Source organism: Athene noctua, chromosome 5, assembly GCF_965140245.1.
Source record: "Athene noctua chromosome 5, bAthNoc1.hap1.1, whole genome shotgun sequence".
NCBI lineage: Eukaryota > Metazoa > Chordata > Aves > Strigiformes > Strigidae > Athene > Athene noctua.
In genome coordinates, this window is record NC_134041.1 from 52,558,105 (window position 1) to 52,680,000 (window position 121,896).

The window sequence follows — 121,896 nt, forward strand, 5'->3', positions numbered from 1 at the left end:
ATTAGTTTATGGCCGATTAATGGGAACGGTCATTACAATGATGGAGATGGATTGCTCCCATCAAACACAACCACCAGCCCCTTTCAGAAGGTAGAGGGGTGCCGGTGTTAGTGCCTCACTGCTGGGCTGGGGTTTAAGAAGTGGGGTGCAGGGTAGGGAGGGGAGGTGGGCTCAGGGTGGGCAGGGCTCTGTGAGGGTGCCAGGAGGAGTTGGGAAGATGCCATGAGATGGAGACTGAATGAATGAGGGTACAGGTGTTGGGACTGAGGGGTCAGTGCTTTTAGAGGAGGAATCCTGCAGAGGAGAGGAAAGAAAAGAGGGAAAATGAGGAGGCAAAGGAAACTCCATGCCAGCAGGCAGCCCGGAGACAATTTCAGGGTCCCAAAGGTGTGTTCAGCTTCCAGGTCCAGAGGGTTGGCATCTCAAATGCATTAGTACTCAGCTCCCAGCCAAGGAGGGCACAGGATAGACAGACAGACAGCTGGCCAGAAGCTCAGCTCCATGGGTGGTAAGCAGCTCTCACACCCTGCCCCTCCTGGGCTCTGCACTGGGACCCCCCCAAGTGGAGTGTGCAGGAACAGGCCCTGGCCAGGATGTGAAAGTCACTTTGGTTCACTCCAGAACATGGTTAAATACCTGCTCGCAGCCCAGGTGCCCTGTGGCAATGACCCAGAGGTCCCCAGTCACCTCATGATAATCGGAATTATCCCATAACTCTCCAGCCTCTAATTGGTAGTTACCCTTTAGCTCCCTGGGGCAGGGCAGTAATTCTCACCCCTGTGAGCTACACTACAAGGGCTGTTTACTAGGGCCAGGAGAACAAATGCAGAGGGGAAACTCACACTTGCATCCTCTCAACAGCTTTTGATTCCTCCTGTACAGTGTTTGCAGCTCCTTTCATTCACCTCACACCAACATTTACACCAACCATGAAGGGTAATTTACTTTTTTGCCTTTAATGTCCAGAATATTTGCACTGAAGACAGGAGCTGGGAGACAGGAGGGCACATCTTAGACATCTGTGCAAACTTTGCTGTTTGTCTGGAAAGCTAAGGTCTGTTGAGCTTCACATGTGGGTGAAAGGGACAGAAGGAGACATCTCTTGTCTTTTTCTTGGATGCTGGGGTCCCAGGACACAGCCATGACCTGCTCTGGCAGCCTCCTGAGCCATCTGCCCAGGCACTGTGTGGCGGAAGTGGAAGCGCATCTGCCAGACCCTTGAAAGAAGCAAACACGCACTCAAAGCAGCTGCCTTCCCTGAGTAACCTCACTTGTGGCTGTTCCAGCTGATGTTACACCCAAGGTCTGCCCCAGCCTGGGGCACTGGCCATCCCTTCACCCACTAGCCATAGCTCTGCTCCCACAGACCGTGGCCTTGGGACCTTGGGACTTGGGACCAGTTTGTTGAACACGGTGGTTTGTGGGCTCACAGAGCAGTGGGAGGTTGGCTTTGCCCTGCAAGGTTACTGTAAAATTAACTCTGAGGAGCAGTGCAAGGGTCTGATGGAGCAGAGTTGGGCCACAGGTTTCAATCCCTTCAGGTCCTCTCCCAGCCCAGCAGCTCTGCGCCTTCATACGTTACCTGGTGCTTCAGCCAGTTTCCCACCTGATTGCTGGACAAGCCTAAGAAGACTTGATCTCCAGATCTTGGTGGAGCAAGCCTAGCCTGCAGTTTGGTGTTGTGAAGGATTGGGATCACCCAGCTGCTCACTTGTCATCCCCACCAGCGGTCAGGCTCAGCAGCAAGGGAAGGGCTCGACAGCCACACACGGACATCGAGCAGTGCTGCTGCTCTCCAGCTTCCACGTGGACTCACAGCCTTTCATCATTCCTGAGTGATGAATAACCACTCTAATGAATGGAGGGAAATTGGATTAGTGCTGAACACCCATGTGCTTAAACTGTGCCTGATTAAACCCCCATCTGTGCAGGGAAAGGCCGAGTCTTGTCGCCACTCAAAAGCCAGGGAGCTGGCAGCACTTGCACATGTCCTCATCTGCAGCCTGTTCGGACATTTCGGGTGTTCAGGAGCATTTTTCCCCTTTAACCCTGGCAAACTACCCCTTGAAGACTGAACTGGAAAGTTTGGGGCTGGTTTTCTTCAGTCTGCTGACTTGTTCCATATGGATGCTTTTGCAGCTAGAAGAGGGAAGCTGTACAACACTTCAAGTCATCTCTGGGCTTGCTACCGAGTCCCTGCCTCAGTTGGGAAAAATCAGTCTCATCCTCCATGCCTCAGTTTCCCCATTTCCAACTGACATGAGCAACAGCTTCTTACATGCAGAGACTGTGTTTTCTTTAAAGCAGAGACTGTCTCCCACTAGTAATTTGTCCCAAGTTCTGGCCTGTGCAGAAGCCACCTCTGCCTTTCTTCATGGCTTTTCACAGACCCCTTAGAAACAACCTAGGGACACCAATGGGGCTGACAGTTCATAAGATATGGGTGCCAGGGCGTGCAGTAAGAAGCTTGCAAGGACCGAGACTCCAACTAGAGAATTCCAGGCTAGGAGAGATGCCAGGATCCTCTGCAGTTTCCTCTGAAGTTACCCAGGCCAGGTCATATCAGCCTGCCTCCAAAAACCTGTACCACCTGTTACCAGCTGTAACTTGGATTTGCTTAAAGCATCTCTACAACAAAAACACTTAGAAAAGGAACCCAGTTTCCTCTGCAGACAAGAGTAGGCTAAGCCACATCTGATCTTGGTGGATGGGCTTATTTCAGCCCTACTCACTGCTAAAACAACTGGAAAACAAAATGGATCTTATTTTTAAGCATTTTTCTCTTGGTTTGAAACTCAGGTCCAGATTAATGTTTTCCCTTTCTCAGTTTCATGAGCCAGTCCTTCAGCACTTGGTGATCCTCCTCACAAAGTGACCAGGGGCCCTCATGCTCATTTTGATAAGCTCAATCCACCAGACTCTACAAGTCTTTTCCTCTGGGCCTGAAATCCCACCATGGTTCTTCCCTGTGCCAGCTCCAGTGACACCTCCATCTTCCCATGCAGAAGATGGCACTGACCCACCAATCCTCCATCCTGGGAAGCTCACAGCTGGATTGCTTCCCCTTGCTGCAGACACTGGGGACAGCAGTGGGACCTGATGCTGGGTTCCTACCTGCTCAGAGTCCTGATCGCTTGGGACCATTTTTGGGGAGGAACAGCTGCTGCAACTCATCTCATGGGCAAACACCACATGCCAGTGCTGTCCCAAAGACACATCCCAAGGAGTCCTTTCCACTCCCCTCCCCAGACACAGGACGTTTCATGTCCAGGGCACTGCAAGACACTGCACAACAGCACATCCCACGCTGGGATCTGCCCTTCACCTGGTTCCCAGCTCTGGCAAGTGCTGTCCCATCCTCCCCCAGCCTCCACACACTCACATGGAGGACCAGGAGTCCGATACATCACCTAACTGTGAGCCACGTTGGATCAGCATGACCCAGGGTCTGGCTGCCAAATGCCTTTGGCATTGATTTTCTCTCACACTCTTACGAGATGAGGCTGCAACATCTGATGAATGAGCATTGGCATGTAATGAAACACAGTCACTGCTCTGATTGACAGCCCAGCAATCCTGCAGAAGAACCAAGGCGGAGACAACCAAGCCAGACACCAACCCCTGGATGGCTTTTCCCGATTTCCATGCAGGGTGAGTCTGTATTTGTCCCTGAGCTTCACTGGGTTCACAAGAACAACTGTTGTGTTTACATCTCATGGAGCTTGGCCACTAATGCTGCTTTAATTGCCAGGCTCCTTTGCTACCAGGTCCTGAGGAGGCAGGTGTGTAGCTGGCTTTGTCAGCTGTGCAGTGTCACTGCTGTCCCAGCCTTGCTGGGAAGTGTCTGTGGGGCCACCTCACCCCAAGGGTGCCAGCACAGGGGCCTACAGGCTCCCAGGACAGGGGGCTGGAAGGACCCAGGGGGATGTTCAGCGCCATCCCTTGCCAAGATGGCATTACAGTCCAGCACAGCATCACAAGGGACCCCAAAAGCTCCCAGCCCCTCTCCCCACTTCATGTCCCCATCAAGGAAACTTTCCAGTCCAGGACAAGGTTGCCACCAAGGATCTGTCACAGGTAATGGGAGCTCAGGCTCCGTAACACTCAGGTTCCTGCCCTAGACCTCAGGCACAACCTGGCAGCTCACCCTGGGGCTGGGACTACCCATCCAAGACCACCCTGACAGCTCTGCTGCTGCACACCTCTATTCCATCCACACCAGAGACAACTTTAACCCCTAAATCTACCAAGAACTGTGCCATGAAAACCCGGACCCAGCCTGCCTGCAAGCACCCCAAACAAGCTTTGTTCCCCAGCTCCACAAGCGAGAGTGGTGGGGAACCCTTGCTAATGCACCCAGCAGGGAAGGGCTGCAGGTGCCAGCAGCTCTTCAACCATAATGAAAGTCTCAGGTATCCCAGCCTGACCAAATCACCTCCTACAGATGCAGTACGGCGCTGGAGTAGCAATAAAAGTGTCAGGGATGTCTCCTCGTGCATCACCAGACTGCAGCATTTCAGGAGCGGCCTGCGCAGAGGTTAATTATTGCTTCCCTCTCTTCCCCTCTCTCTCCCAGTTTAAGATGGATCTGACTGTCAGGAGGGGTGACAGATGAAGACAAAGCACAGGTACAGCTCCCATGAACTCTGCGCCCGCCTGTATCATCCTAGAGCAGCTGGGAGCGTGTGGAGCAGAGCTGGGGGGAGGCAGAGGCGGGGGCGAGGAGGGGGGAGAGTTGAGAAAGCAGCAACCCTACCAGTGCTGGAATGGATCTGCTATAGGGACGTGGGGTTGCTGGACTGGGAGAAGAGAGATTACAGCTCCTTTTGCCCCGCTCTTATGGGCGAAGGATTTTTTTCCTCCTTGCCTCTTCATGCAGTTTCAGGACTTCACATAAGATTGACAGAGACCTTTCCCCAGACATCAAGGAGAGCATAAGAAAGAGCACATGGTCAGATGCCTTCTGCTCCATGGATCTCTCATGACTGCAAACACAACCACATATTTGATCCCCCTTGTGATTGAATGTAAGAAAATCTGGGACCAGAGTCCCAGCTCTGCCACCATCACAAGTCCCACTCCACAAAGCAGCCTCTGGCTAGAACAACACTAGAGTCTTTCCTGTGGAAGAAGGTTTGGAGGCACTCTTATGAGCAGTCCCCAGCAGGTAGGCAGCTCTGAGCATCCCTCCTCCACTGGAGGGGGGAAGAGATGATCATGATCTTTCTCTCTGTTTCCCAGGATGCATCCCTGTCTCCAGAGAAGCTTTCGATTTTGTTGGCCTGTTTTGACCACCTTTGTCCTAGCAGTGACCAGACTCACTGGAGTCACCCAGGAGGCACCCGGCCCTGCTGTTCCTGGCAGGGACAGGACAGAGCTGCCTTCAAAGTAGCTTCTCTCCATTTTCCAGCCAGATGGGCAAAATCAGTTCCTATGCAGCAGACAGGAGCTCATCAGGCTCTCCCAGGAAAAGCCAGCTGCTTTGCTTCCCAGGCAGTTTTTTAGTAGTTAAGGGATGCTGTGACAGGGGAACACGTGCCCTGCTGTTTCTGGTTTTCCCCACTGCCCCCACACAGGAATTCCCCAGGCATCAGGAACAGGGGCTGGCCTTTTCTTCTCCAGAAGGATTTGGAGGAGCTTGTCAGGAAGATGGATTTGTGCCCCTTTCCCTGGTGCTCCCCACAATCTGGTTTAGCTCTCACCCATGCAGAGGGGCTGCCAAAGTAACTTTTGGCATCTGGCTTCAGGGGGGATGCAGGCTGGGAACCACAAGCCTGGGAGAAGCATTGGCTCCTCAGGGCAGGGCAGCACCCAGGTCTGCATCTTGTGCCTTCCCCTTGCTTATGAGCAGAGACACTGCACCTTGTTCAGAGGGGTAGAGCCATCCCTAGGCACCAAAATTACCCACGTTCCCATTCCCTAATGGGTTTGGACTTTATCCCATGCCATGAGCTGAGGGATGAGAAATGCCAGCATTGGCAGTTTTCATCCCCATAGAAAGGCTTTCACAGATGACCCCAATGGGAAGGTCTGCCTTGAGCCGTTCCCAAACAGTGCCTTGCCTTTCCTTTCCAGGCTTTCCGGCCGTTTCAGCCTCGTTTGATGCCATTTAGCTGCAGCTGCTGAAGGAAACATCACTTCAAATTAAACCAAAGGGGAGCATTTCAGCTGGACAACTTTGAAGTAGGAGGTTTTGATAAAAGCCTGTATTTCCTCCCCCTCTTGATCTTTTTTTCTTCCCCCTCTCCAAATGGTGAGCTTTGGCATGGCTGCTCCTGAACAACCAAGGGAAAGGCTGTGACTTCCTCCCCGGGGCATCTCCCCTCACTCACTCAGCCTCTCCCCAGGACGATGGGCTCAATACCAGCAGCTGAACCCAAGATAAATCCCTCCATATCACCCAGCAGATGTAAAGCAAAGACACCCAGAGGTCCTTTCTCCCTCCATGTGCACCCTGAACAGGCCAGCACCCTGGTGCTGCACCCAGGTGCAGAGCCCAGAGGTATTTCTAAGGATGTAAATTCCTAGAGGAGAGGAGTAGCACAATTATCCTAACCTGCTGGCAGCCTATATAAGCATACACTGGGGCTGCCACATTGCAACCAGGGTAGGATGGCCTCTCCAGAGTCAGAAGTGATCTGCCTCCTTTATACCATGGGAATAAATAAGAAGATACTTTTAAGCTGACATTCAGTTAACTCCTGCCTTTCAGACAGCTCCCACGACCCCAGGAGGTTCTCATCTCCCCAGCTGCTTTCCTGAGCCCTTTCAAACGCCAGTGCTCAGCCCAAGGCAGGCTGGGCCATCAGTGCACTGAACAAGCCAGGGCTCTGCCCAGTCCCTGGCAAGACCCCACTGCTGTCCTTGGATGGAGTCTCATCTCCCACCTCCTCCTCACCAGCCCTCCTAGAGGGTAGCAGGAGCACCCGGGATGAAGGCAGCACATGTGCCTGCCAGGGAGGATGTATAGGGAAGGCTGAAGAGCTCAGAGTGTGTCCCTCCCCATGCGACAGCTAAACGAGCCAAGACAATTAAATGTGCCATTTGATGGCTGCCTGGCAGAGCCAGAGTCTCTCTCTCTTTTAATAAAAGGCCTCTTTCCTGAAGTCGCTCAGGGTGCTGTGAGGGCTGCAGCTTGTGAAGTGCAAGAGCCCTTCACATTTAATTAAACAGCCCATCCAAGCCTGCCTCGTGTCGGCAGAGCTCACTGTGCTGCCAGAGGTGCTGTGGCACCTTGCTCACACTGCAGCCCTCACTGATGAAACATTCCTACCTGGGCTGCTTGGACAACCCCACCCCCTTCCATCTGCAACCCCAGCACGGGCAGAGCCAAGCCCCAGCTTGTCTGGATAGCACAATGCCATGCCAAACCAAGCTGCCATGCCCTCAGATACCAGTGCGCAGAGGGTACTTTGACCTTGCAGAGCTGCCATCCCCTGCAGTGTGAGCCCTGCTCTCCAGAGGAGTTGAGACCCAGCAGCTCATTACATGTATACTATAGAAATGGTCCTCTGGAGGACTCCAGGGTATGAGACAGCCAGGGACAGGGGACCATGGGTCTAGTCCCATGTTGGTGCATACCAGTCCTCCACATCTCTGACCTGCAGCTACAGAGGGCACTCTGCAGCCAGGGTGCACGGCCATGGCCTCCCGGAGCCCTGCACGCAGTCAGCACTGGCTTCCGCCTGTCGCCAGCTCTGGTCCTCGTCAGCCCGAGGAGGGGAAATGCCCTTTTCTTGCCCAGGGCAGATAAGAGAGATGGATAAGTGTAGGGGCAGAGGGGAGGCCAGCATTTGGGTAGCTTGACTGGCTTTCTCGGAGAGCACTTGCTTTGCGGAGACTTGCAGTTTAACCCTTCCTTCTCCAAGGCCAGGGCGAGCTGGTGGTGGGAGAAAGCTGGAGTTTTGGACCACTCCTGGGGACACCATCCTAATGTCCTTGGTGCTTTCGGCCCTCTCCCCATGGTTAAAGCAAGCCCTATTGTGCTGGCATCAGCAACACTCATTTCTGGCTTCTCCGTCCTTGGACAGGACAGGCAGCACCCTCCCTCTCAAAATGCTTGCAAGGAAACTGCCGCTCCCATCCTGCAAATGTAGCAGCCCAACACCTGATGGTTTGTTATCTACAGACACGGGGGCTTCAATCCACTATACTTGCAGGACACAATACACCAGGGGTCCCAAGACCCTCTTGGTCCCACTGACCCCAATCAAGATGCAACGGATTTTTTTTTCTGTTTCTTTCTCCCTATCTGAGCTCTCCTGCAGGGAAGGACTGGCTCCAGAAGAGCCTGAAGAGATGTTGAAAAACTGCCGGAACCCTCCACCACATATAGCAACACGTGGCTGCAAAGCAGGAAAGGTGGATGGGAACAGGAGATGTAAGTGTCCCACTTCTTCTGCCTCTCATCCCAGCTGTAGCTGGGAGAAGGAAGTTATTAAAGTGGAAGGCTCAGACTGTGCTTTGGATGTGGACATCCAGCCAGAGGAATTTTTGGGGTTCTCACTAGTAGCCCGAAGTTGCTGTTCCATACTCGCCTCTCAAGTTCCCAAACCGGCTGAGCCCAGGCAGCCAGGGAGGCTGCTGATGGGTTCGAGCACTCCCCAGCCCCCCAGGGCTCAGGGGCTGCTCTGCAAAGATCCCATCACTCACACTTTCAGGCCTGCCAAGCCAAAGGCACAGTAATTGCAAGCCAGATACCCCCCCCCAGACACACTTCCGAAACAGTGTGCTCCAGCAGGGACCAGGCACAGGGGCTCCCATTTCCGCCTGCCTTTGGCTGTTACTGAGCAGAGAAGTGACAGAGAGCAGCCCCGGGGCAGAAAGGGCTTCGAGGAGAGACAGCAACCAGCACTCTGATAAGGCAGGTCCCTGCTGAGCATCTCCTTGCTTCTGAGATAACCCGCTCCAGGCACCTTCTGAAAGGTACCTGTGCTCCCTGCAGGTTGTGCCCCAGCATGCATTATTTGCCTGCTCCAGTTTGTCCCCCTCTCCCCATGGGATCAGACCCCAGTCCCACACTCCAGCCTCATACAGAGGGGAAATACCAGTCCATGGGGAGGGGTGCTGGACATGGGGAGCAGACCCAGGACATCAGATGAGCATGTGAGCTAAGATATAACCAGGCCCATGTCCATGCCATCCCCACATACCAAGGGACGGTCTTTCCCCCAGCTGACCATGGGTGAAAGTCAAAAAGCCTTGAGTTGCAAGGAAACTCCACTCCATGTGGAGAGTTGTGGGGGCCCTCTAGCCCTCCTTGGGCTGGTGCCACCCCTGATGGCCCTGCACAGGGATTGTCACCTCAAGGGTACAGACAAGACACCATGTCCCTTCACTGGATCCAGGTTCAACATCCCACTGTCATCCTCAGTAGTGGAGTCATATCAGCATCCCTTGAGCTTTTAAATCCAGAGGTAGCGGAGCTTTCAGCAATCACAGCTGAGAAAAAAAAAAAAAAAAGCGCACTATCGAGTTAAAGCCTTTTACAGGCTCCACCAGACACGGGTGCTGGCAGAAGCCGCAGGGTGTTACCCAGCAGCAATCCCAGCATGAACCCTCTGCTGTCAACACCAGCTAAAGAGCCCGCAAAAGCTGCCCCACACACAGCCCTGCCAGCACTTCAGCCAAGCTGACGGACAGAGGCTGCCTACGTGGCTTTATCTGGCTGGAAAGCCCTTCTTAAGATAGGAAGTTGCTTGCTCTGCTGGAAGGAGCTGCAGGTGCCCTCGAGTCCCTGGCTCAGCTCCAGGCTGTCATTTGGCTGGACTGGGACAAAGCCCCCCCATTTCCCACAGCCTTAGTGGGGAAGGGACTTTCTGTTGTCTAATATAGCACAAGCAAATCTTGCATCCAGGGAACTGCCTCTCCTTCAGACCATTCCCCCAAGCCAGAGCACAGGACAGTCTTACAAACCCCATTTCTGTGGGGAATCAGCATGGACAGTCCCTGCACCATTTCTCACCTCTCTTCCAGCTGCTGTCCTGGTCTCTTCAGGAGTGGGTACTGGGGTTTGTCAGGACACAAACAGAAAGGGTTCTGTCAGGATTCAAGACCAAGGAAAGGAGGCAAAAAAGCCACATCCCTGGGGCAAGTGTCAGCATTCAAGTGCCCAGGGAAGTCCACAGCAGACACAGTGAGAAAGCAGTGTCCGGTTCCTGCTGTGTGGTGAACGTGGGATGCTGCTGCCTCCTTCACCCCTCATCTGTGCACCAGCTACCTCAAATCCAGCTCCATCCCTCAGCTGAGTCACCTCCCCACAGACCTTTGCTTTTCACCGGCCCTTAAGCAGATCCATGACTTGAAGGGACAGCCATGCAGCCCAGTGGGCAGCATACATGCACACTTGCTGCAACACCAGCCACAAGCTCCTGTCCCCCACACCTTGCAGCACCCCACCTTGCACAGCCACACTGTCCTCAGGAGGCTCAGCTGTCCCCTCTACCTGCTTTTAAAGGCAGCTCCAGGGACAGCAAGGATGGAGCAGGGCAGGTCTACCCAGGTGGAGCTGAGAGGAAGGGATGTGAGTGAGAAAGTCTTGGAGGAGAGGGAATAAAACCAAGGCTTTAATCTGCCCTTGCAAGCATGCTATGATGCTAGGCCAGAGCTCTGCCAAAGCTGCCCTGGGCGTCTGGGCAACCATACGGGGTGTAGCAGGCAGGGTGAAGACAGTGCATCACACCTTACCCCTGTCCATGTAATAATTCCCATTTCACCCTGCTCTGGCTCATGCCCTGCCCAGGGTCCCTGCGGTCCCAGCTCAGGAGGGCACATGGCAAAGCAAACCTAGCTCTGTGTGCCCCTGCAGCCGGCTCAGCCAGCCTTCCCCCACAGCTAGCACCCCGCCACTTGCTGTGACTGATACAGGGAACCTGGTGCTTTTATTAAACTCTTTGCTTCCTGTTTTAAGCTTAATAATAAATTGCATGTCACATTACAGCTGTGTTTATTAAAACCCATTGGCGTGGGCTCTGCTCTGCAACGGCATTTGAATTATTGAAAGCAACCCCCCATGGAGACCTATTTGCTGCAAACGCAGGAGGATTTATTTCCATTTTGTTTATCAGATGGCGTAAGTGCTGGGTGGAGGCAGGGAAGCAGTCTTGCTCTTTTTATTTTCTCCCTGAGCTAGCACAGCGGGGCAAAGAGATGCTGTGCAGAGGGCACAAGGGAAAATGCCACACCCCCAGGGATGGGGACAGAAGTCCTGGGTGTAGCTGGCTGCTCTGTCCTGCTTGTCTCCCTGACTCTGGTTGTGTTCCCCACGCCTAGTTGCTCTGTGCCCCTTTTTTTACCTGTTATCAGAGTGAGGTTACAGTGCTGCAAGCTTCAATCCAGGTGTAACCAGCATTCAGCTCAGGCTGGCCAAGACCCCTGACGGAAGCCATCGATCTCCCATGTGAGATACCCACAGTGAGGGAGGACTGGCAGGGTGGCCACGTTTTGACCCTTTTGCAGCCCCAGTTTAAAGCACACACCCAAGGACAGTGGCTGAACAGCTTCAAGCTCTGCCCCATCCCAGCTGTGCCTGCTGCAGCCACCCAAAGCCAGTGTCAAGAGGATGCTCTGGCTCCTGTGATGACCCCAAGGGACTGTTTATTTAGCACCCATGCCCCTTGGGATGGCATCGCCCCTCCCAGCAAGGCAGAGCTGCTGCCAGGGGCAGCAGGGAGAGGGCATGAAGCAGGCAGGGCTGGATTTGGAGGTTCAGGGTGCTCCAGGGGTGCCCAAGGCCCCATGTGCCTTCACCAGCTGCCCAGCACGGTGACAGGGTTCGGCGTGACCAGTGGCTTTGCCAGGAGATGGCACTGTTTAGCGGCTAATCACGCCGGTGGCCCAAATCTGGACTCGGATGGAGGCGAAGTGGTGCCTCCTGCCCTGGGCCAGGCTGGGGGCAAGTACCGGCACCCCCGAGGAGTGGGAAGGACAAGGACAGCGTGTTTTCGATGATGGATTGTATTTACCTGCCAAACCTGGCCGGATTTCCCTGCAGACCACAAAACCCTGTGGCTTGGTGGCTGCTCGGGGGTGCCTGCCATCAGGCAAGCTCTGGGCAGCATTGGGGGGTACGAAGATGAGGGGGGCACCTGGGGTGACAGCTCGGCTGTTCGGGGAGCAGGGCACCCTGGTTTTATCTCTGGGTCAGCTGCCAACCGTCTCGGTGACCTCCTGGCCCATGGTGGTCCCTGGAGTGGTCTGGGAACCTGGATGGTACCTCCACACTGAAGGCTGGAGCAGTGGGAAAAGCCAAGGTCCTGCCAGCAGCCTGCAGCATGGGTTGGTGTGATGCAAACCGCAGGTTTAAGGCAGAAAGCAGCTGCTTTGGAGAGGGGGGGTGGTGTGGGTGGGATGCTGTTTTACCTGAATTCCACTCCCTAGAACCCAGAGCTGTGATTACGCAACGGGGGTGGCCAAAACACTTGATGGTGGCAGGGCAGTGCCAGCCCTGTATGTGTCCCCCCAGAGACTGGGGCCAGGTGAGTTTTTAATCTCTTGGTTCTGGCTCTGTTAGCATGTATCTTCAGGGTTTTTTGGGTGCCAGCAGAACAAGCCCACCCTTTCTCTGTCCCCAGCCTCACGGTGCCCAGGGAGGTACTGGCACCCTGCTCACTCCAGGTGGCTGCATGATGCTGGGGACGGTGCGTGCCTGGGGCTGGCGGCCACGTTAGCACTTCCCAGTCCAGCTGATCCTGTCCCTGACGTCAGCCCAACATCTGGGCCAAGCTGCTGCTCTGAGTGCAGGCAGCTGGGCTGGCAGGAGCTGCTCAGCCCCCACCACCCCTGGAAAGCGGCCACCCCAAAAATTGGCCAGCGAAGGAATTTGGTGCTGCACACCATCAGGGCACGGTCTCTGTCCCCACACTGACATCAGGTTCGGCTGGGTCCCCGTGACCTGACAGGAGTACCCAGAGCTGAGGAGAACATCTGCAGAGCCTGGGGGGACTGCTTCCTCAGGGCAGGGGCTGCAGGAAGCACTCAAGAAGCCGGCAGCAGAGCTTACCAAACCTTTTTAGAGCCAACAAATAACCTCAATTAAGTTCTGTGGCAGTGACCGATTCCAGCCGTGTAGTGATATTGGCTTTTTTATTTTTTAAGTGGCTGGAAATAGCAAGACCCATAGCCAGGGCGGGGTAACACTAGCCCCCTCCATGCCCCTGGGGCCACTCTGCTGCCCCTCATCTTTGGGGAGTGGAGCCCCAATACTGGCCAAGCTGCCAACCTGCAACTCAGACAGCCCTCGCCTGCACTGAGATCTGAGGAAACTGGGAGACACAGTCTCCAGTTTAGTTAATTTTGGCCAAGGACTCTTGCTCAAGCTTCCCTCTCTTTCAGCCACCATGCCCCCGCTGCCCTCCCTTTAGACCAGGAGAAGAAGCTGACAGCATCCCCTGCCAGGTACCCATGGGGTCAGGGACCAGCTGCAGAGCTGAGGGGATCAAGGACTGAGACAAAAATGTGAATGCCCACCCATGCCCAGGCAGGGCATTGCCCCGCAGAGCACATGGAAAGCCAAGGATGGGGGTCTGACCCATCCAACCCCCCCCCAGCCAGCCCAGCACTTCACACACACCCGGCACAACCTGAATTCACGCTGACATGGGCAGAGAGGGCAGGGGGAGCCTGGCCTTGGGGAAAGTTGGCATGGCAGCCCTGGCTGGGGGCCAGCATGGGCACTGGCAGGGAGCCCAGTGAGCAGCTCTTGCCTGCTGAAGCTCCGTGATGCTCTCAGGTTTCCCTGCAGCAACCTCAGCCTGAGCGTGGCCCAGTTCCACCAGTGTGTGAAATGGGGAGGAGATCAGGATGGATGAAAACACCCTGGCTTCTCCAAAACCAGGTTTTGCACCCAAAAAAAGCAAAATAAAAGCCAACAGCCTGTTTCTGTCACTGGTCTCTCCTGAACACCCTCTGGCTAATGTAGCAGCCCCAGGAGGATGCTATTATGCTGTTAACAGAAGGAGAAACTGAGGCATAGGTGGCTTTTGCATTTCCCCAGCTGAGAAGGGAGCCAGAGAGGACAGGCAGCCCAGCAGGCAGGCAGGCCGGGTGGCAGCGCTGTCGGCTGTGCCCCGTCGGGCTGTGGTGCAGGGACAGGGGCTGGCCCAGCCTCACCGGCTGCAGGAATGTTGCTCTGCTGCCAACTCCAGACAAATCCCTTTTATTTGCTTGTTCAGGTTTCGATGCCATAATTGAATCATCTGAGCCAGCTCTTGAGAGAAAGAGGAAGAAAAAGAGAGAAAGAGAGAGAGAGAGAGAAAGAGAGAGAGAAAGAGAGAGAGAGAGAGAGAAAGAGAGAGAGAAAGAGAGAGAGAAAGAGAGAGAGAAAGAGAGAGAGAAAGAGAGAGAGAAAGAGAGAGAGAAAGAGAGAGAGAAAGAGAGAGAGAGGAAAGAGGGAAAGAGGGGGAAAGGGAAAGGGAAAGGGAAAGGGAAAGGGAAAGGGAAAGGGAAAGGGAAAGGGAAAGGGAAAGGGAAAGGGAAAGGGAAAGGACAAGAAAAGACAAGAAAAAAAAGACGACAAGAAAAGACGACAAGACAACAAGAGAAGATGACAAGAAAAGACAAGACAAGGAAAGGAGAGCAGCGCAGCACCCAAGCCACCAGCCTCGTTACCTCCTGCCTGCTCCTGCCTGGGAACTGGCCAGCTCCTTTCTCCCAGGCTCTGGGTCCCCACCACAGCTCTGGACCTCCCTGGAGCTGGAACTGAGTAGCCAGGAGCAGTCTGATCCATGGGGAGGTTTTGAGTCCCAGAAGTCCTATAAATGCTGCTGATTTGGGGGGGCAAAGCACACCTTGAGTGTGAGCTCAGCCCCATTATGACTGTGGGGAGGGGTCCTGCCAGCCCTCTCTGTGCACAGAGCAGCTCTGGGCTTCCTTCCCATACTCCCCCAAAATGACAGTTTGCTCTAGAGCACCAGATCTGTGAGGCAGGTGGTTGTGGGTTTTTTGTTTTTTTTTTTTAAAAAAAGAGCATTTTCAGTGGAAACAGGAGCCTCCCTGTCTTTCCCCAGCCAGGCGCAGAGCTGCTCTGCCCCCTCCACGCTGGCAGGGCTGTGGTCACCTGGGTACAGACACCAGTGCCAAAGGACACAAGACTCTGAGATGAAGATGGGCAGAGGTGGGATGGGATCCAAACTGATGGGGGTGCAATGAGCCAGCATGATGATCCCCACTGCACAGGGGATGGTGTTGTGGGGCCCCCATCCCCATGCAGGATGAGAAGGGCAGGACCCATGCCAGGACCAGCTGTGAGCACTGGCATGGGCAGGAGGGCTCCTCAACCCAAGCACCCCCACAGTGGACAGGGTGGCATCTGCAGTGTTTGCACCCTCCCTCACTCCCAAAATAGTCCCTGTGCATGCAGGACAGTTGACTGGTCTGTGCTGGCTTTGACCTATATGTATATTTTACCTAATGTTAACTGAAATGGCAAAGTAAAGAGTTGCATGGAAGGGATAAACACAAAGTTGGTCAAAGTGTTTCTGAACACATGGAGGGTTGGGCCAGAAAAAAGACAGCACGGAAAACCACAAGTGTCTGGTTTCCACAAATCACTACTTTTCTGGTTAAAAACAAAAAAGGAAGAAAATGATTATTTTGGCAGCAGGTTTTCCAGGTCCTGGGGAGAAGCCTGGTTGTCCCTGTGGCTGGGGGACAAGATCAGCCCTGGGGTGTCACAGCCAGGTCTGAGCCCTCTGCTCTGGCTTCCCCAAAATGCTTCACACAGGGCAGAGATGCCCCTGCCCTAGCCTCCCTCTCCCAGAGGGGAGCTGCCTCCACCCCCAGCACCAGTCCAGTGTGGCTGTCCCCACAGTGTCCCACCTGCCACCCCATCCCCACTCGGTGCTGGAGCACAGACCCACCCTGCCCCAGGCAGAGCCACCCCCAGTCCCAGCCCTGTGCCACCAGCTGATGTCCCCTCCCCAAGCACCCCCAGAAAAGGGATGTGTCACCCTGTCCCCCACACCCCGAAAAAGATGCTGCTGTGCCAGGACTGTTCAGAGAAGGAGTTCTGGGCTGGGGGGTGCCTGCTCCGGAGATGTCCCTGAACCCCGGGAACAGCCACTGTGGTCAAGGTGATCTCTGCAGCTGGACATCCCATCTCCAGGCTAGTAATAGTCCTCCTCGCTCTCCACGTAGTCCTCAGGTGTTGTACGGGGCTTTGGCAGGGAAAAGCCCGTCAAGTTGAGCTGATCTGAAACAGCAGTGTGTGGTCAATGTGACATTGCCCACCCCACTGCCTGTCCCCTTACCCCCCAGGACCAAAGCCAAACCATGCACAGCAGCTCCCACCATATCAGTCTACCCTGCCCAAACCCCTTTGTCTCTGTGAGAGCGTGGAGACAAGGACGTGGTGCTCACCTGGTGTGAAGACAGTCAGGCTGGCTAATGCCACCACCTCCCCAACACTGTTCCTGGCAAAGCAGCGATAGGTGCCTTCGTCCGTCACCCGCACACCCTGGATCTGGAGCCAGCCCGTCACTTCGTATTTTTGGGGGCCACCTCTGAACTGCAAGAGGAGGGGATTTCAGTTAGTACTGGGGCCAGCAAAGCCCCACATGAGGCTGGGATAGGTGGAAAGGGGGATACAATCCCAGAGAAACTCTTTGACCCCCACTAAGTACCACTCTGGGGAAGAGGCAGATCCCCTGGATGCAGGTCCCCCTTTTACCCAGAGGAGGTGGGGCGAATGGACAACTTCTTGCCCCCACAAGAATCTTGGAGTCCTGTTTTGGGCAGGACCCCAGAGATGTGCCCTGGACTCCCAGTTGTGTCCCCACTGTCACCATGGTCCCCAAACAGTGGGAGGATGCTGGGGTCAGTGCTCTGCGGGGTGACAGAAGCAAGGAGGCATCCGTGCCATGGGCACAGCTAGCCTGGCATGGCTCAGAGGAGACCTGAGTCCCCTGTTTTGGCAGGCAGCAAGGTCCCAGGATTGCTCTTGCACCAACCATGCTATTTTCTGTTTGTCCCCAGCAAGAAATAACCTTTTTCTGTCCCATCTGGGCTGCAGCTGTGTTTGCAGGCTGCTATTATGGTGCAGTGGCCAGGGGTGGAGAACAGCTGAGTCTCCTCCAGCCAGGCAGGGTAGCCCTGCTCGGGGTGAAGGTCCTCAGCTGGACCTTGTGACAGGCTATGGGGTGTCATGAAGTCCAGAAAGATAGAGGGGGATCAGCACATCACCCCTCAAAGGTGCTGGGTCCCAACTGCTCCCCTGGCTCCCCCCATTCATCCTACCACATGTCTGGCTGTGGTGCACAGCCCCTATGCCTCTGCCCACACCATCTAATAGCTGAGTATGCCTGGCTGGGCACTATATTTGGGGCCAACAGCAGGCAGGATGCTGACCCCTGGGCCTGCCTGCTCTGGGAGGAAAACCCTGCTTGGAGTGGCAGGCAGAAAAGGGCAGGGACCGCCCGACTCTGCTGGTGGGAGCAGAGGATAACCCAGGCTGGAAGGTGCTTCAGGAGGTCCTTTCCTCCAGCCCTGCTGGTGGGGCTGCAAGTGAAGACAGCAGGCAGAACAAACTCAAGGCAGGGAGGTGGAAAACTCCCTGATGCAGGACTCTGCAGGTCCTAAAAAATATTAATCAGTTCAAATACTACTAGAGAAAATTGCAGAAGAGAGCTATGCTGGTGGCTCCTACCACTGAGACAGCAGCCCTGGCTCAGCCAGTCCTCATGGTGTGCAGGCTCCAGTCACCCCTTCTCATCCCCAGGCAGCCAGGCTTGGCTGTCCCCAGAGGTTGCCCACAAGCTCCGGGAAGGACTGGGTCACCCCAGGGCCATGTCCAATGACCTAGGCACGCTTACCTGGACAGAGATGTGGGGGTCATCTCCAGGCAGCAGCATCTCCATGCCATCCTTCCTCCACTCAATAGATGCCATGGGGTAGGCGAAGACTTCACAACCGAAGATGACATCCTGCCCAGTGATGTTCCATGTGTCATAGGGAGGAGAGGTGATCTGGGGCTCTGGAGAGGGGGGACAGGAGAGCAGGGTGGGCTCAGAAAAGGTCCCATGGGCTCTCCTGGGCTGGTCCCCTCTGGGGTGGCAGCATTTGGCTCGCATATTGATGCTAGGACCCTTCCCATGCCCCTCTCCTCTCTCACCCTTGGCAGATCCTCACCTTGCCCCAGGACATGGTCCCTCCTCACAGCTGAGACTGGGGACTCCCTCCTCAGCCCCCCTGGCCCATGGGGGGGTTACCATCTCTCCTGGCCTCACTTTCCCCACCTGCACAGTGATGCTCAGAGACACAGGGGCAGCAGGAACAGTTTGATAACAGCAATGCTACAAAGCGAAGCTCTCCTGAGCAATTGGATCACACTCCTCCTGCAGGGGAGAGGCTGAGGGGCACTCATCCAGCCCAAGGCTGGTGGGGATGCATGAGATGGATGAACTTACAGCCAAATGAGGCCTCTTTTCTGGCACAGGGCTCATGCCAGCAATTAAGGGAGAAAGCAAGTCCCTGGCTGCTGTATGGAGCCAATACTTCCAGGTCCCACATCCCTTCCCTGGAGGGATGGAATGAGGACTACTCTTCCTACCCACACCTGCTCCAGGAGCTGGCCCATAGCATGAGCCAGAAGTCAAGGGAAGGCCTTCATCTCCCAATATACCTGGGGGGAAAAAACTCGAGGACATGATGATCTGCAGAAAATAAAGTCAACCTTGATGCCCCTTGTGCTGTAGTGACAGCACCGGGTGACCTGTGCCAGACTGGGGCATGGCCTCCCCACCACTGCCTGTCCCCTCAGCTGAGTTTTAAATGAGTAATGAAAATCATGCAGCCAAGTCAAACCAACCCAGGTTTCCATTTGCAGGAGGCAGCCGCATTTCTCAGGAGCGACGGGCCAGCATGAACCCAGCACTGCTGCCAAGAATTCACTAACAATTCCCTGGAACTTCCCCATCTGCTCCGGCAGGATTTGCTGCTTCCCATAAACCCTGCTCCCACTTGGCAAAGCTGCTCCCAAACCTCTCCAGGCACTGAATCTGCAGGGGCTGCCCTGGAGCAGCCGGGTGGGGGGACTAGGGGGGATCTGCCGCTGTATGACGCCCCTGTGGACACTGTGGGTTTGCTGCCAGGTGAAATAATTAAGCCAGACCCCCTTGCTTGACCGTTCCTGAGAGGTATGAGCCTCCATCCTGGGCACTACCTGACTCGCAGGGACCCTCATGGGCCATGGTGAGGTTGGCATCAGGGCGGGCACGGGCAGCCTCCAGGAACCTGCAGATCTGGGTGTAGGTTTTGCCATCGGAGCCACAGAGGGCCAGGCGGGAGAGGCAGACGCACTGGGGCTCAGGCACCTCTCCATGCCGCAGGTCGCCAGCATCCAGCCGGCACTCCAGGTGCTCCCCACACTTGCCATAGAAGTGGTTGGTGTTGTCCAGGTCACAGATCTGTCCCTCCAGGTTGGCACACTCCCAGCAGCAGTCGCAAGCATCCCGCACCGTGCCAGCCAGGCACCCACGTGGTGTCGGGCACTCCTCCGGCCGGCACTCGGTGCAGCCCTCCCCTTCCTCCAGCAGCCGCTGCCAGCCCCGCTGGAGGTAGTCAGAGGTGCTGGGAAAAGCCTGGCCCAGCTGGAACGAAGCCCAGTGCAAGGAGAGCAAGGAAAGCACGAGGCAAGAGGAGCTCACAGTCTTGACTTCAGACATCCTCACAGCAGCTCCTCTATCCCAGTCCCACCATCACTTGGACAGGAACCTCCAGCACTGCTCTGGACTCCCTGGCTAGATCCGAGGAGCCATCCTGGCCTGCAAGGAGGGAGGATATATGTGCAGGGAGTGTCTCCCACTCCTCTGGCTCCCTGCTGGTTTGCTATGAGCCGCAGGTAGGTCCCAACCCCTCTCATCCCCAGCCCCACAGCCACCTCCTTTTCACCCTGGGGCTCCCCAACCAGCTCCTTCCCTGAGATGTTGAGTATCCTCCAGTGGGATGGGTCTGCTGACCCAAGACTCACCAGGTTTCATCCTTCTTCCCCAGCACCTGATGGGAAGAGCCCAGCCTGCTCTGACCCCACCATGGCATGGAGAACTACAGGGCTGGCGGGGGGCCTGACAGGCTGCTCTACACTGTCATGGCTCACAGTTTGTACCCTGATCCTCGACTCCTCTCAGGAAGCCGTTCTCAAGCCAGGTGCCCCTTTCCTTTTCCCATTGCTTTGCAAGAGTCATGATGCCTTTTTTCCTTCCTCATCACCCAGACAAGCACAGTGGAGTGGCTGATCCTGCAGACAAGGGGTTCTTTCCGTACTGGAGGCAGCCAGCCGAGAGGAGCCAAGCCAGGAGGATGCTCCCAGTCACGCCTGGCTTTTGTCCTCCTCCCCTCCCTGCACCAATAACCCCTCTTTTTAGGCTCCACCCACCTGAGCAGGAGAAGTATCACACCACACACCCCCCAAGAAAGCTCTGTGACCCCCTCAATTATCACACAGGCAACTGAGACTGAGCATAGGGGAGGTCAGAAGCACAAGGGGGAAGTCAGTGGACTGGCAGCAGGTCAGCCTGTGCAGCACAGCGGGGTCCCTGTCCCCAAACCACAAGCTGCATTACCCCCCAACCCTGGGGAGTGATCTGCCCTGGGCTTCCCATCTCTGCTGGGGGACATGTGTGGTCTCAGAGCCCGTCTCCAGAGGGGGTGACGATGAACTGACCCCATTGTGAACACTCCCCAGATCCCGGTTACATCCTGGCTGCCTTCCCTGAGATGGAGTGAAATTACGGTCCCTGCCCCAGGGCCACCCAGCACGAGTGAGCGTGGCTGGGGAGGGGACCCAGGCAGCCGGCTGCCCTCTCCTCTCCTGTTGGGAACAGCACTGAAGGGCAGACTGCAGCCTCTCAGCTGCACCCCGCAGACCCCCCCACCCCTCCAGGACTAATGCAGCCCAGAGCTGGTGTGGGGTGATGGGCATGGCCAGAACGGTGGGTTACACACACATGCCCCCCCGCCGATAACAAACTGAGAAGCATGCCCCCCCCCCCCCCGATAACAAACTGAGAAGCTTTGCCCCGTTTGCTGGAGACCACCGAGCCCCCCCAGGGGTGGCAAGGGGGAGGGTGTCCCGGTGCTGGAGCCCCGCGCCCCCAGCCCTCCTTACCCTGGGCTGTACCGACCAAGGCTCCAGCCCCTGATGGATGTGGGGTGCCAGGGAAGGGGCAGATAACTGCAAAGTTTGTCTTTGGCTCCCCAGGTCCGGGCTGCAGGCGCTGGGGGTCCCGACTGAATCCTGGGAAGGGGCAGAGTGTCCCCTGGACCCCCCCCCCGCCGTAAGCCGCCACTTACCGGAGGTGCCGGTGCCGGGGAGCGGCGGTTTCGGGGGGCGGCGGGCGGGCAGGCGCGCAGTGGCCGTGGCGGCGAGGCTGCTGGCCCCCGGCTGCTCCGGCACCCGCCGTGATGTCAGCGAAACGTGAGTCCCCCCGCCCCTCGCCGGGCCCGCAGCCCATCCCTGGACCGGCACCCGGGCTGGCCGGCACCCCTTCCCTGCCGCGGTCCCACCACCCGGCTCCCCCGACACCAGCACCTCCCCGCGGACCCCGACACTGGAGTCACCCCAAACCGTGTGTCGGAACCTGGGCGATGCTCAGCTCCATCCACGGGGCAGGAGCAGACTGGGGTGGGGGGCAGAGCCCACCTTAGCAGGGGTCTGTGCGGACAAGTGAGTGGGAGGGGAAAAGCAGGGGGTGGGCATGGCTGGGAAAGTGGGCAAAAGCATCTCTCAACGTGTAATTTGGATGGGAAACACAAGCTGAAACACTGAGCAGCTGCTGTAATTAAATGGGGGGATAATTCCTGGGGGATGTCTGTGTTCACCCCACCCTGGGAGCCAGGTACGAAGGGGGTATTGGGGTGCAAACAATGGCATTACCTTGGCTGGAACAAGAGCCACTGGGAGCAGTGATGGGGGTGCTTCACGCCATGACAGTGCAAACCTGTGTGCACGGGGCTGGGGCTCCAGGCCCCCCCAGCAAGCTGCCTCGCTGCTCCCTGCCTCAATTCCCCTGGCTCTGAGAAGCAGGGGCCCAGCATGCCTTTGCAGCATAAACACGCCATGCACTTGCATCTTGCTCCCACTGCTGTGCTGGGGGGGGGTCCCACAGCCCGCTCCCCTCTTCCAAGTGAGGAATTTGTGGGATTGTTTCCCCAGTGAAGCTCAGGCAAAGCAAAGCCATTGCAGACATTGAAGGATCTGGTTTCCTTCACCATGCTGCAAAAATCTGCTTTTGCTTTCCGACACCCTCCTGCAAATTCGTTCCGGGCTCCAGGGCTTTTGCTCAGTCATGTTGTGAATCCGGCCGTGGCTAATGACAGAAAATGCACCAGGCTTCAGCCCCCCTAAACCCGCCTTCGCTGGCCGACCCCCCCCTCCAGCTCTCCGCTGCAGAGGGGGTTTTCCTACCCGCTCTGCGTTCAGCCTCACATCCCGCTCCCCCTACGCGGCCCCCAGCCCCTTGGCTCAGGGCTGCCTCCCTTCCCGGCTCCCCTCGCCTGGCCCATCGAGTGCGGTCCCAGCATGCTGCAGGTTTTTGAGCCCCCCATCCACTAGTTGCCGAGCAGCTGGGGCTTCAGCTGCTTTGGGATCAGGGAAAAATGTCAGGAGGGGCTGAGGATTTCCTACATGCACCTTCAGAGCTGGTTCAGAGCCTGAGCAGAGAGAGGACAAGATGGTGACCCAGCCGAGGGTGCTGAGCCTCCCAGGCTGCCCACACCTTGCCCCACTTCTCCGCCTTGGGACAAAGCATTACCTGCATATTTAGGCATCCCTGCGCTAAGCGCACCCTTGCCTGCCCCACGCAGTGGCCAAAGCCTGGCCCCAGATGCCAACTTTGGCCCACAGAGCTCCTGGCCAGCACAGAAATAGAGACAGTGCTTAAATCCTGCTGAAAAGTGGGGCCAGCGATGCTCCCTGGTTATTTGCTTCTCTTGCCCTTGGCAGGGAGGCAAGGGGGGGACAGGCCCCGATGCTGCTGCCCTTCCCCACACATGAGGACCCCAGCCCCAGTACCTTCTCCCATGTGCCATGGCCCAGGTGCCTGGCATGTCCCTGTCCCCGTAGGGTTACCACGGCTTCTGGGTGGCTGGAGTCATCCAAGCATCACTGCAGCATCTGCCACTTGCAAGGTGAGAAGCCACATCTGCAGATGGAGATCCCCTCTCCAGAGGTGAAAACCAACCCCAGATCTGAGCAAGGAAAGCTCCAGCTGTGGTGCAACACAACCCAGCGCTGGAAGCCACAGGCAGAACAGCACATTGTGGCTCAGCTAAACAAGATGGAGCTCAAACCTGGCAGGTAATTAAACCTCCTGCTTAATGAGACTATTGAATGTGCTAATAAATAGTAGCAGCTATGAGTGAGGGGTGGAAGATCTAACCTGTGCTTAACGAGGAGCTGTGCTCAATCCCACTTCGATTCAATCAGCATGGCCACTGGCTGTGCTCGGGGCTTGTGGCTCCAGTTGCTGTGAACAGACTTGGGGGGAAAAGGGTGGTTGCAGCCCTGTGTGGACTGGCACTTGGGTGAATCCTGTTCCCAGCTCCAGTGCTGATCAGTTATCCCTCCTCTCTCCTCACTTGCCCCGAGCCCAGTAAAATTCTTGAAATTGGGCTTTGAAGGTGCAGCGAGGCTTAAGCTCCAAAGGCCCCTCCTCCCTTCCCAGTGGGCTGCTCCTCATCACCATTTCTTTCCCCTGTGACGGTCTCATTGAAACCAGGAGTCTGTGAGTGCTCCTGGCAGATCTACGTGCATCCATGTGAGTGCTCCATGGCATCCCTCCAGAGCTCTGTCATCAGGATGTGCCCCTGATGGCAGAGCTGTCACGGCTGGTCTGGGGTGCCCCACTGCTCCTGGCCCCACTGCCTCCCCCCTGGCCCCAGGCTGATCTTGTGGACCACCCCATGGGGATTTGGGACTTCCAGCAGTCGAGGCCAAGGAAAAAACCCACCCTGGAAAAAAAGCCCCGGGCCAAGTGACTCAACACGTGTCATGTCAGGGAGGGTTGGAGAGCAGTACTGGTGGGGACAGGAATGCGGGTTATGTCAACAGAGAAGCAAATGTCACCAGGAGATACTGGGGCAGGAGGTGCTGCCGGCACACTGCCTAGGCTGGGAGGGTCTCATTCTTGTAATAAACCAAATCTCCCTTGTTTCATCTCAAATCCGCTGCTGCTCCTCTTCATTTCATGCTGTTCGGAGCAGTTTGACACAGCCGGGATCTGGCCAGCCCACCCCAAGACCATGCAGCTCTTGGGGGTCCCAGACACATCCTAAGGGTCCACTGCAGGGACAAGGGACAGGCAGCAGGCAGGTCCCTCCCACCCCACATGCCACACAGGACCCACGCTGGGAAGCAGCCAGGCTCAGGTTTCTCCAGGCTTTTCCAGAGCAAATTCCTCCCAAGAACAAACCCATCAGCAAATTCTTGGGGAAACAGTTGCAGCTGTGAGCAAGAGGGACAGGAGGTTCTCAGGCAGGCCCTGAGAAGCAGTGGCTGGGTGGCGGGAGATGCTTCAGGGATGTGAGGGAGGTCCCCACCTGGAGGCTGCAGGTCCCTTCTCCCCCCAAAACTACAGCTTGGTGGGCTAGATGCAGCTTGGCCTCCTTCCTGCAGGAATCCCCCCGCTTTCACTGGGGCTTTTCCACCAGCCCCATTCAAGAACAGGTCGTATAATCTGGGGCCAGAAACCAAACATGTGGTGGGAGCTGCATTCCTGGGGACCCTCTGACTCTGCCCACTACCCCCCCCCCAGCTGACACGGCCATGCCAACTTTGACACCTCAGCACCGGGTTAGCGCAGTTCCCACCACCCCGCCACATGCCAGGCTCCCCCCGCACCCCTGACCCCGCAGCAAAAAGGAGCACCCCCTAAACATCCCTACACCCCCGAAGCGTGAGGGTCTGACCCGGCGGAGGGCGGCAGAGAGGTGCAGGCAGGCGAGTGGAGGCGGGCGAGTGCAGGCAGCAGGCTGCGGGGTCTCTGCTGCCACCTCCAGGGCACTGCTAGCCTCGTCCCCGTCCCCTTGCCGTGACACTGTCCCTGTACCTGGGGCCTGCAGATCCTGGAGCAATCCATGGCCACCACAGTCTCCCCCCCGCCTCCCTGCACCCGAAAACCAAGCTCCCCATCCCCATGAGCTCACTCTGGGGACGCCCACTGCAGGGTAGTGTCCTGAGGGGCTTGGGAACCCTCCTGGGGTGCAGGGACCCTCTCTCTCAACTCAGCCTGCTGTGGGTGCACTGGGCTGCACAGTCTCCCCTGCCAAGGTGGGTGCTCCAGAGGGTGCTGCCAGCTCAGTGGCACCATGCCCTGCACCCGCTGTCCCCTTCGCCACCCTCCCTCCCTCCCTCCCTCCCTCCCTTTCCCCAGCCTCCAGCAGCGTCAGTGAGGCTGGGACGCAGCCAGGGAAGGTGACCCACCGCCAGTGCCCCAGCATCCCCTGCCACCAGGGACGGGCACTGGGGAGGGGGAGCCTGCCCATACCCCCCCCCCCCCCCCCGCAAGAGGCTGCCCATTTCCAGGCGTCATTAAAGAGCAATTAGCTGGAAATTAAGCTGAGAACAAGTATTGATTAGCTCATTAAGGCTGGGGGAGCCGGCTGTGGCAGTAGGAATTGCTGCTGCTCGCCCTCATTATGGGCAAGGTTAAAGCTTGTGGTCGGGCAGCTCATTAAAAATGCCAGGGACCAATCGATGTCCCCAGCCTAGCGCCGCCCAGCACCCTGTGAGGACACCCAGCCACTGCCTTTCAGGGTCTGGCTTGTGACCTCTGGGATGAACTGGTTTGGGAACAGACTGAGCATCCTTGCTCCTCTGCATCCACGGCTGCATCCTGGAATCCCCTACTGAGGCAGCAGCGTCCTCTTTGGGCTTGTCAGCCCCCCAAAACTCACCAGCCAGGGGGTCATCTTTCTCTCCCCCCAGCCAGAGGACCTGTGAAGACAGGTCCCCCTAGTCCAGCAAAGTGACTGAGTCCGTGGGCTCTCAGCAGTGCTGCCAGTCTCAGGAGAGATCAGCCAGCATGGCTGGTTTGCAGGACAGCACCCCAGAACTGAGTTTGTCAGGTCTCAGCCTAGCAGTGCCAGCTTGTGCAGGTGGGGGACAGACCAAAGGGGATCTCAGGGATGGGATGAAAGCAGCTGTGGACATGGAGACAGGCAAAGACTGCAGCGGAGTGTTGCCATGCCACCCTGTCCTGTACCTCAGCCCCACAACTCTGGTGGCTCCTCAGGTGAGCCCAGACCCTGCCCATGAGACCAGCCAGACCCAGCCACGTGCAAGCCCCTGTATTTCCTGTCCCCTCTGGTGTCCCTCCCATCCCCGTCTTTGCCTCTCATGGCCACCAGCAGCTCAGGATCAGCTCTCAGCCAGAGTATACAAGGAGTATGTCCTCACACAGGCTGGTAGTTGGGGGGGGGGGGGCAGGTGTCATCATTATTTTTGTTTTCTTTGCACTGCCCTGGAAATATATTGTATTCTCAGCTAATCCCGTTCAATTACACCACAATAAAACACATAATAAAAACGTAATTCATTTTTCCTGAGCGCTCCATCTCCCTGTGTCTTGGCAAGCTATTAAAAATTTGTCTTCATTTTTCTGGCAAGAGCCTTGTACCTTTTCATCTTTAATTTATGAGAGCAGAATAGCTACTGACAAGTCCTTATTGCGCAGCGAGGGGCTGCATTATTTATAAGCCGCCAATGGCTGGCTCAGGGGAGATATTTGCAATATGCCAGGCCCAGCAGAAGGAGGGGGACAGATCTCTGATGCACTTGTCCCAATCCGCTCCCCCACCCTGGGTGGGTGCTGGGTGCAGGTGTCCTCCTGGCTGCCCTCGGGCAGGGGAGCACTCCCTGCCCAGCCTCTGCCAGTCCCTGCCTGTTGGGGAAGCTGCAGCACAGGGTGGCTCTGGGCTGCCTGGCCCTTATCTCACCAGCTGCTGCATCTGCCCATCTTTGGCTTTGCAGCGACTCTCACTCCTCTGTCCTGGCTTGGTGCAGGGCCTCTGGGGGGCTCTGCGGAGCGTGGCTGCCTCCATCCCTCCTCTCCTTGCATGTACACCCATCGCTCCTTCTGACTGCCTTGGCCTGTGGGTGACAGCCAGTGCCTGCAGGCTTGCCAGGGTCCCGTGACAGCAGCGACGTGCTCTCTGATAGCTGTGCATAGAAAGCTGGATAAAAATATCCTCACTGGAGAGGCAGGCGCAGATCCAGGGCTGGGATTGAAGCAGAGTGTCCTGTGAGCGGGCTGCTAGAGGGGGTGGGAGCATGGGCAGAGCTGGGGGGATGCCCCAGTCTCTCCAGACCAGCAGCATCCAGGGCAGCAGCTCAGCAGAGCCTTCTGCGCAGCAGCGAGGTGCAAAGCCCTCGGTGCTAAAAAAAGCCCTCCTGACAGCTGGATGAGCTTATCCACACACCAAGCCAGCCGTCGCTGCTGCAAAGGCAGTGGGCTGGAAAGTGGAGAGCAGAACCTGGCCCTGGGGAGCACAGGGGTACCCTGGCAGCTGACCTGCCCACCCCTCCTACTCCCATTCTCACCCTGATGGCAGTCCATTTCCACCATATACAAATCAGCAAGCAACACGCTTCTCTTTGCTTTTGTTTTGTATAAACAACCTGCCTTTATTATTTGGTATATATAGGTACATTATATGTATATAAAAAATAACTAGAGGAAACCACAGTGCACTTAAAGCTATCTGAGAAGGTCCACCTGAAAGCAAGCACTCCAGGAGGGGGTAGTGAACCCTCGGGGGGAGCCCAGCCCTGAACAGAGATGGCATTAAAATGAGAATAAAAAGGAGGACTCTCTGCTGGGATTAAAATGTGCCATTTGCTCTGGGGATGGAAGGAGCAGAAAGCCAGATTAAATCCCCAGAGCAGCCCAGAAGAGCAGAGCGTGAGCTGAGAAGCACACGCCTGGGCTGGGAGAGCCCCCCCCGGGTACGAGCCACTGTGCATGCTTGAAATCACTCACTCACGGCTATTTTGGATATGGGGAGTTTTCCTCTCCAAAAGCTGCTCTGCCATCCCCCAGGCACCAGCTGCTGAACCACCAGGGAACATGGGGTGTCTGCAGAGGGGTTCAACCCTCGAACGCCATGATTGTCTGCTGCCTCCTAAAGCTGGGGAGCACCGTTTCCTTCCCCACCCCACATCCCCGCTTGCAGGGTTCCTGGTGCCGCTGCCCACACGCCCCGGTGCACTGCACACAGGGTGAGCACAGGAGAAAGGCACCGGGGTGCCAGCCACAAGCTCCCCAGAGCGGGGCTAAGCCCGGGCACGGGGATGGGGTTCAGTGCAGTGCTGCATGGCTGTGGGCATCCTGGGAAACAGGGATGAGCACCTGGGACCTACGGACACGCGACGGCCAAGGAAAATCGGCGGCAGCCCCAAGGGGTTCCGAGGGGTGAAGCTCGGCGGTGTGCCAGCCCAGCGGCTCTGTGGCACACGCCTCAGCCGCCCCAGGCCCCCTGTTCAGAGCCCTTTGTTGAAGTAGACGGTCTCCAGCCCCGGGTCTTTCTCACGGATCCGAGCTTGGACGTCAGGCTCCAGGCGGCTCACATGCATCGAGCTGCCAAGGGGACACAGATGCAGAGGATGGAGGGAGGGACACCCACTGGCAGCCTAGGTTGGGAAACCACCTGCTGTCACCCCTTCCCCACCTGCACCCCACAGGGTTGTTGTCCCCACGGCCCAGCACAGACCTTTGGGTCTGCTCTGCTGCGCGTGCACAGGGATGTGCACGCAGTTTCAAGCCTCTGACTGCTTGAAGGAGCAGAGAGCACAAGGAGCCCACACACCTCCTGCCTGCACCCCACGCCCCGTTCCACGAGGCTGCACATGCGGACAAGGTGCTCATCCTTACCTTTTCTGCGGGAAGAGCGCGCAGCACAGTGGGGTTGCGAACACCAAGCTGCAAGGGAAAGCCGGAGAGAAGCTGGGCTGCATAAATCACCTGCTCCCACCCACAGCCTGACCCCAGAGCAGCAAGGAGGCAGCCCGGAGCAGTGGCGGGTCCTCAGGCAGGAAAGGGGTAAGGATATGCCCTCTCCAAGCTCCCGACCCTGCATTTGGCTCCTGAAGTGGGGCAAAGCCTCTCTTCTTTAGTGTGGGGGAACAGCAGTGCTGAGCAGGAGCCCATGGCAGGCTTGACAGACATCAAGATGCAGCAAAACAGCTCCCGGCCCCAGGATCTCATATCTCATCCCATCTGCTTGGAGGGGCACCAGCCTGGCCAAGCTCCAGGATCTCCCTGAGGAGCTCTGGGTGGCCCTTGTCTCCCTGCCAAGTAGACGCCCCAGCAGCACTGTCCCCCATACCCAGGCTCGGTCTGCTCCAGGGGCGACAATGCCCATCGACAGAGGGTGACTTACCAGAGTCCCACCAGGCCGACCTGCAGAGGAGCATTCAGGTACGGGTACCGCTGCCAAGGACAGGGAGAGGCTGCACATCAGTGGGGTGGACGGGGAGGGAAGGTCTGTTCCCTGATGGGGTGCCAGCCCCAAGAGGTGCCAGCATTGTGACAAGCTAGGGGGGCATCCCCCTGCCCACCCCCCCATCCCAGGACCACAAGTACCTTCAGGAAAGCTCTCTTCTCCAGCGCGTTCATGATCACTGGGGGGATGGCTGGGGCACAGGGGAAGAAAATGAGGTCCATGCGCTCACAGCCCCTCACCAGTCATGGGATACCGTCCCATGCTATTAGGGACTGGCTGCAGTCCCCAGACACAGGGGGAAGAGGGGACACTCACCCATGGCCGGAGCTGCCATGCCAATGCGGGACACTACCACCTGGAAAATGGCTTTCTGAGCTGCAGCTGTGGACTCACCCAGGCGATTCCCATTCTCATCAGTGACAGGGATCCCCAGCTTGAGCTCTCTGCAGGCAGAGCAGAGGTGAGGGTGGCCCAGGGCACATGGGTGGGGGGATCAAGGGACAGGAAGGGACACAGTACAGGCACACATCTCCAAGGAAGGTTGGCATCCTCCCACATCCCACATCCACTGCCTGCATACTAAGTTGGGGGCGGGGGCAGTCAGTTGGACCCACATTCACACTTCGGGAGTGCTCAACAGGGCTTGATGGGGATGGGGAGTTCACAGCCATCTTAACCAATAATCCCTTGGGATACAACTGGGTACTTGTGCCCTCAAACCAACCTCCCAGGGTAAGGGATGCCAGCAGGACCAGGAAGGAAGTCCCCTGCAAACCCAGGGCACTGCTCCCTGTGTCCCCCACCAGCGCCTGGTGAACCCTGACACGAGCCCAAGCACTCCAGCCCAGCCCAGGGGCTCACCTCTGCCTCATCAGCGGGATGTTGATGCAGTTGGCAGCAGCCACGGCCGCGAAAGGTACATACCGGCCAATGATGGCTGGCAAGTGCTGGAGGGGCAAGCAGGGAGCACGTCACACAGAGGGTCTGGGGGCAGAGCTGGCTGTCCCCAGGTCTGCCACTGTCCCCCTGCAAGACACTGGGGTGTCCCAGCCCCACTGGGGAAAGCCGTTCCCTCCTCCCCTGCAATTCCCAGCTGGTCAAAGCTGCAGAGCCCAGGGGGTCCAGGGGGGTCCCATGTCCCCTCCCAGCCGTGGAGGGAGGCCAAGGGGTGAAAGAAGCCTGGAGAGATGCAGCTGGGGATGGAGCATGGCCGGGGGACCAGGTCATCTCTGGAACCATTGCTGGGGAGAGCTGCTGCCTTGTGTGGCTGCCCCCTGGCAACTCTGTTCCTCCATTTTCTCCCCTGCCCCGGGTGATGGGGAGCTCAGGGAGACTTCATCGAGAGGGTCCAGGTGCCCTGGACAGCACTGTCCAAGGACCACCTTACCTTGGTGAGCGATTTGAGCCCCAGCGCTGTGACAACCGCCCCCGTGGTTGCACTCACATAGGCAGTCCCCAGCTGGCTGCAAGAGCAGGAGGTGACACAGATGAGCCAGGAGCCCCCAGACCATGCACCCCCCTGCCAAGGGAGGGGACAACATGCCCTTCAATAGCAGCAGACACCTGGGTTCCGATCCCAGCTCGACCACCAACCTTGACAGACCCACTGGTGTCCACCTCTGGCTGCACCAGATCCCCACTGTACCATCTCACAGCCCCCTGCTATTCAAGAAGCTCTTCAAGGCACCCCCCCCCAGCATTCTGGAGTCCCCTGGGGGCCTGGCCAGAGAGGTGCTTACCTGGGGGTGATGGGTGCGTCCCCGCTGCGGTTGGTGTAGTTGACAATGGCATTGAAGGACTGGTTGACCCACTGCCAGAAGAGCACGGCCGGCGTGGTCCTACCAGAGAGAGGAGGGCACTGGTGGCACTGGGGGAGTGGATGTCACCCATGCTCCTATGGCATCAGGTGCCTCGAGGTATATGGGGCATGTGTCCCCTCCTCACCCCAGGGCCAGGAGGGTGCCTGGGGTGGGGGTGGGGGGTTCCCCCACCCTCCTGGCACCTTTCTAGCCTTGCAGTGAGGATGGGACTGGTACCTGTAGAAGGTCAGCATGCAACCAGTGATGGTCATGTTCATGGGGACCTGGGCGGACATGCGTCCCACGAGGAGCATCTTCTCCCCCGTGTCGGGGTGGAAAGCTGAGTCATAGATGTACTTCGCCCGCCAAAGCTGGTCCTCCGTCAGCCCCGGGGGTACCGTGCCCGCCCTGCCGGGTAAGGGCCGCACCAGTTGGGAGACCCTCTGCCTACCTGGTCCCTCACCCCATGTGGGGCAGCTGGGAGATGCCTTAGGGACCAGCCACGACGTAATCTGGGGGGCAGCTTTGGCTGGGGGGGGGGGGGGCAGCACTGCTCCCATTCCCACCCCTGAGGATGGCCCCGTGGCCCGTATCCTGCGGGGAGCAGTGCTGGGGGTACGGCTCCCCCCTTGGTACCTGTAGTCCTCCACCACCCGGCGGGCCTCCTCCAGTGTGGCCCCCGAGAGCAGCAGGTTTCGGGGGTCGGTCACCATGAAGAAGTGCTTGGCCCGGCCCTGGAAAGTGCTCTGGTCCCAGCGGGGCTCCCGGATGTTGATGGTGGCAGGCAGGGACGGTGGCATTTTCTGGGGGGGTGGGGGGTGGTTATGGGGGATGTGGTGCCCGTGTGTGTCCCTGCATCCCTCCGGGGGCACCTCTGGAGCTCCCCCAGCAAGGGGGGACACGGGGGGGGGGGGGGGGGGGGGGGGAAACGGGGAGCCATGGAGCTGAGTGGGGACCGCCGAGCCCACCCAGCAGATGGAGCAGCTCGTGGGTGGGTGACACCACCGCTGCCCCCCCTCGCCCTGCGATCTGCCAGTGGGGACCCTCCCAAGCCGGCCGGCACCAGGCACCACAACAGTTCGGAACCGCCCCCACCACAGCAGGACACCCCGGCCACGGGTGGGGGGGCGCGGACCCACCGCCTCGGGGCTCGCGCTGCTGCCAGTCCCGGGAGGGGGCCGAGGAAGGGCACGGGGGAGGCGGAAAACTCCGGGAAGGCACCGAAACACACGGCACGGCCCCATTTCCACGCCCGCCCCTTCCCGCGAGAAGAAGGACTCTGCTCCCCGCCCCGGACCCGAGCATCCCTCCTCCTACGCGTGACACCCCCCCCCACCCCCGATAACGACCCGGGCCAGGGCCGCCCCCCCGCACTTACGGCTTCCCGGGCAGCGCTCGCCGTACCCCCGCCGCCGCCGCCGCCGCCCCGCTCCCGCCCGGCGCGCTGACGTCCGGCCTCGTCACGGGGGGGGCGGCCCCGCGGCGGGGAGGGGGGGCAGCCGGGCGGCGCCGCGCGGGGGGCGGCGGGGGCCACGCGGAACCGGGCTGGCAGCGGGGGGGGCGGTACGTGCCGAGCCGCACGGGGGGGTGTCGGGCCCCCCTCCCCCCCACCCCCCCTACTCCTTGATTACGCGCGCGCGGGATTACGCGCGCGCGGGATTACTCGCGCGTGGGCGCGCGGGCTCACGGGGGGGGGGGGGGTGCTGCGCGTGCGCGCTCACGTGCGTGCCGGTGTCCCCGTGCGTGTGCGTCCACGTCGGCTTCCGCTCGCCCGGGTGCTCGTGGGTGCTTCCGCGCGGGCGTTCACGTGCGTGTTTCTGCGCGTGCCTGCGCTCACAAGGGCGTCCCGCGCTCCGGCCGCGTGCCTCCGCGGGCCCACGCGGGTTTCGGTGCCTGCGCCGCGCACACGGGTCGCGTTGGTGTTCACGCGTGGCACGGCAGCCGCTGCGTGCCAGGGTGCGCGGGGCAGCGCCTCCGCGGCAGCGGGCGCCTGTGCTCGGTCATAGGGCGGGTGCGTGAGGGCACACGCGTGTGCGCCGCCCTACCCGTCTGCGTGTGTGCGAGCGGGGCCGTGTACACGCGTGTGCGGCGCTGCGCGCGCAGCGGCGCTCCGTGAGTGTCTGTGAGAGTGCGCACAGCCGGCCCGGCCGGGCTTGCACGCGTGTGCGTGCGCAGGGGTCTGAACACGCATGCCGTGGACGTGCGGGTGCCTGGGGTGCGTGTGTGTGTGGGTGCGTGTTCCCACGCCGGCCGTGCCCCCCCCCCGCCCGGTGTCGGGGTACCCCGGGGGCGCTGCCGCGGGACGCGGCGCGGAGCCTGCACCCGTGGGAGTGGGGGGCCCCCCCCGCCCCGGCCTCCGCCCCCGCCGCCCGTCCGCGGCCCCCCCGCAGCCCCCCCGGCCGCCGCGCATCACCTGAAACCGCCGCGGTGTCGGGTTCGCGCTGGCGGCGCCGGGCCCCGCCGGGGGGTCACGGCCAGCCCGCGGTGGAGGCGATGCCCCCCGGGAAGGGGGACACGGGGGGACACCGGCTCGCATCACCGGGTTGAGCGGGGGGGGACACGACACGCCCCCTCCCCTGGCCGTGCCTCAGTTTCCCCTGTGTGCACCCGCGATGCTCCGCGCTAAGGGAGGGGCTCGGGGGGGGGTGGGGGGCACCACGTCCCTCGACCCGCGCAGCCCCTCGGGAGGACGCGCCCCACCGACCCCCCCCCACGCCGTGCCCGGGGGGGGGCGGGAGCCCTCTGTGCGTGTGTCCCCCCCTCCAGCTTCAAGGCCGGCCCTGGCCGCTCGTGATTGACAGCTCCCGCGCCCGATGGCCGCGCCGGTCCCGCAGGGGCAGCCAATCCCCGCGGGCGGGGGGGCAGGAGGCGGTGCTGCCCCCCCCCGGCCTCTCCATCCCCCCCGCGCTGCCGGGTGTCTCTTTCGCAGGTGGCATCATGGGGACAGGTGAGGAGGGCATGGGGCGGGGGGGAGGGACGGCGGTAGGGGGGTCCCCAATCGCCCTTTCGTGGAGGGGGCAGCGCCGGCTGATGCAGGGGGAGGCAGCGGGGGGCTCCGCGGGGGGCTGGCGGGCGGCGGGAACACTGGCGTGTCCCCCTGGCCGGGACTATCACTTATTTATTGAGGTCAGGTGCGGGACGGAGTCGGGGGGGGGCCCGTGGGGTGGCATTTGACCCACGCCTGGAAAATCCCCGCGGGAACTGCCCCGGGGGGCAGCGGGCCGGTCCCCTGCCCCATGGCAGCTCCCGTCGGTGTAAATCCGGAGGGACTCCGGGGAGGATGGGGAGGGCCTCTCGCCCCACTCCCCGCTCCTGCTGCAGTGTCCCCGGGGGGGAGGTCAAGCCCTGTTCCCCAGCATATCCCCTCTCCGGAGCCTTTCTAGATTTAGGCCGCCAGGTGAAGCCCCTTTGCACCCCCTATTTCAGATTTACGCTCCCAGCTGAAGTCCCTTTGCACCCCCTATTCCGGATTTACGCTGCTAAGCAAGGCCCCCTTGCACCCCGGCATCCTTGCCCCAGGGCAGGGCAGCCTGTGCCCGACACCCCCAGGATGGTACCCCTGAGCCCTGCAGCAGTTTGCCCCCCGGGACGCTATCGGACGGGAGGGGCCAGGGCTGGAGAGGGGTCATGGCGCTCCTTGTCCCCCCAGGCTGTGCCGCTGCGTCCGGGACCTGTCCTGCCAGCGCCGAGCACCGACGCCGGCTGGCCCCGGCATCGCGCTGCTAAGAGGGAGCGGTGCCCGAGCCCGGGCATGTGCTGCTGGACTATGCCATGTCCCCCCCTGGCCGGCGGGCAGCCCCGGCCCCGTGAGGACGCGGCCAGCCCCGAGCCGGACGCCGGGACGCCGGGGTGCCCAGCGCCGCCATGGCCCAGGGCTGGGACGCGACGCTGTCGGGGATGACGACGGGCAGCCGGTCGCGGAGCTCCAGCAGCGAGGCCAGCCTGGCTCCCCGCTTCCTCCTCAGCAAGCAGAGCCGCTTGCTCAACGGCACCACCCGGGGCAGCCGCGCCGCCTCCCCCATGGGCCGCGTCATCCTCATCAACGCCCCCATCGAAGGTGCATGGGGTGTCCCCCCAAACCCTCTGCCCACCTGCATGGCCAGGAGGCCTGGACCCCTGGGTTCTCTGGGTCTGGGGACGGGGAGAGTTGTCCTGGGACTGGGGACATCCCCCCTCCAGCAAGAGAGACACCCCCAGGGGTTGCTCACACCCAGCCTGGGTGACACGTCCCGTCCCCTGTCCCCACAGCCAGCAGCAACGAGAGCGACATCATCAACGCCATCACTGTGGAGAAGAGTGTGGATGGCAAGCTGGGCTTCAGCGTCCGCGGCGGCTCCGAGCATGGGCTGGGCATCTTTGTCAGCAAAGTGGAGGAGGGCAGTGCTGCTGGTAAGTGGAACAGGGCGAGGGACACTGGTGGGAACAGGCATGTGCCAGCAAGACCCTCTCGGGGAGCTCCTGGTGACATGGTGCTGCAGCAATGATGCCACCCTTCATGGTGGGCAAGCTGCCATTGCTCCCTGCCACCTCTGGCCGTGGGGTTTGCAGGCTTCTCACAGAGAAGGGCAGGGAACAGGAGTGGGCAGCCCCGTGTTGATGGCTCTGAGCTCCATCTCCAAGCCACAGCAAGATGACAAGCCCCCCATGCCTGCCACAGCCTCGGTATGATTGCCAGGCATCCCCATCTCTGTTCCCGTGGGGTTTGGATCAGGCTGGGGACACATTTAGGGAGAGGATGCCAAGCAAGGTCATTGGTGCTAGGTCAGGTGCCCAGCTGAGCCGTGTGCCCCTTGCAGAGCAGGCCGGGCTGTGTGTTGGTGACAAGATCACAGAGGTGAACAGCGTGAGCCTGGAGAACATCACCATGAGCAGCGCTGTCAAGGTCCTCACTGGCAACAACCGCCTCCGCATGGTGGTGCGGCGGATGGGCCGTGTGCCAGGCATCAAGTTCTCCAAGGAGAAGACGGCGTGGTGAGCAGGGCACCTCCCATGCCAGCACCCTAGACCCCAACCCCGTGAAGGGCATGGTGGGGAGCCTTGTTGGGGGATGCTGGGGGACAGGGAGGGGGACACTGGAGGTCTCTGACAAAGGTGGGGAGAGCCCAGGGTGGGACACAGGATGGGATAGGCAGGTCTGGTTGCTCCACCAGGGAGGGTGGGGCAACCCCCATCCTCAACATCCCTCATCCCCATCACTCTCCTCCGCTGGGTGACACTAATGGCTCCATTCAGTTGGAGGACGAGAGCTGGACCCCCGAGCTCACCCCAACACTGTGCCCATGCTCCAGGGTGGACGTGGTGAACAGGCGCCTGGTGGTGGAGAAAAGCGGCTCGACGCCATCGGAAAGCGGCTCCGAGGATGGGCTGCGGCGCATCGTCCACCTCTACACCACCTCCGACGACTACTGCCTGGGCTTCAACATCCGTGGCGGCAGGGAGTTCGGCCTCGGCATCTACGTCTCCAAGTACGGCCACCCCAGGAGGCACGAGGGGGATGTGGCACCCCGATACCTGCTGTGCCCAGGCTGGGGATTGGCCTCCCCTCCCTGCCTGAGCTCCTCACCCTCATAAGACTGTGGGCATCACCACTGTGGGTGCTGGGGAACAGGGCCACCTGGGCAGAGGTGTGGGGCAGGAGCAGGGCTCTGGCGAGGGCTCGACCCCATCCTGCCCCCCACTGCTGCTCTAGGGTGGACCCCGGGGGGCTGGCAGAGCAGAATGGCATACGAGTGGGAGACCAAGTCCTTGCAGCCAACGGAGTCAAGTTTGAAGACATAAGCCATAGCAAGGCAGTGGAGGTGCTCAAGGGGCAGACCCACATCATGCTAACCATCAAGGTACCTGTACACGGCACTGTGGGACCCCCAGCTGCGGTGAGGGGTCAGCGTGTCCCTGTGCTGGCGCTGCCCCAGCTCTGTCTGGCACCTGTGGGGCTGATGCAGCTGCTGGCTGGTTGGGTTTCAGGCAGGTGGGAGGGGGGCGGATGCATTATTCATGGCTGGCACCGGATCGGGTTCGCTCAGGGCGGCCGGTGTGCGCTGACCCCCTCATCCTCTCCCCCTGTGCCTAGGAGACGGGCCGGTTCCCTGCCTACAAGGAGTTGGTGGCCGAGTACTGCTGGCTCAGTCGCTGTAAGGGCAGTGCCGCGCGGGTCCAGGCAGGGACACGGGGCTGGGGTGCGGTGGGGCTTGGACCCCCATGCAAGCGGTGTTTGGCTGCCGTGGGAAGGGAGAAGGTCCACATGCCATGGGTTGCCATGGCCTTGGAAGGGGTGTGAAGCTCCCTGTGCCACGGTTAGCGTCGTCATGGGCTTGCAGTGTCCCACTTGTCCCCCATCCCTGGGGGAGACATGAAGAGCCCTGTACCATGGCCAGCAGCCCTGTCCCCGTGATCCTGCAAGGTTCTACACGTCCCCATCCTTGGAGGGGGACATCAAGATTCCTAATGCAATGGCCACAGCCCACTAGTCCCCACAACCCTGTGGGACCCCACACATCCCTTGAAGGGGACACAGAGCTCCCCAAGTGTTCACCAGCAGCCCTGCAGTCCCTATGGCCCTATGAGTCCCCGCATGTCCCCTGTCCTTAGAGGGGATGTGGAGCTCCCCCTGGTCCCACAGTGTGTCACCCTGTGTCCCCACTGTGCTTTTGCAGTGACCAACGGGCAGCTGCAGCAGCTGTCTCAGGCCTCGGAGACCAGCTCCTCCATCTCCTCCTACTCCTCGGGGCCAGCACCGGGAGCGGTGAATGGGCTGGCGACAGCCACCCCGGGGCCCCCGGCTCGCACCGTGGATGTGGCCATCTCCACGGAGGACGGGCCACGGCGAGGCTGGATGCGGGAGCGTGCTGAGCGGGCCATGCAGACCGAGCCAGCCGCCGAGGGGCTGCCAGAGACACGGCGCACAGTGCGGCCCCCCGAGCTGCTGCGGGACACGGCCATCCGGGGCCAGGGCACCCGTGAGCCCCCCGGCACCCACCCACGCCGGACCTTCACCCACTCGCCCAAGACGGCGCTGCTGCTGGCACTGAGCCGGCCCCGGCAGCCCATCACACGCTCCCAGAGTGACCTCACCATCGCCGGTAGGCACCAGGGCACGGCCCCACATGTGGGACTCACCCCTGGCTGGTGTCCCCCTCCAACCCTGCACCCCCAGCCCTGGGAGTCCCACAACTCAGCCCCTGACCCACACAGATACCTGGCCCCTGCTCCTTGGCATCCTATAGCCAAGTCCCTGGCCCCGACCCTGGCACTGTATAGCCCCCAGCCCATATGGATCCCTGGCTGCCAGCTGTGGGCATCATATAGCCCTGTGTTGCCCCAGCCCTGTTCCTGGGGTTTGCTGGGTACCCTAAAGCCCAGCCCCACGGACCCTGGAGACTCAACTGCACACCACAGCGGGACTCTCTTCCAGTCAGTGCACCCCAGTAGCCCCTTCAACACCCCCCAAAATCATTTGGGGTGGCATCCCCTGATCTCGCCACTGTACCACCCCCCCCCACCTCTGTCCCAGAGGAGAAGTGGAAGAAGGAAAAGCCAGAGAGACAAGGGGCACAGGGGGCCCCCCCAGGGCTGCACCGCTCCAAGACCCTCGTCAACCTCTTCTTCAAGGGGGGCCGTGCCACCAGCCAGAGCTGGGCCCCCTCCAGCCAGGAGCCCCCCATCTCCGACCGCCGGGCACGCGCCAAGTCCCCAGGGCGCCCTGACGGGGACAGAGGTACTGGGCTGGGGGACAGGGCAGAGAGGGACCCAACCTGGGACTGGTCCCCCCCCTTCTATGGGCACCACAGTTCTGTTGTGGCATCCCTGGCATGGAGGAGGGCACAGGGAGGTGGTCCCCAGGCACGCAATTTTGGCAATGGGCAGCAATGCCACTGCCCCCCCCCTCCCCAAGCGCTCACCGCTCTCCATCTCCCTTGCAGTAGGCGCTGTGCAGAAGTTTGTCATCCGGAGCCTGAAGCGGGGTAACGGGGGTGCCTGTGTGCCCGGGGAGGTGCTGTGGGACAGGCTCTGCATGCGTCTGGTCCTGCACTGCATGTGTCTGTCCAACTCTGGCATGGAGCGAGCTTTTGGGGCAGGGTGGGTGGTTTCTGGGTGCCCAGGGTGGTTCCTGCCCTGCGCTGGCCACCTTTCCTTTGCTGTGCCCCACAGAGAAAAGCCGGCGTGCCAGCATCCTTGGCCCCACGGGCATCACTGCCCTGCAGCCCAACGGCAGTGACCCCGAGGCCCGGCTCCCGCACATCCAGGCCACTGCTGCACGTCTCCTCAGCCCCGACGAGGTGACGGCTGTGCTCCGCCACTGCTCCCGGGTACGGTGCCGCGGGCAGAGTGCAGGCATGGTGCAGACAGGGCAGTGCTGGCACCCTGGGCTCATCCTCGGGCAGCTCCTGCACGCCGGGGAGCACTGCGATCAGTGCTACGTGCCCACATTAAGCTCTGGGAGGTAAACTTGGGCACAGGGGGGCACCCATCTGCTGACGCCCCTCTTGCGCCTGCAGTACCTGCATGAGGGCAGCGTGGAGGATTTGGTGCGGCCACTTCTGGCCATCCTGGACCGGCCTGAGAAGGTCCTGCTGCTGCGGGATGTGAGGTGGGTGGTGCTGGCAGGTACCCCAGGGTACCCTGATACCACCCAGCTGGGTGAGATGGAGCCCAAACCTCACATATGCTCTTCAGCCCTGATCACGCTCCATCCCAGAGGCTGCCACAACCTGTCCCCCTTCTTTGCCCTGGCAGGAGCGTGGTGGCCCCGACGGACCTGGGCCGGTTCGACAGCATGGTGATGCCTCTCGAGCTGGAAGCCTTTGATGCCCTGAAGAGCCGCTCAGGTAGAGCCTGGCCCCACAGGGACCTTGGCTGGAGGCAGGTAACAGGCAGGGGTGGATACAGTTGGGGGGGTGACTGATGGCTCTGCCCTGACTGCAGTGCGTTCACCTGCCCTCCGCCCTGCCCACCACGATGTCCCCCCCAAGAGACACCTCATCACACCAGTGCCTGGTGAGTGTCACCCCATGGGGTCTGCCTAGCTGCCCTGTGGTGGTGGGGTGTAGGGTGGAGGGGGTATGGGGGCAATTTAGGGATGGAGAAAGGGAGTGGGGATGCCTGAGTGCAGGAGGTCCCAGGGGAGAGGGCATCTGGTGTCCTTGGGTGCTGGGAAGTCCTGGAGTAGCAGGAACTGTGGGTCCTGGGTGCCAGGGGGTCTTGGGGAGGAGGACCTGGAGTCCATGGAGAGAGCTGGGGTGCCTGGGGATACAGAGAGGGGAGCTGGGGCGTCAGAATGTCCCTGGAGGAGGAAGATCTGGGACCCTTGATGCTGAGAGGGTCCCTAGGTAGCAGAGGTCCCAGGGCTTTGGGGTCCCCAAGGGGTCCCTGGGAGGCAGGGGTCCCAGGGAGTGGGGCTGTGGGGTCCTGAGGGATCCCTGGGTGGCAGGGGTCCCAGGGTGCTGTGGAGTCCTGGGGGATCCTCATGTGGCAGGGGTCCTAGGGAGTGGGGTTGTGGGGTCCTGGGGGGTCCCTGTGTGGCAGGGTTCCAAGATGTGGGGCTGTGTGGTCCCAGGGAGATCCCTGGGTGGCAGGGGTCCCAGTAAGCGGGGCTGTGGAGTCCCTGGGGGATCCCTGAGCCCCTCTCGTTGCAGACTATCGCGGCGGGTTCCTGCTGAAGCCAGTGGGGGCTCCGGAGCTGGAGGAAGCCGGGGGGCTGCAGGCGAGCCTGGCCCGGCCACGGGCCTCCGCCAGCCCCCGCCGTCTTCACCCCCGCACCTACACCCCGCTCCCCGACGTGCCAGTGGACGCCTATGCCTGCGCCAGCCGCCCCCTGCCTGCCGCTGGCCCCCGGCCCCCTAACTGGCTGCTGGCCGAGCCCCCCCTAGGCGAGGGGCATGGGGACTCCCACAGCCCCTGGATCACCTGGCGCAAGGAGCCCCCCAGGACAGCGTCCAACAGAGGGGCTGAGCTGCTGGGGAAGCCCCATCGGGCACGGCCCCCCCTCGCACCTCTCTTTCGGGGGCCAGGGGGTGAGGTGGGAGCTGGGGTGGCCATCAATGGCCCTGAGGATGCTGGCAGGGAGGAAGAGGAGGAGGAGGAGTATCGGCTGCTCACTGTCACCCTCTCCAAGCTGAAGCACTCGCTGGGTGGGTGGCACACGGTTGGGACCCCAGGGGTGGGGTGGGCACCCTCCTCCTGGCACCAGCATCACTGGGATGGGTGGCACCCCCTTGGCAATGAGCACCCCATTTAGAGGGCAAAATCTCGAGCACTCTTCCAAAACTAGAAGGGGAGGAGCTGCCCCTGCCCCAGTCCATTGTCCATGTAGGGCCTACAAAAACAGGGCAGGATGGAGGCTCAGCAGTCCAAGGGAGGGAGTGCCCTGCCTGGGAGCGGGTGGGGGTCCCAGCCTGCCTGGGTGCAAGGGTCTCGTGGCTCCCTCGCAGGGATCAGCATCTCCGGTGGCATCGAGTCAAGGGCACAGCCGGTGGTGAAGATTGAGAAGATCTTCCCTGGGGGAGCTGCCTTCCTCAGTGGCATCCTCAAGGTATGGGGGGACCCAGATCACACTGAGGGGTGGGCAGGCATCCAGACACCCCCATCCCACATTGCTGCTGGGTGCTGGCAGTCTCTTGGCACCCCAAAAGCAGCTGCACTTCACCCCGCTGCCTTCCTTCACCTGGGCCAGGCTGGGCAGGAGCTGGTGTCGGTGGACGGGGAGAGCCTGCAGAACGTCACCCACCAACGGGCTGTGGACATCATCCGCCAGGCCTACCGTAACAAAGCCAAGGAGCCCATGGAGCTGGTGGTGCGGGTGCCTGGAGCCCCCCCAGAGTGATGCTGCACTACCCCCTTCGAGGAGCCATCCTGTGCTCGAGCCGCCAGATGGCTCATTCCTGCACCAAGCTGTGGCCGGTCTCTGCACAGTCAGAGGGTGCGAGACCCAGACCCACCCCATGGGCACGGAGGAGCTGCTCACAGCAGGACCCAAGGGGGGGCACCACTGGCAACATGGGAGGACAGGCAGCCCCTGACCCTGCTCCAGACACACAGACGCAGCCCTGAAAAAAACACAGCCAGGGGCTTGTTTTTAATCAGCGTTTCCGGGTGGTACACGGGTGAGCCGGGCTCTGGGAACGGGACACGACTGAAATAAAGTACAAAAATCCCCCGTGGAGCCGGGGGCGACCAAGCCAGAGCTGGGCACAGCCAGGCTTCTCCTTTGGTTTGACCTCTCTGGGTGCTTCTCTGGGCCCCCCACCTCTGCCCACACCGGGGGTGTCTCCAGCGTGTCCCCAGCTTGCATGCCTATCACCATGCCCCTCTCCCCTGGCAAGGTGGGCATCACAGGGGCACGGGCCAGGCTTTTTCTGGGTGGGGGGAAACGGATGCTGGGCACAAGGGCATGGGAAAGGCACTGAGGGCAAGCTGCCCCATGGCAGGGGTGAGAGGGGCACAGACAAGGTGTGAGCTGGGAGAGGGTGATATGTTTTGGTAGGTCCTATAAAAATAGAATTATTTAAAATGGCACAGAAACAAATCCCCTGACAAACACATGGGGCGGGGGGGGGGGGAGACACACGACACGCTGGCATGGGTAGGGACAGGGCACACGCCATTCCCTCTGGTAGTGGCTGGGTGACAGTGCCAGCAAGGACGAGAGGGAGGGGACAGGCCAGCCCTCCCCTTGCCCAAGGTGACCCTGGCTGAAGCCAGTGCCGCTAATCCCCTGGGCACTAAGAGGATCAGCAGGAACCAGCTCTGGGCGGCCCTGAGGCTGTGACTTGGCACCCACCTGACCGCACATCTCATGGGCCCCCCCATCTCATGGACACCCCCTTGCTGCGGTGGGTGCTGTCACACCCTCACCCCAACACCTCCATGCTGGGGAGGGTGCAGTGCCTGTGGTCCCCTCTGCCCCCTCCCAGTGGCAGTGGTCTCTACAGAGCTGGGGGAGGAGAGCAGGGATCCCCCACAGCCCCCAAAGTCCCAGGGGCTGGAGGCCCCCCCCGCCCTATGAGCACAGGGTGAGGGCAGACAGCATCTCAGATCTCAGTGGCTGTGATCTCCTCAAAGGGTGGGTCGGGGCCGGGGGCGTCGCAGGGCTCAGGTGGGGGATCCTCGCCCTGGAGCCGGAGATGCTGGAGCCGCTGCTCGAGCCGCCGGTTGCGGCGATACATCTGGATGTAGCTGTATTGCAGCTGCTTCTGGTAGCGGATGACCCGCTCCTTCTCGCCCTGCCATGTGCCGCGCTCCTGCTCGAAGGCGTCCCGCTGCTCCTGCCCACGCTGCCGCTCCAGAGCCACCTCCGCCCGCAGCCGCTCCAGCTGCCGCCGCAGCCCCACACCCCCCCGGGGCTCCTCGCCGGGTGGGGAGCGCCCTTCGCCGGGGGGAGGGCACCCCTCGCTGGGTGGGGGGCATCGCCCGCGGGCAGCTTCCCGCAGCCCTGCCACCTCCTGCTCAAGCCGGCCGGCTTTGGCGCGGAAGAGGTCAGCCTCGCTCTTGCGGCGCTGCAGTTCGTTGGCGCAGACCTCCAGCTCCAGCGCCTTCAGGCGGGCGGCCTCCTGCAGCCCCTGCGCCCGCCGCTCGCCCGCCTGCAGCTGGGCCCGTGCCTCCCGCAGCTGAGCCCGCAGCCCCAGCAGCTCGGCGCTCCGCTGCGCCAGCTCCGCCTGTGCCTCCTTCAGCTGCTGCTTCAGCAGCGAGATCTCCCCTGACTTCTGGCACACCTGTGGGGACAACGGGGTTCAGGTGACGGCCAGGAACCCCTTCCCCCCTAGCCAGAGCTCGCACCCCCCAATTCGCACCCAGCGCCGTGGGGTGACTCACCTCCCACTTGGTCTCCTCCAGCCGGGGTGCCAGCTCGGTGCGCTCGCGTTGGAAGGAGGCGCAGCGACGCTCCAGCAGCTCCCGCTCCTGCAGCAGCTGGGCGAAGTCCTCCTGCAGCTGCTTCTTCTCCTGCTGCAGCTGCAGCACCTGGAGCTGCAGGACCTGCTGTCCCCGCTGCGCTGCCTGGGCCGCCTGCCGCGCCTGGGCCACACAGCGCTGCCGCAGCCCCTCCAGCTCCTGCTCGCAGCGCCGCTGCTTCTCCTCGTACACCTGAGGGACACACATACACATGCTGGGGGGGGCTGCACGGCACCCCCCTACTTCTGCTGCTCTCCCCAATCTGCGCACCTCTTGCCCACAGGGAGGGGGCAGCACATCCCCCCCGAAGGAAGAGAGGTCTGGGAGGGGTGTGATGTGGTGATGCCCCCCTCCTTGTGCCCCCATCCCTCTGCACGCTGGACCCCCCATGTCAGCACCCCCAGAGCCTAGAGGGCTCCTCCAGCTCCCTCACCAGCAGGGAGAAGCCACAGGTCCCAGGCACATTCAAAAAAGGGCACCCCAAAATGAGGGATCCCACTCTGTACATCTGGTCCCCAGGGCCATTCACGGCTCCCCCAGGGACTATATAGGACCACCCACCAGTGGGGAAAAGCCCCATTTCCAGACCCACAGAAAATAGTATCTTCATACAAGGTTATGTACATGGTCCCCAGCGGGGGTCTCTGCCCCCCATCCAGGGGGGATGCCCACACGAGGTGCCCCGAGGAGGGGGACAGGGACAGGAGGGGGCGTACCTGGCAGATGGCCACCTCATTCTCGTCCAGGCTGTCGCGCAGGAGCCGCAGCTCAGCCTCCCTCTCCCGCAGCTTGTCCTCCAGCTCCCGCACCAGCATGGCCTCCTCGCCAGGCAGAGGCGAGCGCCCGCAGGAGCCACTCTCCGAGGAGGGCCGGCCCCGGCCGCTCAGCGAGCCCGTGCTCTTGCTGGAGGATGAGCGCCCGCTGTCCGAGTTGGAGGGGCGGCAGCCCCCCGGGGGGTCGGAGGGACCGTGGGGAGTGGCTGGTAGGGTGCCCGCCTCGGGGTGCTGGCTGCAGCCCGTGCTGTAGGTGGGCAGGCTGGAGAGGGAGTTGCGCCCCGAGTCTGAGAGGGTGCTGGCGCGGCAGCTCAGGGAGCCGGGCTTCTCGGCACCCAGCAGGTGGGTGAGGCTCACCTGGCTCTCTGAGAGCCCCGGGCGTGTACCCGGCTGGGTGCTCCGGAGCTTGGGCACCACTGGCTTGAAGGCCATGGGGCGGATCAGGGTCTTCTCCACGTTCTGCCAGAGGAAAAGAGGAGAGTGGGGACTGGGGGGGGACTCAGCACCCTCCCAAGGGGCTGCCTAGGGTGATGATGGGGGTGTTCCCCCAGCCCCAACACTTTCGCACCCCAACAAGACAAGGGCTGGTCACTGACCGCTCCATCCCCCCTCCACGGGGTGCCCAGGTGGGCTCCCAAATACCTGGCATGAAGGAGGGGACATCAAGGGCATGGGGACCACCACCTCCACGGGGACACCAAAAATATGGCATGTAACATCTTCACATGCCTGGGCCAACAGCCCAAGAGTGGCACAGGGAGCAAAGCCAAGACCCCAGCACCCAACCACTCCACTGTCACCCCCTCCTCACCTCCTCCAGCTTGCCGGAGACAGGGATGAGCTTGGGGGGCGGCCCCTGGAGGTGATCGCTTGGGGCTCGGTCATCATGAGGCTCATCTGAGTCGCTGCAGGGGCTGGCGGGAGAGGGGGCATCGAGCCAGTCGCCGCAGAAGCCCCCATTGGCGTAAGCGTGGGCAACGCTGGGCAGAGCCGCACGGGGCTCCTCGGGGGACAGGGGGTCCCGGAGCAACCCCTCCTGCTTGCGGAAGGAGGTGACGGGGGGCTCCCTGTCGCAGGGCTGGCTGGCACGGCGGGGCCGGCCAGGCAGGAGGCTGCCGACGCTGCCCATGGCAGCGGGGGGCGAGTGGGCAGCGGCGTGGAGCTGCGCAGCCCCCTCAGCGGCGGCCTCGAGGGGCACTGGCAGTGTCTGCACAATGGCCATGGCGGGGGGGCCCCCGGCGGGCAGGGGCACGCAGGCAGCCTGCAGGCAAGGGAGACAGGACATCAGAGCCGTGGGCCCCACCAGCCATGCCCCACCAGCTGCCAGCATCCCCAGGTGGGCACAGAGGCACCCCCAGACCCTTGGTCACCATCCCCCCATGGGCACAGGCCAGCCCAAGGGGAAGCAGGCAGAAGGAAATGCCAAATGAACAGGATATAACTAGGATTAGCCTGGGGGGTGGCACCAGCACCCCCCAAAGCAGGCTCAGCACCCCAGTGGAGCAGCCCAGGGCTGCCAGGGGCAGTGGCAGTGGTGGCACTGTGTGGCGATGCGGTCCTGTCCCCCGCCATGCCCCGGCATGACCCCGCCGCGGGAAGCGTGCCAGGGCTGGAGGCAAATCCCGAGAGGCCTGCGGAGAGCCAGCTCTGGGCAGCCTGCCCGCCTGCCTGCCCCACAGCACTGCCTGCCCCATGGCACCCACCAGCGCAGTCCCCACAGATATTGGGGGCAGCCCTACACATCGAGGAAAGCCCCTTCCCCTGCCGCACAGCCCCCACCTCTCTGCCGTGACCCCACAGAGGGTGCCCCCACTCCCAACCATCCACAGCAGGGGGCAGGGTCCCCTGGAGAGGGCCAGCTGCCAGGCAGACAGGGTGGGCCAGGATGCAGGCAGCAGGCTCCTTCCCAGCCCCAACACATGGGTGCCCCTTGTTCCTGCCCCACACACCCCCCTCCAGCCAGGGGGGTCTCTGCCAGTGCCCCACTGAGGCGCCCCCTGCCCCAATCCACGCCATACGCCCGCATGACGGGAGCCAGCCGATGGGCCAGATCCAGCCCCTGCTGCCTCATCGCATCTCGCACATGGCTGCGGCTGGCACGGGGCGCGGGCAGGGGGGGCTGCTGCCCGCATGGTCTCGCCCGCTGAGCTGTCACCTGAAATCAATCTGCCTGCCTGCGCCTGGGGGGGCAGGGGGGCGAGCAGGGGAGAGACGCTGGCGAGCCAACCCCCCCACCACTGTCACCCCCACCAGCACGTGCCGTCTCCAGGCACCATGACCTGACACTGTGCCCGTGACATCCCCGGATGGGAAGGTGGGTGACCACCCTCCAGCTCTGCTCACCTCGCCAGCCGCTGCCCATCCGTCCGGTCCACTTGGGCCCCCGCGCCACGAACACGGCTCTGCCAGCCCCTGAAGCAGGAAGGAGAAAGAGGAGGGGGTCAGGGTGCCAAATGGCAGCCGGGGATCCCTGTGCCCCCCACACGCTCCCTTGCCCAAGACCCCTCTAACCGGCAGGGCCAGGCAGGCGGTGCCAGCATGGCACAGAGGGTGGCATGGGAGCCCGGGGGCGGGTACACTGCTCCCAGCACCCCGGGAGGGGTGGTGGGGACAACAGCCCCCCGTGGGGACCTGCCAAAAGGGCAGGAGCAGGGATGAGGGAGCAGCCAGGGACACAGGACCCCCAAAGGGACATCTCGGGGCCTCCCAAGCTGCAGACAGCCAAGGCACGGCACCCCAGCCCAGCAAAACTCCCTCGGGATGTGTGGGTCAGGGGGATGCCCCTGGGGACAGCTGGGTCCCCACACAGCCATGGAGGGGACACTGCCACTGCTGTGGCCCCACGCTCAGTGGCTGGGCTGGGAGGCAGTGGGAAGGGACTCCATCTTCTCCCTCCCACAAGCCCCCATGGCCCGCTGGGAGTGTCCCACCGCCACCCGAAGGGGGCAAGTACCCGGGGAGGGGGTGGCCAGCCCGGCCAGTTGTCATTGCCCTGCAAAACCTCCCTCCAGCCACCCAGTAAAACCAGTCAGCAACTGGGATGACGTCACCACTAGGCGCTCCGGCTGGAGTGCAGCGAAGCCGGATCGCACTGTTCCGACCCCAAAACGGCAAGGGAAGACTCAGCCCCTGCTCGGCCAGACCCACACCCTGAGCTGCTCAGTGTTTCAGGTCCCCTGGGACACCCGTGCCTCGATGGCTCCTCAGGGCCCCCCCCAGGGCAGGGGGAAGCAGCCCCTCATCCCTCCCCATACACCTGGCACGTGTGGGGTGGACACCCCCTCGTGTCTAGCTGTGCCCTCCCCTAGTCCCCCAACATCCCCAGGCGACCTGGGTGGTGCTGCCCCCCTTCTCCACCCCATATCCCCCCGTGCCGTCCTCCCACTCACCCCATGCTGCCCTACCGAGCCCCACAGTGCTCAGCCTGCCTGACCCCATGGCAGCCCTAAGTGCCCCATGTCACTCCTGGGCCCCTGCTGCCCCACAGCTCCCCCTAAGTGCCTTAAAACACCCTCAAAGTGCTCCACGGAGCCCTGAGGCCTGCACTGCCCCACAATACCCCAAAGTGCCCCAGGACACCCCTAAAGTACCTCATAGAGCCCCTGGGCTTCTGCTTCCCCACAGCTCCACCAAACTGCCCCTAAAACACCCCTAAAGTGACCCACTGAGCGCCTGGGCCTCTGCTGCCCCACAGCTCCCCCGAAGTGTCCCTAAAGCACCCCCAAAGTATTGCAAAACACCCTCAAAGTGCCCCACGGCGCCCCTGAGCCTGCATGGGCCCACAGCTCCCCCAGAGTGCCCGCCAAGCACCCCCAAAGTGCCCCGCGACCCCCTAAATTGCCCCACAGAACCCCTGGGCCTCTGCATCCCCAGGACACCCCCAAAGTGAACCTGAAACACCCACAAAGCTTCCCACGGTGCCCCAGAGCCGCCTCTGTTCCCCAGAGCGCTCCGTGTCCCCCCCTAAAAGCGGCCCGCGGGGGCCCGGCCCCCCCAACACCCCAAGCGCCGGCAGCTCCCCTGAAGCGCCCCCAAAACACACCCACCCCCTTCCCCGAATAGCCCCCCGGGGCTCCCGCCCCTCGGCCGCCCCACGGGTCGCCCCCAGCGCCGCCGCAGCCCGGCCCCCCCGGGCGCCCCCGGCCCCGGCCCCGCACTCACCGCGGCCCCGCTGCCGCCCTCCCGCGCCGCGCCGCGCCCCACCGCCCCGCCCCGCGCCGGGCCACGCCCCCTCGGGCAAAGCCACGCCCCCGCCCCGGCCCCACCTCCGCGTCAGGCCACGCCCCCTCCTGAGGCCACGCCTCCGAGCGGGAAGTGGATGGAGATAAGGGGCGCGGAGAGGTGGGGGGAGTGGGACAGCTGTGTGCGGGGGACCTCCCCCACCTCGGGGCTTTCCATCCCCCAAAAACAGCCCCAGACACGCGGGGGGGAGGCCGACCCCGAGGATATGGCCCCCTCAATTATCTGGGGAGCCCAGCACCCCGACAAGGGGGGCTGGGGGGAGCTCTGCCCCATTTGAAATGCAGTAGCAGTGAGTGAGATGCAGTAGCAATTGCCGCTCTCCAACAGCTCCAAAACGGGGGAAAAGGGAGAAAAAACAAATCTACATCAACCCACCCGCAGCTCGGGGAGCCATGGGTGCCCACCTGTCCCCCAGGGTCTGGGGCCACCCAGGGTGTCCCCCCCAGGCTCCATCACCCCCTCTCAGCCCCAAGGAAGGACGGGTGGGAAATGGGGGGTCCTGGGCACCTCAGTTCCACACCATAGCCCTGTGAGAGCATCCGCCCTGGGGCTAGACTGGGGTGAAATGGGGGTCAAGGAGCTGTGGAGGGCCCTCAGGCTGAGGTGGGACACCCACAGCCCCCACCCGTGCCACCATGCACACCCTGACCCAGCTGTGCTGGGGCCCTGGCTCCCCCCCCACCCCTCCACCTTACCTCTGCTTCCCTGGGATCCTCCTCCATCACCCCCGGCCTGCCCTGAGGGGGGCTCACACCTGCACCAACAGCACCCAAAGGTGCTCTCAGGGAGAGCTGGTGCACCCCGGAAACCCGGGGCTGGGTGTGTACTGCCAGCCCCAGCCCCTCATTATGGCTCAGGTTAAAACTATGCCCGGTGCGGAGGCCGGTAATAACCCGTGTGCCAGGGCGGGATGCTGTGCACAGCGGGGACAGCCTCCGCGCCACATCCCTCCAGTCCTCTGGGGGCTACCCCCTCCCCAACCAGGGTCCCCCGGTCACAGGGACAGCAGCACAGAACAACACTCATGTTTATGTTTTATTAAAACTAGGAAGGGAAAAAAACCCAAAGGGGTGAGACCAAGATCCAGCCGTGAACTTGTCCTACCACGGCAAGGACTGGCCAGGTCACAGTAATTGCCGCCCAGAGGGCACAGGGGTGGCCACCCCCTCCCCAGTCAGCAGAGCAAAGCAGGGTTGCTCCCCTCAAGGTTTTACTGCTGGTGATGCCCCCCGGAAAAAGAGGCCGGAGGAGACGCTGAGCAAAGGGGGCTGGGTCAGGCGTTAGCCAAGCAGGCAGAGCTGGGGAGTGCCATGTCACACCCACACACCAGCGCTGCCTTCAACCCGCCACGCGCAATGATGCCACGGGGGTCCAGCTCCCACCCTCCCACCACGTCCCACACGGACCGCACAGCTCTGGGGCAGGAGCCATCCACAGTCTCCCACACTTCTCTCCACACTTGCTGGCTCCATCCAAGCCAGGATTGAGCCCAGAGACCCCCACCTGTGACATGGGCGTTCCCACCACATGTCTCTGCAGTCGCTACTGCCAGTGACAGCTCAGGATTCAGGCTCCATTTTAGCCACTGTTTAACGACCTGCCGCAGGTCCAGTGATCCCCAAGTCCTGGGGCTGTAGGTCACCACCCCCCGTCACCCAGCCCACACTGACTCCGCTCCCCCCGCTGTGCTCTCAGCACTCAGTGCCAGTATGGAGCAGCCAACATTTGCCAAAGCACCCTCCCCTGGCTGCTCTTCTCTGGCACAAGCCCACTCCTTCTCTCACAGTAGCCCCACATCTCAGAGACACCATGCTGGCGGCCAAGAGGCTTGTTTGTGCAGGAGGAGAAAGGGCCACAGCAGCACATGGCTGCTGCTGCTCCCGGGGAAGAGGGGCTGGCGTACCCCAGACCCCTGCTCCCAGCACCAGTCCCTGTTCCTCCTGACGGGCCAAGGAAGAGACCTAGGCTCACGGCTTCTTGGAGGTTCCTGAGCCTCCTTCTGGAGCTTTCTTGGCAGCTGCCGAGCCTCCTTCTGGAGCTTTCTTGGCAGCTGCCGAGCCTCCTTCTGGAGCTTTCTTGGCAGCTGCCGAGCCTCCTTCTGGAGCTTTCTTGGCAGCTGCCGAGCCTCCTTCTGGAACTTTCTTGGCAGCTGCCGAGCCTCCTTCTGGAACTTTCTTGGCTAAAAGCGCCTTCTCCTCCTTCATCTTCTTCAGCCTGACCTTGCTTTTGCCAGAGGACGAGAAAGTGAGCGAGGCCTTGCTGAACTCCAGGGGGAAGACACCCACGTCCCCATCAAAGCGGTTCTTGGACACCTGAAGGTAGCGCTTCCCTGGCCCTGTCATCAGCTTACGGTCCTGCAGGATGAGGACGTTGTCAGCCTCCTGGCTGGCCTGGGGGAAGAAAAACATCTTCAGGAAGATACTGGTGATGCAGCCAGAGTCACGGGGTTTGGAGGTGCTCATGGGTTGCCTGCCTGGCTATTGGAGCCCTGTAACAGGGCATCCCACGCCACAACTCCAGCACCTCCCTGACACCAGCATCTTGATTTGTCCTGGGACATCACAGAGACCTGCTGGGCCCGCTGCAGCCACAGCACACCCTGGGGAAACAGGGGAGCACAAGAGGGCTGTGCTTACCTGCAGAGCACCTCCTGCCACCAGTGCAGGGTCACTCAGCATCATGTCAGAGTGGAGCACTCAGAGAGCCCATCCCCACACCCTCCCCAGATCCTTCTTTAATTATCTCATACCACATCCTGCTCACAGTCAATGAGCATTAATTAACTGCACATAAAGCCCCAACAAAGCTTTAGCTGGCAACAGTTTTGCTCCCTGTCTGCATCTCCCTACCAGGGCCTAGCCAAATTGGGACTCCACACACCTTCAGCAGGTGCCAGGAGTCCTGGGGACATTCTGACCCTCACAGCACCTTTCAGGTCCCCAGTGATGTCTCAGAGTGCTGGTGGGAGCCAGGGACAGCTGCTCAACGTACCCCAGTCCCTTTCTGTGAACACGTTGTGCCTGAGGGACAGGAAGGGCCACCCCAGCCTAGCTCACCTTGGCGGAGCCAAAGATGGAGGCCGTCTGCAGCTCCTTCTCATCATCCTCCTTGCGGGGATGGATGACCAGTGTGATGTGGCAGGTGTTGTCCGTGGCAAACTTGCGGAAGGCACCAACAATGTAGTCCTGGACAGCGAGCCTGCCACGGCAGCAAGAACAGGGTCAGGGGCTGGCACTGCTCCAACAAGGTGCTGCCAGGTTCAGCCCCACAGCAGGAAGCACCCAGGGGTCTGGACTTGCTCTCAATGAGGCAGCCACCCACGCGGGCGAAGGGACAGGGCATGACCAGGATCACAGGCTTGCCCTTTCCCACCTCTTCCCTCTCCAGGGCAGTGATCACCCTTTAACAAAACAGGGCTGCCAGACAGGACTAAAGGGGACACCCTGTGTGAGAACCCAGCCCCTGCCAGGGCCAGCTCCAGCAACAAGGGTGGCGGAGGAAGGAGGGGGCAGCTTGGAGAAGGGCTACCTGTCCACAGAGAGGTGCTCGTGTCCCATCATGAACTGGAGATTGTCAACGACCACATGGGTGATGTCATACATATAGACAGCGTGTTGCATGGTGTCAATCACCGTCCTGGGTGGGGGGAGACCAGGATCAGCTCCCCAGATCAGTGAGGGAAGGGATGAGGATGCTGAGCCAGGCACAGGGAGAGGCAGAGCTGCGAGGCATCAGGCTGGCTCCCACTGGGCCCTGGGCACATCCCACCTCTGCATCTCCTCTGTCGCAGGACAGGGGTAGCCCCATCTCTGCAGGTGAAGGCGGCTGGATCAGGAGGACCCTGCTGCTGCCCACACAAGCCCCTGCCCACTGTCCTGCAATCCCCCCACCCACACGGACCCTCGGGGCACGTGGGGTCACAACCTGTCAGGTGTAGAATCTGGTTTCAGAGCAGCCACCTAGCACAGGGACAGGTCCCTTCCTTTCACACCCGCCCCAAAGGGAGGCTCTGACAGTCCCCACAACAGCAGGAATTAAGCTGGTTGAGCCACACAGTCCCTCCATGACAACCCCAAGGCTTGAACAGCCCCAACATAACCCCTGCCAGCCCCAAATCTGTGACCTCCTGCTGGGGAAGAGCCCAAACTCCCCAAGGCCCTGCAGCACATGCCATGGGGGGTAAATGCCACTGGGGATGAAGGCATGGGACCATACTTGATGTTCTGCTGGCCATGGAAGGTCATGAAGTAGAGTGGAAGGTCCTCAAAGCGATCAGCCCACTCGTCATAGAGTTCCAGCTGGTCCTCCAGGCGCTGAGCGGCAAACTGCGTCAGCATGATCTTGGCCAGGCGGACGTTGTTGATCTCAAAGCTGCCCCAGAGCGTGCACACCCCCTGCATGCACAGGTCCAGCGCATACTCACTGATAAAGGTTGTCTTCCCACTGCCTGTCGGGCCTGGTGCAAGGGCAACAATGGGATGAATTAGCTGGGGGAGAAGATCTGACCCATCCTGAATGTGCTGCAGGGTTGTTTAAAGGTGGAAGCACTGGGGAGTGGGATAAGAGCAACCCAGCCGCAGTGCTCACCATAAACAAGCAGCATCTCTTGCCAGGCTGCACGTCTGAGCACACATGCATCACCTCCAGCAGCCAGCAAGTCCCTATGGGGTGTAGAGAAAGTCTGGACAGCTGGTAGAGGGACACAGGGAGGGCTCAGACAGGAGGTCGCGGGTGGGAGCAGGAGTAAGGGACACCACAGGGCTTCCTGTGCCCAGGCAGGGGGCCTATCATCACACCAGCATGCCCAGCCCCACCACACCTAGGAACACAGCCCAGACTCTTGTGTACCCCCAAGAAAGGCTCAGCCAAAGTTATGAGCAGAAAGGGACCTGGAAGTCTTGTGAGACATCACCCTCAGGAGGGTGAAGCCACCAAAGAGCCTGCTGCTCCCCCCATCCACCAGCTGTTTGCCCATCACCTGTGAAGATGGTGAGCTCCCCTCTGCGGTGCCCTTTGAGGAGCTTGTTGAGCTCAGGGAAGCGTGCCCACTTGATACCGGCCACCTGCTCAGTGTTGACCAGCTCCCCGAACACCTCCTCACGCAGCTGCCGGAAGGAGACGATGGATTTGTGGCTGGCAGGCAGGGCAGCACGCAGGATCTTGGTGAGGTTCAGGCCCTGGTTCAGAGCCTCCAAGGGCCGGGGCTGCAGGTCTCCAGGGCGCACCAGGGAGCAGCGCTTGAGGCTCAGCTTTCGGGCAAAGAGCTTGGCAGCTTCCCACGAGCGCAGATCCTCGCCCAGCCACAGTGTGATGCGCTTGAACTGCTCCAGGTATGGGAGAAGGGCAGGGGGCAGGCAGGTGGACCCCCGCGGCAAGGCCAGGCTGGCCACCCCTGTAGCCTGGTGAAGGGCCAGGGCATCCAGCTCCCACCCAGTTAAGACCAGCTCTGTGTCTCGGCGGCCAATCAGGGGCAGCCCAAAGAGATTGCGATAGGAATCAAAACGGGGAAAAGTCTCCTCCACATAAGCTATCGCATCTCCCTTCTTCTCTGCCCTTACAAGCTTCAGGCCCTTCAGGGTAGCATCACGCGGGCTGAACCAGGGGAAGACAAGGGACTTGGCAGTCCTCAGATAACGCACCCCAAAACGTTTCAGGGTGGCATCCGTCACCAGGGAGATACCGAACATGGCCTTGGTCTCGTTGGTCTCATCCTCATCCAGCAGCTCCCAGAGTGGCAGCGCCCGGTCCCAGATGCAGCGGGCATCCTCGCGAGCCTGTCGCGTGTCCTCCTCTGAGCTGGAGGGGGGAACGCCTCGGTGCTGCAGCTCCACGTTGGCCTGGAAGTCCTGCCAGGTGCCTTCGGCCAGGGTGGCAGTGCACAGGAAGCTGCCCGTGGTCTTGTCAATGAAAAGCGTATAAGGGGGGTTGGTGGCCGCTGGCAGCTGGTCCTCCCGGTCGTCGGTGAAGAGACTGGGGGTGTGCAGGCAGCTGTACCCGTCGTGGAAAGGGATGCCCTGGGCCCGTAGATACTGCCGGATCTCGGTGATGGAGACGGAGGGCACGGGTTCCTCGGGGGAGGGCAGCACGTCCTTCTTGTAGCGCCTCTGGGTAAGGCGACCCGGCACCCCAGGGCTCAGGGAGGCTCCCTTGCTCCTCGCCCCCCCGCACAGCAGCGGCAGGAGGCGGCCGGCGGCTCTGCCGGGCCGGAGGGCCACCACCGCCATCCTGCCCGCGCCTGCCGCCGCCTGGGCCGCCCCAGCACCCGCCCGCGTCGCTGCCCACCCGCATCGGCGGCTGCTCCGCGGCCCCCCCCGGCCCCGCGGCCGGCGCCGCTCAGGCCGCCCCCCTCACGTGGAGCCCCACGGACGCCGCCATTGCCTCACCCCGCCACCGCGCTCAGAGCGTCACTTCCGGAAGGACCGGAAGCGGATTCCCGCCCCCTGCGCGTTTCCGGTTCCGGGTGAGGGCGACGCCATGACGGGCCGGGGGTCGCCCAGCCGGTTCTTGGCGGCCGTCCTGCACAACGGCGTGGGCCGCTACGTGCGGCAGCTCCAGCGCCTGCAGCTCCTCTTCAGCCCCACCGCGGCCGACGCTCGCGGCGCCAGGTACCGTCGGAGGCACCCTGCCCGTGGCGGGGGGGAGAGGCCTGGTGACCCCTGAGCGGGTGGGGGAGGGGCTCGCGAGAAGCTGTGGTGACCTTTGACCTGGTTGTGTAGGGGAGGGGGAAGGCGCTGCTGACCTCTGACCCGCAGAGGTGGGAGTAGGGGAGGGGCTGTGATCCTCATGTGTGTTGGGGAGGGACTGGGAGGCGACACTGCTGACCCCTGACCTCCGGCCCCGCGGCGCGGGGACAGCTGGGTGGTGGCCTCTGACCTGCGGGTGGCACATCCCACGACCTCTGCACTGTGACCCCTCCCGTAGGCAGGGCACCAGGGTGGGGGGTGACCCCACCTGCGACCGTTGCCCTGGGGTGGGGGCTACGGTGAGCTCCACCCTCCGACCCCACTGGGGCTGAGGGCCCACACCCCCCCCGCAGGCAGTTCGTGGAGGAGGCGGCGCTAGACTTCGCCCGGCAGCACCCCGATGTCGTCCTCTACATCAACCCCCGCTCCTGCCCGGCCCCGCTGCTGCTGGCTGAGTACTGTGAGTGTGGGGGGGTCTGGGGGGGCAGGATGGGGGCGGGGCCCTCTTTGCCCAGCCCCGGCTCTGCATTACCTCTGCCCAGCCGCAGGCAGGGGCTGTGGGGGACCCCGGCCTAACCACCGCCCCGTTCTGCCGCAGTGAACGGGACGGTGCGGGAGGAGCTCGTCACCAACAAGACAAGCGAGGAGATCGTGCAGCTGGCCACCAAGCTGGCTGGCCAGTCTGGCCTGGACATCATCCGCATCCGCAAGCCCTTCCACACCAACAACCCCAGCGTCCAGGGCCAGTGGCACCCCCTCACCAACAAACCCTCCACCCTCACCATCCAAGGCCCGCGCCTGCAGCCCCAATAAAGCCTCTGCCCTTCCTCCCATGCCTCTGCATCCACCTCTCCTCCTGCCCGCAGAGAGATGCCGCCACACCACATCCAGACAGAGCCGCGTTTATTGCCAGGGGCATGTGGGGCTGTGCACAAGGAGTGCCAGACACAGAGGGCAATGCTCCTCCTTGGGGGTGGGGTGTGTGCTTGGGGGTGGCTCACCCCCTTTTTGCATCAAAAACAAGGGAGCCACAGGATGGGAGAGCCCAGGTGTCTAGCTCTTGCCTCTTCCCCCTAAGTCTTGCTCTTCTGGGGCAGGGGGACCTGGGCTTCAGCCCATTAGGGTCCCCAGGGGCTGCCACCCCCCTCCTGCCCCCCCTGCAGGGCTAAGCTCCAGCAATGTCCTGATCCTGGAGGTCCCAGCAAGGAACACAGAGGGGAAGATGTACACCCCAGCACGTCTGTCCCTCCCTGGCTTCTCCAGTGTCACTGCTCTGTCCCCGGAGCATGAGATGCTTTTCTCACCTCAGTCCCTCAAGTTCCCCCAGGAGGCGGCCAGAGCAGAGGTAGTTGGGGGGATTTAGGGACAGTGGCTGCCCCTGGAAAGTGCCATGAAGAGCTGGAGGCCCCAGAAGGAGGCAGGCCCTTGTCCAGGGCTCCGCTGTTCGAGGATGTTTCCACTCGCACATGTTGTCCAATGGGGGGCAGGGCTGTGCCTGAAGCCCAGTTCTCCAACAGCACCACGCAGGAGGGCAGAAATACATGGTGTCTGGGGCTGCAGGAGCATTGTGGACGTCGAGGGGATGGGGGTGTTGTGCTGGTCCCTTGCCACACTACAGGGCATGGCAGTGGCTGCCAGTCCTGCTGCCAGTCCTGCTGCCAGTGCATCTTGCTGCCTGTTGCTGCATCCTGCTCTTCCCCTGCAGCGCCCTGGGGAGAGGGGGTACAGAGCTCTGTCAGGGTCGGAGGCCCCGGGGATGCCACCTCCCCAGGGCACCCAGCCCTGCATTTCACCTGGGGACACGTGCTGCTGCTCCAGGGCATTTGGGGACATGAGCTCCTTGCCTTGGCTCCTTCTCTCACCGAATTGTCCTCTCCCGGAGAGGAAACCCTGGGGAGGGGGCACACATGGGAGAGCAGGCAGGGGCTGGTAGCCACTGAGGCCACCCCCCCAGCACAAGACGTATCCATGGCCCCTCTCCTGCCTGCGAGTGGGCAGCTGAGGGGAAAACCACCCCCAGCCCTGTGCCGGGAAGGGACCTCACACCCTGTAAGAGGCACAGTCATGGCCTGGCAGCCCCCAGCCCCCCTCCCCACTCCTCACCCACCTCTCAGCAGCTGTCCAGCTCCTGTGTGCCAAGGGATGCCCAGCGGGGCAGGCCAAGTCCACGCATCCACAACAGCATCTCTCTCACGCCTGGATGGACAGACAGACAGAAACCCCCTCCCCCCAGCGTCCACCTTCAGCCAGGCGCCAGCTCCTGCCTCCAGCTCGTGGCCACCGTCAGTGGGTTTTTATACATAAATAGAGCTCCCAAATTTAAATAGATTCTTTTTCTTTTTTTTTTCTGTACAGCAAGTCTCAAAAGTGAATGAAAAGCCGAAGGAATGGCCAAGTCCGGGCCCGGCCCGGCTCTGCCATCCAGGAGGTAGTTTTGCCTGAGTCTTGTAACACTGCTGGCAGGGGGTGGGAGAAGGGGCCTGAGGGGAGAAGGGTCCTGCTGGCAGGACCCCCTCCCCTGGCCCCTACACGGAGCTCTCATCCAGCTTCTCCACCAGCTGCGTGTGTTTCCGCTTCTCCAGGATCTTGCTGAGCTCCTCGGTGAAGGACGCGCTGTAGAGCGGCGAGGCCAGCGGCTCCTCCTGCTGCTGCAGCAGCATGTAGCTGTTGCCGTTCATCTTGCGGAGGACGTTGGGCAGAGCCCCCACGCCGTTGGTGAGCTCGGCCGGCAGCGGTGGTGGTGCCGGCAGCGGGGGCACGGCAGCCGGCAGCTCCTTGACCGGGGAGGTGGCAGCCGTGGGTGCCTCGCCGGGGATGATCCGCAGGCAGCCATCAGGGTAGGCGAGCTCTTCCTCCTCCTCCTCCTCCTCCTCCCGGCGGCCCTTGCGCAGGCAGTTGGCCGAGACGGTCTGTAGCTCCACGCTGGCCGGCCGTGGCTCCCCCAGCACATACTTGCCCTTGCGCCTCTCCAGGCAGGACACATAGAGGAGGATGGTGCTAAGCACGGCGCACAGCACCACCAAGGCAACGATGGCAGAGACATAAGCCACCTTCATGTCGCCGGCTGCCTGGCTGGCAGCGTGGGGCCGGGCGGCATCCGTGGGGCTGCGGGGCAGCTCAGGCACCACGGTGAGGCTGTAGGCAGCCAGCAGTGTCCGGAGACCCCGCTCCTCCCCGTAGCAGCGGTACTCGCCGCTGTGCCGGGGCAGCGTGTCCGTCACCAGCAGCCCGTCCACCCCGACACGCAGCCGGTCCTGCCCTGCGCCCGGCGCCTCGCTGCCATTCAGCAGCCACACGGCTCGTGCCAGGTTGGAGCGCTGGTCGCAGGGCAGCAGCACGTCATCCCCTTGAAGCACTGTCCGGTTCTTCCATGGCAGGGAGCCTGTGGGGACATGCACCGCCTTGCACCTGTCCCAGCCACCCTAAGGGACACCGGCGTCCCACGGGGTGCCGAGATGGGGTGCAGACTCACCCCGCCCGGAGCTGCTCCGGCATCCCTCGTTGCCGCTCTGAATGTCCTGCACCAGCCCTGTGCTGCAAGACACAGGGGGCTTCAGCCACGCAGCCCCAGCTGAACCCACCCTTATGGGGTCACAGCCACCGGCAGACCTGCTGCCAGATGCCAGACCCTTGGGGGTGGCACTGGGGTGACCGTGCCAGGGGGTGATGTGTGGCAGCACGGGATGGAGCAGGTGGAAGGCTCGCGGGCTCCCTGCCTGTCCCTACCTGTCCGCGGCAGCAGTGGCACGGCAGGCCCTGCCGTCCCAGGCGCAGTAGGGGTCCCGGGCGAGGATGCAGTCGTAGCAGGAAGCGTACCTGGCACAGGAGGCCAGGGGCACCTGCAGGATCCCGCTGGCTGCCCCCACGTACAGGCTCCTCTGGGGGAAAAGGGCTGGCTCGGCACTGCCCTGGCATGGTGTGGCTGGGCTGTGGGGTGCCCCACGGTGCCCAGAAATTCCCCACCCTCCCCCCAGCCCCACAGCACAGCTCTCTCTTGGTGGGGGTGCACGGCAAAGAGCCCCCAGCTCCAGTCAGTGCCAATGGCTGCAGCTGGCACCGGGCAAGGAGGTGGAGGTCAGGCTGGTCTCTTTCCCCAGGCTGCCCTGCTGGGCTCTGGCACGTATCCTGAGCTGGGGTGACCCAGGAGTCGTGTCCCCCCCAAAACAGCCCAATGGCAGCTTCTCAGCACAAACATGCCCTGTGCGTGGTGTCCCCCGACTTCTTCCACCCCTCACCTGGGCATGGGAGATCACCAGGCTCTCCACAGGCTGTGGGTCCCTGAACACTTGCACCTCCTCCACGATGTGGAGGCCAGAGCCCACCACCACGGCCTTGTGGATCCAGCCATCACCTGGAGCGTAGAACAGGGGCTCAGAAAGGAGTGTGGGGTGTCCCCCCTGCCCAGCAGAGACCTGGCAAACTCATCCCATGCTCACCCGTCCCCATGAAAAGCACATCATAGGAGCGGCCGTCGAGGGCCTGCACCCTGTCCACGGCCAGCCGGCTGTACGCCACACTCTTCTTCACCAGCAGCGGCTCCCCGCCAGCCGGCTTCACCTCCTCGAACATGAGCGGGTGCAGCTTGACAAAGTCCAGGACGCTGTTGGGCAGGTCCTGTGAGGAGTTGTAGCCCTTCCTGCGGGAGCGGTCCGTGATGCACTGCCCAGGGGAGATGGAGGTCAGGGGGGGATGTGGCCACCCCACGCCCCCCCTGCTCTGCACCCCCAGGCACTCACGGAGCCGGGCCGGGGCTCAGGCACTGCACCGTCGTAGCGGGACCACTTGCGAGCCGAGTCCTGGTACTCCATGTAGGGGCCCTCAAAGGCATGCTGCACCGCCGAGATGCTGTAGCGGCACACGGCTGAGGCTTCCATGGTCCTCCTGGGGGCAGAGCCTCACCTGAGCCCAGGCAAACACATGGGTGCTCCCCACTGACGCACCCACAGGAGCTCAGAGCCCGCCCGCGCATCCCCTCGAGCATCTCCAGTCCCCCCTGTGCCGCAGACTTTTAGCCCCAGTCGCTTTGGCTGCTAGCCCACTCACCACTGCGCCGAGAGTGTGAAGGCAGCGTAGAAGACGGTGCTGGCCCAGCCGCCCCCATCCAGGCTGCAGACGCTACGCAGCACCTCGTAGTAGGGGATGTAGCAGACGAGGCGTGCCTTCATGAATGATGTCCACTTGCGCTGCAGGATCTTTTTCCCCCCCACGTCACTCTGGGAGGGTGCAGAGAATATTTCTGCACAGTCTGGTGGGTCCCCCTCTGCCCACACCTCAGTTTCCTTCAAGGTGCAGACACAGCCCCTGCACCAGGAGGAGCAGCGCTTGGCTCCCCATGGCTAGAGATGTGCCTACCTTGCAGACACGGGCTACACGGGCCACTCGGGCCACCTGGCTCTTGTCAAAGAAGGATGTGGTCTCCTCACCCGCCCGCTCCGTGAAGAAGTAGTAGATTTTGTCATCATCACCCACAGGGCTGTCCTTGCTCTCCTGGACCAGCACGGAGGCCACAAACTCAGCATCTGGGGGACATGGAGCAAGAGGTGAAGATTGGGGACCCACCACGGGATGGGGGATTCCTCCCTGCCTCAGTTTCCTCTCATGGCAAACCACACAGGACCCCAGGACCACCCCTACCCCTATTCCACGCTCCCTGAGGCGATGCATGGTGCCCCACGGCCCGTGACGCCGGTCCTGTGGGGGACGGGGATGTCTCACCATTCAGCCAGTGCAGTGGGGACTCCTCTGTCTTCAGCGGCCACTGGTGCAGGTTCCTCCGGATGTCGGGGAGGCTCCGAAACTCGTAGCGTGTGGCCGTGTACAAGCCACCATCTGGGCAAGGCAGGCACCCATCAGCTTGTCCCCGCACCTCAGGGACAACCCAAAGAGCCACCAGCATCCCCGTGCCCCAGGCAGAGAAGGAAGAGGAGGAGGAGGAAGACCCAAGTCCTGGCTTGCTAAGGCCCCTGCATGCAGAGCCCACCCAGGGACACCCCGTGGGGGCACTGGGGATGGGGTCAAGGTCGGTGGCATCCTGCCTGTCCCTGCCAGCCCTAGGAAAGGTGCCACTTACCTACAATGAGGCCGGTGTAGCCACGGGCAGGGTCGTATGGGCACTTCTCCTTGCCTTCCTCAAAATGAGATGGCAACATGAACCTGTCAGCATCCTTGAGATAGGACCGGGGACCGGGTTAGACAGGAGGGGACAGACCAGCCTTGTCTGCCAGTTCCAGGCTCTGCAGAGGCTGCTACCCCAGGCAAAGCAATGCCCACAGCTGATCCCTTGTCCAGGCAATACAACCCCCACCTGGCACCCTCCAGCTGGTCAGAAACCACATGGACAGCCAGAGCCCCCAGCCAAGAGTGGGGAGAGGGCTCAGGGGGGAATGGGAGCCCCAGCATCCCACTTTGGCATCACGTGGGCACCGGGCAGGAGCCAGCCAGTGCAGGTGATACTCCTGGGCTGTGCCTGGCCAGCAGACACTGCCCAGCCAGGCTGGGTCCCCCCAGGTGATGTCCCCATCATGGCAGGAGTTATTTTCTTTGGGGTTTACAGTTCAAAGCGTGTCAAATAATGATGAGGCCCTTCCAGCTTGGCAGCTCCTCCGCCTCTCTCCCAGAGTGTGCAATGGCCAAACCGGACCAGCGGCATGGCCGTGGGAATGGGCACGGCCCCTCCAGGGCTCCCCAGCCACGCTGGGGACACAGCCCCAGGCCCCTTTGCCTCCCCAGTTCAGGGAGTGAGGTGGGCAAAGGGCAGCCAAGTCACTGAGGAGCCACCACACAGGGGTGAAAGTCCTGCTGCTGGGAACGTGGCTGCCCCCATCCGCTCTGCCGTGAGTCACAGCCACACAGGGACCCCCCAGCCTGGCGCCGGAAATCCCTGGGGTGGGGACGCTGAGTCAGCCCCACCACTGTCACCCTCCCTGCCACCATCACTCTCCACATGCACGCTTGCCACCGGCCACAAACCAGTCTGCAGACCCTGCTTTGGGAAGGGACCCTGCCACAGCAGGGACTGGGACCAGCTCCAGGGCTGGCACGTCCCACCCCACTGGCCCCACTGAGCCCACGTGTCCCTCCCGTGGCACAATCCCTCCCCCAGCCGCCTTGCTATGGGGTCAGAGTCCAACCCTAGCACCGGGGTGGAGACTTTGGTCACCTGCGTCATAGTGGCTGCGTCCCCACACCAACCCACCCCAGCCTGGGGGTCACTCGCCTTCCCCCCGAGCCAGGGAGGGACTGTGATGGGGGCAGAAAGAGACGGGGGCTGGAGGGGAGATGGTGGGAGAGTACAAGGGCTGCATCACCCCAAGGTGGCACGGTGGCAGGGGACAGGTGACAGCCATGAGGCCGAGCGGTACTCACGATGGCAGCACAGAGCGGGTGGAAGGCGTAGGTCCCACAGGCGTAGAGGTGGGTGCTGTTCAGCCTCTGCAGAAACCGCACGTGGTTGAAGCACTCGGTCTGTGGAGGGGGAGGACAGGCATCACCACCTGGGGAAAGCAGCGGTGCCCCCCCCCCAAAAACACCCAGCACCCACCCACCTTGTTGTTTTTGCCCTTCTGCAGGCAGTCCATCTGCTTCTCCGGGGAGGCTTCCCAGTGGATCTGCAAGGGGAAGAGGGACTGCCACTGTGTGACCCCCCCATCATTGCGTGGTCCCCCCGTCACTGCAGGCTCCAGCCTCTGCCAGAACCATCAGAGATGCTAAAATCCTTTTTAAATTTATTTAGAGAGGGGATGGTTGCTCAGAGCACAAGACAACATCCTGTCCGCATCCCCCCAACCCAGGGCAAGAGTGGTCCCACACCCCAACCTGTGGGCAGAAACCCCAGAGCACCCAAAGGAGCCTGGAGGATTTTGGGGTGTCCTTCCCAGGGGGAGTAAAGGGGTACGCTTCCCCCCTGCCCCTCATCTTGCCAGGGTGTCCCTGAAGCAGGCAGCTCTGAGCCTAGGGACATCTCCCACCACTGTCCGCATGCTGCCTGGCTGGGGAGAAGGACCAGGTGTCCACAGGGGACCTGGGGACAGACCTGGGGACAGAACCTCCAGGCAAGGCCTAGTATGGCGAGTGGGAGGATGAGCAGGGATAAGGTGGCCACAATTCGGGCAGGGACTGGGCAGCGTGAGACAGGAGGGGACAAGCAGCCGGTGGCAGGCAGAGGCCAGGCTCACCGTGCGGTGGGAGCCGTCAGCCACATCACTGGAGTTGAGGGCGAAGATGGCTCCCCTGGCGCCCACGTAGAGGATGCCCTGGTCGTCCTCCAGCAGCAAGGTGCTGTAGTTGAGGGTGTGTCCACTGAAGCGCTGGATGCCTGACAGCTCTGCAAAGAGAACAGGGGGCTGAGGGAAGACCCCAGGGCAGGCAAGGCACAAGACAACAGGAAGACAGAGGATGGAGCTGGGAGCAGGTGAGAAGGCATCCACCGAGGTTATTGGGCAGATGGAGCCAGGTGAAGCGGTTACAGAAGGAGGAAAGGAAGAGGGGAGCTTTGGTAGGAGGCAAAAGGCACTAATTGGGCTCAGGCTCACAGGGAAAATTTCTCCCCACTAATTAAAACGGCAGCTCAGGGGTGGGAGCTGTGATGTCCATGCCCAGCACAGATCTGCCACGCTGTTTGGGGAACCGCTAGAGGAAGCAAAAACATGCCGGCAGTGACCCTGGCTCTGAACCAAACCCAGTCAGCCCAAAAGGAAGGATGCAAAAAATCTGAACCAAAACTGCCGTGCAAGGGGAGGGCTCCCACAATGAGGCTGGGCACTCCCTGTCCAATGAGCTAGAGAAACCATTTGATTTGGGGTGCTGAGAGGTGGGAGGTGGGACTCAGCCCTGGCCAGAGGGACCCCAAGCCAGGCTTGGACACTCCTGCCGCAGGAGGAGAAAGTCCCATGGGGTTTGGGACCACAGAGGCAGCTGGGGAGGGAATGACCCCCCTGAAAGGAGTCATTACCTGGGGAGAAAAGGGTACTCCAACTTTAAATGAAACCCTCTCCTGCCATCGACCACTGAGCTGGGCTTTACTAACAAGGTCAATGAAGTTGTGTGGATGCCCAAGGCACGATGACCATGTGGGGCTGGCTGACACCACAAAGGCTGAAGGACAAGAACCTGGTGGCAATTACAGAAAATCATGGAAGAAAGCTTCCTGCTGACTATCTGGGCCATTAGAGCCCAGCCCAGGGATGATGCCTGGCTCAGGATACCCTCCAAGGGCTGCTGGGCAGGGCTGGGGGCTGGCCAGGGCTAAGTCCCTGGACACCCTTGTCTCCCCCCTGGCTTTTGGGGGCCTTTGCCCTGCTCCATCCCTTGGGGCACATTGACTCCAGGCACCCAATGCCAGACAGACACGTGGGCTCTTAATTTTTGGAGCCCAAGGAACCTGTAGCCGCTGTAGCCACTCTGCCATGCTGAGCACCCCACTCTGGGGAGCTGGCAAAGGCTGGACACAGTTACGATGCACCAAACCCAGTGCCAGCAAGATCCCAAACCTCACCATGACCACCATGACCCGCACCCCTTACCATCAAAGGTGACCGTTGTCCTGGGGGTGGCATCCAGGTCAGTGGCAGACCGCTGTGACGGGTAGCCCATTGCCGCCACCATGAAGAGAGCCATCAGGAGATGGGCTATGCCTCTGCTCATTTTCCCGTTCCCCTGGCAGGGGCAGCTGTCCAGCCTGCTGCCACCAGGCTGGCACAGCCGATCCTTGGGACGGGCTCCCCAGCTCCCCGAGACAGGGCCAGCTGCCAAACCCTCCTGAAACACAAAGCACCGGGTCAGATGCTCCTGCTGTCGCCCGCACCTCACCAGCAAGTGGACTTGAGAAGGAGCCAGCTGTGCACATGCACAGACGCTTGACCGGGTATGGCCTCAGCCCCGGGACAGCTTTAAGGTAAAGCAAATCCTTGTTTTCTGAATGAGAAACAGGCATGGCACAAGGTGCCAAACCTGCAGCCAGCACAGGGCAGGGAGGAGAATTTGAGCGGCGCGACCCTCCACAGCATTCCCCTGGCTCAGCATCTGCTCCATCGCAACAGCAGCTTGCAGTTGCTTGCTGGGAGCTTGGTTCAGTTGCTTGGAGGCTCATTTTCCTCCAAGTCTGGGCTCCTCCCTCCTTTGCCCCCAGCCATCTCCTCCTGCAGCTCCCCCTGACCGAAGGATATGCTGTGGCAGAGACAGCTGATTCCCCATTGCATTTTCACACCCGAAAAGCAGGCACATTTATTCCCAAAAAAGAGAGCAACTCGTGGGGCAAGCCCCTCTGCAGGTTTCTCGGCACACTGGGGTACCCCAAGCCCCACTCCTCAGAGCTGCTGCAGCAGGACAGGCAGTGGGGGGGCTCCCAGGGAGCACAGGGGCTCTGCTCCTTCCTGAAAGTGCAGCTGGCCATCTCCTGCTGCACAAGATGCTTGTCCCCAAAGTTTTGCTCCTCCTGAAATGATGAGACTCCCGAGGACAGAGGTGCAAGGAAGGATGCTGCAGGCATGCAGCGACGCAGGGCAAAGGAAAACCCAAGAGCTGCCTGGCATCTGCATCAGGTCTTTTCAAGAGAGAACAGTTTTCCCCTCACAGTATTTTTCCATGAGATTTTAGTTTCTCTTTCATCCCAAGCTGTCTTGAAGCTCAGTGTCTACCTTGGCTCTCGCTTTCATGCATCCAACCCCTCCCAAATAAACCCCCTGCCTCTCCCAGCTGCTTCAAGGAAAGCCACTGGTTCATTTTGCAGATACTAAGGAGGAAGGAGACAATCAGGTATCTCTGAGCAGGAGACCTCCCCATAAAGTGACCAGCACCTATAAGCTTGCTTAGGGTTGGAGGTTTTTTATATATATAAACCAAATACCTATCCTGTAGAGAAGCTGTTCAAACACGCTTGCTGCAGACAGTTTCCCTCAAGCAAATACCTTGCCGGGTCTCAGGCAGAGGGGAGATAAAACCAAAGTGAAACAGAAGTGAAAAGGGCTTTGGGGCCGAAAAGAAGAAGTGAGGGGCTGGATGTGGGATCCAGCCATAGTCCCGGAACCTGCATTAAACCAGTTTCCTTTGGAGGGTGGGTTCAGACCCAGACCTCACACCTGCGCTGGCTGCTGCCCTGGAGCATCCCAGGAATTGGGCAGCAGGGACATGTCCCACCCGCTCCCTCCTGCCTTGCTGCCACCCATGCACTGGCCCAGCACAGAGCACCCGTACAGCACCCAGTCCTGGGAGCGGGCAGCATGCTGCCTGCGGGGCTGAGCTCCCCAGGGAGCAGAGGATGGCAACAGCAGTTTCCAGGACAAGCCCTGTCCAGACCAAGGGTCTGCCCATGAGCAATGGGCCTGGCAGGGGGATGCAAGGCGGGTGAGTAGTGGTGGAGGTCAATGGGAAACAAGTCACTTTGTAGGCACCATGTCTGGCACAAACCAAACGCTCCAAGTTTTTGGGGCAAAGCAAGTGGTAGGGTCACATCCAGAGCACCAAAATACCCGAAACTGCTCCAGCCAGCCCCACGCTGACACCTCTCCATCCTGTCAGCAGGACCTGGGCCAACCCAGCAGCTGTGGGGACCCTTCCCCAGGCCACTGTGCCAGTACACGAGCCTGGAATCATGCACAAGTCACAAGAACTGTCGTGCACCTGGGCTGGAAGAGCAGAGGGGAGGAGAAACCTTCTTACAACAAGGCAAACAACAATCTCTAATAAATGAGTAACAGCCCTGCGAACTGCTGCATGCTGCCAGGCATCCTCACCTTATCTACCCTGAACAAACAAGCCCTGAACTTTGCCTGCTGTCCAGCTCTGGGTGCGATGGGGATTGGAGGCAGGAGCATGGCCAGGAAGGTAGGCAGGGATGGTACTTATTGCAGGGCAAGCATCGCGCTGAGAGCCAGACCCAGCTAACATTTAACCAGTGTGAGCACTGAGCCAGCATGGGGGAAAAAATAAAAACAATAAATGAAGCTGTGAGGCTGTGCAGCGTTCCTAGCTGGGCAGGGGCAGGGAGGGAGCAGCCTCCCCTGCTGCTGGGGCTGGGCTCCTCCACTTTTTGCAGGGGAGCAGCTACACCCATTTCCAAAGGCTCCTTTGCCCAAGATCAGATGTAACTTTGTCCTAAAGGACATTTAATCAGTTAGCTGTAAGAGCCAGTTAATATTTGACTCAAAGGGAAGGGCTGCTCCGAGCTTCTCTGTTTTCTTTTAATTATGTTTTATTCTTCATTTCTAGGGTGGGGGAGAAAGAGCAAGAAGGAACTGAAACCATCTTTGGCCCCCCCCTCAGATTGTCACCTCGGGCTGCAGCTGCACCAAACATCCCCAAACCCATCATCTCCCCCTTGGCAGGGTGGAAGTTCAAAGCTCTGGGCAAAGGCAAGGGCCAGGAGCCAGGGTGGGAGGCAGAGGTCTTGTCTGTAGGACTCACCAGTTGAACTGGGGGTGGCTGGATTGCTCAAGCCCAGCACTTCCATGGGAAATGGGGAAAAGCCACGAGGGGAAACACTGCAGAGAGTTTTCTCTGGGGGAGGGACACAAAAGGAGAAGAGGCCGAAAAGCAGCAGCAGTTCAAGAAAATCTGGGGTTTAAGTGAAAAACTGCCCAGAAAAGCCAATCCCATCCCCAGGTGTGCGCTCCCAAGCCCCTCGGCACCTCACCTACTTCCTAGTGCAGGGGGAACCAACATAGGACCCGAAATCCCGTCCCAGCTCCTGCCCCGGCTGGTAATGCTGAAGAAGGGTGGTGGAGGCAGGATCCAGCTGCAGTGCTTATAGCCACCCCGAGAGCAGGGCAAAACCAGGAACCAGCCGCTCTAATTGCAACGTGCAACGTCCACGGGGGCCAAAGCCCACACTCATACCGCTGGCTATCAGTGCTCCAGTGGGATGCAGCCACAGCTCCCAGCACGGAGCTGAGTGAGCCCAGCCCAGGCACCGGCTTCCACCATCAGGACGGGTTTGCTGGTCCCCAGGGAACACCAGGAAAGCAGCAGGGCGGCGGAGGCTTGCAGGAGTGCAGGAGTGCGCAGGGGAGTGAGCTGAGTGAGCCCTGGTCAGGTCTGACTGGGTTTACTGGGTCACAACGGAAGCTGTGCAAGCATGACTGTGCCAGCCTCAGCCTCCCACCGGCAGCCAGCCGGCACAGCACACCCAAACGAACTGGCCCAGTCGGCACCTCCTTAAAATCCCCACGGCCAGCATCTCTGGAGGCGCAAAAAGCTTTTGATGAGTGAATTTCCTGGTGGCAGGTCTTGCCAACCTGGATCCAGTCAAAGAAACCAGACAAAGCTGCCGCACCCCTCGATGGCCGCCGCACCGGGAGCTGCTGCTGGCCGCTGGTGGCCCCTTCCTGCTGCCCCGTGGTCCTCAAAGCCACAAGGCAGCAAAACCAGGGACCAAGAGCCAGCCGCAAGCTGCAGTGCAAGGAATCTGCACTGTCAGAGGGGCTGGCAAATATGAAGGGACCTCAGCTGGGGTCTTATGGGACCCCCATGGTTGTTTCCTCAGCAGCACAGCTGAAAATGATGATGGCTTTTTAATTTAAAAGGAGCTGAGAGAAAGAATGGAAACACCATGTGGGAGCAGTCCTTCTCCGGCTCACTCCCAGCATGCATCCTGGATGGCAGGACAGAGATTTGCAGAGCAGGACTGGACACTTCCCCATCCTGCTCTTCTGTGGACAGCTTGTGGTTGCTCCACCAAGCTCTAGTAAAGCCCAAGCAGGCTCCTGGAACAGCTGCCAGACCTTCCTCCCCTCCTTGTGGGCTGCCCCTCTTGGTGCTGTGCATTCCTACGAGCAAGGGCTGCTGCCTGCCCCGTGGAGGACAGGATTTCCAGCGGGTCTCCTCCAGGTTACAGCGTTGCAAAACAGCCTTAAAACTCCCAGCAGGGATTGCACCAGGAGACACCATTCACACTTCTTTAACAGTGACCCAGCTCAGGCGCTCCAAACCCTGTGCAGCCAATTCAGCTTTACTCATCAGGGCCAAGCCTAGCACGTCATCCCCCCCAGTCCCTTCAGCTCCTCTGCCACTTGCTCCCCCAGCCGCATCCCCACTGGCCCAGCACCGTTTTACCCCTCCAGGGACCCGCACAAGTTGCCCTCAGGTTCAGCTGAAACAATCCGACCCGTTCCTGGCATGGGGTGCAGTGGGGAAAGGCGCCAGCCCCAGGGGACGAGGCGGGGAGAGCTCCCAGCTCCCAGGCGTGGGAACAAGCCAAGGAATTATGGGAAAAGAGCCATCCAGCGAGAGCCCAGCCTGGCCTCTGCCTGGCTGCGAAAGCGGTGCATTTTGGGCCCCCCTTCCCTGAAGCCAGCAGACCTTGGGTGGGAAATCCTGCGAGATGTGGGAAGAGGAGCTGGGATGGAGGTTGCCAGGCAACTTTAATTCAGCCCTTGACGAACTTCCAGTACTTTGCTTCTGCTGTGGAGCCCAACCAGAAATGGTAAAATATCAGGTTCACCTCGAGTCCCTGGTGTGTATCTGTGCGTCCATCCACCCATCACAGTGGCTCTGTCACGGCCTCGTACCCAGGGTGCCCTGCAAGGCAACGGGTCCCCCCAGCAGCATCCCTGAAGGCCAGCCCGGGATGATCTGCCCTTCCCGGCAGAGATTTGCAGGGGCAGGATTTGACCCGTGGGACTGTGCTGGCGCTGCCGCACAGATATTTCTCAACCAGCTGGGATTTTTGTCAACAACAGCAAGAAAAAAATGCTAACATGCTGAAAGCTCTCCGGGAAAAGGGGATCTGTGCCGGGTTTGGGGCCTGGGGATGGGGAGGGAAGGAGCACAGTGACCTCCTGGGAGCCCCTCGACAAGTTTATTTTAGTTACTTTCTTTAAACAAAACCATGCTTGACCCTGAGGTGCTTCAGCGGACATGCATGTGAGTTTGGCAATTTTAGGAAGCAGATAGAGCCCTCCTTTACCCAAATTAGGGATTTGGACACAGAGGAGGGGAGAGAGAGCAGCAACATCGGCTCCTCTCAAGGAGCATACCACCCTGCTCCCGCCGCAAAGCTCCCACACATGGCACAGCCGCCGTGGAGCCAGGGGGGTGGGTGGTGGGCACCGGAAGGCCATGGGAACAGGTTCTGAACTTCCCCGGCATGGCACGGCCCCCATCCACTGCTGGCAGAGCCCGGCACATTCAGCAGAGGAGAGCACACAGCTCTTATCCCACCAACGTCACAGTGGGGAGGAGGCTCATGAAGGAGCAAAGTGATGGATGGGAGAGCCAGCGGGACGGGTTGGGGATGTGGGCCGGTTTAAGGGGCACCAGTGCCTATGGGAGCCAGACGTCTAAACACCCCTGAAAAGACAAGCTGATCCATCAGCAAAAAAACTACCAAGAGCCTGATTTCTGACAGATTCGCCCCACTGGCCCCCAGCACCGTACCTTTACCTCCACCCTCCTGCAGCATCCCTCTGGGGGATGCCGCCCACCCAGCAAGAGGCAGGGCCCAGTCACGGTGTCCCGCTGCAGGGATCAGGGTGTTTTAGTTTCTCCCAAGCTCCCCACTTTCACTGATCTTACAAGAACTCGTTCATCTCCTCCGTCAGGTCAGGTCTGAAGTGGAGCAGGAGGTTCAAAGGGGTTGCCAGGCAGCGATGGAGCTCACTGCCAAAACCCCATGAGAGCTCTCCTGCCATTCCCATCCAAACCGACCCAAAAGACCCAACTGAGAAAATAAGGAAGGCTGCTCCAGCCTGTGCCATGGGCAGGCATCACCTGCCTGGAGCCACCTGCCAGGCACCAGGAGAGGTCTGCTCCAACAGTTCCCAGCATGCTGCAAGCAGACAGGAAAAGCACAGTGCCTGGGACATCGGGACAGAGCACTCCTCCGCTCCCTATCCGTATGGAAAATCCACCAATGCCAGCTGTTAGTTGAAACAGTTCCTTGCCTGGTTCCATCACCCCAAAAGCCTTGCTCAGAGCTGGCCCAGGAGGGAAGGGTGCAAGGAGGGGAGGCTGAATAGGAAACCCTTGCAGCTTGGTGGTGGGACGGGGAGCACTAAGAGATACCCTGGCCAGCCTGGATCTGGCACCCCCAGGCAAAGCAGCAAAACTCCCCTCACAGAAGCAATTTCCCATGTGCCAGCGGCTGTTTGGCTCTTGCATGCTGGTGGTGAGGACACAGTCCCCGCAGCTTTTCCCTCTCATCCATCACGTCTCCCCCTGCAGAAACCCCACAGCAGCATCCATGGGCTGAACTCACAGCCTGGAAGCACCCGAGAGCCCAGCTAGGAGCCACAAAGGAACCGGGAAGTGAAACTGGAAGATGCTGAGCCGCGATGACCTGATCTTTCACCCTGATGCCAGCCCGCCCCCACATCCAGGCCACGGAGGAAGCAGAGTGTGGCTGCCAAGCCTTGAGATGTGGGGTGCAGACCCCCAGGGCTCCCACCTCCTCTCTGGCTGGGAAGAGGCATGCTCAGCACTACCAACATCACCCCCAAACCTTAAAGTTTTCCATCCTTTCCCGCAGCAGCTGCAGCAGGGCAGGCTTCACCACCTGCCAGCAGCCCCTCGGCAGACCAGATGGACAGACGGACGGCTGGACAGAAAACACCCATGTCACAGCAAAGTTTCCCAGCAAGGGGGCGTTCGCATCCAAGTGGCTCAGCACTGGATGCAATCTGCAATTCAGCCTTCAAAGGCTTTGTGGCTGAAGTACATTGTCTCCATGGCAGAAGCAGGAAAATAATTGTAGAATTAAATTCACAGGAACAATTAGAAAGAAAACAAGAAAAAAAAATCCCAATCCTAAATGCAAAGGGACATTTCAGAACCAGCAGATTTTGGGGCTTTTTGACATATCTGAATCCGTTTGCTCGTCCCTGTGGCTGCACTGTGTTTCATTTCACTGGGCTCATACAATGCAACACAAGGAATTAACTCCTGTGTTTGTTTAGAGCCGGTTTGTCTTCCAGTTTTTTTCCAAAGCCAGGTTTGAGTTTCAAAGATGTTTCTTGGCAAAGCCCAGGGTTCCCACCGTCAGTGCAGTGTGGGGCTTCCCCAAGGGGAAACCAAGGCTCACAAATCATGCACGACCTGGGGTCCCCTTGGAAGCGGCGGCAAGAACTAGAGTGCAACCTGGCTCATCTGGCATGAACACAGGGCTTTCTGCTGCAAGTCTGTCCCTCTCACTTTTATTTATTCCAAAGATAAACTGTTTTCTTTTCAAAAGTCTAGCAAAAACAGATGATGGGAACTGTTTTATGGCTTCCAGCTTTAACAACCTCTTCTTGTTTCCCTCCAACAAAGCTTCAAATTTAGGGTCAAACCCAATTTGATATTCAACTTCACATTCAGAACCGCACAGTGCAAGGCAGTAGCACCTGGCCTTTCCCACAGTTGTTTGCATACTGCCAGCTTTGCAGCCCCAAAATCAGCTCCACATCTTATTTGCATGGGCTGGGCTTTGCAGCAGGCAAACAAGAGCCTTCCATCAGGTAAGGGGAGATGAGGTTGTACCTGGGGGGAGCTTTTAAGCAAAAAGAAAAGCACATGCTGGAGCACACCCTGAATTACTAAGCTGCATCCCAGCCCTCACACTGGTGGGTAACACAGTGCCAAAACCCTCAGCTTCCTTCGTCTCTGAACAGCAGAGCTCAGGCCCCAGGAGGATGGAGGGGGTGGGTTTGGTGACGACTATGCTACAGCAAAGCCCTTGTGCTTGTAAATCACCAAAAGCTGTGGCACAGCCAGGCAGGGAGGGACGCCAGCAGCGGTATTTCCTACCCAAGCACCAGTGGGGCAGGGAGCTCTCACCTTTGAACAGGAATAGGCGCCTGCCCAGCACCCGCAGCCAGCCACTGCTGGGGTGGGGGGTGGAGGGGCTTTCACAGCAGGGGAACATAAAAACCCCTCCCTGAGAGATGGCAGGTCCCCCGGGACTGACTCCCCCTCACCAAACCACGCATTACATGAACCACTTCCTAACAAGTCCCGTCAAGATGCCAAGCAGAGCCGGCGGGCAAGTGCAGGGAGGGAAATTCCCCACATGCGGCCAGGCGAGGCTGGCACCATGTCTCCACCGCACCCACGGCTGTCCTCCTGCACGGGGTGCCTGCAGAGGCCCCCTCGCCAGCCCTGCCGAGTGCACCTGGATGCATTTTCCCGGCGCACGACCTGCCAGATTTGCAGAATAAACCTCCCAGCTCCAGCAAGCCCGCTACATTCTGGTGGGGAAAGTGGTGAAAGGTTCAAATGGATGTTGAAAGAAAGGGGGGGGGGGGGGGGGGTGGAGAACAAGCCTACAGCACAAAAGCCCTCATCTGCAGGAACCAAAAGGGTTGTTGGGGTTTGGGTTTTTTTTCCCCTCCGGTTGCAACACAAAAACAAAATCAAGATAGGGATCTCGGTGTGCTGGGGGGGGCAGCTCCCTGCCCCTTGTCCCTCTGGGCAGAGCCAGTCTCACCAAGCTGAGATGAAGCAGAGACACATCCTGCGGGACACGGCGCATGCGGCCATCCTACCTGGATTCAGGGTTCAGGTGGGGGGTCCCAGCCTGCGCCCACCATGGAGGAAGGCAAAGCAGCCAGAGCTTACAATGGCAGGTCAACTAGCACAAAAAATACCATCGTTGTTATTAATAATTTCCCTGCCTCTGGGGGAATCTTGCACTCCTCATCCATTTTGGGCAGTCTCTTTGTCTTTGGAGACTGTTTTTATTGGCACCTGAAGAGCCCTTCCGTGGTTCCCCTTCCCACTTCATCCTCTCGGTTTTAAAGGCCAGGCACAAGCCACTGGCCCACCTGGCTACTAATGGGGAGGGCAAAGAGAGCCCCAAACCCCAGGCCTGCCAGGCTGGTCCCTTCTACCCTTGCAACAGCAGGAAGATGCAGAGAAGCCCCCAGCACAAGCCAGTCCTATCCACCCAGGGGCATCTGCAGCCCCCACAACTATGCATCCCAAGGAGACGAATCCCAAGGAGACAGGGCTCAGACTAGCCCTGTCCTGCAGCCCCCCACGTCCTGAAGGGAAGCAGGGGGAGGCAGCGATTGCACTGCACCACCTGCATCAGTTTAGCATCTCATCCCTGCTGGCTGAAACACCAGCTGCCCCCAGGTAACACTCGGGCTCCCCAAATACTGCCAGCAGTCCCCATCTCCGCAAACCCCTGCTCCCCCCGGATCTGTCAGGGAAGAGAGGGGCTATATCTGGCCCTCTCCCCAGGAGCTCTGTCCTGTCTGGCTGCAATTCCTGCCATCATCTTCCCTCGCACCCTCAGCATGTCCCCATGTCACTCCTACCCAGGTCCCCCAGCCCCACCTCACCCCATACCCCAAACCTGTCCACAAAGCAAGCTACCTGCACTGCCACCAGATCCTGCATATCCCCACCCCCCCAGTTTGTCACCCCAAAACCCTGCAGCAGGGTGCCCCTGAACTCCTCTCCATCCTGCTCCCAAGGCTCTGCCCTTCTGTTTTCCCCAGGGCATCATTCCCTGGACTTCGACCCCAGCAGCTCAGACCCTGCTTCTCCTCTGGATCCTGCCTGTGCTTTCAGCACCCGCACCCAGCGCCCCAGATCCTGCCTGTGGACTCAGCACCCAGACTCAGCACCCCAAACCTTGCCTGCCGACCCAGACCCAGACCCTGCACTCCAGGCCCTACCAAAGGACTCAACATCCAGATCCTGCCTGTAGACTCAGCACCCAGACCCAGCACCCCAAACCTTGCCTGCAGACCCAGACCCGGACCCCACACTCCAGGCCCTACCAAGGGATTCAACACCCAGATCCAGCACCCCACATCCCGCCTGTGTGGACACAGCACCCAGACCCCCAGACCCAGCGCCCCCAATCCTACCTGCGGACTCGGACTGAGATACCCAGCACCCCAAACCCACCACCCCCGACCCTGCCCGACAGACTCAGCACCCAACGCCTGCCTGTGCACGCAGCACCCACACCCAGCAACCAGACCCAGCTGCCCGGAGCCCGCCTGTGGACGCGGCACCCAGCCCCGGCCCTACCTGCGGGGGACCCGGACCCCGGCCGGCGGCTCTCCCCCCTCGCGTACTCCCCGGCACTTGCCTGCTGCGGTACGGCAGGTGCGGGCGGCTCGGCGCGGCAGGACTCGGCGCGGCAGGACGCGGAGCAGCCCCGGCGCGGCAGGACGCGGCGCGGCGCGGCCCGGCCGTACCGAGCCGTACGGTACCGTGCCGAGCCGAGCCGTACCGTGCCGCCCGCAGCGCCCCCTGCCGGCCGCGTCGGTGCGCGGAGGCCGCCGGTGCCCAGCCCCGGCCCGGTGCCTCGGCGGAGGAAGAAGAGGAGGAGGGGGGCAGGAGCGGCAGGGAGGGGAGCCGAGGGCTGGGCTACCCCCTGCTTGCACAGGCAGCGCTGGGCCTCCCCAGCAAATGCCGGGAGGCCGGTGGCAGCGTTACCCCCTCAGCAGAGCTACGGCAGGGAGAGATGTTGCCGTGCAAACTCCCCCCCCCGGCCCAGGGACAGTCAGCATGGGACGCATGGGGAGGGCTCGGGGCGGGGGGGTTCGCTTAGCAGGGGCTGTTTGGGTTATACAACCGCAAAACGGCCTCTGGCAGAGGAGCCTGCGTTCAAGCCCTTCGCAAGGCCAGGGAGGCAGAGGGCTGGAAACATTGGCTTGTAACTATAAAAAAGCATTACCGAATGCAGATAAGCATCATCCCGCTCTGCCAACACGGCACATGCAGTGTCATCACACCACAGCCACCCAGACGGTGCCACGGTGCCCGACGAGGCTCCTCACATCCCGCATCACACACCTGACCAAGGTGCCATGCCCCATTTTTTCCCTCCTGTTAGCACATGCCTCCCCATTTAGTCTGCGTTTACCCATGGTGGAAACTTGTTTGGAAACACAGGCAGGTAATGGCTTCTCTAGGGCCGTGTGTGGAGCCTTTTTGTCCTGGGTGGCTTCTGCAGCTCCTCCCCCGGGCAGGAGCTGCCAGGTTCGGGCCTGTGTTTGCTTTCCTTTCGCAAGCTTTCAGCGCCTGGCCAACACTCCCTCCTCACCCGTCACGGTGGCAGGCCTCCCGAAAGCGAAACCCCGAGAGCTGTATGTAATCAGCAGGTTGGATCTAGGGCAACTGGAAATCAGCTGGAGCGGGAGGTGGGGAGATGCTGTACCCGCGCACAGCAGATTACAGCTCCCAAAGCTGGCAGGGTGGCTGGGTGCTGCCAGCCCGTGGTTACAAGGCCATGTGGGGCCCAGTCCCACCACGAGCTCCCTCAACGCTGGCTCATCCCCTCCACATCGACTCCCCACAAGGGTCCAGGAGTCTACAGTAAGAGGCAAAGGGCCATCTTGACCCCCCACCTTGCAGGCCTGGAGCCAGACCCATGGCAGAGCTTACTGTTGAGCAGGTTGTGGTGAAGTTGCTGAGCATTGTCTGGGGTCAAGGATCAGCCCTGGTTGAGGTGTCACCACTACCTGGACCTTTTAAGGGTCAGTAACGGTGTCAGGGGCAGGGTGCTCCTGTAGGGACCCCAGCTAACACACCACTCTCGAGGCCTCTGACTTGAGGCCTCTGACAAGGCCTCTCAAGGCCAGGATCCAGCCTCCTAAAAATGCTGTGAGTGGAAAGGAGAGTAGTGGAGGTTTGAATCTCCCAGTTCTCACACACTGACGGGTCTCAGCTGAGGAGGGACCCATCTGGGTGCTTCTGTAGACAGGGTGGCTCCCATCACCCTCGTACACACTCACCAAGCAGCCACCATCCCCTCACCTGGCACAAGATGCCAGGACCCATTCCTTGTCCCCACTCCCAAGGACTGCAGGAGAGCTGAGAGAGACATCACCCACCTTCTCAAGCGCTCTCTGTCCTCCCTCCCTCACCTCCTGTATGCTCCAGTAGCTAATTACTGTCTCCTTCTGTCCTTGGGCAAAACCCCGGCATCCCCTCCACACCTCACAGTGCCTCACCTCACTGCCCACCCTGTGGAAGTGGGATGCCCACGCACTGGCAGCCGGGCTCACCCACAGCCACGCCTGGCCAGTCCTGGAGTGCTGTGCAGGCAGCAGGAGCGCAGGCTGAAGCAGCAGGCACTGCCCATGAGGCAGGGATGCTTTTGGCCAGCCTGTCTTACCCAGGGATCGGGGGTTTGCATGCTGCAAGGTGGCCGGTCCCCCACATCCTCTCCAAACCCCATCCCCTACCTTAGCAGAGGCGCAGCTGGAGGTTGCGGGGCTGGTTATGGGGAGAACTGGTCCATGAGCGCAGGGGAAGAGAGTACCAGGGCTGAGACAGGGCTGCCCAAGGCTCCCTCCCTCTCCAGGGCACTGTGCACGTCTTGTCCCACAGCAATACTCCCAGCCGGCGCGGGCAGCACAGGCAGACACCCTCCCACGTGGCTGCAAGCCGAACCCAGTACAAACTGGAGCTGTGTTAGCTTCTGGCCTTGCAGTGGGGTAATTAGTGCGTGAGCAAAGAGCGAGCAGAGCCCGGCGCGTTCACCACTGCATATTTACAGGCCCGAGCTTGCAAGGCTTTAATTAATTAACACGACTCATCGGCAGCTGGAAACAGATCTATTTTCAAAGGCTTCGCCTGCTCTGCTGCCCCCGTGAGATTAACTGAAGGAATTTAGGGCACCGCAAGGTTGAAGGCCAGGGCCTAGCTCTTATTTGCACGGCTTTCCCAAGAGCCCAAGTGCGATGGAGGCAGCAGCAGGCAGGAGCCAAACCAGACCCGACCCTTTCCTACACCTGCGTCCCTCTGCCCTGCAAAGGAGTGATGCTGAGGCAGATCTTGATTGTGCTCTAACCTCAGCTCAGAGCCAGCAATGCGCTGGAAGGGGAATTTCCCGCTGGAGCAGTCCTGCTGCCCCCGTTCCAGCCCAGGGGACAACTTGGAGCAGGGGGCCCTTCAGGTCATGCCACAGCACCTTAGAAAACCACCCTTCCCACAACCATGCAAGGAGATTTTATCCCTAAAGCTCTCTACCCGTTAATCCAAACAGCCTTTAGGAAAAGGAGATGCTTTAGTGCCCTGATCACCAGCCCAGTGTCTGGTTACTGTTTAATTTCTTCTTATTATCACTTTAACACCATGTCCCACAGAGAGAGGACTGAGCAGAACAGGCTTGTCCCATGTCACAACCCTGTCCACGCCAGGAGCATCTGCCCATCACAGCCACACCACTCTGGCACATGGCAAAGCCGGGTGGATGCCCAGGCTCAGCTGGCATGGTTGGGTTCACCCATCTCTGACAGATAACCCTACCCACAGCAGTGGGTAGAAACTCCCACAGCCAGCTCCTTTCACCTCTTCAATGTCCAAGGAGTCAGGGAGAAGCTGTGGCAGCTCTCATGTTTCACTTGGCACTGCACCCCTGTCCCAGCCGGCATCCCAGATGACGCGAGGAATTATAACAGGGCCACAGCACCGTGAAATATTGATAGGATTAGCGTGGATCAGCTCTCCCAGCACACATGCTGCACTCGCCCCGAGCCCAGGAGCTGCTGACCTGCATGCACTCAGGTTGCAGCTCAGCACCCGGGGCGGCAGTGCTGCCAGGTGCTCCCTGCCGGATCCACAGCCAGAGACATTTCTCCAGCCACTGCCAGCCTGCAGACTTCCTACAGTGACATGGGGGACCCCATCACAGCAAAAAAGACACATTAAGCTGCTTAATGCACGATACCGCTGTGCCTCAAGCTCTGCTGGCGATGAGGCGTTGTCTGGTTTGGTTGTAGCTCAGCTTCCACTGCCACCCTGGGCCCTAGTGGACCACCACCCTGCCTGTCACCCTGAAACATGCCAGCCCCTAGGCTCCATCCCCTTCAGTCCCCTTTCCCCCTCTCAAGTTCATCCTGCATGGCCAGGACCACAGGGGATGCCCCATGCCCAGAGGTGTCCTGGGTGACTGGCAGGAGACCCCTGCCCCCAGTGCTGGGAATCAGATTTGGCCAGGAAGAGGGTTTCATTGTGGATCACAGCAGCACAAATACAAACAATTTAGCAGAACTGAATAACAGTCAGCATGAAATTGGAAATACGCTGGCATGGGTGCATGCCACAGGAGCAGCATGTCACAAAGCCCCCAGCTTTGGGGTTGCAGTGTCTATCAAACCCATGGGGCTGACCAGGATCTGCAGACTTTGGTAGGAAACTCCTTCCCAGGGCAGATCTGGCTCCTCCCTGGTGGTGCCTGCAGCCTGCCTTTTCCCTTGCCCCAAGCAAGAAAAGCAGGATAAAACCCCAGCATCTGGGATTTGGTTTGCCAAATCTACAGTCCTAGGGGCAGCAGGCAGCTGGACCGTTTCAAGCTGCTCTCCAGACTGGTTTGAAAGCCAGCTGGGAGTTACAAAATCACAACACTCCGGCAGCTGGGGATTTATGAAACCCACAAAAGAGTTGTGAAACTCATGTTAAAGCTGTGCCAGCCCACACTGTGCTGAGAGGCACGTTATAATGCCAAAACTACCAGCGGAAAATTGGGTACCTTTCCCTTTCGACATGAGAAAGCAACAATGACCAAACTAGCTTTTTCTCCAGGCCCCTCCATCCCTCAACTACTCTGCAAGATCAACATCACTGCTTTGCCTCCTTCCGTGGAAGAAAAGCCCAGCGGGGAGCACACCAGCCCCACACCACAGTGTCGGTCTCACTGCTCTAGCATCTGCCATCTCAGTGGTCTCCTCTGCTCGCCCCAGGGCCAGCCTGCCCAGGCTCCTGGCCAGCAGTGCTGCGTGAAGCAGAAGAGCAGAAAAGACCCACGGGCAATGCCTGGAGCCTGGCAGCAGCACTCTTGCCAGCCACTGAGTGAACACTCACCAGACTTGGCTTTGTTTCCTGAGAGCATCATGGACTCGTCAAGCCAAGCGTGATGCTCTGCAGATTAGCCCCAGGAAAAAAAAATATTCCAGCAGGCACAGAGCATGAAAGGCTCAGGAGCCTCTTCCCTTCAAGTCATTGAGCAAACTTTCCAAACCACTGTTTCTTCAGGCTGAGAGCCAATAAGGAAAATTACAATTGCAGAAGAATTTGTCTGAGAAAGTTATAGCGAGTTGGAAAAAGACAGGGGCAGACCAGAAGGCAGCGGAACAGCCAGCCGTGCTGCAGCCGCTCCAGCCCAGGGCTCTGTTTTGGGAAGGGACCGGACTTTTCCCTCCAGCTCAGTACAGCAGCAGCGTTGCTGCCCCGACTTCCCACAAGATCAGATGCTGGATTTCTCCCCTGTAAGTATTCAGCAGTGGAAATTGGGATGTTGTGCCCAAGGCCATTTGTTGATGAAGGCTGCCAGCTGCCGGCAGCCCCAGCCACAGAGCCCAGCGTGGTGCCAGGGAGGATTTTCTCAGGGGAGAAGCAGCTGAGTCACAGCAGCCTCCGATCTGTTCCCACAAGCCCGGCTGCGAGAGACGCGCGGGAGTTCACGGACAGGCGTTTACATGGGGAGCCAGCAGGGCTTGGTTTGCTCATCTGCAAACCTCTCTGAGCCTGTGGAAAGCATCTCCCTGGCTTGGGATCTATCAGCAGCACACCTGTGGGGAAGGGCTGGCAAGACTGCAGGAGGGCAGGCTCCTGACCTGACTTTCAACTGGGCAGGGCTGTTTTGGGATGCTCCTGCAGCACAGGGGCCAAATGCCAGCAGCCACCGGGAATCCCATGGGAGAGGCAAGAGTGGCATTTCGGGGCTTGACGTGGGGTCTCGTCCCAGCTCTGGGGCAGGAGCAGGGCCAAAGTGGCTGCAGGCGGGGAAGAGGCAGAGCTGCAGTTCCAGCCCCAGAAGAAGGGTTAGCTCAGCTGAACTCCAGCAACCCATCTGCCCATCATCCCAGCTGCTCCCAGTAAAAGCGGGCAGGCTCCAGCTTGGTCAGGGAGCACAGGAGGGTCAGTCTCTGTTTCTGGAGCTGGGGCACAGGCCCCTGTGTTTTCACCTGCATGGCAGGTCGGGTCCCTGCCACACGCTGCCAAGAGCAGTAACATGTGTCTGCGGGGTTGCACAGGCACTGGGGCAATATGGGTGGCTTTTAAGAGCTGGTCTTTTGGGTGAGCTAACCCGCAGCCTGCAGAGCTGAAGCCAGGAGGGTGTAATGGCTCCTGGCATCCACCCTTTGGGCCAAGCCGCCAGCCAGGATCCACACCCCCATGGCTTCGTCTTTTAGCCATCTGACCCCTGTGCCCAAGCAACCTTTCCCCCAGCCCTGCTTGCTCCAGCCCAAAGCTCAGCTAAACCACAGCCTGCCTCTCCATCCCAGGCACCAAACCCCAATGCTGCCATCGCCGCCACTGAAGAAAAAACAAGCCAAGCAGCGCAGTAAATAACCCCCTGCACACAAGCAGAGCGCTGGCAAGCAGAGCCAGGCGCATCTATCACACTCACAGTTTTTCTTCAGCTCTGACACTTTGATAGGGACGAGGGGGTGGGGGAAGGAGAGGAGCTTCCAAAATTTATGAGCTTGAGTTTAAAAATACATCTCCTAGAAGCACTGCAAAACCCAGAGATGGCGACGGCGAGTGGCTTAAAAGCTGCCTTCAGGAACGAACACAAAAGCGGTGCCTGCCTCAGAAAGAGGGATTTGGGAAACCTGTGTGGCTGATGTCACAAACTGTGTCCCTACTGGGATCGTTTTGCAAGTCACAGCTCCCCATGCCATGCATTACAAGTGAAATGAAAGGTAAGGGTAACAAATGACGGGTTAAAATCCCTCCAGCCCTATGGTAATCTCAGCCTCAGCACAGGTAGGATTTGGACTGTCACCTTCAATCTCCCAGTTTCTCCTCTACATCCCTGACCTTCTGCTGCTCCACACACAGTCAGCTTCCCAGCCCCATTTGGAAACAGATCCCCTTATGCAAAGAAAAGAGCTTGTAGTTGTAAATTTAGCTGAAAACATGTCCACCATAGGGAATCACATATCAAATAATAAAGCCAAACGAATGTCATGAAAAACAACCACAGCATCAGAGTCCTTGGTCTTTATAGATGGACTGTCCCCCAGCAGGGTGCCACAGAATGAACAGCTGAAAAACGTTACCCAGTCATTAAAAACATCTAAAAGTAATTTAGCCTGAGTGACAATGATGCTCAAAGCAAGTTATTTGTCTGCTGAGATAAAATGAGCTATTTCAAGCTTGCCTTTTGTTGTCATTTTCTTTTAAAGTCAGAGAAGACTGAAAAAACGCTGAGCCAACAGCCTTGCCAGCAGAGCCCAGGCACTGCAGCAGTGGCACGGGAAGCATCACCGTGAGCTGCCCTGATCCCCCCTGCCATCATGCTCCCAACTCCCCGGTCGTAAGGGAGTGGGAAGATGGTTGGAATGGATGGGGAAGAGAGTCCCCGGGGCCACCATTGCATCTCTGCTGAGTTACAGTGCCATTTAGGGTGATGGTTTTGCCATGGAAACATCTCCCTCCTAACAATAGATCTATCAGCACATGTCCCAAAAGCAGCCTGGCGTTCACTGGTAATTTTTGCTTCCCTGTGAGGGAGGCCAGAGACTTACCCTTCCCGTGCTTCTCTTTTTTTTTTTTTTAAAAAAAAACCCTCCAAACTTCTGAGTTAACCCATCAAAAGCATGGCCTGAGTCTAAGGCTCCTCTAAAATCTCCTCATAAGCAGATTTTTGGTGAGCTCTTTAGGTACACAGAGCATTTCAAATGCCCAGTATTAAATATTTTGGGTGAAACATAACTCTTCTAAGTGTAGCCAGCTTTGCTCTGAAGCTCCAAGTAAGTGAAATTTCTCTGCAGCATTCAGGAACTGATCTCCTTCTTGCTGGTTCCTTCTCCCCGTACTGTTCAACTGAGTTAATGTATTCCAAAACTTGATTATTTTTTTTTTAATTCACCCCACATAATCAGATTTTGGGAAGCTGTGGTGAGATGCTTACAAGCAGTTTTTGTCCTCAGGTGTTTTCCAAGCAGGCTGCATCCATCACGTTCTAGTGCTTTAGCACATCTCCGTACAAATGGTACATTCAAGAGTCAGCTGAATTCCTTTGATTCATGTTCCTGCATATCCATATAGCTAATTTACCTTTATTAAAAAAAAAAAAAAAGAAAAAAAAGAAGGAGCTATTAAGAAGGACAGTGTCAAGGCCAGCAGAGCGAGTGCCGAAGGGCTGGGTTAATGAGCTGCGCGGTCGCTGCTGTCCGAGTGCCCAGGCTGGCTGGAGCCAGGAGCTGCTGTCCCAGCAGGGCTGACTCAGTCCTTCATCAGGCAGAAACAGGTTGCAGCCTCCTGCACCCTTCTTTTGGGTACTTCCCTACACGCCAGGGTCTGTGGTTAACCCTGCTTGCTCCAGCCTCCTCCAACGGTGTTTTCCCAGGGGGGTTCGTGTGTGCGTTGGGCTTGGGCCAACCCCCCCTACCCAGCCCCAGCTGTATCCCTGCGCTTCAGGGAGAAGGTGAAACAGGAATATGGATAAATCAATCTGCCCTCGCATCTAACATGAAGGCTACCCACTTGCCTCCCGCAGCCGGACAAGCATGCTGCCTCCCCCTCTGCCTGCGCCAGCAATGTCACCGAGCCGCTCCCTCGCAAGGACACTTCCAAGGCGAGGGAGCAGGGATTTGCAAGACACCCGTCATGATCGTTTATTCTTGTCATTTCTGACCCTCAGGGTAAGAAGAACATCAGAGCACTGCAGGCACGAAACAACAAGCTTTGTAGGTCATATCAGCGTGTAAAGTACCATTAGGAACCACAGCACGAAGCATGAATAATACTCCCTTTATTCCACGTATACCTCGATGCCCTTTAAATAAATGCAAATGGTTATTTGTGGACAGGTTTGTATGAGATGCCTGCTCAGGGACACAGGGCTAAAATGGAGCTGGAGCAGTAAGTTTGCTCTCTCCCCTGTATACAAGTCAGAGCAACCACAGTGTTGATAGTCTTAGGGATAGTCCAAGGGATCCTAGGCAAACAACGACCAGGGAAATCACTGTAAATCTTTCTTGCACAGATTTATGTTCTATCCACTACACGAGAGCTGCAAAACACACGTCCTTGCATGCCAGCCTCCTCTCTGCGAAGGACAGCAGGGCAGGAGAAACTTTGGACTCAAAGCCTGGAAAGAGACCTTCAAGAACCGATCACATAATTTCTGAAAAGTCAGGAACAGTCAACCTCGACTGCTTTCCTTAAATCCTTTCAGCAAATAATGACCTCGATTGCCAAAAATTATCTGATAATGCAAAGGCAGTGAGAGATGTGCAGTGAGTCATCTCCCAGGCACACTGAACTCCCTTTTGTCTTTGCAGTGACAGAAGACACGCTCCCAGCTGGAGTGGGGCGAGGTTGCCCCCAAGAGGCAAATCTGACACAGCAACTAGAAAGGGGAAACACTCAATTCTGTTCTGAGGGTACCACACAGGATTATTTTTTTTAAATCTCATATGCTCTTATTTTCACTTCTCCCTAGCTGGAAAGATCTCCAGATGGGGTGGGAGGGGAGAGAAACAAGGTCATCTTTGGTGTGTGGTTGGTTGGGTGTCACATTTTGTTCTGCTGGAGCTCCTGAACCACACAACTTGTTTTCCTAGTCTCACTTGCAGTGTCATTAGAAAGATCAAAAAAAGTCACTGGTGTCTCTTCAGCCACAGGAGACATTTGATCTCATACACCCCACTAGGCTTCTTTAGAGTGAGGGCTGGTGGCACCTTCAACTGCAGCTTCTGTTGCAGGAGCAGGAGACACGCAACTGTGGACAACAGTTTGGAAACTGAGATGAAATGACACAAAATCCCTCAGCCATTCACATAAAGCATACAGGCAGCCCACCACACTGGACCAAAATCCTAGTATCTTGCAGGGGGTACAGAAGCAGGATGGATACACTGGAGTATCTCCCCAGCACATGCTTCACCCTCCAGAGATCAGCAGCCTGAAGCTTCCTCAGCCAGGGATGGCCACTTTGACTTCATAGACCCTGATGGATTTTTCTGCCACAAAACCTTTGAAGCTCCAAGCTTTTAGCATCCACAATATCTTAAGGCAAGCAGATCCCCAGCTCCTGTCTGCTTTTGTTTGCTTTGAGCTTTCCTGCTAATAAAAGAACTACAGAGTCTGAAACCAAATTACAGAACACCATTGAATAACTTCTCTCTATTTAACATTTTTTTAGGCCATTTGATTGCTGAGGTCTCTATTTTATTTTCCAACATTACAGCTATTTCCGAGATGGAGAGACGCAGCTGACTTAAGGCCACTGCAATTTATTCCTGTTCTCTACAGACACATGCAGATTCCCTCCCAAAGGGCTAAACCTGTGATATAACCTAGAATTTAACCATTCCTAGAGCTGCTTTTCAAGAGGACACAGTTTAAATATCTCAGTTGATATGTACCCAGGGTACTCACTGCTCTTGCGCCGAGTTCCTCGTGGGTCCCCCTGCCCCACTCAGCTGGAGAATGTCCCCAAATCCCCAGCACTGAACCCCTGCCGCAGCACCCAGCTTACTGTCAGCTCCAAACTGGAAGCGTCATCTCCAAAATGACTGTCGCACTGGCTCCTGCCAGACACTTAATTACGAGGAAGGCTGACACAGTTTCTCAGCAAACGGTATTCACGTACTGTGGGGAAAAACAGAATGAGGGCGAGAGGAAAAATGGGCTAATAAGACAAAATCAACTGGAGGAGAAAATCAACTAGAGGGAAAAACACATTGGGCTGTGCAAACCTTACCATAACAATGCTGGATCCCAAAATACTGAGAAAATTAGGTTAGTACACAGGGGAATCAGGCAGCGCTCCACAAACATGGAGGAGAGTTGATATGCAGTGCAGCATCTCGGCATCCTCACCTGCCAGGCCTCTCCCTGCAGCTTGGGTTAGGGCAAAGGGGACAGGTTCAGTTTCCAGCACACATGTGAATGTGTCCTAGAGCCTAAATGATGCTGTCTGAAGAGCCCATGGCCACCCTGCAGGATTTACACTGCATTTATAAAAGCTTGCAGTATGAATAAAGCACAAAACTTAATGCCTAGCCATCCTTTCCCCACTGCTGAGCCTGACAGCTTTAAGCTATTACTTTTATTCCAACCACAGCCTGGTGGTCAGCCAGGAGAAGAAAGGGACCCTCTGCTCCTGCCTGCACTCTGAGCGCCAGGACTTTCATCTCCAAGCAGGCTTTGAGAGAAGAGAGCCCAAGACCAAGAGGCAAAGCCATGGAGCCTGCAAGCTGAGCCCCAGCTCACAGCACTCGCTGCTCAGGTGAAGGACATGCCTGGTAGCACAAAAGCTGCAAAAATCTATTTACCCTTTCTGGTTTTCTCTGCAGAGGTGAAGAAGCATGGCTCATCCAGCTTCAGGCAGCTGCAGCAGTGAGTGCAAACCCAAAGGGAAGCACTGGGAGAAGGGTGTGAAAACGGCCCCGTATCCTGTTGCTTGGAGCCCTCCCCTACACAACATATGGGCCAAAATTGCCTTGAAGAGCTTTAGGTCTCCCCCCAGTCTGATGGTAAAGATGCCCTGATGACAATGAAGGGAACAATTCCACTTGCCACCCCCTCCCCATGACCTCCCTATAGGGAACTGGAAGGAGATGGAACAGCAGCAGCAGCTCACCACACAGACAAGGGAGTCATTCAAAAAGTACAACAGATCTGAAAAGTCACCTGAAAATACATCTTAACCAGCTGCCTGCAAGTATGGGGAACAGCTCCAGCATCCACACCAAAATATCAAGACGGAAAGATGTAAATGTTTTTTCTTCTCTCACCACCCAGCCCTACTTTTGATACTAGATAAAACACTCCTTCAAATTCCTTACTGCAGAGGCAAAGCAGCGCTGGCTGAGAAAAACGGCAGTCAGGCAAAACTAAAAGCACCTCTGCAAGGAGAAGCCCTTCAAGGAATTTACTTTCTCTAGGAACCTCCCCATCAGCAGTCCACACTGTGCCCCAGCGCTGCAAGCCCTTTTCAACACTAAATAAGGGCTCCCACCGGTAAAGCTGGCAAAACATCCACAAGGCAAAACATCGAGGTATTTCACAGCCCAGGGAGAAGATGGGAAAACAGCAATTTGAACATCATTGATAGTGTTCTGATAACAAGCCACAAGGAATGAGCTAAATTCATTCATGATTGTCTGACCTCTCTGGGCAGCTCCTTCGGAGCTCCATAGGAGGATCCCACAGCAGCTGCCTAGGCTCCTACAAGCTCATCAAGCCTCTTCTCTGCCCCACACCAGCCAGTCCCAAGAGCCTTTTATCTTCTTCAGGTTGCTGAAACAAGCATGATGAGTGCCAACAGCTGCCCCTTTGGCACAGCAGGGTGTTTCCCACTGAGGAACCTTGGGCAAGAAAAATTTCTCAAGAGTTTGTAAGCCCAAGGAATGAGCCTCCAGAAGAATTAGGAGGGTCGTCTCCAACAGCACCCTTTCTGATTTGCCCCCTCTGTGTGGCTTGTTATTCCACCAAACACTAGAAGCCAGCAGAAGAAAAAGAAAAAAAACAAAACAAACCCAGGCCAGGGACACTATGCTATACATACAGTTCTCCTGGGAAAGAAAAACATACAAGACCAGTGTTAATACTGTGGTTTGAAGTGTTCCTGCTACTGACAGGGTCAGCAAAAGAATCCTTTTTGTGATTCAACTACCTTGCTTCAGTCTCCAAGAGAAAGCGTAGTCTCTCTCACAGCCTATGTGCCTGGAGTCCACCCTTGGACTAGGCCACATGTGAGACACAGAGCTGGCTGCTAGGCAGCACTAAGCTTTCATGGAGACGCACCTGGCACATCTGTGCTCTGAAAATTACCACTGAGGTATCCATCCCTCATTATTAAAAAAAAAGTCTTTTTCCACACTGAAATGCTAGCTCTAAAATCCTATCACATAGCAATCTCACCAGCTGCTCTGCCAATAACAGCACACTTCGTGTGTTTGTGCCAGCCATCTGCTTTTCCCAAAGATATTCTCAACTCAACTACGAGCTTTGGGGCCTTCAGAGAGTTCCTGCAGCCACTGCATCAATGGAGCGTACATGTCCTACTGACCTTCAGCCAGACCTACCTGTGAGTCATTAATCACTTCTGAAATCCCCATCCATTACCAAGTTCCACAACAGGAATAGTGAGACTAGAAGATGCAGAAATAGTTTTGCTGGCAGGTCTCTTCAACTTAAAGCCAGAAGCGCTTTTTTAAGCCATACAGAGGCTTGTCAGAAAATTAAAAACAACCCCAAACCAACAACAAAACAGGCAAAGAGCCACAAATATATATTTTATAGTCAACCTTTAATGTTTTGTCTGTGACTACTGCAATAAAGTGCACCTAATTTCACATGAAATGAGATAACATGGCTCTTAATACAACCATCATAATATCAAAAGATAAATGTCAGTGCAAAATGCTTATCTGAAGACGACCAAAGCAGTTAAGACATTTACTGTGCAAACAGCCTTTTCCAACACATGTAACTTCTGGCTGGCAGCCAGTAAATGAGTCAGCGAAACACAACGGCAGCAGGTTTGCTATTTCAATTCCAGGAGTCCTGAAGCAGTGCTCCGCTCAGCAGTCCTTGTAAAGACTGCAGCAATGCTTTGGGATCATCTCTGTAAGGATACTAATGAGCTCAAATTCAACCTACGCCTAGGCTTAAGCGACTGGGGAATTACTACTCAGCTATAAAACAGATGGAAGAAAGTCCAGACAAAGCAGGAGGAGGAGAGAGAGGGAAAATACAGGAATGTATACACAGAATTAGGCATGAAAACACAGGACTGGCTGAGCTAAGAATGATTTGAAGACTTTTTCCATTTATAGTAAGCTAATCAGCTGTGAACCCAAGAATGACAATGTGTACCATAAGACCAAAATAGGATCCACAGCTATTTTTTTGTGAAACAGAGCTGAGGCATGCCCATTTTGTCCAGGGACATTTAATTAGAAAAGCATGTCTGGTTTTATTTTTTCATTGTTCTGTTAAAGAAAAGTAAATATCAAAGTGGCTATTTCATCTGGAAAAAAAACCTCAGCAGTTTCAGTGTGCTTTGAACTGCAGTACAAAAGCTGTTCATCTAAACCCCTCTCCTTCTCCAAAATATACAGGACAGCAACTTCAACTTTACATGGTAAGAAAATATATACACATCACATACAGTTAACATTCTGCATTTTTAAAAAAACTTTATATAACATTAGTGAGAAAAAAATATAAACATTAATAAAATTACATACAATATATTCAATAGAGTAGCCAACTGCTACCAGAGGGAAGGCTGATACACTATCAAAGACAAGCAGAGCAAAGGATGGCGTTGCCATACATATATAACACCATGTAATTTTTTTCTTTTTAGCCTAAAGCAGTTTTATTTCCAAACGAAGATACCCTTTGAGGTAGATTCTTCCAATTCTTAAATAACATGTTGAGATTAAAAAAAGGGATTTTCTTCCCCCTCTCCCCAAACAATGCCACGAGCATAACTTTTGTTTGAAGAAAGATAAGCTGATTATCCTGTGAAGAGCACAGAGACACTACAGTCTTAGGCTAGTTCTCTAACACTTGAAATGAAAGACAAAACATTTAATACGAATTTGCAAATAAAATACCTTCCCTGTAAGATGCATTCATTCTATAGCAGTTCCTTTATATGTAATATACATGCTTAAATTTGAAGGTGGGGTGGGGTTTTTTTGAAACTCATTTTACTTTCTCATCTTGGAAAGTTGTAGGCAATTTATCACACAAGACAGGTAATCTAAAAAATTAAAAGGAAACAGTGTTATAAAATGCACACGTTGATATTATTAAAAATTTCACTTGTTACAGGAATCCCAGTTGGTGTTTCTACCCAATACCTTAACTTTCTCTTCATATATACACACATCCTACAGACAAACCACAGTGTAAGATTTAAGTGATGGCATCTGCACAGCACAAAAGGAGATCACATCTTCCTTTGATTATTTACAAACAGCTCCTGGAGCTTTGTGTACATATTGTCTGCGCAGCAAGACTTCACAGAAAGGAATTCAGACCTCATATGGCTTTCACAGGTTTTACGTAGGTGGGCCAAATGCTCATCTCCTCAAATCTCCACTGAGCTGAGATTTTAGGGTTAGCCCTTTCTCCATTTGGAGGGAGTGCTGAAGGCAGATAACACAGGTGTTTGTTTCTTAAATAGCAGTACAACAACACTACTGGTGCAATAAGATTTCATTTATAACTTGGTCTTACAGAAACACTTCCCATGCAGTCACATTCACTGCATAAATAAATTAATGCCTGAAAACGAGGAAGTTAAAATGAACGCATCATTGTAATAACAAATTCCATTTTGTTATTTGATAAAACACAACCACAGAGCAAAGAAGAATCCACTTTTAGGGACACTGGATGGTCATACCAATTCTGCTTTGCAAATTTAACGTGTGCAGGCAATTCTGTTATTCAGTCCAGTTTTGAACCACTTCCTCACCTGCTCACAACAGGGCAGGTCTAACACTGAACTCACATTCTGTGTCACAGGGCAGCTCTTTCCCAGCCATCCTAAAACAATACTTGCAGGTGTGTGCTGGCAAGAAAACTCACACAGACGGTTTTCAAATATGTCTTACGATTAACAACGGAAATGAGAAAACTTCCCTCAGCTTTCAATACGATAAAATATTGCTAGCCAATTCAGACAGAGCTATCTAAATAGCTGGGCTTTTTTATTTTATCCACTTCAATTTTTCAGAAATAACGTATTTGTAGTAAAAGCAATATTAATTAGATCACTGTGTTTATTTTATTTGCCTGAATCAAGCTCAAGTTCTAACTCAGGTTCCTGAGAACTCAGATTCTTCTTCTGTTCCAACCAAGGTGAAGCTCCAGTCATTCTACGTCTTCCTTGGTATCAGAGTTTTTCTGTTAACTTTCCCTGAACTAGGCAAGACTTCAAGAATCTGGCTCCCAGAAGTCATGTAGTTTTCCCTAAAGAGTAAAACCAAAATAGTAAACAAGTCAGAAAACCACTGATAGAAGAGGAGAGTAGGCAAGTGTCTAACTTGAGATCACCACCGTGTTGCAAGTCCCTAGAATTTTATTCTGAAACACTCGCCAGTTTCCCCGTATATGAATCAACCCCAAACATCTCTGAAAAAAAAAACCTCTGACAGAGCTGCATCATTATCAGCTTTCATCTATTGCTGAGTAGTTTCTCCAGCCATGTGTTACTGTCTTAATTCCCTTCATCCTCTGTAACAACAACAAAAAAAAAAAAAGCACAAAACCAAACCAAAACAAAAAACCAAACACCACAACACACACACTACAAACAACTTCTTTTTTGCACATTGCTGGGAGCAATTAATAGTCTTTACAGACAAATGCTTGATTACAGAATTTTGAAATGAAATAAATACTAAGCATTTAAGTTTTATGTGATACACTACATTACCGGAAAGCTGAGCTTTTCTAAAACAGGTAGCTTTATATTCCAAGACAGGACTCAAACAGTTGGTCTGATCACATTACAAAAAAACCCTTACAACCCTAGACTGAGAGAAACAGCTCTGAACTCTGGATAGCAGTAGAAATTACCCACTTATTCCACCAAGGCCAGCTAGCTATCATGAAGGCAAATATGAATGAGACACATTATTTACTACGGCATTTCGAGAACATGAAAGGCTTTTCCTAATCACTGCATGAAATATGACATATTCAAAGGAGGAGGAGTTATCAAGAGCCATTAAACATATGTGGATAGAGCCTTGGACTCAAGTAGTCTCAAAGTCACACACTGCCAGACCACAGCAGGAAGTGCATCACTACATTCCTGTTCCAACGTCCTTTTTGAAGCATCTGCTAATAACTATAATCAGAGACAGGCTCTTGTAACTTGACCCAGTACTAGCATTTTAGTGTATTATACAAGCCATTTACAAAAGCATTACTTTCAAGGATAAAGGTGAAATCTTGGTTTTATTGAAGCCAGCAAAGTAAGAATTTTAACTAAAATCTAATACATCTAAGTATATTCCACAGCCATGCCATTTATGAAGAAAAAAAATCTCTTTGAAAGAATACGCTATTTTCAAATGCTAAAAAAGGAGTTAAATTCACCCTGAAATATGAAGAGAAAAGGTTTCATTACAGTACCTGAGTAAGCCGAGTGGTTTGTATCATATCTTGCCATTTGCCATATATTCTAGCAACTAAATCTTTCACCTGCAAATTCAAATTGATCAGTTTAGACATTTATGTTAAAAAAAGACAAAATTATAGCCCCTGTCTCTCCCCCTGCTCCAAATTCATAAAACCCCAGATAAACCTTGGGTGTTGGGTTAACAAGGAGAACAATTTTACAGTTGACACTAAGTATCACCACCACATCAACTCCAAACAGATCCCTGTAATTTGGGACTCTGAATTCCTGTACTCCACACAAACATATTGCAGGCACATGACTCCCCATGTTAAGTGTCCGGAATCAGCATGCAAGCCTCTGGCCTCCTAACACCACCCCCCCCTCATCCTTCAGGTCAGTTCGGTTTGTTAAACAAGTCTGTACCCTAGAAGAGGTGGCTGCAACTGCAATCACAAAAGCCAACTATGCAGCACTGTCTGCTTCTGAAATTAATTCCTTACACAATAAAACTGTGCTTTTTCATAACCAATCACAAGCAGGTGTTTAAGCCAAGCCCTGCAGAATTGAGATTTGCTTCATGTGCTGTGTTAAAACCCAGCACAGTGATATCCTCTGGAAGTTACTGTATCATTACACAAATAGATGGGGAGAGTAAGATTTTTCCCTTCTCAGTGCAAGGGCTACAGAAACAGAAGTGAAAGCAACCTGAGATACAAGAATCCAAGGCAAGACTTGTGAAAAGGATCCATGCTCTATTAATCTGGCTGAATAAAAAAGAAAAAAAATCTTCTTGAGAGGTAAGGATGCACACAACTGCGATTGTGTGATTTAAAGTGAAGAAGCCAAGGCTTTTCAAAGATGAGGTCGGTCACTTTACCACTGATCTGATTTGGCTTGCTACGACAGTGTGCAAAGCATGAAAGTCACAAAATTACAACTATCATTAGTAAGCCCCACACCACAAAGCAAATGAAAGGCAATTATCCAAACTTGATGCTACATCACATACACTGTTGTCTTAAGTCCACAAAATTTTTAACTAACTTATTAATCTGAAAATAAAACAGACGTACACAGGATAGGCCAGTTTTTCAGGTATCTATATTCTGCCCTGCATGTAACCTCTGTTCTTAAAAGCAGTCAACTATCAGTGACTGCCAGGAACAGAAATGGAGCAACTCTTGTCAGTCTAAAAGTTCAGATGCCTGACTAAGACAAGCTCACATTTTACAGTTGTTAAAGAGTCCTGCGTTCAGCAAAAGAGTATTTTCAGTGCATTAAAATGGGCATATATTTGTGTACATGCAAAGACATGATGTAAACAGAGAAACCGGAAAGAAAAACAAACCCATGAGAAACTCTTACAATTTCCAGGGCTGAGATGAGGCAAAAGCACACAGCAAGAACACTAAAACCCAACCCAAAACTAACAAAAACCCCAAGTTACATGTCTTACCTTTGTTCGATAAAACAGCCTTGCATCTTCCCTAATATCACATTTTATGTGCTTATCTAAGGCACCACAAAGCTTCAGCAAGTGTTGCTAAATAAAGACAAAAGCATACAGCTATTTAAATCCTTCATGTCAAAACTTAAAGCTTTGTTCAAATATTATTTCAATTTTAAAATTACATGCTTCAGTTTGAATTTTTCTCAGAAATATCCAGTAAAGAAGGGGGAAAAAGAAGAAAACAAGATCACAACATCCTCTATCAGTTGCTGATATGCACCTGGTAAGCCAGGTCTAAGAGCTTTAAAAAAATACCTTCTAAGTATAGCAGAGCTATACCTCACAAATTTTAAAGTTCCTATTAGCTAATTTGTAAATCCCTTCTGTCCCCAAAGTAGCAAGTGCAGTGACATTCAGATCTTTTTATCAGCAGAAAAAATAAGTTACAATAGCTAAAAATAACCTTGTAAGTAATGATGACTCAGGTAATTTTGTTTTGTAAGAATTGGCTGAGCCTGTAAAACACTGCCAAGGTTTATTCACTTATCTTTTATTTCTCTCTAAATTTCTGATTACGCTAATAAAGCGGTTTCGCAACTTCATAGTCTGTTGATAATGACTCCCACGATCTTTCTCATTCTGAAAATTTCTTCATAAAACTCCTGTTAATCCCTCCCTGAACAGCTGCAAAGAAGCTCTGCTCTGCAGAACAGGTGAGATGCTGAAATTCTACTCAGAAACGTTTGCTGGTGTCTCAAGACCATAACAATTTACCCCATCTAACTGGAAGAGGACCAGAAATGAAACAGTTACATTGATTTTATAAAAAGTCTAGCCTGCACAATATTCAGCCACACCCCTCTCGCCACTTGATGAATGACAGGTCAGTGAATAATAGACTCTTCCTTCATTAAGAAATACGGAAAAATAATTTAAAAAAAAAAAAAATCAAGTTCTCCTCAAATCTTCAGGAAGGCAGCTGTAAAGAAAAAAAATCTCAAAAGATCATCACAATGTAATTATTTTCTTTACCAAATAAGGTTTTGTTTCAGATTACAGTCTATGATTATCTTTTTGTACTGAGTAGGAAACAGAAACACTTAATGTAAGGAAACATTACTGCTTTACCTGTCACAAACAGTTCACATGACAGATTTCTTAAAAGGCAGATTTCTGCCCCCGTTTCCATGGGGCAGAAGGTGTACACAAACACCTTGCAGGAAACAACTCATGGCAAATGATCACAGAAATCTGAACAGGATTACTGAAAGGCTAAGCAGAAAGTATTTACCTAACAAACATTCACATCACATGGTACAAAGGAACTATCGCTACAGAGAACAGAAGAGATACAGTCCTAGCTTTCACTTGCTGCAGCAGGCTGCACTCCAGCACAGAAAACTGTGATGCGTTTGAACATATTTCACTTGATATTTTCAAAGTGGTTTTCTTCTAGACTGAAAAATTCAACCTTACTTCAAAAGTTCATATATCATTACACTTCTTAGAATTTCTGTGTTGAGTTAAATCTCCCATTACTTTCTGAGACAGATAAACATAAATGTCTGCCTTATCTTCTGAGGTAGTTCCATTTGCAGAAATGCAGAAGAGGTTTGTTTCTCTGCAGTAAGTAAAGAGAAAGCTCTTCTGCATTTACTTTGGCCCTAAACAAAAGTTTCCCCTAGTGCTATTATCCACTGATGACCTTCTATCACGTGATACAGCTCTTACCAAAACATACCAAGTCTGCATGATAAATAGTCTTTTAAAATCTAAAGATCTAGCCACTGAAGTTACTTACCCTTTGATTAGAATTTACAACATCAAAGACACTAGCTTCACTGACTAGACGAAGAAGAATGTAGATTAGGTAGTATGCCTGGAGAGAAATCAAAAGAGCTTTAGTAGTTAAAGCACAATCGTCACTCTTCACATCTAGATAAAGCACTGTCTTTGCTTTCTGGAATGATTCCTCCAACAGCCAGATCAATGGACAAGTATATCTACACATTTGCCTAAATAACCAATTTGAAACAGTACATTAACATATCAGAAACATTTAAAAACATTATTACACTGTTTTAAGTTACCTAAGTAACCTACAAAACTTTCTGTAGTTTTAAAATTAAATGAAAATTAAATTCAGCAGTTGGCTTTATTTTCCCATCATCTACATACAGATCAAAATACCTGCTAAGAGATTCCATGGTAGACTCAAATAACCAAATCAATATTCAATTCCTGGATGAATGGATGGAAATATTAAACCTTTCTAATACTTGTTTATGAGAAAAGATTAATAGAAGATCCATAAATCTCTTTCTGAAGCCTGCAGGTGACAGTCTGGCTCAGCATCAAACACTTCCCACCAATTACACCAGCAGGGAGGATGGTCTTCTGATTACAGAAGATAGAGGACTCAAGACATACACGTGACTTGTCAGATTTTCTGAATGGCTGATTTCCCTGTTTATAAAACAGCCTAAGACAGCTTCCTCCTTCACATGCTACCTCTTTCCTTCCTCCATGACTATAACCAAAACTGAACATGAGTAACATTTTAACTATGCAAATAAACAGCAAAGTAGTGAATGTACAGTGCATGTACAGAACTGTCCTCAGTTAACAGAAATTAAAAGAAACATTCTCAAAATTGTAGAAAATGCATAAAAAGACAAATACAAAAAAGCACTATCAGCTATATACCTCCTGTTCTAGCTGTATATGAAGATGGTCTCCATTAGCACTCTGCTGCTCCAGTCCTTCTCTCATCTTCTTTAGTAGATTAGAAGGTTTCATGTACACCAGAAAATGATACAGAAGAGACATCTACAGATACAAACATTAACAAATTGGACTGGTTTACTGGCAACAGAAAATTGGAAATTCAGTGGCACTACAATATTATTTGTCTACTAAGACAAGAATATAAAAGGGATTTTTAATTAAAATTGAAGTTTTCGTGCTCTGGGTAATTTTTGACTATTCACAAACTAAAGTGTTTGTATGTTGCCTCAATGAAAGACAACCCTACAAAAACAAAGAGTGACTCTACATGAACACAGAAGGAAGACTGAAAGAAGTGTAGACTGCTTTCCGATGTTCAAAATGAATGTATTGCACTAATATTAGTGCAATAAACAATACTGCACTTAGAAGCTGCAGAATATGAAGGTTACATGCATGTGCAAATATACTTCTAATACTAATCTAAACTAAAAAATTAGTAATTGGTCATTTTGCAAGGTTCTTGAAAATAGGCCTACAGTATTAAAATATAAAACACAAACAATAATATACATGTTCTCTAAACTTTTAAATTATACACACACAACATATATACAGTACCTGCTTGTCACTGTCATCAGGTATTTCTATATGCTTTTTATTAAGAAGCTTTGAAATGATCACTAGGCTAAGACGTCTTCTTACTTCCCTGAAAAACAATTAAAAAAGTTTATTCTGCAGAGAATTTCTTAAATCCATAGTTTCTACAAAAAATATGAGGCTATGCATAGCTTTCCTAGACATAAACTTGCCTACAACTAATAAATTGGATTTTCTGAGTATAGGTGCTATTAAACTAGTAAAGAGGCTAGTAAAATATAAGTACCCTTATATCATTATAGCTTTTCTTCTGCACAAGTAAACCCTGCTAGATGCCTGCCTCCAAGCCTGAAATTGAGGCCCCAATTCATTCTCCTCACTCAGATACATTATCATTTATTAATTTCAAAGATGCAGAACTCCTGACGGATTGACAATTAAAAGCAGACATGAATCAGCAGAAGAAAATTTAATATCTATGGCATTTATCAGACTTTGCTCTTATACAAATAAATTAGCTGTTAATGACACTACACATTTCTGATGTTACAGTATCTTTACCGTCCACGTATTATCCAGCTAGGCACCAGCTGAACTAGCCACAGGAGATTATGGTGATGACTGGAGAGTTCACTTACTGCCAGGCAGAGCTCAGGCATCTTTAAAAGAACAACAAAAAAAATCTTGATAGTGAAGAACAGATACTGTGGGCATTTGTTTCATTTGCAGAGGAGTACACACCTACTCCCTAGAAACACACACAGCATAAACGTTAAAAGGAACTGATCTAACAAGAGATGATGTGCATAAAGATATTTCTGCACTGCACCTGTAGTTAAGTCTGCTAAATATTATTTTACAATAGCGTAGTTGAGATCAGACTGCTTTTAATCACATTTTATCAGCTTAGTGCAATCACTTCTTAATTCTTTCAGAGAGCCATTTTAAACATACAGCTATTTCAGTAAATATAAAATCGGGTTCATTACAACAGTCCCCTTGGAGAAGAGGGCAGGCAAGCATAATGTCATGCAACAAAACCCTCTCAGTATACCTACCCACCTTCTAAATCTCACACAAATCCAAAGCTCCCAATTTGTTCATATTACATTTTCAAGCTGTATTTTTCTGATATATCAAGATAACAGACGTTTCTTGAAAATTAAGTCGCAGTTTCATAAATCTAGTACAAGAAAATTATTTATGAAGTTATACCTTTGTATCCCAGTCTTTTATACTTATCAGAAGCTTTATGGAAAGGCACTGAAAATCTATCAAAGGAATTTCCTTCAACTGTTTCTCCAAGCTTATTTTAAATAGCAATAAAAGCAGCAGTAGTATTTCTTGATCAGTATATCCACCTTGAATTACTGTTGTACAGAAACCTAGAAACTTTAAAAGAAATAAAAAGCATTAAAATCTGAAATTGGATTAGCGTAAAGTACCATGAGAATTTAAGTTTTCCAGCCCCACGTTAAAATGCACCTCAAATGATATGTTGTTCTTGCAACACTTGTGTACTAACATCTCCCCATCTTCCATTAACTGCACTCTATTTTTTTTTTTTTTTTTAATACTTGTCGGAGGCTCATCTTTCAACAATGGCAATATTCCCTGGACATTACAGAAGATCTTTCTCCACTGCACAGACAATCCTCATATAACTGAATGAAAGACCAACAGACCTTCTAAATACACAAGTAACAATGAAAACATAAATTATTTTTCCCCACCCAAGTATTATCACTTAGGTTACATACAATATGGGATGTGTGTATAAATGAGAACACAAATGAATCAAAAGATGTGTATTCTGTCTCTAGTAGAGATGCTCTGCATGCTTCCTCTTGAACTAAGTGATTTTATAGCAAAAATCTAAAGAAATTATGTTAGGAGGATTAAAACACTTCCACAAGGAACTCTGAAATCAGTTATAAAGTCAGTATTTTCACCATACAACCTTTAACCACAGAGAACTAGCCTGTGAAGTTATGACAAGCACTCATTCAGCCTCTGGTCTCGCAGGACACATTGCATGGTTCCAACAGCTCACTTCCACAGGAGAGTCAGTCACAGCTCCACCTGCCCTCATGAGCTCCCACCTCATTCCCCTGGTGCTGCACAGGCACTGATCGAGTATGTCAGAGCTGCACTAACATGCTGAGGCAGCATAAGACATACCGCCCAACATCAACTTCCCTACCCATTTCCGCTGGAGCACAGAAATTAAGAGTTTTTTCTACATAAGGGACCAAAGACGTTTCATAGAGTGCCACAGCTGGAAAAGGGAGGCAGCAGAACTGTGCAGTTATGAGTGAAGCCAATGGAAGTCAGGAAAAAAAATTTGCAACAAGCCTGCAGTAAGCTCTGCTCAATGTGAAGCTGAAACCCCAGGATAGCTCTGTCTACTCACAAAACATGACCAGGACTAGATTAAGACACCAGAGTTTTTGCTAAAAAACAGAAAAATGCAACTCACCCACTCCACCCACCACAAAAATCCTTCTCACACTAACTGGAGTTTTCTCACCTTAATCACATTAATTAAATTGTTTTCTGGTAGACTGGAGAAGACTGGACTGGTAGAAGTTAGGTCTCCTCTTGGCTGCTGTTTACTCATTGTTTCTTGCATCTGATTTCTAATAAAACAGACACTAATCTGAGCAATAAATCAACAACTTAAAAGCCCACAAAGGTTTACTTGCATCAAAATGAAGAAAAAAACCCAAACCCTGCATGTCTAAAAATGCCTTCAAATCAAAACAATCCTCAGTTGCAGAGGATACATCTATCTCAACTTGTAACCAATTACTTACACTCTGCCTAGCTATTTAGGCAACATTTTTGGTAAACCTCCATTAGGAAGGTGCAGGACAAAGGACAAATGCTCTTGTTTGCTGAACCCTTACCTGGAAGACATTATTTGAAGTTCTAGCTTATTTACTCTTAAGACCTGAGCTGAGAATTTAAAGAGAAGGCTTGATAGAAGGGAGGGGAAATAAAGGAGCACCTTCTCATTCTACATTCTAAGCACAAGGCCTGCTTTCACAGGATCTAAGCCATAAATATCAAAAGGAAAACACTTACAAAATATCACACTCCTTAAAGTTGGGCTGAAGATGTTGCAATGGAAAGAGAGATCTAAACGCAACACCCATATTGACAAAAACAGCTGACACATCAGCTAGTGAGGGAATCCATGGTTTAGATTGTTCATCACTGATGGAAGCTACAAGTAAAAGACATGGAATGGATTAGTTTTAAATTTAGTTCTTAGCATTAGCTCCTGTTAAGGGAAACAACTAATCTCAGTAGTCTGCATCAATTCTACCAGGTCTCATCTCAGAAGAGTTGGTACATTAAGCAATATGCTTATCTGCAGAACAATGAGGGCGAAAAAATATAGCCTAACACAGTACTTTATGCTAGAGAAACATCTTGCCTATGTAACAAGTGAATTAAAGTTCCACCCATTCTCCCTCACTGCTCTTTCATCACACAGCAGAATAAGCAAGGATGCAATATTTACTTTTAAGAGAATACACAAATAACCATTCTGTGTAGATTCAGGTAAGAGGATGTTATCACAGAGGGACTGGAAGTGGAGCTAAGTAAAGATTTAGAAACAGGGAAGGTTTCTAGAATAGAAGTGTTAAACAGATGGAATTCACTTATTTGATAGAAATAAGAAACAAAGCTCATTGCAAAAGGGATGATTTGTATGATAACTCCTATCTCAAAGTCTGCAAACTGAACAGAGGACTCTCTATAGGACACTAAGCTAGCAAGGTAACATCAAACTAGACACAGTGTTTTCCCAACAATGACAGAACCAGAATTCTGAATAGGATCAATTTTATGTCTTAGAGCTAACTTTGTATGAAAAAAAACAAATATAATGGAACAAACACTCAAGACACTGCAGGCTCAGTTCTCAACGTTCAATTTGGTAAAACAACAACAAAAAAGATGCATCCTTAGTTAAGCACTGGAACAGAATGTCTCAGAACAGTTTGAAGACTCCACAGTTGGCAATTTTGAAATGGTGAGACAACTTTCCAGGAGCAACTGTAGCCTAACTGATCCTGCCCCAAGATCGGAGATCTACTGGGATCTCTTCCAGCCTAAATCCTTTGAAAGTTCATTCATCAGCTCTTCATTCAGAATCAAGCTTATTTCGTGCTTTGCTGGCATTAAAGGAAGCTACATTCCCCTCTCATATCGGCTCAGAGTCTGATTTCAAACAAGATTCAAAATACAGGGTACAATTTGCACAGATCTGAGCAAGTACTTCAAAAGAATGGCATTACTTCAATGAGGTTAACTGAAAGACAAATGAATTAGTGACTTCTGATGGATCTGAATAAAATGAAGACATGGAGAACATACAAAGGAACTTGTACTTGAGAAGTATTTGAGAGTACAGGTGAAGAAAGGCAAAACACAAGACACCAGCAGCAGCGTGGGCTGAAGCAGATCCTCACAAGTGTTTTTATGCAGGTGTATGATTCTTTTCACTTTTGCCATTTATCTGGAAAGTGAACTATGCAGTGCTACATACTGGGTATGACTATGTGAAAAACATCTTGTAGTCCTTAAGCTACGAAACGCATGTCTGCATTTTCCAAAGTAAAAGACGAAAAAGAGTAAACTTTTGAGCAGACTGGGCTCCTCTTCAGGTCAATTCTATTTATGAAGTAACAGAAGAGTTTAAAAGGCTCTGTACCAGATGTACTGCTTTCCAAATACATGCCAAGACCACATCCTGTGGTACAGGTTGCACACACTCAGTGAAGACCAACTCCTAGGATTTGTGCATTATGTAAGTAACAGAAGAGCCTAAATTCATGCCAGAATCACAGAACAAAGCCGGTGCCTTTTACTTCCTCCCCAATACCTTTTTATACTTAACAGAGGGGAAATGCCTTCGTTCAGCTGATCAGTTTTACATCCTTCAAATACTCACCATTTTTTAGTGTTATCTCCATCAATCTGTCTAAAATCTGGGTGGAAACACAATAGTCAGGATGGACAGACATCATCTGTGGAGAGAAAAGAAGTTACATGTCAAACACCAAGGTGCATGATGGCATCAGTTTTCTTTTAATTAAAAAACCCCTCAAACAACTCTTTAGCAATATAAGATAAAAAACATAAGAAAAAAAAAACATAACGTCAAAGCCTCTAAAGCAAGATACACCAAAGAGAACACAATATTGTGAATATTGATTATTTCAAGCAGTGCACAGATGCTATGAATACTTGTAATTATTTGCAATATCAGAATGCTGTAACCCCATGCTGAATCTTTTTGTTCGTAAGAAGATACTGAGGGTTAAGAGAATGGAAAGTATCATGTATCCCTTTGGAACCTGTTTGCATCTGTGATCAAACTGAACTCCCTCATCAGGAGCTGGGGCAACAGAGTTAACTACAACCTTTTCCAGTCATGGGCAAGTTGAACATATGCAATACTAAACCAAAACAATGAATTCTTCATTTTTCATAGAACTCTGAACTACAAAAATGTGATTACAAAGTACAGTTCAGGTTTCCTGGAGCACTTCACTAGCTCAGCAAACTTTTTTTCCCCCAAGTGTGAGCTGAATTGGCTCACATTTCACTTCCTCCTTATTAGAGGAACACCAGTGCTCACAGAAGGGGTAGAAGACAATTTTTTACTGGATGAAGGGAAGGATATGGAGGAGCAAAACATTTCCATTTTGACAAAAGCAGAAAGCCAGTCAACAGGCTCAGGCTGCAATTTCACAGACGGTCCAGCTTTTTTGTTTGTTTGTTTCAGGCGCAGTTAGAATATGGTAAATAATAAAAGAATGGAAATTGGAGAGGAGCACTGTTGTGAGTAGCAGAAATGTGAATTCCGGGGGATTTAGACACCAACACAGACATCTAGAAAGCAGACAGTTACCACATTTCCTTTGAGAATGTCTCCAGACTTCTTCCTGAGCCATAATCTACATCGACCTTTTCCAAATGAAAAATATCTGATAATGAAGGTGTATCTGATGACTTAGGTGGTGATATATGTAGAAATGGTACTTTTGCACTTTTACATTCTGCAGTACGTGGGTTTTTTTATTTGGTGGAAGGAAGCAAGATTAACATTTGTTTGTGATTTGGCCCACACTAGTATATCCTAAAATCTCTTCTCTTGTAGCATATACTGTGCCCTTTTCAAATGCAGTAATACATATGAAGATGGACAGGGACATGCAGCTTTGCAGCCACTCAAAGTGTGGAAAAAAGCCATCTCTAGTGTTTTACCCCTAGTGACAATCGCAGTATTTCAAACTGGAGAACAAATCAGAACCCATAAATTTATTTTTTTTTTTAATTTAGAAGTTGTTAACCTAATGCAACAGATTTACAAGTTTGTTCTAATCATTCCTGCTACAACCGGTTTCCAGGAAGAGTATTACACCTGAATAGAATGTAACTGCATGAATAGTATAGTCTTACCTGGAAAAGCCACTTTAGAATTGGTATGGGACACAAGATACAACTGTAAGCAGAACTGAGAAAACCAGTAATAGCTAAAGAAAGCTGCTGTGTTACACCAGAACTGTAAGACAAAGATGGGGGTGGGTAAAGAGGAGAAAAAAATCAATTAGTGGTTGAATCGGCACTTTCACGAAAGTGTAAGAACTTCCCCACTCCTCAGATCATCATCAACAGCAAAGATCTGAACATCCAAAACACATGTTACTCTTATGCTCTCACCTATATGAAATACTACAGTAATTAAACCTTACTTGTTATTTAGAACAACTACCTTTTTCTCTAAAATGCCATACTATATAATTTGGAACATTTGTATTATTAGAGAATAATAGCTTCAAACAAACATTGATTTACACTATTGTACTATAAACCATTATGCCTGTCTACACAGATGGGCTGCTATGCTCAATGAGACCAATGAATGAGATTTTTTTACTGTCCAATGACCTTAACCAACACTTTTTTAAAAAAAAAGAGAAAAAACTTTGTTTGAAAATTTTAAAATAATCTTTTAAATAAAGAGTCTGAAAGCAAACTAAAGCAATTAAAATCAAACAGTCTAATCTCACTGGGTGAACTTGTGAGGTGCAAAAAGTAGCTGTTGGAAGAACAGAAACTATGTAATTTTTATTACTGAATTATTTTAGCTTTAATCTTCTTTAGAAAGTCAGGTATGTCATAAGCAGCTGAATTAATGATACCCAGTTTCCCACATACCCTTCTCTAGTCTCCTCTGTTCTCAGTATCTACTAAAACAGCTCTGTTGAGAGATCTGTGTCCTAACTTCTTCATATACCCTCAACCTGTCTGACTGAACAAATTGACAGGAAGACACTCATGTGCCAACCGGACAGCCCATACATGCCAACTGTGCCAACTGGCCAGAATGCATAAGCAATTAAATCATAATTGCCTTCTGCAAGGGATTATTTGTTTCTCATTCCTCCAGCCACTGATTCACAAGATACTTTTGAAGCTTATATCCTTGTGATCTTCAAAACATATTAATAGAAAGGCCTGAGGCCAAAGGAGTATATCACAAACATAACTTCAAGAGATGAGGAAAAGGCACCCTCCTCCTCTTCACACTCATAACAGAACATACACAAGTCCTTTAAGACTACACTCATTCTCTCTGTTTCACTGATGCAAGTTTGGAATAACCAGAATTTTTTAGGATTTGCACTTGCGGTATTAGGGAAGAATTTGCCCAGCTATTTGTAGCCTGACAGCCTCACAAATATAGAATACAAATCCCTATGAGTTACAGTTGTTTATACACACACAGACACAGTGCTAGTCAACACATCAGAAATTGTTACTTTCTGCAATCCTTATTAGGTGAAGCACTAAGTGTCAGGCACATTCAGGATGAAAACATGTCAAACTCTTTCAGCAGACATAATGCAACATTAGTAGGTCACAAATCAGTTCACCACAAAGGTTCTCTTTCTGTTAACATTTGTTAAGACAATTCATTTCTGCATTTATCTTCCACAAACTGGTCAGATTATCAATGATAACCCAACACAGTAGAAACATGGAAGAGGGCAGAACACCTATTTTTTTTTCCTTATGTCTCTTTTAAGACGTTTTTCATTAATTCCAGAGGAGGAAGGAAGGAAGCCTCGAGTAACAATTCACTGTTCTGTAAAGCTAACCTGGAAAGGAAAATTCCAGGAAAAGGGAGTCAGTCTTGCCTACTTAGTCAGACAGAGCTCATTTGCATGCAAAGATACTATTTTATCTTAAAAACTGCTAACACTGAAGAAAGTCATACAACTAAACACGACACAGTGAAGAAGGTATTATTACCTAAGAAGGAGCTTTTCTGTACGATTTTGAGGGATGAAGTGAAAATTCCTCAAGTCAAGGTTATGTTGATTGAAGATTTTCCCAGAGGTTGATAAATCAAATATATCTTCTCCAGGATGGTAGTCAGGTATGGCATGAGCTACTACTGAAAATCTCTTTATAAACTCCCTGTAAAAAATCAAAATTGCTTTTATGAATTTAAACACTGAGAGGCTATTTGCTGGTTGACTTATTTTCAGATGATAAACACAACAGCCTTATATGAAAGATGAATTGTTAAAATACAGTAATGTCCAAGAAAATCCACCCAGCCCTAAAAGACAATAAAAATTGTTCACATTAAACATATTAACATCAACTGACAGAAAGAGAGAGATTAGAAAAAAAGGCTAGAAAAGTGAAGAACTAAATTTAATTGGTTTTGGAGTTGGAAGGACCTGTGTTCTTCTGAGAGATCTTCATCTCCACTGGCATTATCCTCATCATCTCCATCTGTAGAATTAGTTTTTCCTCCTTGTATGTCTTCCTGTAACCACTTTTCTAGTTCATCTACCCTGAAATAACAGCAGCAACAGAATGTATCATCACTGTTTAGTATTTACAACAAAAGACAACAAAATTTAAGCTCTGAATGTGAACCCAGGAGTCAGTAGCTAATTACACACGACAAAAGCTTACAAGACATTGCATCTGTGTAAAAAAAAAAAAAAAAAAAAAAAAAAAAAAAAGCAGCATCTTGCTATTCCAAGATACAAAGTAGAGGTTTCCCAAAACTTAAAGAATTTCCAACAGCATAATCAATCACTAGTTTGTCAGAGATAAATACACTCAACCAACTTTGGATAGAATTTTCTGTAATTGCACAAAACTTTCAATCCTTTTCTGGTTTTTGTTTTTAAATCATACTATTAATAATATTGTTTATTAATAGTATTAGTTATAGGAGTATTCACTACTCCATAGTCAGCCCAAATCAAAAAAGTTAATCACACATATATACCCATCCCCAACACTTGCCATTAGTACATATACCCCATTATCCTTGCTACCCAAAAGGTCTCTTGCAGGAACACTCATTAGTTCTGTTCACTGAACTGTGTAACTACTCAGATACCAATAGTCTACACAGCTTTGGAAACCAAAACTGAGCTACAAATGCCTTTGAAGAAACTAATAGTCAAGTCTACATAAATACTTCTATATAATGCCTGACCAGCAGCTGCTAGCTGGCTCAGTCACCAGTAAATTTAGTCTGGCTCTTGAGGGGCAGACAGATGTATCACAAATCACTCATTATTGCTTGGAAGGAGCCTGTCATTTAGCTTTTACAGTTAAGCCACACTTGTAACTCCCGTCAGATGTATGGTGGTGGCATCAGCAGGCAAAGCTTAGCTTGCTGCTACCCAAACTCCATCAGTTTCGGTGAGATGAGGTACATCTAAGCTTCTACAACTCCATCCCAAATTTTTCAAATCAGCTTTAAGAAACGAACCTTTTAGATTCTTCTTTCTCCTTCAAGAGATGTTCTAAGCTGTTCACATACGACACCTGGCTAACAACAGGAGTCTTAGAAAGCTGTAAATAAACCAGTAACAAATTAAAAAAATACCACAAGCTATCAATTCATTTAGTATTAGACAATAAACATAATCCAACTAGAAACCTCTTTCAATTTTAATATTTTACCTGAAGATAAAAACTCAGAGGAGACCCTGAAAAACAAGGCAATTAACAGTTTAGGTTTCTCAGTCACCTGACAACTTTATATAATGGTCAAATCTCTCAGTGATTAATTTAGAAATAACTGTGCTTCACATCTGAACTGCAAAGCAAGTCTCCGCTTCTCTCCCTGGGGCTGACCTCCAGCTAACCTTCACGAAGAGAGCTTGCATCAGAAGCATTTTACCTCACAACTTTTATTATCATCGACTGAGACCCTGGGAATCCCCATTCTTGTGCATGAGACAAGAAACCCCAAACATGATTCAGTACCTCTTTGTTAGTTTCAGGACTCCCTAGAGGCAAAGCACCAGTATTTGCTAAATCACCTCCAAAATCATCAGACAAAACAAAGCTTCCAATTAAAACCCTAACACAAACCTAAGAAGCTAATAAATAAAATTAAAACCCAAAACCCACAGGGAAGGTCTTTAACCACTAGCAAAATTAGTTTGCTTTTCAGTAGCCAGTGTTTTATTCTGCTAGTAGCAGACAACAGACTTGAAATTTTATTTATGACTATGATCCAGTTCTTTGGACAAGCAGTGCCCTTCTGACTCCACTTTCTTAAACTGCAAGCGTCTTAATAGTGACAAAGCTTCTCCCTATGAGCTCCTTCATTTTAGAACAACTCAATTCAGAGCATACATTGGGGATTTTCTATTACCCAAAGTAAAGCCAAAGGTAACAGAAGCTAGTTTAAGACATTAGTGTCCACCTGCTAACAAAAAAAGCCAGTTAATTCAGCATTAATTTTTTGGTATTCAGAGTTATCTTTCAAATGTAACATGCAGCATGGGAAATCTTGTGGAAAAGCTAAAGATCTCTCACCTTATGTTGTATCTGGTTAATATGCCTAAAATGAGTTTATTCCAATGAGCCTATATACCCCTTCTTACAAGACAGGGGAAGAATGCTAGTATATGCAAAAAACATGGTCATGGAAATTTTGGGACAGTTCTTAACTGTTTTGTCTTAGTTAGCCATTAATTATGCAGAAACAGTATAAGCCAAATGTTGTGGTCACATACATGTTCCACATACATATGATCTAGGCTGCATCTCTTTATCAGCCTTAACCATTAAATACATAAACATGTTGGTTAAGATTGTGGAATACTTATGTAACCACAGAAGTCTGATCTATAACATGCTTGCATAATGAATCATAAGGACAGATAAAATAATTATGTCTGTTCAATATCTGCCTATGGAGGTAGTAACTCAGTCAACAAATAAACTGTTCCAGAGATTTAAAATGACAAGAGAAGAGGACAAGAGTATTTATACAGGTATTCTGCTGTTTTGTTTTCTACTGTAGAAAATAGAGATAAACTGACCCCAGCCAGCAGCTAAGCACCACACAACTTGTTCACTTCCATGCCCAGTGGAGCAAGGGAGTGAGTAAGAAGAGCAAAAGCAAGAAAACTCACTCATGGAGATAAAAGCAGGTTAATAAGTGAAGGAAGAGGAGATAAGGGGGAAAAGAAAAAGTGATGCAAGGGCAATCAATCACTCAGCACCACCCACAAGCAGAAGGATGCCCAGCTAGACTCCAAGTAATGGCTACACGACAGACCAACTCCCCCTGCTTGGTTTTGATTGCCGAGCATGACACTACATGGCATGGAATATATCCCTTTGGTCATCTGGGGTCAGTTGTCCAGGCTCTCACCCTGTTCCCCCCCCACCCTCCACTCCAGCCTACTCACTGTGGGGGCAGAGTGGGAAGCAGAGAAAGCCTTGATGCTATGCTAAGGACTGCTCTGCAACAGGAAAAAGACTGGTCTCTTAACACTGTTTTCATCCAAAACACACAGCACCACACACCTGTTATGAAGAAAATTAACTCCAACCTAGCCAGACTCAAAACAAAAATCTTTTTATTTAAATACAGCCATCTCCAGCCTGTATCAATTTTGTCAGGAATGTTAACTAAGTCCTACTGCAGGACCTTCCTATTTAAAACATTCTTTTACAATAAAACTTCAAAATCACTACTTATTTGACAAGCTGCTCTTGAACAAATAGGCTAACTTTTAAAAACACGGATCAATTTTTAGCACAGTAATGTCCTCTAAACTGGGATTCAAACACTTCATCTATCCCTTGTGAGCAGAAGTCGTCATTCAGTTTTTGAAATACTTTCTAAAATACTTAAAATTTCCATGAAATTCAACTTCAAAGAACACATCACACAGATCAGGAACTTGTACACAGACTTATAACAACCACAGTCTGACAAGTATTGTATGACTGGAGTCTAGCACACATCTCAACATGTAGATCAATTTCCTCTAGTTAACTTCAACTCATAAAAGTATTATTAGGAAAATGAAAACATTAGACCCCCACATATCTTCCAGATGTAACTTCCTGCCTTTTTCTTTAGAGTCAAAAAGCAAAATCAGAACTACTAAAAACAACTGAAAGGCAAAAGCTAATGCAATCTGTCCGCACAAACCACCTTTCAGCATTCCCAGTCCAAGCACAGTAACAAGCACACCTTTTCTCTGCCTACACTGCACTGTACAGCATAGGACCCTTAAGCTGAGTAACTAGTTTTGCAGGCAAGTAACTCTTCGAGTTTTCATGCATTATGAATAAAAGAAAAAATCATATTAAAAAAACAACATAACAGAGCTGATGCAACATTTTTGGGGTTTAGCCACTTACATGAAGCTTCAGTAATGGAGTTGCAGTGTCCTGAGAAAAACTGTCAAGACAGCGTTCTTCCAGGGTTCCTGTCTGTGGCTTGGGACCTGAAGAGAGAATTTCTTGCAGTGGCACGAATACTACTTCTTCATCATCATCATCATCTAGACTGCGTTCCAAACTCTCATCTTCACCATCAAAGCTGCTTTTTGATTTTGCATTCAGCTTGGACTTGTCTGTACAGGCGCTTTCAGCCTTTAACTCTTCTGACAGTTTTGAAGAAATACGGCCTCTGTTCATGCACGCTTCTTTAAAAGACGATGAACAGGAAACGCTTTTACCAGGCTCTTCTGAGAGTGCAAGTTTCCCAGAACCTTCCACTGAACAAGAATCAGAAGCATTTTCCAAAGTTTTGTCTTTTGTTTTTGAAAAACTGTTGCTGCATTGAATACTGTAAGATTTATTGCGTGCACGTCTTTCTAGTCTTTTCCCACCTTGCTCTTTCTTCCCATCCAATACCTGAGACAAGCCAGCATTCTGGAGATTAGATTTCACACCCTTTGTTTGTGGTAAGTGGTAGAAAGAAGGCAACACAGTACTTTTTTCCTGAGAAAAAGGAAGGGACTTTTCCAAGAAAAAACGTGAATTAGCCACCTGCAATTGATTCTCTTTGGTATCCACAACAGAAATGTGGTTGTTTTTACCAGGACCTACAGAGGACCAATTATTTTTCTCATTTTCATTGCTTGAGTTGAGGTATTCCTCTGAAAGAGCAGAGTCATGTCTAGGTAGAGCAGCAGTCTCCCTTAGTTGCAACACATCACCAGAAGCAGACTTTAAAAGGATATTTTTTACAAAGTCAGACCTCCTATTTTTGCATTTTGCAGATGATCTACTAAAAGCAGAGTCATTCAAATTTGATACTTCAGATTGCTCTGAACTCTTTGCATCCACACTCATGGCAGTGTGCTTTCTCTTCCCAGGAAAGTCTATTTGTTTGGATCGCCCAGAAGACATCTTAGATATAAGGCAGTGCGAAGGAACAGGCTGGCTCTTCCGCATACCAGCAGTCATCTCAGATGACGTTCTCAGTGCATTTGGAGAAGACCCCCCATGTTTTGAAACCTGCTTTGGTTGAGATGGGTCATCTATGAAGTGTTTAAGAAAAAAGTAAACCACTGTTGTTGTGTTTAAAAAATAAAGTAGTTTTAAAAATAATCAAAACTGTAACAGCTTACCCTTAAAAAACCCCTAACTTCTGTTTTTAAGTCAACTATGACTGAAACTTTTTATCAGAAACTACAATATTTCCATTCTGCTTGAACACAGTGGACCACAATTAAGATTCAGCCGATACTGTACTGTTATTATTGTAACTAACTTGGAAATTAAATCCTGTTATTTTAAAGCAGCTCAGTAGCCACCACAGAACTTTTCCTCTAAACTAGAATCAGTCTTTGGAAACACACAATAGCCCAGTTGAGGTATGGGACTGGAAGTAAGTTTCTGTCATTACATATTATGGTTATAAATAATGAACAGTATAAAAAGTATTTTGGAAATACTGCAATAATTTTAACAGTGATCATAAAAAAGCATTCGGAGTATGAAGAAATCTGTTTTCAGGCTACAGTTCTACGGTACCAGAGCCCACCTTCTTCACTATGCTTTTCTCCTTCCTGCCTTAAGCTGGAACCAGCACATGGACACTTCATGGCAAGCTACTTCATGGAGCAAATGTGGCTGAGAACTTCCCAACTCAATTTTCAGCCAGATCAGCTCCTTGCACCACTGGTCAAGCCCCAGTGCTAGCACAGGTGGAAAGTGAAGCATATCAGCAGAGTCTGATAGGTTTACACAGCCACGGATCTGTAACATGGGAATACTCTCCTTGTTTTGGGTTCCTTCCCTCCTTTTGTTTTTGGTTGTTTTTTTTTTTAATCATCCTACTGACCTGGCTCAAGCTTCTATTGACGCGAGCTTTTTATATTCAGTTCTACCTACTGTAGAACAAAATTATGTGGTTAAAAGGGAGAAAAAGCAACAAGAATACCAGCTAAGCTTCAGTATAAAATGCAAGAGAAACACTAAAAATAATCAGTGATTAAGGGCTTAAAACAAAGAAACATCACGACTTCAAGTTAAGTTATAAACAATCTGTTTATCACTAACATCCCAAGTAACTTGTAAATCTCATCAAGCTTGCCATATCTTAGAAATAATCTTGACTATACAGCAGTATTTTTTTTTGAGAGAAAACAGAAAAACATAACTCCAGGGGAAAAAAGCCATTAAAAAAAAGACACTGTGATGAACCTGACTGTTCAATTAATTCCATATTATCAGCACTGATTCTACCTGAGGCAGTCTCCCTTGAACCAGAATGTGGCATTTTTCTTAAAGAACATCCATTTCCCTAAAAATAAAGATGGAGAAAATAAAGTTAATTGTATACTTTTTAAAACCAGGATGTTGATGTCTTGAGCCAAGTGCTGAATCCAGCACAGACTCAGTTCCACACAACCCCAAAAATATGGTAATAAACTTCATTACAAGACAAAAAACAGCTGCGGAAGATCTCAAAAGGACTCTCCACAATCTGAATTTTATCTTTTTTTTTCAGATTGGCCTCCAGTTCTAAATCTCTCCACTTTTAGAGCCATTAGCACTTGTTTCCCTGGGCTATATGGCTTTCCTGAAAAAAGTCATTAGGAATTTCAGTATCAAAATGACAGAAAGCACAGACATGCAAATAAGGGGTGGGGGGGTGTGCTAAGAAGAAAAGGAAACACAAGCTAAACAAACTTTTTCGTACCATTCACAGCACATTACGGAAGCACAATTCATGATCTTCCTTGCAAGTAACCAGCAACCTTTTAACGGGTTTTTTTGGTTGGTAAAAAACTGAACATAATTCAAACTGTAATGAAATACTACATACTTAATAGGACCCCTCCCACCTCTATCTAAATACTGTGGCTTGACTGCATAAATCTGAACTGCTATTAACGGCAACTTCTAACTAGCAGAAATTTGCCAGGCTGTTCCCTACACTTCATTGTAAGAAAACACAAGGTTATAAGATATATAAGATAAAAACTTTTTTTTCTACAAAATACAATTTAAAGTCATAATTTCCATTGCATTTCCATGCTTGCATCTAACCCTCAGAGAATAACACCTCTTCTGCTTTTAAACCAGGATTTCTCATTTACAGTAACATAGTTAAGAACTGGCTTACCCAAGCATGACCTAAAATTTACAGAGGAATAGCAAAAGAGCATAAACTCTTGTTACATCTGAAAAAGGCAGCACCAAGAATCTCATCCTACATTGAAAAAGAAAATTTTAAAAAAAAAAAAAAAAAAAATCACACGCAAAATGAGTCACTGATTTCCACCTTTAACAACCCTTCTGAACACACCTGATGTGATACACGTGTTCCTGAGAATGGTTTTGCAGGATGTGTCTGGGATTGTTTCATTTTACGTTTCTTCTGCCTCCTTTCTCTGCGGAGAGCTTCCAGTGACAACCTAAATTTAGACTCAGCTGAATTATGGGACAATTTCAAGGGAAGACCTGGCTTTTGGCACAGAGATGTGTTGTTCGCAGTGCCATTATTTCTAGCGCAGGCTTTTCGAGTATCAGCTTCCGATAATGAAACCCATTTGTCAGAGTCTAAACTAGCGTCTTCTAGATCCATAGAGTCAGTTTTCTGTTCCCAACTATTTCCACAAGACAATGGTGCTCTTGTTACACCCAGACACTTCTCATTTCTTCCCTGTTCTGACTTGCCAGTTTTATCCTTTTTGGTCAAGAAACTGCTGTGAGACCCTGCAGTAATAAAGAGTTTTTCAATCACAACTTTTGGGTATAGTGACCCCAGTGCCTTACATGGTCTGCCATTCTCCAGAAGGTTTACACTGTCCTTTCTCTCCTTAATTCTTCTCTGAAAGGCATCTACCAGAAGACTTGTGCTGGGTGTTTGGTCTGGCATCTTTTTTCTTCTGACCTTCTCTGGAGAAGATATTTTCCTTTCAAAACGTTCAGCACATAAAACTGACAATCCGTTTCCTGCATCTTTTGTGTTTCCTCTGTCTGGTGAGCACAACACAGTCCTATCTTTATAGCTACGGTCTAAGAGAGAAAAGACAAATTATCACAATCACAATACTGGGGCAAAAAAAGTCTTATTGGACTGTATTATTTGCTATTTTATCTCTCTCTCACATGCAATCCAAAATGAATTTACTTAATCATTTAGTTTTGGTAGTGTCATGCAATTTATTTCATCTCAAAGAATTCCATGATCTATGTCACCACAGCTTCAGTTGTTACAAACAATCTAGCTTAAGCATGAGACAATAACTTGACATAATAATTACATGACTATTTAAAGAAATTAATTTTAATAGGAAGTTAACATTTTCAGTTACATTATTACAAAAAAATTAAATGTGTGCATTTTTGCATATTTGGTGAGCTATACTCATTATACTGCTGCTCCAATTTGGAATGAGATCCAACTATACTTCTGCACACTTATATAATTTAAACTCATATAAATATATTCCGTTTAAAAAAGACATAATTACCTTGGTTTGAAACGGTTTTGAAGAAATCTAAAATGGTCCGGTTTCTGAAAAGAAAACATAACTTTACCATTTTAAAAAGAACAATACCTGAAGGCCCATACAATGAATATTGATAAAATTAAAATGCTGTTAATTTATTTTTACATATTTTTTTAATGCCAGAAACTCTTATTTCTGATAGCTCTTTCTGACACATCAGAGTTAGCCTTCATTCTGCTTGGCTAACGAAGGCAACCTGCCAGTTTTCTCGATCAAACCATTTCATTTATCACTCTAGTAAGACTTAGCCACCCTTCCATCTTAAACTAAGCTTTCTTAAATGGGACTGACCTCACCTGTATACAGAATTCTAGATGAGACCTCCCCAGTACTTTATGTGATAGCGTTAACAACCTCCCCATCTCCACTGTCAATACCCTGAGCTGGTAACTCCTACTGTAAGTTTTTTTAAGGTATTATAGTGGTAAACAGCTGGCCTTATCAATACTGTCAGTGATCAAACCCCCTTCAAAGCATTATTAGTTGCAATCAAACCACAAAGGTCTCTCTGCCAAGTTGTGAAGTTCAACTAATTCTGTAACTTTCTTCTTGGCTGTCCAAAACCCTTTATGCACCACTGTTGCTTTTTTCAAACATCTGGTGCCAGGCTGGGATGCAAATTGTCTGCAGTATGACCAGACTTCCCAGCAAAAACTTGTACCAGGCGCTGCTCCTTAACAAAATACAGGTGTCAGTGGTGAAAGGGCTCAAACAAATGAATTTCTGAGAATCATTGATTAAGACTAAACTGTGATGCCTGTGCTTAGCTTGTTTGTTTCTTAAGGACTCCTTAACTTTTTCCTTAGACCTCTTTTTCTGCTTAGATCTCCCTATGTAAATCACAGATAGCAGACTCAAAGCCTTCAAAGGACACCTGGGCAACTACTAGAATGGGCAAACTAAGATAAGGGGGACTCGAACAAAGGGACACAGAGATCCTATTATAGTATAGGGAGGATGATCTTGCTGATTTAGGAAGACATCTGGACTTAACCTCAGAGTGCATGTTATGGAAAGAAGATCAACTAGCAAACACCATGAAGACGACTAGTTCTTCCCTAGACCACCAAAGATGCTCACTTTACTTCTACTAAGCAAGCTTGGAGTGTGTAAATGAATCCTGGGAATCATTATCATAAGACACTCTTTCCAGGAAATCTAATGAATATGTACGATTTGTGTGTTATGTAAACTGACATCCCTTGCTAATTCTTGGGAGCCCTTATGGTGAAGAATCCCCAGGGCAGCCTCAGCGCTGCTAAAATATCTGTTAAACAGTTATATTGGACGTTGAGTGAATTTCTTTATTTCTGTGGCCTCCTTCCCAGCACACACTATGGGCATCTTCTGGCTTCCAATAGAAACAGCAGTCTACAACCATCTTATTTTTACACATACATAACAAGATAATTAAATCACAGGTATTTTCTCTGGCAACAATAAGCAGGGCATGAGAGCACCAAGGCATTTCTCCATGAGAGAATGTTACTTATAAAAATGGGCAGATTGAGTAACGTACAATTTGAACATTAAAATACATCAAGAATGATGAACTTGCTATTTTCACCTTCTCCCACGTAGCAAGTAAGTTCACTAACAACTTCAAGGATATACCTATGGCTGTTCTGGAAGCGCCTCTTCAAATTCCAACAAGATATTGGTATGAGAAAGCAGAATAATACAGATTTGTTTAAGACCTTCTTTCATCTTTTGTAATCTTTCTGTGTCTTCCAAAACAAAGCTACAACATTACTGCCTATGTAACAGTGGTTACAAAGGCAAAAGTTATTCCAGATTTTAAGCTAACATATTCAAACATCCATACATTATTCTGCTCTCATAGACTCAATAACCATTTCTGAAGTTCAGGCCAGAAGAACCCACTGCTCACTTGTTCAAACTAAACTTGAATTTAATTTTTAATCTTTACGTAAGATTGTTACTTTCACTTTTGCATTTTCTAACGTGGCTTCTGCATTTTTAGCACCTACACAAATAAAAAAAGCTGTTTATAATGCATTGATGCTTCTTTCAAACATTACTGCTTGCCAGCAATCTGGTTATAATACTGTAACTCAGTGAAAAGCTACCTGTAATCAGAATATGTGAGTGCATAAAACTGTCTTTTTGGCTTCTCAAAGAGAGAAGAAAATCTACTTGTCAAAGCCCGTCCCAGTTTAATTTGATGTAGGCCAAAAGACACCCATTCTTCCTACACGCTGAAGCAACAGGGTCCCAAATTTCAGTTCAGCAGAAGAATCAAAAGGCTAAATTTCAGGTTTATTCACTGTTATTGCTGTTGCTGACTGACTTGGCTTTCTGCCCTAGACCACCTCTCACTCTGACCTCACCTTCTCACCAGAGGCTCTCTCCACCTTGTGTTCCTCAAGACACTCCTGATGCTTGCTTGTGACTGCTCTCTCAGCCACAAAATCCGCCCCTGCCCACAGCTTTCTGCACCACGTATGTTTCCAAAACTCTTCTATTTTCCTAATAGTAAACTCTACTCCTTCCTTCCAGGTTCAAGTCCAATCCGCAGTATCAACCACTGCTGGCAGCCCAAATCTCATTTTCTGTTACCTCTCAGATTCCTCTTTGCACTTGAAGACAAACCAAAACTGAAGCCTTCCGCTATCTTCTTCCTTCTTTCCACATTCACTGATTTCAAACGACTGCTTATCTCCCTCCCACATCCACTATCTCATTGTTGTATCTTTTTGCTGTCTTTTATTCTAAATGCAAGAGCTTTGTAGCAAAATTCACTTGCTCCATAATTATACAAAGCCTCGTATAATATAACTGAGAAAACAGAGGCACTGCGGCTGAAAAAAGGAAGTTTTTTCCCTCCTCCCTGGGATAAAAGTTTAACTTGAATTATTTGTCTTAGACTATTTGTTTTAAGGTGCTTATCCATCGACATTTTCTACTTTGCATATGTAATTCTGCTTTTTGGAAGCGCAAGGGATAGGAACTGTCCAACTAAAACAAGTAATAATTTCAAGTGCTGTATCTCAGACCAGGAAGTGTACTAGAACTTGAAACAAAAGGGTGGGAAAAAAAAAAGCAAGCATGTGATACAGTACAAGGAGGAACAGGAGAAAGTACAGGACTTTCCAACCTGCTTTTCATATATATGAAAATACAAAAAGAACCTGTAATCCACGTGAACAGAACCATAACTGTTCAGGAACTATTCACAGGAGAATCTCCACTATCGTTTTAATAAGGTGTCAAAAAATCAGCTCTGAAAGAATAAAGAACTGATGAAACAATAATAACTGGTTTTCACTCTTTTTTACCTGATGTGAAAGTCACAGTTGTTTAATGAACCGTTAACAAACACATAGTTCTGGTTAACACTTTTCATCAAAATACTAAAATTGAGCAAAACGAATTTATCCCCACTAAAAATTATTTCACCATTTTTTGTGAAATCTCACCTTAACTGAGACACCAGAGAGACCACTAAAAAACCCAGATAAGACACATGATCTCATTTGACAAAGAAAAAGGCTACATAGCCAGGAAATGCACCAGACCTTCCTGGTCTTTCAGGGCACAACCTGCATGAAAGAGGGAGGGAGGAAATTCTTTCACTTGTTTAAAAAGACAAAGCCCTGAATATTCTTTAAAAGTGTTTACAGCTGTATCAGTAGTTATCTCCAACTGGATTAAAAACTGTACTTTAAAAAAAAAATCTGTGCTGGAAACACGAGCAATAGCTCAGAGAAAGCAAACCCACACAACATAGGAATAAAATATAACAGGTCACCACATCTTTGACAAAAGGGAGCCTCTTGGAAAGCACTGCAGAAATAAGAAAAAAAAAAACAAACTAACAACCCAGAACAGAAAGTCACACACAAAACCTCATAATGGCCTTTTAGATGACCACAGCAAAATCAAAACGCAGAGTATTTTCAGTTTCTTGTGCAAGAAGCAACACGGAATAAAAACTGAACTTTTACCTTTGCCTTTTCCTTCAAATGTCCAGGCTATCAAAAAATGGGATCAGCAGAAATGAACAAAGTAAGGTGCTGCTAATCGCATAAGAAACTTATGATTTGCCTCATACTGCAAGAAACAAAACTTATTTAACACAGCAGCCTCTGAAAAATCTCATCAGGTCTTTGACAGAATTTGGATTTCTAGTTGGTAGACAGGTTTGTCATGTCTAAAAACCATCACTGACAGCCACTGCCTTCATCGGAGACCTTGTCCTACAGCAGTGTTAGTACAGTTCTCAGCTGGAACAGGCTAGAAAGCTGAATCCATGAGAACTGAAGTTCTCTGTTTAGAGCCGAACTGCTGAACCCTACCTAGCTCTACAGGTAGGCTACAAACACCGGGACACGGGATGAGAAGACACATGGATACACGTGGGAGGAGTCGCGTATTTTGAACGCTGTGCTGAAGGTGCTAGTCAGGACTTACCCAGACATTTTCTTCAGTTTCTTTGTACACTGGCAGGCTGCCTATATTCCAAACCCCTTTCACCTTGGCGCCAACAGACTACCATCACCACAGGAGAAGGCGGGCCAGCGCCTCAGGGCCGGAACTCCTGGTGGTGCGAGTACTGGTAAGGAGGGCACCGGGCGCCCCTCCCCGACAGTCTCACAGCCCTCCCCCGCCAAGCCTGGCCGGGACCCAAGTGTGGGAGCTGGGAGCAGCCCGGCGAGGCTCCCGCAGCCGCCACCCACCCCCAGAGCGGCCCCCGCTCGCGGACATGGCGCCGTCCCCTCCGCCCGCCAGGGGCGCCCCCTACCGGCGGCGCGGTGCACGCCGGGAGCGGCGAGGCGCCCCTCGCTGGGCGGGCACGTGCCCCGCGGCGGCCGCCTCCCGCGCCCCCGCCCGCCCCTCAGCCGCTCCCCGCCGGTACCTGAAGTCTCGGGTCGTCTCTTTAGCCGCGGCCGCAAAATGGCGTCGGGACCTGGTGACGGGCGGGCCCCGCGACGGCACGCCCACACCGAGCGGCCGGGTCATGGCGCGGGTTGCCCGGCTGACCCCGCGCGGCGGAGGGGAACGGAGAGACCGGGCGCTCTCGCCACCATAGCAAAGGCCGCCGGCCGGAGCGACCCCCACCGCCGCGGGCCGCGGGAGGGAGGCGACGGGGAGTTTTGGGCTTTATTTTGGCTCGGCCGCTGATTGGCTGAACGGCTGAATGGCGCCTCCCATTGTTTCTTTTCCGGCAGGGGCGGGACGGGGAGAGGGGACGCGGTTCTGATTGGCTGCGAAGAGCGAGGGAGGTGGGAGCGTCATTCCGCTCCCAGGAGAGGTCGTTTGGCGCCTTGACCTCATGCCACTCACCCCCCCTCCCGCGCTCTGATTGGTGCGTGCGGGGCGGGCCCCATCCCGGCTCTAGAGCCAGGCCCCGCCCTCACACGGGAGCGTGTGATTTGCTCCGGCCCTTCCCCCGTGCCGGGCCTGCGGCGGCGGCCGCGCTCCACTCAGCGGGGGCAGCCAGCGAGCTGCAGGCCCCGGGGGCAGCCAGCGAGCTGCAGGCCCCGGGGGCAGCCAGCGAGCTGCAGGCCCCGGGGGCAGCCAGCGAGCTGCAGGCCCCGGGGGCAGCCAGCGAGCTGCAGGCCCCGGGGGCAGCCAGCGAGCTGCAGGCCCCGGGGGCAGCCAGCGAGCTGCAGGCCCCGGGGGCAGCCAGCGAGCTGCATCTGTGAGAAAATCTAGACTGCACATTCATCTCCATAGCTGCTCGGCAAAGTTGCAGCTGTTGGGAGGCTAAAAGGTTGGAAAGGGAGTATTTTGTCTGAAATCGGCACCAAAGCAGCATACAGACCTGCGCCTTCCCTATCACAGCCTGCTGTGCAAGCTTCACCTTACTTTACACGCACAACCCTACCCCCGCTAAAAATGCATCCTTTGTCCGATTGCCCTAGTGCTGCACTACCACGTTACAAACACTTTGGCCCAGGGTCAAAAACCTGGACTAGACCACCTGAAGAAACAGATTTTCAAGCTTAGAGACCCCTAGTACTGCCACCTGTAGTGTTCTGCGCAAATTTATGTAACTAGTCTATAAAAATTAGCAGTATCAAAACATCTCCACAGTAGTAGCTCTAACAGTTAAAAGCAGGCACTGCACAGACACAAGCTGATCCCTGCCATTGGTATGCATAAATAGGTAATGTGAACAGAGCTTCCTGCATCACAGCAGTGCCCTGAATAACAGTTAATGGTAAAATCTCTTTTGGCTTTATTTTAGCACTTTGCCTGAGTGGACATGACCAAGGCTACTCTTTTCCTAATGTATTCCTTAGATTCAGAAACACCTGGAGACAATTCACTCAAGTGTGACCCATCTAATATCTCTTTCCTAGGTAGCTTAGGGAAAGTCTTCAAAGCAGAAATAACAGTAGTGCAAAGCTGAAAGAACAAGTCAAAATAGGAAACTGGTTTTGAGCGTCTGCAGTATCTGTCTGCCATGTGCTGTGCACTCCAACTCATTCCCTTTCATCCTGCTCCATCCCTCAGTCTTTCAAAAGCTTTCATCCATGTAACTTACGATGTCTTAAACCAGCCTCAAAAGAGTAAAACATTGGCTGCCATTACATGTACCTTCCTCCTTTCTTGCTTTAGCCATCCTACATGTATTCTGTCTTCAGCTGCAACCTCTCTGCCCCAGGCACCACCTCTAATATGTTTCTAAGAAATCTACCAGGAGGGGATCCCATTGTTTGACAACACACTCCAAGAACCACCATACACAACAGTAAAACCAGTCTGTGTTTATGCTTAGTGTAACTTCCTGGAGCAACAAATGAAGAACAGCTGGGCTTGCTGACATATAGACTTTCCTGAAAAGACAATAGTGTATATTTAAATTAGTCTAACAAAGTGTTAAAGAAAGTTTCATGGCCAGCATTAGCCAGGAATTCCAGAAATATTTTTATGTCACATAGAAGGAGGAAATAGAAGTAATATTTTATTTACCTTTTAGTTTAATTCTTTAACCCTGC

At 54.1% G+C, this 121,896-nt stretch overlaps 8 protein-coding genes across 14 annotated transcripts; 2 read left to right on the forward strand and 6 right to left on the reverse strand.

Moving 5' to 3' along the window:
• Positions 1–15,450: 15,450 nt before the first annotated feature.
• On the reverse strand, positions 15,451–21,419 carry KAZALD1 (Kazal type serine peptidase inhibitor domain 1). The gene is made up of 5 exons (XM_074907611.1): positions 21,286–21,419; positions 19,157–19,757; positions 17,808–17,968; positions 16,357–16,504; positions 15,451–16,189 (listed from the first exon to the last, which is right to left on the reverse strand). Exons 2-5 carry the CDS (start codon positions 19,656–19,658, stop codon positions 16,104–16,106), a joined length of 897 nt encoding a protein of 298 aa, XP_074763712.1. The 5' UTR covers positions 19,659–19,757; positions 21,286–21,419; the 3' UTR covers positions 15,451–16,103.
• Positions 21,420–27,591: 6,172 nt separating this feature from the next.
• SFXN3 (sideroflexin 3) lies at positions 27,592–33,795 on the reverse strand. 3 transcript variants are annotated; one of them, XM_074907617.1, is made up of 12 exons: positions 33,646–33,795; positions 32,954–33,125; positions 31,869–32,035; positions 31,470–31,640; positions 31,173–31,271; positions 30,821–30,896; positions 30,295–30,380; positions 29,749–29,876; positions 29,574–29,623; positions 29,371–29,420; positions 28,863–28,910; positions 27,592–28,568 (listed from the first exon to the last, which is right to left on the reverse strand). In XM_074907617.1, exons 3-12 carry the CDS (start codon positions 32,030–32,032, stop codon positions 28,472–28,474), a joined length of 969 nt encoding a protein of 322 aa, XP_074763718.1. In that variant the 5' UTR covers positions 32,033–32,035; positions 32,954–33,125; positions 33,646–33,795; the 3' UTR covers positions 27,592–28,471. The 3 variants fall into 3 exon arrangements, with proteins under 3 accessions (XP_074763718.1, XP_074763720.1, XP_074763717.1); XM_074907619.1 differs by lacking the exon at positions 33,646–33,795 and having other exon boundaries at positions 32,954–33,582; XM_074907616.1 differs by lacking the exons at positions 32,954–33,125; positions 33,646–33,795 and adding an exon at positions 32,611–32,865.
• Positions 33,796–34,030: 235 nt separating this feature from the next.
• PDZD7 (PDZ domain containing 7) lies at positions 34,031–43,149 on the forward strand. 2 transcript variants are annotated; one of them, XM_074907613.1, is made up of 17 exons: positions 34,031–34,179; positions 34,882–35,289; positions 35,481–35,621; positions 36,029–36,203; positions 36,521–36,697; positions 36,922–37,069; positions 37,303–37,363; positions 37,886–38,311; positions 38,743–38,946; positions 39,152–39,193; positions 39,381–39,538; positions 39,728–39,819; positions 39,966–40,057; positions 40,155–40,226; positions 40,865–41,359; positions 41,660–41,760; positions 41,902–43,149. In XM_074907613.1, the coding sequence occupies exons 2-17, from the start codon at positions 35,097–35,099 to the stop codon at positions 42,049–42,051; spliced, it is 2,727 nt and encodes a 908-aa protein (XP_074763714.1). In that variant the 5' UTR covers positions 34,031–34,179; positions 34,882–35,096; the 3' UTR covers positions 42,052–43,149. The 2 variants fall into 2 exon arrangements, with proteins under 2 accessions (XP_074763714.1, XP_074763715.1); XM_074907614.1 differs by lacking the exon at positions 39,152–39,193 and having other exon boundaries at positions 41,902–43,148.
• LZTS2 (leucine zipper tumor suppressor 2) lies at positions 42,276–49,086 on the reverse strand. Its single transcript, XM_074907615.1, has 6 exons — positions 49,052–49,086; positions 47,234–47,302; positions 45,702–46,151; positions 44,834–45,349; positions 44,040–44,309; positions 42,276–43,939 (listed from the first exon to the last, which is right to left on the reverse strand). The coding sequence occupies exons 3-6, from the start codon at positions 46,110–46,112 to the stop codon at positions 43,259–43,261; spliced, it is 1,878 nt and encodes a 625-aa protein (XP_074763716.1). The 5' UTR covers positions 46,113–46,151; positions 47,234–47,302; positions 49,052–49,086; the 3' UTR covers positions 42,276–43,258.
• Positions 49,087–50,154: 1,068 nt separating this feature from the next.
• On the reverse strand, positions 50,155–55,528 carry TWNK (twinkle mtDNA helicase). Of its 3 annotated transcripts, XM_074907622.1 has the most exons (6): positions 54,111–55,528; positions 53,348–53,588; positions 52,661–52,768; positions 52,189–52,330; positions 51,291–51,522; positions 50,155–51,125 (listed from the first exon to the last, which is right to left on the reverse strand). In XM_074907622.1, the coding sequence occupies exons 1-6, from the start codon at positions 55,354–55,356 to the stop codon at positions 51,100–51,102; spliced, it is 1,995 nt and encodes a 664-aa protein (XP_074763723.1). In that variant the 5' UTR covers positions 55,357–55,528; the 3' UTR covers positions 50,155–51,099. The 3 variants fall into 3 exon arrangements, with proteins under 3 accessions (XP_074763723.1, XP_074763721.1, XP_074763722.1); XM_074907620.1 differs by having other exon boundaries at positions 50,155–51,522; XM_074907621.1 differs by lacking the exon at positions 52,661–52,768 and having other exon boundaries at positions 50,155–51,522.
• Positions 55,529–55,581: 53 nt separating this feature from the next.
• Positions 55,582–56,648, forward strand: MRPL43 (mitochondrial ribosomal protein L43). The gene is made up of 3 exons (XM_074907624.1): positions 55,582–55,737; positions 56,169–56,275; positions 56,414–56,648. Exons 1-3 carry the CDS (start codon positions 55,607–55,609, stop codon positions 56,626–56,628), a joined length of 453 nt encoding a protein of 150 aa, XP_074763725.1. The 5' UTR covers positions 55,582–55,606; the 3' UTR covers positions 56,629–56,648.
• Positions 56,649–56,781: 133 nt separating this feature from the next.
• Positions 56,782–75,954, reverse strand: SEMA4G (semaphorin 4G). Its single transcript, XM_074907623.1, has 15 exons — positions 75,769–75,954; positions 65,337–65,571; positions 63,990–64,138; positions 63,360–63,422; positions 63,181–63,279; positions 61,886–61,979; positions 61,531–61,644; positions 61,168–61,334; positions 60,859–61,028; positions 60,552–60,696; positions 60,252–60,474; positions 60,051–60,166; positions 59,542–59,693; positions 59,288–59,349; positions 56,782–59,197 (listed from the first exon to the last, which is right to left on the reverse strand). The coding sequence occupies exons 2-15, from the start codon at positions 65,455–65,457 to the stop codon at positions 58,341–58,343; spliced, it is 2,532 nt and encodes an 843-aa protein (XP_074763724.1). The 5' UTR covers positions 65,458–65,571; positions 75,769–75,954; the 3' UTR covers positions 56,782–58,340.
• Positions 75,955–88,955: 13,001 nt separating this feature from the next.
• Positions 88,956–120,042, reverse strand: SLF2 (SMC5/6 complex localization factor 2). Of its 2 annotated transcripts, none has more exons than XM_074907626.1 (20): positions 119,808–120,042; positions 114,890–114,933; positions 113,719–114,431; positions 112,653–112,710; positions 110,316–111,442; positions 107,413–107,495; positions 106,358–106,474; positions 105,921–106,088; positions 104,064–104,166; positions 102,550–102,625; positions 100,671–100,812; positions 100,114–100,222; positions 98,799–98,975; positions 98,145–98,242; positions 97,605–97,692; positions 96,963–97,085; positions 96,058–96,135; positions 94,263–94,349; positions 92,818–92,886; positions 88,956–91,647 (listed from the first exon to the last, which is right to left on the reverse strand). In XM_074907626.1, exons 1-20 carry the CDS (start codon positions 119,909–119,911, stop codon positions 91,612–91,614), a joined length of 3,600 nt encoding a protein of 1,199 aa, XP_074763727.1. In that variant the 5' UTR covers positions 119,912–120,042; the 3' UTR covers positions 88,956–91,611. The 2 variants fall into 2 exon arrangements, with proteins under 2 accessions (XP_074763727.1, XP_074763728.1); XM_074907627.1 differs by lacking the exon at positions 119,808–120,042 and adding an exon at positions 119,363–119,487.
• Between the last annotated feature and the right edge of the window lie 1,854 nt (positions 120,043–121,896).

Coding starts and splice junctions, on each gene's coding strand:
- KAZALD1 (XM_074907611.1), bottom strand. CDS start 19,658: ATGTCTGAAGTCAAGACTGTGAGCTCCTCTTGCCTCGTGCTTTCCTTG. Junction 17,969..19,156: donor TGAGGGTCCCTGCGAGTCAG/GTAGTGCCCAGG, acceptor CCCCCTCTCCAG/AGCCCCAGATCACCTCTCCT. Junction 16,190..16,356: donor CCTGACTGTCTTCACACCAG/GTGAGCACCACG, acceptor CTGCTGTTTCAG/ATCAGCTCAACTTGACGGGC.
- SFXN3 (XM_074907617.1), bottom strand. CDS start 32,032: ATGCCACCGTCCCTGCCTGCCACCATCAACATCCGGGAGCCCCGCTGG. Junction 30,381..30,820: donor GGCTCAAATCGCTCACCAAG/GTAAGGTGGTCC, acceptor TTGCCCCTCCAG/CACTTGCCAGCCATCATTGG. Junction 29,877..30,294: donor ATCCCGCTGATGAGGCAGAG/GTGAGCCCCTGG, acceptor CTCTGCCTGCAG/AGAGCTCAAGCTGGGGATCC.
- PDZD7 (XM_074907613.1), top strand. CDS start 35,097: ATGGCCCAGGGCTGGGACGCGACGCTGTCGGGGATGACGACGGGCAGC. Junction 37,070..37,302: donor ACATCATGCTAACCATCAAG/GTACCTGTACAC, acceptor CCCTGTGCCTAG/GAGACGGGCCGGTTCCCTGC. Junction 39,194..39,380: donor CATCCGGAGCCTGAAGCGGG/GTAACGGGGGTG, acceptor TGTGCCCCACAG/AGAAAAGCCGGCGTGCCAGC.
- LZTS2 (XM_074907615.1), bottom strand. CDS start 46,112: ATGGCCATTGTGCAGACACTGCCAGTGCCCCTCGAGGCCGCCGCTGAG. Junction 45,350..45,701: donor TCTCCGGCAAGCTGGAGGAG/GTGAGGAGGGGG, acceptor TTCCTCTGGCAG/AACGTGGAGAAGACCCTGAT. Junction 43,940..44,039: donor TGGAGGAGACCAAGTGGGAG/GTGAGTCACCCC, acceptor TTGTCCCCACAG/GTGTGCCAGAAGTCAGGGGA.
- TWNK (XM_074907620.1), bottom strand. CDS start 55,356: ATGGCGGTGGTGGCCCTCCGGCCCGGCAGAGCCGCCGGCCGCCTCCTG. Junction 53,589..54,110: donor GGAGCTCACCATCTTCACAG/GTGATGGGCAAA, acceptor CCCTTGCACCAG/GCCCGACAGGCAGTGGGAAG. Junction 52,331..52,660: donor GAGCACCTCTCTGTGGACAG/GTAGCCCTTCTC, acceptor CTGCCGTGGCAG/GCTCGCTGTCCAGGACTACA.
- MRPL43 (XM_074907624.1), top strand. CDS start 55,607: ATGACGGGCCGGGGGTCGCCCAGCCGGTTCTTGGCGGCCGTCCTGCAC. Junction 55,738..56,168: donor GCCGACGCTCGCGGCGCCAG/GTACCGTCGGAG, acceptor CCCCCCCCGCAG/GCAGTTCGTGGAGGAGGCGG. Junction 56,276..56,413: donor GCTGCTGCTGGCTGAGTACT/GTGAGTGTGGGG, acceptor GTTCTGCCGCAG/TGAACGGGACGGTGCGGGAG.
- SEMA4G (XM_074907623.1), bottom strand. CDS start 65,457: ATGAGCAGAGGCATAGCCCATCTCCTGATGGCTCTCTTCATGGTGGCG. Junction 61,980..63,180: donor ACCCGCTCTGTGCTGCCATC/GTGAGTACCGCT, acceptor TCCTATCTCAAG/GATGCTGACAGGTTCATGTT. Junction 59,198..59,287: donor CCGGAGCAGCTCCGGGCGGG/GTGAGTCTGCAC, acceptor ATGTCCCCACAG/GCTCCCTGCCATGGAAGAAC.
- SLF2 (XM_074907626.1), bottom strand. CDS start 119,911: ATGACCCGGCCGCTCGGTGTGGGCGTGCCGTCGCGGGGCCCGCCCGTC. Junction 98,243..98,798: donor TAAAAGACTGGGATACAAAG/GTATAACTTCAT, acceptor GTTCTTTTAAAG/ATGCCTGAGCTCTGCCTGGC. Junction 92,887..94,262: donor GGCTGTTTTATCGAACAAAG/GTAAGACATGTA, acceptor TTGAATTTGCAG/GTGAAAGATTTAGTTGCTAG.